This window comes from Schistocerca gregaria, chromosome 5 (genome assembly GCF_023897955.1).
Source record: "Schistocerca gregaria isolate iqSchGreg1 chromosome 5, iqSchGreg1.2, whole genome shotgun sequence".
Lineage (NCBI taxonomy): Eukaryota > Metazoa > Arthropoda > Insecta > Orthoptera > Acrididae > Schistocerca > Schistocerca gregaria.
In genome coordinates, this window is record NC_064924.1 from 145629362 (window position 1) to 145759522 (window position 130161).

Sequence of the window (130161 nt, forward strand, 5' to 3'; positions counted from 1 at the left end):
AAGCTATTATGAACAGCACAGTGACCACATTATTGTAACTAAGATAGACATGAAGCCCATGCCTACCATAGTAGTACAAGTTTATATGCCAACTAGCTCTGCAGGTAACAAAGAGATTGATGAAATGTATGATGACATAAAAGAAATTACTCAGATAGTGAAGGGAGATGAAAATTTGATAGTCAAGGGTGACTGCATTTGATAATAGGAAAAGGAAAAGAAGAAAAAGTAGTTGGTGAATATGTAATGGGGGGTAAGAGATGAAAGAAGAAGCTGCCTGGTGGAATTTTGAATTGAGCATAACTTATACATAGTTAACACTTGGTTCAAGAATCATGAAAGAATGTTGTATACATGGAAGATGCCTGGAGACACTGGAAGGTTTCAGATAGATTATATAATGGTAACACAGGTATTTAGGAACCAGGTTTTAAATTGTAAGACATTTCCAGGTGCAGATGTAGACTCTGACCACAATCTATTGGTTATGAACTGTAGATTAAAACTAAAGAATCTGCAAGAAGTTGGGAATTTAAGGAGGTGAAACCTTGATAAACTGAAAGAACCAACAGAATAAATATTGAATTTAATTGATGAAGGAGAAAATATAAAAATGCAGTAAATGAAGCAGGCAAAAAGGAATACAAATGTCTCAAAAATGAGGTCGACAGGAAGTGCAAAATGGCTAAACAGGGATGACTAGAGGACAATTGTAAGGATATATCATAGGGGTAATATAGATACTGCCCACAGGAAAATTAAAGAGACCTTTGGAGAAAAGAGAACCAGTCTGTATGAATATCAACAGCCCAGATGGAAACCCAGTTCTAAGCAAAGAAGGGAAATCAGAATGGTGGAAGGAGTATAAGAGGGCCTATACAAGACTGATGTACTTGAGGACAATATTATGGAAATGGAAGAGGATGTAGATGAAGATGAAATGGGAGATATGATACTGCGTGAAGAGTATGACAGAGCACTGGAAGACCTAAGTCGAAACAAGGCCCCAGGAGTAGACAACAGTCCAATAGAACTACAAATAGCCTTGGGAGAGCCATCTGTGCAAAATTCTACCATCTGCTGACCAAGATGTATGAAACAGATTATAATAATTCCAAAGCCAGAGAAATCAGGTGTTGGCAGATGTGAAAATTACTGAACTATCAGGTTAATAAGTCACAGCTGCAAAATACTAACACAAATTCTTTGCAGACAAATGGAAAAACTGGTAGAAAGTGACACTGGGGGAGATCAGTTCGGATTCTGTAGAAATGTTGGAACATGAGCAGCAATACTGACCCTACGACTTATCTTAGAAGGTAGGGTAAGGAAAGGCAAACCTAAGTTTCTAGCATTTGTATACTTAGAGAAAGCTTTTGACAATGTTGACTGGAATACTCTCTTTCAAATTCTGAAGGTGGCAGGGGTAAAATACAGGGAGAAAAAGGCTATTTACAATTTGTACAGAAACCAGACGGCAGTTATAAAAGTTGAGGGGCATGAAAGGGAAGCAGTGGTTGGGAAGGGAGTGAGACAGGGTTGTAGCTTGTCCCTGACATTATTCAATCTGTATATTGAGCAAGCAGTAAAAGAAACAAAAGAAAAATTTGGAGTAGGAATTAAAATCCATGGAGAAGAAATAAAATCTTTCATGTTTGCCGGTGAACATCAACAAAAGCAAAACGAGGATAATGGAATGTAGTCAAATTAAATTGGGTGATGCTGAGGGAATTAGATTAGGAAATGAGACACTTTAAGTAGTAGATGAATTTTGCTATTTGGGAAGCAAAATAACTGATGATGGTGGAAGCAGAGAGGACATAAAATGTAAACTGGCAATGGGAAGGAAAGCGTTTCTGAAGAAGAGAAATTTGTTTACATTGAGTATAGATTTAAGTGTCAGGAAGTTGTTTCTGGAAGTATTTTTGTGGAGTGTAATGAAGCATGAACAATAAATAGTTTAGACAAGAAGGGAATACAAGCTTATAATATGTGATACTAAAGAAGAATGCTGAAGATTAGATGGGTAGATCACATAACTAATGAGGAGGTACCGAATAGAATTGGGAAGCAGAGAAATTTGTGGCACAACTTGACTAGAAGAAGGGATTAGTTGGTAGGACAAAGTCTGAGGCATCAAAGTATCACCAATTTAGTATTGGAGGACAGTGTGGAGGATAAAAGTCATAGATGAAAACACTAAGCCGATTCAGAAGGATGTATGCTGCAGTAGGTACTGGGAGATGAAGAAGCTTGCACAGGATAGAGCAGCATTGAGAGCTGCATCAAACCAGTCTCTGAACTGAAGACCACATCATCAACAATAACAACAACAACAATTAACTGTTATGTCCAGGTATTTGTTCGAGTTAACCAATTCCACCTGCGACTCAGAGATTCACAGAAATCTGTGTGTTTTTTTTCACTTTTTGAAGTGCACAAGTTTACATTTCTGAAGATTTAAAGGAAATTGCCAATCTTTGCATCACCTTGAAATCTTATCTATGTCTGATTGCATATTTGAGCAGCTTCATTCTGGTTGTACTTCATAGTAGATAACTGCATCATCTATGAAAGATCTGATGTTACTATTAATATTGTCCATGAGGTCATTAATACACAAAATGAACAACATGGGTCTCAGTAGAATTCTCTGGGATTCATCTGAAGTTACTTCTATATCCGTTGATGATTCTCTGTTCAAGGTAAAATGCTGCATCTCTCCACCAAGAAATCCTCAATACAGTCACAAATTTCACTTGATACCTCATACAATCATATTGGTGCTGAATCAAAGGCCTTTTCGAAATAAAGAAATATTGCATCTAACATACTGCCTTGATACATAACTTTAAAAATATCATGAGAAAGAAGTGTGTGTTTCTTTTCGAAATGCATGCTGGTTGTCATGGAGAAGGCCATTCTGTTTTAGATGCCTCATTATGTTTCAGCAATGAGAGAGTTCTAAGATTCTACAGCAGATGGATATCAAGGATACTGGATGGAAGTTTTCTGGATCACTTTTGCTAGCCTTCTTGTAAATGGGTGTGTACTGTTCTTTCTTCAAACTACTGGACACAGTTTTTTGTTTGAGGGATCTACAACAGATCTAACTCAGCAGCAAACTGGGTAGACAATCTGATAGGAAAGCCATGTGGCATTGTTGAGTTTTAATAATATTGGGCGCTTTTCAAGGTAACTGACGCTAACATCTAGTTAATTCATGTATTCAGTGGTACAAGGGTTAAATAAGGGCAATGCTTATGTGTGCCATTGTAAACGAATGTTTGAAAACAGAGTTAATCGTTTCTGCTTTTGCAGTCTGTCTGTGAACTCTGAACAATGTGACTCATGAACCCTGAAACATCCATGTTATTTTCTGTCATTCCACACAATCTGCAACTCATGAACATTTTATTTTATTATCATGCATTAACTGTTCCTTATGAACACCGTATTTTGTTACCTTTTATTATCGGTTTTTTCAAGGAGAAATCTGTTCAAGTGACTGACAGTCTTGAAGCTAACCACATGTTTCTACAGACAGATTGCTGCCAGCACTGCCTGCCACTGCTGCCACTATCCAGCTATGTAAGGACATACTCACTGCCCACCAGGCCAGAACCACATGTTGACATAATGTGCCATTATGTAATCACCACAGAATGGCTATCCACCATCATGCTTGTGCTGACATCAGTGTGAAGTGCACAAAACTCAAACATCTGCCACATAAGCCAGTCGCAGGCTGGAAGCCTTCACTTTATCACTGCTCTTGAACTCTTCTTTCCAAGGTGGGATCTGTGTTGCAGTCATGCCACAGAAATGCATGAAGAGATCGGAGCTGCCCACAGGCAGCAGAAACTAGTGCTTCCCAGTATTCGCCACCACGTGCACTTCCGAGAGGCAAAATTCTGGCAATGGTGTGGCGCACACTGGCGCAGTTCAACAAAAATCAACGGCCAATGCGGACTGAACTATGTTGTCGACAGATGCATCGTCTGGATTCCATTTCTGCTGGCTGCATTATCACATGGAACAAGCTTAACAAAAGCTTGTCTCCGAAGTACTTTATGCCCAATGGTTCTGGAGGAAAATTGTTCGTTTCATTTCATGCAGAAACACAACCATTGTATTTCTCATGCCACGCATTCTCACATCACTGAGGAGTGAATACCTTCCTGGATATGGATGTAGAAGTAAATCAGTGGTCAAGCAGAATTTGTGCTAATGCTAGTTACCACGCTAGTGCGATCGGTAGTGCATAAACATTCCGAACTGAAATCACTGTCAGTTGGCCGTGTACTCACTTGTTGGAAATGAAACGCGTTTCTAGGCAAATATGCTCTTCATCAATGATTACCCTACATCTTGAACACAGTGTGTGAGTGCAACAGCAAAGCCAGCTCTCTACACGTCTGCCTTGTAAGCGGTGAAACCACGCGTTTTTCATCATACTCTATGGGAAAAAATCCAATTAATCGTAAGACTTTCGCACTTTGCCACAAAGACAAAACTCAAAAATAAAATAAAGTTTAAGAAGGTACGCAAGCACAAAACCCACTAATAAAACGTAAGCGGTTGCGGAGGAAACAAGTTAATGTCCGATATTAGCGGACGATAATACTGTCATAACTTCCTATTCGAGACCTTGACGTGACGTCAAAGTCCGTTGAAGGCCTATGTGAATGGTGCCATTTGAAATGCATTGCGGAATGCTTTGATGTGCGTCACGGCCAGTGACTTTCAGGTTTTGCGAACTCATTAATGTTGTCATGCCATTTTTGCATTATTATTTTAGATCTATGAAATCTTGATGCAGTCCTAATTGATCAATGACTTAGCATTGGCAGTAAATTGTAATAAAGTGATTATTACTAACATTAGAGACGAATGTTTTCCAGTTGCAAAATGGCACTTTCATCCATTCTGTATAGAGAAGATTCTGACTGTGATGGGTAAAGGTGGTAGAATTTTTATTGTTCCACAACCGCTTACAACTCACCTGCTGCACAGTCTAGCATAACAATAGCGACACTCCGCCTCGATTTTGTTGCCTACTGCGTCAGCAGCGTGCCATGCGGCCAGTAAGTTTAAATGTTGAGTTCGGCGCGATCGTGAAACCGAAAGCGAATAGTAGTAGTTGTTTATTTGGATTTGTACAATGGTTTTTACAAATGGGAACGCAGCGTAGTGCAGTAAATTGCAGCAACAACAAGAAGAAGAGACCACATATTACTTTTTTTTTTACGCTCCCCAAGGTACCTGAGAGCCACTGTATGTACCATCATGTTACTGAACTGTATCGCCAGAATTCGCTTGCAAACTACATGTATATTGATGATTAATGTTTCGTGTTAGGAATAGAAAATGTATAGTGAATAGCAGATGAGAACATCTCATGGAAAAAGATCCTGTTCGCCTTGATAATAATGTTGTGTTTGCTACACGTCAAACAAAACAAGTTCATGAATGCAGACAAGAAGAAACTCGTATGGAATGCTGTTAATCACATTGTTTTATATTCCAAATAAGCCACCTTAACTGACGATGAAGAGGAAACTGCCACAGACTTTTGACAATCCGTGTAAATCTGTAAAACACTCGATGGCACAGAAGCAGCCAGTTCAACTCTCCATTTAAAAGAGCCAGATTCGTCTGAATCGTCAACACAGACCTGCTTTGACGATGAAGTGGTAAAATTGTGTTCAGTTATTCGTGTCTATAAAAGGCTTAGGGAGTATCAGAATGTGCAGACTGCAAGACTTCGTGAGAAACTGTTACATGACAAGGAAAGTACAGACAGCAAACTGTATCAGAAAGATCAAGCGATGGCGAACAAACAAATTTTGAAGAGTATAGCATCCTGAAATTTAAAAAAAGATCCCCTTGACTTGTTATTAAGCCATTTTAGCTTGCTATTTGCAAGATGAAAAGACAAAAATTAGCTGTTTGAATTGAATTATATTACAGCATTCAGGCATACAGGTTTTGTCATAATGATTTGTATTTCCATCAGTGCACACATTACAGAATTATGTGGAAGCCATACAAATAAAATCTAGGATAAGTGACAATATGTTCCACCTTTTAAAGCAGGAAGTACAGCATTTCTCTGATACTAATAAACTATTGCATAAGTCATTGGGTGAATATACTGTAATGGCAAATTTAACATATGACAGCACTTCTGATAGTGTTATTGGCTTTGAGGACTTGAGATTTACACTTACAGTATATTTCTCCCACTATTTGGCATTTGCTTGTCCCACTTAGAATAATATAAAGATAAAGCTCATACTTGTGGCAACAGGTGACAATGCTGAAACACCGTAGGTCTACGGAACAACAAATGGGACATCGACCCCTTTTGCATGTAGAGGTACATAACTGTGCTTCTTATGTGTGAATCGATGTGTTTACATTCCTTTGTTATCAATGTGGTAAGCTGCAGTTCTCTCCAACGTCACAAGTGTTTCTTCACGAATCCCTTGTGTAGCTTGCCACTGGTTTCATGATTTTTATCTTTGCCTGCACTTATTTTAGAACCATCTTCTGATATTATATAAAGTCTTCGAGACAGAAAAATAATTCAAATATTTCGTAAATCACGTAGGAAACGGATGGAAAACAAACATTATGCTTACGATACACCTGAAGTTCTCCTTTCTCGCCACTTGAGCACTAGTGTCGCTCCAGTAGTCAGAGGGTAAAAACTCTTAAAGCAGTGATTGTTGCGACTGTCATGTTAGACTGTGCCTGCTGAGTCATCATGGCGTTGAAAACAAATATTTCATTTGCATAAAATTTGTAGTTTATAATGTGGAATCATTCCAGTCACCTGCAGAATTATGTCCAAAGCTTTACTGAATAAGACAGAAGATAAAGCAGAACACCCAACTGGCGAGTACCAAGCAGGGTTCAGAAAAAATACATCGTGCCAAGAGCAAATCTTTAGCTTGAAAACTATCCTCAGGATCAGAACAATGTAGAACCTTAACAAACCTGTTACATTCATTGATTTAAAAAAAACATACACTTCTGTAGACCAACAGTGTTCCTAAGACTGGAAGGAGCAAGTATTGACAAAACCACCAGACAATTACTCTATTGTATTGTATTGTATGTTAACTGGGTGGGTAGAAACGATTGAGAGGCTCCGTCCCCGCAGCAGCCGCAGTGGGACCCCACGACGACTACCGCAGTCCACTTCACCCCTCCACTTCCCCATACCAAACCACTCTTTCAGGGTTATTGAGCGGTTCGGCCCCTAGTGGACCCCTCAGGGAACGTCTCACACCAGACAAGTGTAACACCTATGTTTGCGTGGAGAACTTGTTTGTGCAGCAATTGCCGACACAGTATAGCTGAGGCAGAATAAGGGAAACCAGTGCATATTCGGCGAAGCAGATGGAAAAAAAGCCTAAAAACCATCCACAGACCAATTAGTCATACGAACACTCATAGACACAACTTCAAAAATTAATATCTAGGAGAAGTTTCTGAACCCTTCAGAATTAACACACGTGTTTGGAGGAGTGATGGGCTCTCTTCAATCTGGTCCTAGACATGGACATGAGAAAGTGGTATGAAAAACTACAAGAGGAAAACATGAAGGAATTCATCTAGGACACGGAAGTAGAAAATTTGAAGTGAAATGTCTCGCTTTTACCGACATATGGCAGTAATTTCTAAGGGATAACAGAGGCAACGATAAATATAGAAACACTTCACAAAACTGTAGCTAAAACCGGATTACTAATATCATATGAGAAAACGAACATGAACACAACAGAGAAAAATATATACAAAGGCAACACGGAAACATCAAAAGAGTTGATAAGTTTAAGTCTTTGGGAGGATGGATTCAATCAAATGAGTCAGATGCACTACATGTGAGGAAAGATCAAAGAAAATGGAATAAGCACACAAAATAGCCCAAAACCGGTGTAATGAAACTGTATAACAGTAATTAAACAGGAAACACCTTACGGATCCAAATGCCTAGCACTGACTATAAGAGGTGAACCAGAAGAACTGGAAAAGAAAGAATGGAAAATACTCAGGAAAATTTTAGGTCCACAGAAGAACAAAGATAACAACTGGATGAATAGGAGAAATGAAGATCTATTTAGAAACAATCACAGACACAATAAGAAAGAGCAGATTAAAATTTTATGGTCATATGTACGAAATGAATGACAGTAGGCTTATGAAGAAAATTTTCAACTTCATTTCCAAATTAAAAAACACCACGGTATAGCTGGAAGAGACAAGAAAGGACTTGAGAAAACTTAACATCGTAGAAAACACCATAGAAAACAGAGAAAGTTCCAGGCTACTGATCAATACTGCAAAATTTCCTGTCCAACAACAAAGTTCACAACCTAGGATGGTGGTGTCAAACATAGAAGCAGGCCAAAGCCAACACAGGAAGCTTTGGAAAGATAAAGCGAAATAGACTGTACCTTTGTGTTAGGTTCTAAGCGATCTACAATTGACCAAATTCTGTAATAAAAAATGTAATAATTGTAATTTATTGTTTTATACCTCTTTTTCTCTGTAGGGAATGCCTAAAAGCTTGTAATTATTAACACATTTTGTTCCTATAAAATGCTACAATTTGTATCTACAATCATCTATAAAGTACTGTTCTCATGGATAATTATGACTTGTTCAGTATCCATGCAATTCTCTTGCTTACTGGATCAATGGAACACGAATAAATTAATAAATGTGATTATTCCTGAAACTGAGAAATACTTAAGGAAAGTTCTTAGTCTTTATGTGAAGGTTAATTTACTTTCAATGTGTCATTCGTATTTAATCATAGAATATGGTATGTAGACTAACATCCTAAGACACGACAAATTTGGGAATTTCATAGACGCCAGAATGCACTAGTAGAGTAGTTGTGTTTTTAAGTTTCGTATTTTTTGCGTCATCAGAGTGCCTCTTTTCTATTTTGTAGAGGAGCTACACATACCCCATAACTTCTTTTGTTCAGATGTCAGGATCCTCAGTTGTTGTGCTTTTAGTGGCCATAATATGAATATACGTCCATAGTTTCATATAAAATTTTCATAAATTTTTGGCTTATTATTCTCAGTTTTCCTCCTTCGAAACTTACAGTATTGTTACAGAATATGATCGGAGACTTTTTATCTAATACGTGAGGCTCGGGGCAACATCTCGGATTTTGTTCAAACAGTCTTCAGAAGCGGCATTACACATGAATTTTTTGTTTTTCTATAACCATCTATATATATACTTTCTTCGTGCTTTCGTCAGTCAACATTGCACATAAATCGCTTCACAACATAAACTCATCAATTGGAGCCTCAACACACTACACAATCAAATACATACGGTCCCCAGCTGTCTGTCGTCTGCTAAATACGCAAAAGTTTCCAGCCGAAGGCCTCCGAAATTACGCATGCACAAATCCGCATGCATAGTTGCGCTGTGGAAAACTGATGAACTTGCTCATAGTCGAAGACACACCATAAAGATCTGTTCACACGATGCCTCTTTTGTCGTGTGGAGTCGCAGACACATGGAAACAAAAGGACATGCACAAAAATTTGTAGAAAGAACCCATATAGCATGGGCCTTCTCGTGTCTACACGTTGCCTCACTGTGCAAGCAGTGTGCTATGAATTTAGATCTTTGCTTGGGAACTTCCTTTGCGTTTGTGAAATAGGCGACGAAAAAGAAAATACAAAAGCGACTGTAGGTAATGAAGTACCTAAATAACAAAGATACGAGAAATACGAACTGATGACAACGTTTTGTCTGCAAATTTCAAAGGTCACAGGGAGGTTTTAGATTTTCTACTTGGGAAACTGCAGGGATAAGGCTGGCAATAAAATTTAATTAGCTAGTAAATGGCGACTTATATACCAGTTTGAACTATTTGTTCCTCATTTCAAAACAAAAACTTCAGCGATTTGTTCCTGAAACTGAGAAATACTGAAGGGACGTTCTTCCTCGTTATGTGAAGGGTAATTAACTTTTAATGGATCAACTGCATTTTATTTGTTTTCACAACATTAATCATGAAAGATGGTATGTAGATTAATATACTCACACTGGACAAATGTGGGAATTTCATAGACGCGAGAATTAACTAGAACATGAATATTGGTCCACAGTTCTCATAAATTTTTGGTTTTTTCTTCTCAGTTTTTCTACTTCCAGACTTAAATGGTATCTTATTCTTTACAAAAATATGTTCGGAGACCTTTTACAAAATACTTGACGATCAGGGCAACATATCGCAAATTTTTATTCAAATACGAGAAACTGGTAACCGTAAAATAAAAATTCTGTGATTTTAAGTCTGTCATTAGGTATGGTACAATTTTCTGAGTAGGTTCATGTAGCGTATCTCGAATACTGAAACCTCAGAAGAAACTTATTAGATGCACAGCAAAAAAGATTCTCGTCGCCCATTATTTCGGAAACTGCAAATCTCAGCAGTTCCCTCCATATACATTTACGAAATTGTATTCTTCGCACACAACAGACAAAAAATATTTGAAGCGAATCATTTTAACCACGCATACAACAAGAGAATAAAAAGAATTTTATGCTATCTACACACCAATTGAAATGATACGCACGGATTCCACAGTATCTGGGGATGACAGTCTACAAACAATTACGGGCAAACACATTTAATAAGAAGTCAGTGTTTCTAAAAAGAAGGCTACAGCAGACTCTGTGGGAGGAATTCTACTATTCGGTACTGTAGAATTCATGAAGTATAAAATGACAATTGCAACAAAGGGAGCTGTTATTAATCTCAGCTGTTCTGTGTTTATGGCGAAATTTTTTCACAGTTTTGGCGTTTCTTCGGTACCTGAATCAAACGATTTAGATTAAGTAAGTTATGAGACCAATAAACCACAATTCACATATCCTCATGAAGAGTGAGTGGTTGCGTTCGTTTCTGAAATCCGTCACATTTCCGAGAGTCGTGACGTACACCTGTAATTCAAGGTACTGGGATCAGTTGCGTTGCTGAAATCTGTAGACCAACTTTCGATTCTGTAGTTTCATGAATTCAGAAGCGTCCGCGGTACCTTCAAAGTAGTCTGGAGCAGCTGCTCTGATGGCAGTGTGGACATGGAGGTTTCTGAGAGGGGCGATGATGAAGTTTAGGAAAGCCAGACTCCAAAACAATCCTCGGAAAATCGGACGAATGTATTAAATTTGAGCCCTCGAGAAACCGAAGCAACAAATAAATCTGAGTCGTCAGGAAACCGAAACAGCGGTAAAAGTATGTAGTGACTGGAATGTTTCTTCTGTATCATACACATTTCAAATTTATCGAAGTGTGCAAAAAATAATATTTGTAACAGCAGCGAGGTGAGGGAGCCTCATAGTGGACATTTTAAGAAGTCAATCTTGTATTGTTGAAGAGTTTCAGTGTGTTATCGCTTGCTTTATGTTGGCTAGCCTGCAGGTACAGTAAAGTAAAGTGAATGCAAAGGAACAAGTGACTCGTTTGTTGATAATTGTGGACTATATAAATGTTAAGTGATGAAGTTACACCATAACGCTGACTGAATCCAGTTAAGAACTGGATTGCGCCGACAGAAATGGATAGAGATACGAAATATTTATTACGAAGGATTGTAATTGACATTCTGTGCTTATTTACAGGTGTGTGTGTGAGAGAGAGTGAAAGATAAGTAAAAATAACTGGTGGGCGTTGACAGTGAAAGGTGCCTTTATAATACATCCTTTAGGATGTAATTGAGTTGAGGGCGTGTTTGGGTACTAAAACTGTGGAAAAACGGCCATCTGATATTGCTTATATTGCTCTTCATTCCCCAATTAACTAACAGTTTTTGTAGCATTCACTTGCACTTGCCCTACTTAAAAGTCCGTAAGTAGGTGTGACATTTATTGAGTGACGCGCACCCAGGGTTGCCTCATACGTTATTTTAGCCGAGTGCGTTACATGTGTGTGTGATAGATCCTACTGTGCCATTTCACAAATTTTTGTTAGTACTATTTGTAACCGTGTTGTCCAAATCAACCCTTAATTAATACGAAATGGGAGGCAAAGTGTCGTGTTTGATGACTGGGAAACGGATGTTCATTGGAAGGCAAAAGAATTATTTTTACGTTACTGTGAAATAATGCAAAATTTTTAGAAGATTCATGTCCAGTTATGCTTGTTCTTCTGCCCCCCCCCCCCCGCCTTCCTTACTTTTTCTTATTTTCTTTGCTGTAATTCACCTGACATTTTTTGCTGCTGTTATAGTTTTGCCAACTTTCATGTGTGCTTTTATGCCGTCTTGATATATGTGCCAATTATAGTGGAATTAGGTGATTGCATAGGAATTGTACGATATCAAAATATTTACTGCCCAATGTTATAGTTACTACCAGCAACATATTCCTGTAAAGATTTGAGGGAGAAAGTGATTGGCTGTGATGTTACTGGTTTTAGGTAGCCTGTTTATATGCCGAACAAGATATAATGGGAATTCTTGTGGAAGAACAAAAAATACTTTGAACTAGTTTTCAGTGCTGAACAATATTGTGTTATGGATAAACTCTTAGCCAAACAACTGGATCAAATGTATATAGAGAATTTTTTTAACATTATCAGGAAATGAAAATGCAACTTTGTACTGTGGAATTGTACATAAAAATATTATTTGGAAGTAGACAATACAGTGCCACAGAGTTAAAATAAAAAACTTCCCATACATGGGGTTCCTTCGCTGAAGATCATAAACAAGAAAGAAGAAAAACTGGTAGACTGATTACTAGCAAAAGCAATGAAGAAAATTTCAGTGTCTTAGAACCCTGAGGCAAAGGGAAGAGAGAATATGAGAAGGGGAAGTAAAAGTAGACAAGTTGTAACATTCTGAGAATTTCTACACTTTATCCTGTTTCTTTTATATGTTTCAAGAAAATGCCTTCGGTTTAGTACAACTGGCACTGTGTAATTCTTGTTTTCTTTTCTCAGGCGAAATAAATTATTTCTCACGTTACTACTGTAAAACCAGGGATAAAAGTTTACCCTTAAGTAATTCATTGACAGTGATGCACAATTATTCCAGTGGATAACAGTTAAATGTGTAGCGCTATATTTTCGAGCCTATTGCAAAATCTATGGCTGACTTATCTTATTTATAGAATAGTCTCTGTATTCCATTAAGTCATGAAAAGTAGAACAGATAATAATTTTTTCATGTGTTGCTTATAGTTTATTTGCTATGACCACATTAATGTAACTCAAAATGCTTCAATGAAGGAAGTTGTCAAGATAAATAGTAGATAAAAATATTTCACTTGCAAACCAAAATAAAAATTTTGAAGTGACTGAAGGTAAAACTAAGTACAGCATGTTGTTAGCAAAGTAATAAGGGCAGAGTCATAAATAAATTTCTAAACAGAAGTAACATTCATATATCACTTACAGAAATTTTCCTGTGTTGACTATCAAAATTTAAAAATAAATGTTTACTAGTATAGGCTTGATTGAAAAAGTAGATGATAAAAACAGCCAGTCAAAAGCTTTGACAATATTGGTTCATGTGATAGAAGTTAAATGTAATGTCAGAGAACTTAAATTCTGTAGTGCATAATAAGTGTAGCAGAAAAGTATGAGAACCAGAAGAATAACATTGTTGAATGAAAATAAAATGTAAAGCTGATTACAGGCTAAGTAGGGAAGAAGAGCAATGTAATAATAGAACAGAAAAATAAAATTTGGATTGGGGGTTTCAGGATCTGGGAGAGGGGTGGATATTCAGGGCTAAAATATTCCAAAACAACAGGATGTACTCAAGAAATTTTCTACACATGCACAGTTCATAGGAAGTGAGTATGATAATGTAATGCAGTTGAGAAAGTGTACAGTCCCTGTTTCTTGGGAGAGAGTAAGTCTGATAGGTCATAGTAGGTCTGTGACTGGATTGGAGTAGATTATGGTGGTGTGATGGATTGTGTAATTTCCACATTATGGGAAAAAAGGCAGGGATTACATAGGTTGTATGGGTGCAGGATTATTGCTCTAAAATGCATATGGAGGACCATGTGAGGTCACTTTTCATTTCAGGACTCAAAAAGAGGTATTTGTCTAGGTGGAGGATGTAAGTCTGAACTGTGAAAGATATTCTTGTACTATTTTCCTCCTCAGCTTTGCATTTTTCTCTTTCTATTAATGATTTATTGTTTCTTTCTTTCTTTTTTTTCTTCGTGCTTTTAGCAGCGTTCTTCCCATTCTCTTTTTCTCAAAGAAATTTTCTAAAGGGTTGTTGCTACACACATAGCTGTGCCACTTTTCTTCTTGTAATCTCATTTTTATTACTGTGTTACAAATTCTATGTTGTTAACCAGCCAGGATGTACAGAGTGCTCCAATAATTTAGTAATATTACCACAATACAGTTTTGAAATTTGAACAGTGATAGTGATATATATATACTATAAAGCATATTAAAGTTAAGGGCTACATTACAATATACTTTACAATAATACGAAAACTATAAAATCAATACTAGCACATAGTGTAGTTAAATAGAAGAGTTGGTGTTGTCACGGCATTGAGTTGCGATTCAAGTAGACATTGTCCTGTCACAAGAGAAAAATTCTTCAGTGCTGTGCAAAGGTTGCTCTTTCAGATTTCTCCAATGATAATGACTGAATATCTTTAGGTAGTGCATTAAATACACTGCCTGACAAAAAAAGTTAAGCACCCAGAAGGGAAGGAGGAAACAAAATGAAACTTCATGGGTTGAGAGGATATGTAATGTTATTGCAATGATTACAAAACTGAGTCATATTTATAAAGAACTTGACGGTATGAGTCCACTTACCAGTACTGCATCCCCTGTACCATGGATGTATGCACCGATTCAATTGAGGAGGGTGTACCCTCTCCTGAGGCGAGCTGATCCACAACGGATATAACAGTGATTACACAGTTGAGTCTTATTTACACTTGGCAGTGTGAGCCCACTTATCAGTATTGCACCATCACTGATGTGGACGCGTGCACTGATTTCATTGAGGAGGGTGTATCCTCTCCTGAGGCAAGGTGGCCAACAACTATTGTAACTGTTCTTGATATCCTCAATACTGGCTCTGGGACAGAGGATATGCATGAGCTAGTCCCACATCATGTGCTGGGGACTGATCTGGGACTCTTTCTGGCTATGAGCATACCTCAACATCACACAGACAATTCATACAGACAAGTGCCATGTGTGTATGAACATTATCCTGTTCCTTTCGACACCACAGTACCATTGCATAAGAAGTAACACATGAGGATACAGGACATCTGTGACATATTGTTGTGCCTTCAGAATTTCCTCGATCACTACCAGGCATGACATGAAGTAATACCCGATGGCTCCATGGCACCAGGAGTAATGCCTCTGTACCTCTCCCAGGCCTTGGAAGTATGAAACCTCTCCCTAGGTCACTAGTGTACTTCTTGATGATGGTCATCTGGGTTAGTGCAGAACTGTGATTCATTGCAGAATACAACACAACACCCTTCATTAGCAGTCCGTGCTCCCTTGTCAGCCCACCATTTCAAACACAACTATTTGTGTTGGGGTGTTAACAGCAGAGTGCACATGGGATGGCAATTCTTTAGTTCTGTTGCTGCTAGTCTGTGGACACGACAATGGTGTTGGATGACAAAGAACGTTGCAGGGAGTCCATTACTTGTTCTCGGATGGCAGTAGTAGATGTGAATGGGTTATGACGTGCTTGTTGCACACTGCATTACCTTCTTGTGGTGGTTACGCATGGTTGGATGGAACCTTGGTAACAAATATGCCTGTCCTCATGTTTCTATGCATCCCAACAAGGGGCCACTGTCACTTCAAATGCCCACAGATATGGATATGGCACGATTTCACTAGCTGGCCAAATAGAGACTCACAGTGAGGCCTCTTATAACTCTGTCAGGTGCTTATGTCATCGTCTCACATGAGTATGCAGCATCTCCATGTCCTTCGCAGTGATCAGTCAACATATGACACTGTTTTGGCCCCTTGTATACCCTACCAGGCATGGTAACAGCATTAAACATAAAAAAAACACTAATGCTCTCAGGTAGCTGTTCTGCCTGTCTAATTGTTTACATACACACCAATGGTTTGTATCTGTATGAAGTTACATCGACATGTGCTGTGTCTTGTGGGTGCTTCACTTTTTTCATCTGGTTGTGTCATTTTAGAGCCACCATTGGAGTTTTGATAGTACAGTAACAGTTTATTTCTAAATATTCTTGTCCATTATTGCTGTGCTGGTTATTGCAGAGCCCTATGTTATCCACTGTTTAATCTTATTTTCACATTTTATAATCCCGTGGTGATAGAACAGTGGAAATATTAATGTGTTGTCTTTTTGTAGTTGGTTTTCCAATTCTTCTGTTCTACTATTTTGGAAAACCCTTCGAGAGGGGCTTCTACTGTGATGATGAGTCTCTCAAATATCCGTTTAAGCCATCAACCGTTACTAGTCCGATGCTATACTTGGTGGGAATGTTTTTGCCTATTACTTCGGTAAGTGTGCTTTGTTTTGCTTTACATTGTTTCTAGAATTATTTCCTAATTTTGTACCTTTTAATGAAAGTAGACTAGTTTTTTTTTTCTTTCTCACCTTTTAAGAACAATCTGTTGTCATTGATAATAAGTGTGTTACATAACATTTCAAACTTGAGTTGTGTTGGGAAATAATTGAACTTAAGAAAAATTAGGTTTTGCCATTGTGTCATGAATATGTGTGAAGTAAGTGATTTCTACATAGAAACAGCTTTCCCAACATGCCAAGAAGGCGTAACTGGAAAAAGTTTTGGAAAACTTTCTTTTTAGTTCAACCATGTTCTCCCTCACTTATATTCATTTGTAGTGGGGTACAGTGTTAGCCAAAATCTAGAAAAATCTGATGTTAGAGAAGAACTAAAAGGTAAACTTCGTAATCAGGTCCCAAAGATCATTTGATGTCGACTGGCTACTGTGTGAGTGTATGGCATGAGGCATCATGCACATGCAGTCTGGAGGAACATGGGGTCAGCACACCACTCTCCTGGCTATTGTCAGCTTGCCAGACTTTGGAACCACTACTTCTCACTCAAACAGCTTCTCAGTTGGCAACAAGAGGCTGGGTGTGCCGTGTTCCAGTCCTTACACAAAGGAAAACTCCCTGACAGTAATATACTTACCACTCGGCTAAGGGGGAGTATAGAGTAGAGAAAACAGCCTTACAAGTAGTGGTATGATCTAGTCAATCTTCAGTAAAATATTCATGTAATTCCGGCTTTGATTCCAGTGATTCTGAAGAGAATGCCAAGAGATACCTTCATTTATTTTGATCTAACATCTTTCCATGAGTTCCATAATGAATGTTTTATGAAATTGTGAAACAGAGATTCTGACCAGGACTTAACTTCATGAGAATTGTCAGTACTGACAATATACACATATAAAAATACATACATTAGCCTTGATTTTAGAATTAATTGGTTCTTTCTCAGTGAGGAGAGAGGGACAGGATGCAGAAGGTTTTTTTAATTTATTTATTTCAAAAAGGGCAAATCTCCCAGACCTCAGAATGAGAGGAACCCACTTGTGAGGACTTACCAGCCACTATATTTGATGAACTCTGGCACTGTGTACATGTAGTAAGTAAAATTTCATTATTTTCTATATGTCCTGGTATTGGACTACTAATGCCCAGCAGTGTAATAACCAATGTGGGAGCAAGTGCCAAGTCTTCCTTGTGGAAGAGCAACACAGAAAGAGGCAATTATAATACTGCAGTATTTGATTGCAGAATTGCAAATATTTGTAATACATATTCCAGGGCAGCGTCCAATATTCTGTAATAGGAAAAGTTAAAAAAACCATAGATCTGACTCTTTTCAGCAGTTATGTATTTTGGTGGGAGAGTTATAAACATGACTGTAGGTGATTACAACATGACAGGCTTCTAAATTTTTAATCCTGTGTATTGTTTTTCCACAAGAATGTGGATACCATAGAAGCTATAACAAGGCAAATTGTAATCTTCTTAAGTGGCAACATAATAATCCAGAACCCTCAGGGGCTCAGTATTCATTTGTTGGCTATGAACTTGGCAACCCCAGGGTTCATGGGCTGGGGACTGGTAAGTACCACCAGTCCTCTGTCACCGTAAGCTCTCAGCAACCACTGTATGGTGCGGCAGTGGAACATTGTGTGTTATAGGGAATGGGGAACATGGCTTTACCATCTGGATCATGGGGTTGATAAAACCCTCTATAAAAAAACCATGAATCTCAAGGTGTGCTGAAGACTGGTGAGATGCATGGCTGTTGAGTAGGAAAGTCGTTAATGGGTAACCTCTGGGGAACCTGTTGCACCCCAGTTGTATAAGGTTTACCTAGGCTTTCGGGGCTCTGTCTAGGTGGTCTTTTTATTTCCCTGACTGCTCTTGGGACTGACATAGAACCCTTGAAATTCTCGTTTTTTCCTCCCAGGGGAATACTGGTAGGTAAAACTACCCTGTCACTCAAGAGGGCTCATGTAGGCAGCCCTCAAGACTCAGGAATTACACAGAGTTCTTCATAGGATAGCAACAGAACGCATTCTGCTGCTCAGATGTGCTTTTGATTATGAAACGGGACGAGGACATCTTTGAGAAGGATTCACCCCTTTAGATTCAAAAAGGTTTAGAGGGCATTGCCTGTGCATTAAAATAAGTGAATTGATTGTCAAAGGAAGACTGTTAGTTGAAACTGCTAGTTCTCAAGACTCCGGAAGGCTAAATGCCTTTGGGAGTATGCCATAGAAATGGAGCTCCACATCATCATGAACTAGAGCAAAGGTGTTGATCATGTAGAGATCTGGTCATTATTCCAAGAAGGAACTGAAATGGATCGTTGATGTGCAGAATATGTTGAAAAGGGTGAACGGTGCTCTGCTAAAATCTGACTCCTTCATCCTTATCCTCAATAGTACGGACCTCTCAGGGCATATAAAGGCAGGTTTTCTTTGCCTAAGTGATGGCCCTGTGTCCCAACCTGATGAATATTTTTAAATGCCAGCACTTTGGGCAGACCGCCTTAGTATGTAAGGGTGAAACCACTTGTGATAAATGTGGTAATGCTGCCCACGTTGGAGTTGGTTGCTCCTCCTCTGAAGTGTGTAAATTGTTCTGGGATCACCCTGTCTGAAGGAGGGACTGCAGGGTCTGGCTTGAAGAAAAGACTACATCCCATATGGGGAGATCCAGAAGATCTTTTATATACTTTTGGGAATGTTTGGTCACTGTGTTTGTTAGAGTTTTCTGTGTGTTGAAGTCTTTTAGTAAATTTTGTGTGGTGGTTTTCAGCTAACATTTCTTATTGTTTCTAGTGAAATATTTCAGTGAAGTTATCATTCACTGTTTTAATGTCATTGAGTGTTCCAATGGGCACTTTAATTTTTGGTTTTAGCTAATAAATCGTGTGAAGTTTTGTAGTTATTGGTATTAGTTGTTGTTTAGTAGTGGAGAAGGTAGTTCGAGAATGGAGGAAGGCCATCAATACTAAAGGGATTCAACTAGGGAGAAATCCAAACAAGATCACTGTCGACTGTTTAGCCTTCGCAGATGACATGGCATTGATTACAGATTCACTAGACAATGCCCAAGAACAAATAAGAGAACTACAAAAACAAGCAGCCAAAGTAGGACTACAAATATCCTATGAAAAAACAAAGTTTATGACAAACATCTGTGATGCTCCTCAAAATACAATACACAAAACAGATTCCTTTAAATACCTAGGAGAGTGGATTTCATACAATGCCAAAGAAAAGAGTGCACAAAATGGAAAGAGTGTTTCATATGACCAAAAAGGTTTATAATAAAAAAATCCTTGTCCTGGAACACGAAATTGAGACACTACCAAACAGTGGCCAGACCTGAAGCTCTCTATGCGGCAGAAACACTTAAACTAACAAGAAATGGAGATCTTGAGAAACTAGAGAAGGTCGAAAGAAGAATTTTAAGGAAAATACTGGGAGCTAAAAGAAACGATAATGCTGAATACAGGTTAAGACTAAACAGAGAGCTATATCTGAAAACGGAGAAACTAACTGATGTAATGAGGAAGATGAGACTACAGTTTTTTGGACATACATTCAGTATGGATAACAACAGACTAACCAAGCGGATATTCACATTACTCAATAGCTACAAATCCAAGCCAGCATGGTTCATAGAGACTGAAAAGGACATTGAAAATGCTGGAGTTACAATAGACACAATAGAAAACAGAACACATTTCAGAAAGGCAGAATTTCAGGAGAGAAAGAAAATAACTAGACAAAAGTGGACTCAAGAAGAAAGCGAACAACACTCTAAAAGGATTAAGGAAATTTGGAAACTGAGGAAATCTAATACAAAGAAGATTAGCCAAAGTTGATTCATTGTACCCTCCAAATGGGTTATTCGAAAGAAGATGAGCAGAAGCGTAAGATCTGTGCCATTCAGTTGCAGTTACAATATGCAAAGGAGGAACTAGATAGGTTGAGGAGGGTGAAGGGTGCTAGGGAATGGGAACTGGCAGTTGACGAGAAGGCAGCTAGAAGGAGGAGGTATTCAGACAGTTGTACTTTGCCTATATGCAATAGATTAGACCAACTCTCACAGTTGTAGCTGCAGGTGTAGGTGTAGGAAATATGCAGCTGTCCTCAGCAGCTTGGAGGTCTAAGTCTTACAGAAAGAACAAGGTTCTGCTACTAGATAGTTCACATGGTCAGCCTGCAGTTGCAGAAAGTGTTGGGGAGTGAGTACCAGGTCACCAACATTGTGAAGCCAAGTGCAGGGTTGGCTCAGGGGAGTTAAATAAGAATTTTACGAAAGAGGATCAGATAGTGATTGTGAGATGGGGAATATGATGTAGATGGTGACCTGGTAAAGATAGCTACTCAAACTGGTGGCACTAATATGCGTTTCATGCGACTGTTTCAACATCATGATCGTCGTCATCTTAATGCGACTGTTAGGCATGTTAACATGGGGCTGGAGAAGGCACTGATGGAAAAGGGCATGGGTCACATTGCAGTGGTGTCAGTTTAGTATATCAGTAGATCAGGTTTCTCTTTGGCTTGCACCTCAATAGATATGGGAAGGGGAGACTGGTAAAGCGTATAGGTGACTGTGTGTGTAGTGGGTGGTGGTGGTGGTGGTGGTGGTGGTGGTGGTGGGATCACTCATGGCAGAATTCCTGTAGAAGTTGATTTAGAACACAAACTTTCTTAGACTGGAGTTAGCTGATAGGTATACCTGTTTAAAGGAAGTATCTCTAATTAAGGAATCACCTGCAGAGGAGGTCAGGTATCCAAGTAATGAGGGAATTGGCTTATTTCTTCAAAATATAAGAGGTATTAGAGATAAAGTGAATACGCCCGATCTATCACCATAGTGAGCAATCCCTGTAATAAGATCGATGAAATTAACGTACTGTTAACAGATTAACTTAAAGATATCTCAGTGTTATGTATTTCTGAGCACTGGCTTAACACAGAATTAATCCAGAATAGGAAAATAAACAGATTCATTTTGTCTGCTTGCTACTGCAGGAAAAACAGCAAGCAGTGTGGGTTGGCAATCTACAAAGAGGAAAATGTAGATTTTATTACTCTACTTGACTTAACTTGAACAAATGTCGAAAACGATTATGAAACTGCTGCTATAAAAATTGCTTAGTTCAACCTGGTTATTGCTACAGTTTACCAGTCACCATCTGGAAACTTTGAACTTTTCTTGAATGAAATGTAGTCATTGCTAAATAAAATGGATTGTGAGTTGATAATCTATGGTGACTTCAATATTGATTTCCTCACAAATAGTGGAAATAGGGAGACACTTTTGAAGCCCGCAACACGCTATAATTTAAAAGTTGAAATAAAAGCCGCTACCTGAGTGACAGAAACTTGTCAAACAGCTCCAGATCAGTTTCCACTCAAGAAGAGTTTACACAACTATTCACAAAAAAATTTCAATGCAGGTTTTAGTGACCATATTGCTGAAATGTTAAGCATAAAAGTAAAATGCAGTATTATTAACAACATGTCTTTCAGAACCGCATGTAGAAGTTATAAAGATGATAATGTAAACTACTTCAACAACTTATCACAGAAAGAACAATGGTCAGAAGTGTACAAAATGAATGATATAAATGAAAAATTCAACACTTTCATTGATACATTAACCCATTTCCTTGAAATTGCATTCCGACTGAAAACATTAACCATAGGGGGGAACTCTAGAACAAACAGCTGAATAACAAGGGGAATAAGGGTTTTAATGCCAGAGGAAAAGACTGCTACACTAAATATGTAACTCAAAAATTCCTCACCTGAAGTACATGCATACTATAATAATCTCCAAAATATTAAGAAAAATAATAAAAGCAGCAAAAATAATACATAATGATGAATACATTTATAATTCAGATAATAAATCAAAGGCTATGTGGAGTGTTATAAAAAAAGAATCTGGAGAATAGAAACAATCTTGAAAAAATATAACACTACCACATAAAAATAAAAAAGTAACAAACCCCATATAAAAAGCCAACACATTTAACAACTTTTTCTCAGGTGTTGCTGATATTACGTTACAGTCAAACTTTAAGAGCACCCAGGCAAATGAATATAAAATATTTTCATTGAATAAACTGTGGGTTCTTGGCGAAACATTGTAAATTGAATAAACAAACATTGTTTTAGCCTTATTTCACAATTTATTATTAATGTTATTGCACAATCTAGGTTTCGGGTTATAAGCCCATGTTCAGTTACATTACCGATTCCCAAAGATGATAATACACAGATAAAGATGATGACAAGGCAAAGATAATATCAATTTCTTAGGTATTGATCCATAGCTTAATGTACCCTTACATCTATGACCATTTTTTAATAAATTACATCCATTACACCAATTATACTACAATGACCAGACTAAAGTTATGCATCAACTAAGCTATTTTTAACTACGATGGACTGGGTTCCGAAGTGTTGCTTCTATCCTGGGGTTGTGATCTCATCTAAAATAGGTTAATAATTGAACCGAGTTTGCTCATTTAATAATAGGTGTGGGGATATACACATCTGATTTTTAATTTCTAAAATTTGTAATTGGTCGAGTTTGAGCCCCTTTTCCTCTGGGTGTAGGTCTTGTACATCCATTGTGTATTTGTGATTATTGTGCAGGCAATGTTCTATAAAGGCTGAATCAGGCTTCTTCTTCATCATCTCCAGCTTCTGTGGTGTTCCTTAAGCCTGGTATAGATTGACCTCCCTGTCTGTCCAATGTAGCACAATATCGCAAGAACAACAAATTCATAATCATGAAGGAACTTAAAACTAGAATTGAAAACAGTAACGTGATTGTGACTAGGACAGATAAAGGAGGGACTGTAGTGCTGTTAAATAAAACAGATTATACAAGCAAAGTAGAGGATTTTTTCCAATCAGTGCAGCTAAAAAAACTACAGAGAGACCCGACAGGTAGTTACAATGATCAGGCTAATCAGGTTGGAAACAAGTGCTCCGATATCTTATTCTGAATATGCCTTTAAGAGCATGCTGCAAATGAACCCTAGGGCACCACATCTGTATGGTTTACCGAAGCTCCAAAAATCATAAGTGCCAATCCCTCCAGCGGTATGTGCAATACATGCTCCAGTACACAAGATTGCCAGGAGAATCAACACCATCTTGAAGAAGAAGCTGAACTTCAAAGCTCTAAAACAGCTAATAGCACTTTTAAAATACAAAGAAAGGCCATTAGAATCTTGTTTGGGTGCAAGCCTAGAGACTCTTATAAACCTCTGTTTAAGAAATCTGGTATTCTTCTATTACCTCGTGTATACCTTATGGAAACACTTTTATTCTTTAAAATAAATGTAATAGGTAAGGACTGCAGACTGCAAGAAAACTTTGATATACATGATAACTTTACAAACAAAACAGTGACTTACATGTAACTCAAATCAGCACAGCTCTGTGCCAAAAAAGTACTTTTCACATGGGAGTTAAGCTTTATTATAAACTTCCTGAAAACATAAAAGCAGTTGCTGAGATCAATACCTTTGGAAAATCTCTAAAGTCATATTTACAGCATCAAGGCTTTTACTCTATTGAAGAATATTGAAATTTGTGAAGTGTGTTTTATAAATACTTATGTATAAAGTGTATTATTGTAACGTTAAATACCTGTGCCTAGAAATGACGTTCAGCTTTGTATTTATAACTTGACTTGTCTAGTGTCTTATGCATAAGCTGTTTTGTAGACAACAGGACCAATAAATACAACAACAACTGCTTATAGATGTGGACTCTGGCATCATTGACATTTGAATGTTGTGCAGGAGCAGTTGAATTTAGTGAAACTTAACTTCTAATTGTTGTTGTTTATAGGTCTCCTAACTCTTGACTTCAGAGCATTTCTGCTCAAGCTAGAGAGGGTTCTTAGCTCACTTTATAGGAAGTACCAAAAATTAGTTATATGTGGTGACTTCAATAGTAATTTTGTGTTTGATTGTGCAAGAAAAAGGATGTTGGTAGATCTCCTAAACTCTTATGGTCTGATGCAGACTGTTTTTTTTTTTGTACGAGGGTGCAGGGGAACAATAGCACAGCCATAGACAATAATTTTGTTAATTTTTCATTACTAGATGGGCATTCTGTTAGTAAAAGGGACTTTCAGACCATCATGCACAAATTTTAACACTAAAAGGCTTTTGTACTCAAACAAATGTCAGATATAATTAAAAGCTGTAGGAAAGCTAATCCAATGGCAATAGAGAGTTTTTTAAACCTTGTTAAGGAACAGGAGTGGCAGGATGTTTTTAGTGCTGCTAACATAGATGATACTTTCCTTAACATATTTCACATGCGCTACGAGATTTGCTTTCCCTTAAAAGATTCTAAATGGGGTACTAGCAGTAAAAGGCAGCCTGAGTGGCTGACTAGTGGGATAAGGGTATAATGTAGAACAAAGTGGGAATTATATCAAAATGTTAGAAGCAGTCACAAGGTTCTTAAAAAATGTGATTAGGAAGGCAAAGAGTGTGTGGTATGCAAATAGAATAGCTAATTCATAGGATAAAATTAAAAGCAAGTTGTCAGTTGTGAAGGAAGTGTCTGGCCAGCACAAGGTCGATGATGTAAAGTCAGTTCATATTAAAAAAAAATATTTCTGTTACTGATAAGTCGGATATATGTATCATATGTAATAGTCACTTTCTTAGAATTACTGGTGAATTGAATAAAAACATAGTTTCTACATGGAATTACATAACAGTGTTGGAAAATGCCTTTCGGAGACAGATGTCTGAAATACTCCTCTGTGATACTGAAAAGAGGGAGATTGAGTTAATAATCAAATCACTGAAGATTAAGGACTCTCATGGATATAACGGAGTGCCTAGAAGAATATTAAAGTACTGTGCTGCACATGTTATCCTTGTACTTAGCCATATTTGTAATTTTTCATTTAAGAATGGTCAGTTTCCTGAATGATTAAAGTACTCGGCAGTAAAGCCACTTTATAAAAAGGTAGAAAGGAGTAATGCAGACAATTTTAGACCTATTTCGATGCTATCAGTGTTTGCTAAAGTTGTTGAAAAGGCTATGTATATAAGAATAATTGATCATTTTATATCATATAATTTGCTATCAAATGTACAGTTTGGCTTCAGAAGTGGTTTAACAACTGAAAACGCTGTATTCTCTTTTCTCTGTGAGATACTGCATGGATTAAAAGAGGTTTCAAACGCTAGGCATATTTTTTGATTTAACTAAGGTGTTTGTGTTGATCCCAAAATACGAGGTGCATTCAAGTTCTAAGGCGTCCGATTTTTTTTCTAATGAACTACTCACCCGAAATCAATGAAACTGGCGTTACTTCTCGTCGTAATCGCCCTGCAGACGCACACATTTTTCACAATGCTGACGCCATGATTCCATGGCAGCGGCGAAGGCTTCTTTAGGAGTCTGTTTTGACCACTGAAAAATCGCTGAGGCAATAGCAGCACGGCTGGTGAATGAGACGTGGAGACGGAGAGTGTCTTTCATTGATGGAAAAAGCCAAAGGTCACTAGGAGCCAGGTCAGGTGAGTAGGGAGCATGAGGAATCACTCAAAGTTGTTATCACGAAGAAAGTGTTGCGTAACGTTAGCTCGATATGCGGGTGCGCTGTTTTGGTGAAACAGCACACATGCAGCTCTTCCTGGATGCTTTTGTTGCAGTGCAGGAAGGAATTTGTTCTTAAAAAGATTTTCGTAGGATGCACCTGCTGCCGTAGTGCCCTTTGGAACGCAATGGGTAAGGATTACGCCCTCGGTGTCCCAGAACATGGACACCATCATTTTTTCAGCACTGGCGATTACCTGAAATTTTTTTGGTGGCGGTGAATCTGTTTGCTTCCATTGAGCTGACTGTCGCTTTGTTTCTGGATTGAAAAATGGCATCAACGTCTCATCCATTGTCACAACCGACAAAAAGAAAGTCCCATTCATGCTGTCGTTGCGCGTCAACATTGCTTGGCAACATGCCACACGGGCAGCCATATGGTCATCCATCAGCATTTGTGGCACCCACCTGGATGACACTTCTCGCATTTTCAGGTCGTCATGCAGGGTTGTGTGCACAGAACCCACAGAAAAGCCAACTCTGGAGGCGATCTGTCGCACCCACGAACGCACTTTCGACACATCCATAACTCCATCACCACATGTCTCCTTCAACTGTCAATGAATTTCAGTTGGTTTCACACCACGCAAATTCAGAAAATGAATGATTGCACGCTGTTCAAGTAAGGAAAACATCGCCATTTTAAGTATTTAAAACAGTTCTCATTCTCGCCGCTGGCGGTAAAATTCCATCTGCGGTAGGGTGCTGCCATCTCTGGGATGTATTGACAATGAACGCGGCCTCTTTTAAAACAATGCACATGTATCTATCTCTTTCCAGTCCGGAGAAAAAAAATCGGAGGCCTTAGAACTTGAATGCACCTCGTATTTCTCCAGTAGTTGGACCATTACAGAATACAGGGAGTCGCTCACAATTGGTTCACATGATACTTCAACAATAGACAGCAAAGTTCATTCACAGTGTTGAGATTGGCTGTGAGGTACAGTCAAATGGGGGGGGTGCCCCAGTGATTAGTGTTGTGGCCACTCTTGTTCCTTAGTTATATTAATGATACGCCCTCTAGTATTACAGGTAGTTCTAAAATATTTCTGTTTGCTGATGGAACTAGCTAGGTAGTAAAGGATGTTGTGTGCAACGTTGGCTCTGTTTCAAATAGTGCATTTCATGATATAAGTTCATGGCCTATAGAAAATAAACTAATGATAATCTCAATAAGACTCAGTTTTTACAGTTTCTAACACGCAGTTCAAAAAAACATTAAATTTTAATTTCACAGAATGGTCATATGATTTGTAAAACTGAACAGTCCAAATTCCTAGGTGTTCAGATAGATAGTAAACTGTCATGGAAAGCTCACATTCAGGATCTTATTCCAGAAACTTAATGCTGCATTTTTTACTGTTCAAGCAGTATCTGAAGTTAGTGATTGTTCAACACAAAAATTAAAAAATAAATATATATATATATATATATATAAATAAAATAGAAAGAAACTTCCACATGGGAAAAAGGTATTAAAAACAAAGATTCCAAGACTTACCAAGCGGGAAAGCGCCGGCAGACAGGCACATGAACAAAACATACAAACACACACACAGAATTACTAGCTTTCGCAACCGATGGTTGCTTCTTCAGGAAGGAGAGGGAAAGACGAAAGGATGTGGGTTTTAAGGGAGAGGGTAAGGAGTCATTCCAATCCCGGGAGCGGAAAGACTTCCCTTAGGGGAAAAAAAGGACAGGTGTACACTCGCACACACACACACACACACACACACACACACACACACACACACACACATCCATCCGCACATACACAGACACAGTTTATATGTCTGCTTGTGTCTGTGTGTGTGTGTGTGTGTGTGTGTGTGTGTGTGTGTGTGTGTGTGCGCGCGAGTGTACACCTGTCCTTTTTTCCCCCTAAGGGAAGTCTTTCCCTCTTTCCCTCTCCTTCCTGAAGAAGCAACCATCGGTTGCGAAAGCTAGTAATTCTGTGTGTGTGTTTGTGTGTTTTGTTCATGTGCCTGTCTGCCGGCACTTTCCCGCTTGGTAAGTCTTGGAATCTTTGTTTTTAACATATATATATATATATATATATATATATATATATATATATATATATTAAAAATAAAGATTCCAAGACTTACCAAGCGGGAAAGCGCCGGTAGACAGGCACATGAACAAAACACACAAACACACACACAGAATTACAAGCTTTCGCAACTGGCAGTTGCTTCGTCAGGAAGGAAGGAAGGAGAGGGAAAAATGAAAGGGTGTGGGTTTTAAGGGAGAGGGTAAGGAGCCATTCCAATCCCGGGAGCGGAAAGACTTCCCTTAGGGGAAAAAAAGGACAGGTGTACACTCGCGCACACACACACACACACACACATATCCATCCGCACATACACAGACACAAGCAGACATATTTAAAGGCAAAGAGTTCAAACGAAAAGAGAAAGTAAGACGATAGAGAAGATTTCGAAATGCAACAGAGACAATAACAAACGTAATTGTTGGGTTCAAATTAATGATGACGTAAATAAAACAGAAAGAAACTTCCACATGGGAAAAATATATTAAAAATAAAGATTCCAAGACTTGCCAAGCGGGAAAGCGCCGGCAGACAGGCACATGAACAAAACACACAAACACACACACAGAATTACAAGCTTTCGCAACTGGCAGTTGCTTCGTCAGGAAGGAAGGAAGGAGAGGGAAAAATGAAAGGGTGTGGGTTTTAAGGGAGAGGGTAAGGAGCCATTCCAATCCCGGGAGCGGAAAGACTTCCCTTAGGGGAAAAAAAGGACAGGTGTACACTCGCACACACACACACACACACACACACATATCCATCCGCACATACACAGACACAAGCAGACATATTTAAAGGCAAATATATATTCTTTACTGTTGTTTCTTGTTAACAATATCAGCTTATTCCCAAGAATTAGCAGCTTTCACTTAATTAATACTCTGCGAAATCAGACCTGCATTTGGATCTTACTTCCTGAACTCTTGTACAGAAAGATGTGCAGTATACTGCTGCATCCATTCTCAGTAAGCTACCACACGAATTCAAAAATCTTAGCAGGAATCCACACACTCCTAGTTTCCTCTTGGGTCACTCCTTCTAGTCTGTTGAGGAGTTCCTTGAAAAATTAAGGTGACTCTTATGTTACGTTGTTGATTGTGTTTACTCAAACTTATGGCTTGACGTTTTTTAGGTTCGTAAACATTTTATTTTATCTGCTAATACTTTTATGTTGTAATTCCATGTACTGGCACGTGCCATGACCTTGGTGATTTTCTCCTACATCCACTGTAGCATTTGCTTCTGCCTTTAAAAAGTCTGAAATGTGAAGTTTGCCCAGGGAAACCATCTTGCCCGTAGGCAAGGCAATTTTGGTATCTCTCCTCAAGACAGAAAAGAACTGCACTTGTCTGAGTAGTTAGCGGATTGTTGCCTTAATAAGCTGTGTAGGAAAGATCGTCGTCTGGTCTGGTTTTTAGAGACCAGGCAATTCCTTAGCTGCTCTCAATGTGAATTCTGGCAGATTTTGATCCACAGTCTGCAACCTGACCCTACCAGAGGCAACTATTCTGCAGGCTTTGCTACATTAACAGCACCATCTTGATATATTCTTTGACATCAGGAAACTGAACAATACAACTTGAAGACACAATATTCTTGTGCAGCTCCTTTAATGCCGTTTTTATGGCTATCTCCCCATCTCCATGCAGTCTTTCATGTCTTAGCGATTTTTTAGGTCCTGCATTGATGACACATTGTTGGATAGTTTTGAGCAGGAGAATGGTGCTCTCAGGGAAGTGTTTTAAGTGTTACCCTCTTTGCCATAGCCATAAACAATATCACATATACAGTATGGGGTCCTGTACAGTGATGCTTATTTGTGTATGATTTTGCTGTTTTCTATTCCTCCTCCAGTGTCGTGACAGCGACTTTGCAGTTGCTGTTCAGAGGTTAGAGGAGTGGGGGTGCAAAGATGGATTTTCAGTTTTCTGCAGATAAGTGTTTGTGTGTTTACTTTAATTGTCCTTGTTGTGACTTTAATTTACCTGCATTGTATTTGAGGGTGCCTTTCTATATTTTGAAGAGGCAGTGAGGTTTCTGGGCCTTATTTTTGACTCCAAATCATCGTGGTTATCCCACATGAGCCCCCAGGGGGCTCGCGGTCCTTTCGTGAGTACGTGCGTGGCGAGCACGGGGCCCCGAGCTATTGCAGCCTTCCTTCTTTTTCCGGGCTGCATTTCCTTTCCCTTCCCCTCCTTTCCTGTCCGTCATCCTTCCCTCCGACCTCTCCTCTCCCTCTCTTGGTGTCCCTACTTATGTTGGCCCTGCTATTCTCCTGGTTCTGTTGACCTTGCAATTCGGCCTTGTTCTGTAATTCCTTCATCCTTTTGGTATTCTCTGGTCCCCTCTGGGGTTTGACCTCCATCACTAAATTTTCTTCCGTAGTGTGAGCCATTTGGGGAAGAGCACCTTACCTAGTGTCTCCGGCGTGTGCCATCATCATTGATTCCATCGTTTCCTTTACGTCGTTGTTTGACGCTAGGGTTCATAGCCAGCACGGTAGCCAGCCCGTGTGGTGGGGTCGCTATGTACCCTTTTGGTTGAGCCCCCTGAAAACACAGGGATCACACGTCTGACACCTGAGCTGTGACCTCCTCATGTAAGCCTAGGAGTGGTTGCTTGTCGTCCTGGAGCATCGGAACTCCCAGCAATGGCCGCCGTGCCAGACGGCCCTTGCTGTGGCTGGGTGGCGCCCATGAGGAGAGCCCCTGATCGGAGTGGGTGGTATCAGGGCGGACACTATGCTCATGAAACGCATAAGAGTCCACAACTCTGGCCGTTCTCCGGCCGTCTCTTTGACTGGAAAAGATTCTTCACGTGCTGCTTCCTCTGCCCCTTCCGCCTTCCCTTCCGTGGCTACCCCCTGGGAGGAGGGCCAGGCTCGTCGGCTGGGGGCGAAACCTTTCCCTCGCTATCTGGTTTGCGCCAGAACTGATGGGGATACTTTTACTCATACGAAACCTATGTTTTTTGTTGAACACATCGAAGACAAGTTTGGCGAGGTGGACTCTATCAGCAAGATGCGGTCTGGGTCGCTGTTGATTAAAACTGCTTCAGCTACCCAGTCTGCAGCTCTCCGTGCCTGTACCCATCTTGGTACGATTCCTGTGTCAATTACCCCACACCAGTCCTTGAACATGGTGCAAGGTGTAATTTTCCATAGAGACCTCCTCCTTCAATCTGATGAGGAACTTCGGGACAATCTAAGCCGGCGGGGGGTTCACTTTGTTCGGCGGGTTCAGAGGGGTCCGAAGGACAACCGCGTTGACACTGGTGCCTTTATCTTGGCCTTTGAAGGGGACACCCTCCCTGAGAAGGTCAAGATTATGGTCTATCGGTGTGACGTGAAGCCATACATCCCACCACCTATGCGATGTTTCAAGTGTTTGCGTTTTGGCCACATGTCTTCGCGCTGTTCGCAGGCCCCCCTCTGTGGAGACTGTGGACATCCGTTCCATGAGGGAAGTTCCTGTGTTCCCCCTCCTGTGTGCGTAAATTGTCGTGGGAATCATTCTTCACGGTCACTGGATTGCCCAGTGTATCAGAAAGAGAAAAAGATACAGGAGTATAAGACTCTTGATCGTCTCACCTATACCGAGGCCCGTAAAAAGTATACACGCCTTCATCCAGTGACCCTGACAACTAGTTATGCTTCAGTAGTATCTTCACCCCCTCCTCCTCATTCCTTACCCCAGTCCCGAACCCCTTTCCTCCCCCCTCCCCCTGCGGTTCCCACACCATCCCCTCCGGGCACCGCTTCCTCTCCCCGGCTGGAGAAGTGTCCTGCTTCTTCGGCGTCTGCCGGTCATGGGCGCCCCTCGCGGGATCCCCCTTCCCGGCACCTTCCAGGCCAAAGGTCTGCTGCCACGCGGCCACCACGAGAACCACGGTCTGTGGGCCCCCAGATCACCCGCTCTCTTTCTGTTCCCGATCTTGCTGTGGCTGGCTCCATTTTGTTGCACAGCCCTCCACGATCCCAAACAGAAAGAAAGAAGAAGCACAAGTCCCGGGACAAGGAGTCTCTGGTGTCACCAGAGGTCTCGTCCCCATCTTCATAACCTGACTCTGACCTGTTATTCATGGATGTCGCCCCCTCCTTGTCGGTGACGGGCGGTGACCCACCGGCATGACTGACATTACCCTGTTCACCCCCCAATTGACTCATCATTCTTTGGCTATCCAATGGAACTGTAATGGCTATTACCGTCACCTACCGGAGTTGCAATCCCTTCTTTCGTTTTACTCTGCGGCTTGTGTGGTTCTCCAAGAAACTCATTTTACTGGTGGTCACTCACCAACCCTCCGTGGCTTCCGTGCTTTCTGTCGAAATCGGGTCGGCCCCCTACGGGCGTCTGGCGGAGTTTGCACGTTGGTCCGAACGGACATTGCCAGCACGTGGATTCCTCTCCAAACTACATTGGAAGCAGTTGCTGTTAGGATCCACCTGGACTCTGGGGTCACAATTTGCAATCTGTATCTCCCTCCTGACAGAACTCCTACACCTGCCTCCTTAAGTGCCCTCCTTCAGCAACTTCCTCCTCCCTTCCTTATACTTGGCGATTTTAATGCACATCATCCCTTGTGGGGCAGTGCATTTCCATCTAGTCGGGGTCATCTCATTGACCAGTTTATTACCGACCACGACTTGTGCCTTCTTAACGATGGCTCCCCTACCCATTTCAGTGCCGGTCATGGTAGCTTTTCTGCCATTGATCTTTCTCTCTCTTCTCCCTCCCTCCTCCCTTCCCTAAAATGGTCACCGCACGATGACCTTTGCGATAGTGACCACTTCCCGTTGATTCTCTCGCTCCCTTCCCGCTCCCCCATGGACAGATCACCTCGTTGGTCCTTCCAACGTGCCAATTGGCCTCTGTATACTGCACAGGTCGTTTTTTCTCCCTCATTGTCGGATGGTATTGATGATGTCATACGTGACATGTCTGACGCGATTGTTCACGCTGCTAGCCTTGCTATCCCGCGCTCATCTGGACCATTTCGCCGCCGGCAGGTCCCTTGGTGGAGTTCGGACATTGCCGTTGCCATCCGTGATCGCCGTCGAGCTTTGCAACACCTTAAGAGGCATCCATCCGTTGCCAATCTTATTACCTTTAAACGCCTTCGCGCAAAAGCCCGTTACTTAATCAAACGGAGCAAACGGATGTGTTGGGAACGCTTTGTTTCTTCCCTCGGTTCTGCTGTCCCTCTGTCGCGGGTATGGGCTACACTTCGCTCTCTCCAAGGTTGCCATCGGCAGTCTACCCTCCCGGGTCTTCACCTCCCGGATGGCCTTTGCACGGACCCGTTGATTCTCGCGGAACACCTTGCGACCCATTTTGCAACAGCGTCGGCATCAGCCTCCTATCCGGCTGCTTTCCTTCCCCAGAAACAGCGGGCCGAAGCTTCCGCCTTATGTTTTACCCCCAGCTAGTCAGAATCATACAACGACGCTTTTACTGAATGGGAACTTCTTTCCGCACTCTCCTCTTCTCATGATACGGCCCCTGGCCCAGACTCCATTCATAACCAACTGCTTCAACATCTCAGTGCTCCACAACAGCGACATCTTCTCCGGGTATTAAACCGTATTTGGCTCCAGGGTGACTTCCCTTCTCAATGGAGGGATAGCATCGTGGTTCCCGTCATTAAGCCCGGTAAGAACCCCCTGTTCATCGACAGCTATCGGCCAATTAGTCTGACGAACGTTGTTTGTAAGTTACTTGAACGGATGGTAGCCCGTCGGCTCACTTGGGTCCTCGAATCTCGGCGTCTGTTGTCCCCTTACCAGTGTGGCTTCCGAGAGGGACGGTCTCCGATCGATCATTTACTTCGCTTGGAATCCGCAGTTCGGCAGGCCTTTTCCCAGCGCCGCCATTTGGTTGCTGTATTTTTCGACCTTCGCAAGGCCTATGATGCGGCTTGGCGCCATCATATCTTACTTACACTTCATGAGTGGGGTCTTCGGGGCCCACTCCCGATTTTTATCCGCCAGTTCTTGTTTCATCGTTCGTTTAGGGTTAGGGTTGGTACAGTTTTAAGTTCTCCGCGAACCCAGGAGAATGGCATCCCTCAGGGTTCCGTATTGAGTGTACTTCTGTTCCTCATTGCTATAGATGGACTTGTGGCCTCCGTCGGTCCTTTGGCCACTCCTGCTCTGTATGTGGATGATTTCTGCATTTGGGTTAGTTCCTCTTCGATGGCCGCTGCAGAGCGGCAGCTCCAGGGCGCTATACGGCGTGCCTCTGCATGGACCATCTCACACGGATTTCAGTTTTCTCCTTTAAAATCGCGAGTGGTCCACTTTTGTCGCCGTGTGACAGTCCACCCCGATCCAGAGCTCTATCTCAATGCACAACGATTAGCTGTGGTCCCACAGTTTCGTTTCCTTGGCCTTCTTTTCGACAACAAGCTCACTTGGCTGCCTCATATCAGACGCCTGAAGATTGGATGTTTCCGTAAACTAAACGTCCTTCGCTTCCTTGCCCACACCTCTTGGGGTGCTGACCGTTCCACTCTCCTCCACCTTTATCGGGCCTTAGTGTTGTCTCGCTTGGACTATGGTTGTCAAGTTTACGGTTCAGCTGCCCCTTCTACATTGCGCCTCTTGGATCCGGTCCACCATCGTGGTATCCGTTTGGCCATCGGTGCCTTCCCGACTAGCCCTGTTGATAGTCTCCTGGTTGAGGCTGGGATCCCCCCCCTTTCCGTTCGGCGCTCCCAGCTTCTGGTTTCGTATGCAATCGCTGTCCGTTCCTCTCCCACTCATCCTTCCTATTCTATCCTGTTCCCTGCCCAAGGAAGTCGCCCACCTGACTCCCGTCCTCGGGCGGGTTTACCGGTTGGGCTCCGCCTAGCGTCTCTTCGCTGTGATTTTCAGCTTCCTTCCTTTTCCTGTATCCCACGTTCCCTCCCCAACACACCTCCTTGGTTAGTTCCTCGGCCCCGAGTTCGAATGGATCTCTGCCGAGGTCCGAAAGATTCCGTTCCCCCAATGGTGTTCCGTTGTTTTTTCCGCCGCATTTTATCTGAGTTTCGGGATGCTGTTGTTTTTTACACTGATGGCTCTAAATCTGCTGATCGTGTGGGCTATGCCTTCACCTCCTCTGTAGGCATGGAAAATCATCTCCTGCCAAATGCATGTGGGGTGTTCACTGCGGAATTGATGGCGGTCTCCCGGGCCCTGGCCTTTATTAAACAGTCCAAGCTCAATCGCGTTTTGTTATGTACAGACTCAATGAGTGGCCTTCAGGCACTTGACCAGTGTTTCTCCCGTCATCCCTTGGTCTCCTCCATCCATGACCATCTCGCTGATCTCCACCATGCTGCTTGTTCTGTTAGCTTCCTTTGGGTCCCTGGCCATGTGGGCATCCAAGGAAATGAGCTTGCTGATCATTTGGCTGGGGGAGCAGTCACTTATCCCCCATTCCCTGCCACCCCTCCTGTGGCGGATTTACGGCTTCATCTCAAATCCCACTTTGCGCAATCATGGGCCACATCCTGGGAGGCTACCTCCTTGTCTAATAAACTTCGTGCGATTAAGGTGACACCTGTCCCATGGCGTTCTTCCTTACGCCTCTCGCGAAAGGACTCAACCACCCTCTGTCGTCTTCGCATCGGCCATACCAGGCTGACCCATGGTTTTCTTTTGCGTGGTGAGCCACCCCCACTTTGTGGTTGTGGAGCTTTCCAGTCAGTGGCCCACATTTTGGTGGAATGCCCCCTTCTTTTAGCTCTGCATACTAAGTACAGACTTCCCTGCACTTTACCCTTAATATTAGCAGACGATTCCCGGATGGTTGAACTGGTTCTCAGTTTCCTCCGTGAAAGTGGTTTTTATTCTCAGTTTTAAGGATTTTCATCTCCCTCTGGAGTAGGGGCAGGGCGGTGAGGGTTGGGATGTCTCCCACTGTAGGCTGTGCTTGGAGATTCCTGACTCCCCTCCCTGGCCATGTTCCTTCTTTTTTCCCTTTTACTGTTTTTATCGCCTTTTAGGTTTGTTTAATCCCTTCTACAATCCACCCTTTTACACTCTGGCGGTTGAACGCTTTTAAATAGCATGTGGTCTTGCTTGTACTGCATCACAGGTGGGGTATTTCCTCTCTTGAGGTTGCCCATTTACTGACTTCCCTCCTTGTGTTTTTATCATTGACGACACAACTGCACTTTTTTAGCCTTTTACCTTTTACCTTTTACCTTTTATTGTTTTTGACTCTTCTGAGCTGTCCCTCTGTCGGAACTGACCGCCTTTGTAACAAGGGACTGATGACCTTGCTGTTTGGTCCCTTCAACCCCAATCAACCAACCAACCTATCCCACATGAGGGACCTGAAAGCCAGATCCCAGAAAACACTGAATATCATAAAGTAACTTAGCCACAGGTCTTGCGGAGCATGTGGGACATGTCTGCTGAAGTTTTGTAGAGCTTTTGTGCATTTGTGGCTTGACTGTGGGTGCACAGTGTATGGGTCGACGAGGCCTTCTTACGTGGAGATCATTGACACTACCCTCTCAGAGCTGATTACCCGGGCCACATGTGCTTACAGGACCATCCCCATACCCAGTCCCTGTGCTGATGTTCGGATACTAACACCCACCACCTAGTGGCAACTCCTCATAGTGAATCAGGCATGTAAATTCCTTGGAGCTCAGACATCACCTGCATACCACACAGTTGCTCGTCTGCTTCTGGAATGCCTTTTCTCCAATTGTCCACATGCAACAATGCTGTGTGTGATCCGTGTGCAGTTTGTACTGTAGTCGCTTGGTGTGGAGAAAGTAGAACCACAAGTCCATGGTTTTAACTGCCTGCCGCCATGGTTACTGTAGACGCCCAGAGTAATTTTATATTTAGTACAGTAGATGAGAGATTCCACTCCTAGATATGTTTTCAATGCATTATTTTGTTTCAGTTTAACTGAGCACCACAACCCCACAGCTGTATTTATGGTTGGGTCGAAACAGGGTGACTCTGTTGGTAGCTCTTATGTTTTCCATGACTGTTTTGTCAAGTTGCGTTGCCTTGTGGCTTTCCTGTCTTTGACGTAGATTTATATGTGATCTTGCGGGCACTGGAGCAGATGAGACGTGCTTTGAATACTAAATTTCTTGTCTGTTCCAATTCCCTGAATGCCGCTCACTCTTTACATCGCTCGTACACAGCAAATAAAGTAATCCAGAATATCCAGAATATCCAGGATGCCCTCCTCTAACTACAATGGCTGGCGAATGTGGTGTCTTTCCACTGGGTACCAGGGCACATTGCTATTGTGGGGAATAAAAAGATGGATGTAGCAGCCAGGGAGGTGTGTTGCAGTTCTCAGTTATTTTAGTGTGCCATCCCCCTGTATGCTATCTTGTCATTGTTGAGGTACAGGGTGATGCATCAGTGGGCAGACGAGTAGCTGGAAGTGACAGATAATAATCCGCTTCTAATAAAGCCCAGTAGGCGGTGGTGCGGCAGTGGCGTTCCTCTGCTCAGCCACGAAGACAAGATGAGGTCGTGCTTACTTGTCTTTGCATAGGCCACAGCCCTCTGACACATGGCTTCTTGATCCAATGAGAGGAGCCTCCAGATGTGTGGTGCTTGTAGCGTACAGATCACTCTGCACCACATTTTACTGGTCCTCTGTTTCATATGTCGACCAGAGGTCAGTGGCAGATTTGCCCTCTGTTTTAAATGACATTGAAATGAATGTGGTTAGAGTTTTAAGGTTTTGTGATCTGTCCAGCTTGTTTCCAGAAATTTAGGGAGATGTTGTTAATGTGTTAACAGGGTAACTGGCTCATTTGAATTAATTTTTTTTCTGCTGTGTCAGTTTACTTATGTTTTCATCCCAGTTGTGGCACCTTTCATAATTTTTCCTTCGCTTTATGGTGTGTGGGTCAACATTGAGTGAGGTTGGAGCAGGCAAGTGAGTGACTTGCATTTTTAGGCCTTTTACCCACATTAATTTCTTTCAATGTTTGTAAGGGCACTGGTAACCTTGCCATTGAGCACCTGTAAATCCCAAAAAAACACCAGCCTGGCATTTGCCTGAAACGATTTTGGGGAAATCACGGAAAACCTAAGTCTCCGGCCATCCTGATTTAGGTTTTCCGTGATTTCCCTAAATCGTTTCAGGCAAATGCCGGGATGGTTCCTTTGAAAGGGCACGGCCGATTTCCTTCCCAATCCTTCCCTAACCCGAGCTTGCGCTACCCGCGCGCGCGCGTGCACACACACGCACACACACACACACACACACACGCACACACACACACACGCACACACACACACACACACACACACACACACACACACAGTAATCCATAGATACTGAGGGTGGATGTATTACACAAGGTAATGTCCACCACAGTTTTAAATATTGCTGAGTGTTGCTGTGCCATTCAAGAGAAGGACCACAGTCTCCAATTTAGAGTTACTCAATGGATCCAGTTGCTGATGAAAAATCTCTCAAGATCCCCTGAGTGTGCAGCTGCTAAAGGTCAATAATGCTTACAGCATTCAATGCCCCACATATTTTCTACCATTCAAACACAATAAAAAACTTATCCCATCATTCAGCGAGGAAATTGGGATTTGAAGGGTAAATGCATATGAAAGAAATCCAGGAAATTAGAGGTACCATGAGAGTTGTATCAAGGTAAACTAACATCAACGCCTTAACACATTTGTATAAAATTATACCAACCATTAATTTCGGTGCTAAATTGACTGGAAAGTTATTTATTATGCAGCGAGAAGTTGGGAGTGCTGTGCTACCTGAAATTCTTTCTTGTGTGCATGATCTTGCAAAATCAGTGGGGAATATTTAAGTCACAGCAAACAAGAGTTGGGAAAGTGGCATAAGGGAACTACAACTATGGTATGAGCACTGCTTTTGGCCAATAGCTGGTCAAAATAACTTGCTTTTGCTCGATTCCTTGTCTGTGTGTAAAAGTCATACTCTTTTGTAGCAAACTGTCCCTCCTGAAAAATGTGTGACATTGCAGTTCATACCACTTGGAACCACTGGACAAATTCAGCATCTAGATGTTTGTTTTTTCCATGCCTATAAAACATATTATCGCACTATTTAGAGCTACATCTTAAAGGATAGCCATTTTTACGATACGCTCCATGATGGACTGTTTTGCATTTGACTACATGACGTCACATTCCAGGAATTCTCATCACCTCATTACACCAATATGGTTCTATATGTGTTCTTTAAGAGTGATACATAGCTGAACATCGTGCATGCATTGTAACTCACAAGGACTTCACCTTCAATCCTGATGATGCGAATCTTTGTGATCACTCTGACATGCCATTTTTCATTCAGTGTTCATGGTGCAGGTTAATGCTTTGTTTTGAATGTTGATGTTGTCCATTTTGTGGATTGTAATACATATATCTCGTATGAGGTTGATCTCTGCACCACCCAGACATTCATTTGTATTGCCCTCCTGATGCACATAATGTGTCATTAGCAGCTAATATTTTTCCTATCAGAACTTTTAACACAAGACTTTCAAATGAGCCTTACTAAAGATTGAACTTGTGACATTGCACTCAAGGATTTCTTGTACAAAAATCAGATTGTGAATTTATCATATCAAAATAAGTCTGTGAGCAATGTAATAACAAAGGACTGTCCACTACTGTGTTTTGGGACATCAGTGTGGAAACACTGGTGAGGGCCTTAAAAAAAGTTTCTCCTGGTGCCAACAGTGTATGCCAAAGTCATGCTCTTTTTGGTTAGTAAAAGCAGCAGAAAGGAGACTCATTTAAGTAGCCTTGGAAAAACTGGCAAAAGGGTATGAAAATACGAAACATTAACTTGTCAATTACTTAATACTTAGATATGGCGAGAAGTGTAACCCAGGGATGAGAATACAAGGATTGCCTATTTACGGACAAACTGAAGGTAAATATCAGGGAATATATTTAGATGAGAAATGGAAGTTTGCTCTACATACTGTGCAAGTAAACTTGAGAGCTGTACTAGTATTTAATCAGTAAAGGATAAATTTATTTATTTAACATGAATTCCTTGTGTGCCCAAACACAATTGTTGCCTCTTTGAAGTTGAAGTGTGCAAAGCAATACCCTTTCTTCAGCAGTGTTTAAGGTCAACATTTAAGCATGACAGAATTGTAGCACATAATGTTCCTGTGATTCTAAATTGCATAGCAAATAGCGTTTCTTACATGGCTTGGCTATTAGATTTGTTGATTCACTCATTCTTTCTTTCTTTCTTTTATTGTGTTCCTTGGATTTCGTATAAAAAATAATTTTGAGGAATGTAGAATGAGGCAAGCTACATATTAATAAAGAGAATCCGCTTTTAGAAACTGCATTAACAAGTAACTGTTATTAAATTTGTGTTGGTTATTTGCATCTGCACAAGCCAAGTTTAACACTGTAGAATCAGTAGGACAGCTGCTGCTTACTTGGTTACATTAAACAGCTCTCTCTTGCTTCTAGCTTATCATCTCCTCAATCACATTTGTATTTATAGTAGAATAACTGTTATCTTAATGTGTAACAATACAGGCTCATTTACTACTAGTATTGCTACCCACCATGCTGCTAATAGAAAATTTATGTTCTTTGATGCAGATTATCAAATAATTTGTAAAAGAACTGGCTGATAAAATTGTTTTTAATGTTCATTTTCATTTGTAGGAATTTCCAGTTTCTTACTTTTTTCTGGTGGAGTACATATGTGTAATAACTTCAAGTTGAACAAATATGTTTCAAGGAAGATGCTATACACGAAAGTCAGAGATCAAGTAAACAGAGTGAGACGTGTGTACACTTTAACAGTCAAATCATAACTGAGTCCAAGTCTAGTGGCTGCTGGCTGGCTGGCTGCTTAGGTGGCGCTGCTGCTGCATGGCTGGCAGACAGCGCCGCATGTAGAGGACGCGCGTAACTGTGCGGTGGCACTTTGAATGATTGGCGAGTCACAACACTTTTCCCCCCTTTGACTTTTTTGCACAGGTCTCGATGGAGGTGGCCTGTAGATTGCTAATGTCCATATGTGTTGTTTGACTGGCCGTAAAGTCTCGAGCAGGAGGCTTCCCGTACGGACGGAAGTGTCCCTGATGATAACGGGTCGAGATGACAGGAGACATGGGGGTCGAATCTGCTGGAGCCCCGTGCATCAATCTGCCTGTTGCGGCAAGTCCGGTCGTTATAACAGGAGACATGGGCGATGTGTTTGCGTCCATAGGAGAAGGAGGCAAGTAGAGTTGCTCCGACAGATAATAGCCATCTGGTTCCTGCATGGGCACGTCTCCTGGTGGCGTCAGTCATTATGCTGGGACCAATATGATGGTGAGAGGACTGAGTTGTGAGTAATGAGAGAGCCAGTATCTTGAGCATGAGGGAGAGCCGAAGGTGGTGTAGCGGCATCCGGAACAGGCGTTGCCAGCGCACGAGGCCGAAGCTGGTCCGTATGACGCACTGCAACACCCATGTCCGTCTGGATTTAATACAGGCATTGGCCACGGCGTCGTAAGATGCAGTCAGGACTCCATTTTGGCTGCCTGCCATATCCCTGTACCCATACAAGGTCGTCGGCGGTGAACCGGCCAAGCGAAGGCACCTGCGGCCGTGAGGTGGTAGGCTGCAGAAGATGAAGTAGCGTGTGGGGCTGTTGGCCATGTAAGAGTCAGCCGGGTTGTTGTCGCCCATGGGGGTGAAACGGTAAGAAGCCATAAATTGGAGAAGCGCATCATCAGCAGAAGAAGTCAGGGGTTTCCTCATCTGAGCCTTAAATGTGTGGGGGCCAGTCGTTCAGCCTCACTGTTTGACTGGATGGAACAGAGCGGCCTTGACATGCATGACGCTGTGATGGGCACAAAAATCCGCAATGGAAGAGACAAATTGCGGACCATTATCTGTAACAAGAGTAGAGGGAAAGCCTTCCAAAGAGAAAATGTGAGCTAGAGCATTGGTGGTTGCCGCGGTGGTAGGCGACGTGCAACGGACAATGAAAGGGAAGTTGGAGTAGGCGTCAATAACAAGAAGCCAATAAGTACCTAAAAAAGGTCCCGCGAAGTCAGCATGAATACGCTCCCAGGGCTTCTCAGGCGAAGGCCACGGTGACAAAGATGAGTTCGGGGCGGCAGCCTGTGACGCACAAGGGCTGCAGCCGATTTCAGAGTCGATGCTGGGCCAGTACACATGACGGCACGCCAAAGATTTTGTGCGAGAGACACCCCAGTGCCCTTGGTGAAGGAGGCGCAAGACCGAAGCACGCAAAGATGCAGGTACCACAACACGCAGCTAAGCATTTTCGGTGGAAAGGAGGATAACACCATCCCTAGCCGTGAGGCGGCAACACAAAGTGAGGCGGCAACACAAAGCGTAGTAGTTCCGCAATGGATCAGAAGTCTTAGCAGATGGACGATCTGGCCAACCCATCTGAATACAGCGTAAAACCCAGGAGAGGGTAGGGTCAGAACCTGTAGCAGCCGTCAGCCGGTCCCTCGTGATGGGGAACCCATCCACAACCCGCTGCTCGGCAACATCCAGGTGGAAACACAAAAGTTCGTCCCTATTGAATGCCAGATCAGGACCCATGGGAAGGCGAGACAGTGCATCACCATTCGCATGTTGAGCCGTCGGCCAGAAATGAATCTCATAATTGAAATGAGACAAGTAAAGAGCCCAACGCTGGAGGCGGTGTGCAGCCTTGTCGGGAAGGGATGTTGATGGATGAAACAAGGAAACAAGTGGTTTGTGATCTGTAACAAGATGAAATTTGGATCCATAGAGAAAGACACCAAACTTATGAAGAGCATGAATAATGGCCACAGCTTTTTTTTCAATTTGAGATTACTTTCGTTGGGCATCCATGAGCGTTTTGGAGGCATAAGCAATGGGTTGTTCAGAACTGTCAGAAAAACGGTGCGCAAGGACTGCACCGATTCTGTATTTAGAGCCATCCGTGGCAAGAACAAGATGTTAGCCAGGTCGATAAGTTGCCAGGCGCGAGCCTGTTACAGCATAGTCTTCAATTTCTGGAAAGCCACATCACATGATGCGGACCAGTGAAAAGGCATGTTTTTATGCAACAGGCAATGCAACGGCTGAGCCACCGAAGCAGCAGACAGTAAAAACTTGTGATAGTATGCTATTTTCCCAAAGAAGGACTGCAGTTCCTGAACAGATGTAGGGCGAGGAAGGGCATTGATCACAGCGACAGCGTGAGATTGAAACCCCCAAGTACGTGATAGATGCCTGAAAAAAATCTTGATTTCTGAAGATTGCACTTAAGACCGGCAGTCTGTAAGACATGAAAAAGTGTGCGGATATTTTGAAGATGTTCGTCAGTGGTGGAGTCAGTGACAACAATGTCGTCCTGGTAATTTATACACCCAGGGACAGTGAGCAATAATTGTTCCAAGAATCGCTGAAAGAGAGCAGGGTCACTGGCAACCCCGAATGGCAATCGTTGGTATTGATAGAGACCGAAAGGCTTGTTAAGGACCAGAAACTGCCGGGAAGCAGTGTCGAGAGGAAGTTGATGATAAGCTTCTGACAGGTCAAGTTTAGAAAAATACTGGCCTCCAGCAAGTTTAGTAAACAATTCTTCAGGTTGAGGTATAGGGTAAGTGTCGGTAAGGCATCAAGCATTGACAGTGGCTTTAAAATCGCCACAGAGACGAATATCACCATTTGGCTTAGCAACGATGACAGGAGACGACCACTCACTGGAAATGATAGGAAGCAAGACCCCTGAACCAGTGAGACGATCTGGCTCCCGTTTGACCTGATCACGAAGGGCCGCAGGAATGGGCCGAGCCAAAAAAAACTTAGGCTGAGCAGTGGGTTTGAGCGTGCTATGAGCTTCAAAGTCGTTTGCACGGCCTAACCAGGAGAAAAAAGGGACGAAAATGTTGTCGACAAGGAATCCAATTGAGCATAAGGAATAGCATCACAGACGATATTGACAGAGTCATCTATGGAGAACCCAAAAATGTGAAAGGCATCGAAACCAAAAAGATTCTCCGCGTTACTATGGTTGACCACAAATATGGGAACAGTGTAGATGACAGATTTGTAAGATACCTCAGCATCAAATTGTCACAGGAGAGAAATCTTCTGTTTATTGTAAGTCCGTAATTGCCTACTGACAGGTGACAGGATTGGAGAACCCAAATGAAGATACGTCTGAGAATTGATGATAGTGGCAGCAGAACCAGTATCCACCTGCATGCAAACATCTCAACCAAGTATTTGGACAGTGAGGAATAACTTCCCTGTAAGGGAAGAAGTACAATTGACAGACAACTCAGAATCAGCGTCATGTTCATGAACATCATGTATGCGGTCGGATTTTTTTTTTTTAGGCCGAGGCTGCGCTTGGGAGCATACTGTGGCCACGCCGGCCGGCGGGGACACGCCACACGCTTCGTCAACATCGCACAGAGGTTGTATTTCCCTGACGTCACCCCCTGCCTCTATTTGTGCTCCAGTGGCGCGAGAAATTTCAAAAGACTGAGTGATGGATAGGACTTGATCTAGAGTCGGATTTGCCAACTGAATGGCACATTGCCTAACTTCTTTGTCGGGCACCGATCGGATAATAGCATCCCGTACCATGGAATCGGCATAGGATTCTTTGTGAACTTCAGTAACAAATTGACACTTTCTACTGAGGCCATGAAATTTAGCAGCCCAAGCGCGATAGGATTGATTCGGTTGTTTTTGACAATGATAAAAGGCAACACGAGAGGCTACCACATGCGTTTGCTTTTGAAAATAGACAGACAGAAGTGAGCACATTTCAGCAAAGGACAAAGACGCAGGATCTTTCAAAGGAGCCAATTGCGACAACAACCGATACATTTGAGGTGAAATCCATGAAAGAAACAGAGACTTACATGTTTGTTCGTCTGCGACATGAAATGCCAAGAAGTGCTGTCGAGGGTGTTTTTCGTAATCAGACCAGTCTTCCGCCATCTCGTCGTAAGGAGGAATAGTAGGTAGAGACAACGACGAGAGATGCCCTGCACATGATTCCGCAACGAAATCACGAATCGCATTTGTGAGAAGTGTTTGCTGTTCTATGAGACCTTGCAATAGTTGCTCTAAAGTAGTCATGGAAACATGTGGGTCAACGATGGAAAAAAATGCCATCCTCATCGCCAATTGTAATAACTTCAAGTTGAACAAATACATTTCAAGGAAGACGCAATACATGAAAGTCACAGATCAAGTAAACAGAGTAAGACGTGTGTACACTTTAACAGTCAAATCATAACTGAGTCCGAGTCTAGCGGCCGCTGGCTGGCTGGCCACTTACGTGGCGCTGCTGCCGCTGGCTGGCTGGCCACTTACGTGGCGCTGCTGCTGCATGGCTGGCAGACAGTGCCGCATGTAGAGGACGCGCGTAACTGTGCTGCGGCACTTTGAAAGATCGGCGAGTCACAACAATATGTCTGTTGTATTGTGATTGTGTAAGTCACCATTCAACTGCAAATGATTTTTATCTAAGCAACAAATACTGTTAAGGAGTAAATTTACTGTGAAGTGATTGTAAGAATATCAAGATCTTTGAAGAGATGTCTGCCAAGAATTAGTAATCTAATTTGCACTACTTACATTTTCTGAATTAAAAAAAAATGGCTCTGAGCACTATGGGACTTAACATCTGTGGTTATCAGTCCCCTAGAACTTAGAACTACTTAAACCTACTTAACCTAAGGACATCACACACATCCATGCCCGAGGCAGGACTCCAACCTGTGAGCGTAGCAGTCGCGTGGTTTCGGACTGAGCACCTAAAACCGCTAGACCACTGCGGCTGGCTTTTATGAATAAACAACGTGGAATAAACATATGCAAAATAAGCTATATTGTTTGTCTTCAAGATTATACAGTTCAATTACATATTCAGGATGACCCAAAAGTCCAATAACATTTGAAAATTCAATACTCCACAAAATTATGTAAGTAGAGAGGTAAAACTTCACACATGTGCTTGAAATGACATGAGGTTTTATTGAAACCAAAAAAAGTGCACAAAATGACCAACAAACAGAGCTTGTATGATACAAAAGGAACAATTAGCATAACAGTTGATTTTTAGAGAGGGCGATGTCCTTTAATTGCTCATCATGTTGGCTGTCCTTCATTGGCAATACCTATAGTTGAGGAAAAATGTTGTGAACAGCACTGTACAGCATGTCAGTAGATGTGGTGAGAAAAAGCTGATGTATGGTTTTGTCTTTTAGCATCCCTCATGAGGTCGGAAAAAAATGGTAGACTTGTGACTTGAGGTAAACCCACAACCAAAAATGACATGAATTGAGGTCTGAGGACCTGGAAGGCCAAGCACGATGAAAGTGGCACCTCAACACATAATCCTAACTAAAAAATGGATGCAAGAGATCTTTCACACACGTAGCAGTATGGAGTGGTGCGCTGTCCTTCATAAAAGTTGTACCTTCCAGCAGATGTTTATCAGCTAGGCTAGGGATGATGCAGTAATATATCAGGGCATACCTCACACCCGTCAGTCTGACAGTTTGAAAAGCAGCACACCACATTTTCTTGAAGAAAAAGGGTCTGATCTTGATTGATATGGTAAACCCATACCACACTGCGACTTTCTCATCACACAGTGGGATTTCCATGACAGTTCTAGGATTTTCAGTAGCCCAAATCCTGCAGTTGTGAGTATACACAGACCCTGGGAGTGCAAAATGAGTTTCGTTGATCCACAACACACTGGGCAACCAATCGTCTTTTTTCCCCCATTTTTTGAAATGCCCACACCGCAAATGCTCTCTGCGTCACATAATCAATGGCTAACAGTTCATGAGGACACTCGATTTTATATGGATAGCATTGGTGGGTACACATTAGTGCTATCCAAACAGTACTGCATGGAATGTTGGTGCAACATTTGGCTTTCATGAATACTGACTTCACCAGGAGGACATGAACCCATTAAGGTCTCAATTTCTTCCTGAACTGTCTGAGCAGCAGTAGCACTTCGAATGGTTGTGCATTATGGAGCTGCCTAAATAACTATTGCTGTCGAACTTCATGAAAATTTTCTTCACAGTGGCACTTGTCACAGGACAGTTACCCATTGGAATACACTTCTTATGAATATAGGATTGTAAAGCTGCAGTAGCGAATTCTGCATTCTGATTGTAAAGCTTCACCAATGGTGCCTTTTCTGGTAAAGTCAACATGCTGCAATTTCTGGCACTTCTGACTCCCCCTTTCACTACAGCTCATTTTATACATGATTCTGATGCGGTGTGACTGATGTGTTGCTGTCCAGCACCATGTGTTGGCCAGTTTTTGTGTTCGTTTTTAGTTTCAATAAAACTTCACGTCATTTCAGGCATGTGTGTCAATTTTTACCTCTCAACCTACATTACTCCACAAATTAGTGCATCTTCAAATGTTAATGGACTTTTGGGTTCATTCCAAACTGAAAGTCTCCATTAGTTAACATGTTTTCTCCATTTTAGCTTATTAACCGATTAAAGTAAGTCTTAAAATTTTTACTGTGAACCGATTGTAGACCTTTAGTGTCTGATGTGGTTGAGTTTTGACCCTTGTTGATTGTTGTTCGTATCGTAATTTCCTTGCATGCTGTGCGGTTCCTTTGTGGATACAGCAGCTAGGAACAGGTGCTGTACACAAACAGAGAATTTAGATATTAATTTACTCTATATCTAATATGAAATATTAAAAATAATAGGTAATTTTGTCGCTGTTGTTGCAGCTTGTGTCGCTAACGGCAGTTTGAATGCAGAACTATATACAGATACAAAAGACGTATAAAGCTGTCAGTTTTCTATACAATGTCTATTCAGAAGATGTTGAGTCCTGGCCACTATCAAGGTCTGTAAATGTTATTCAACTGACAAAACACCCAAAATGGGCTCAGTGCTTGAATGTTTGAACTAAAGTACACCCACTGCTGGAGTTCTGTATAGGGGATGGTTTCATGTCATTGGCAGTGGTGTAATCATTCCTGGCAGCACCTTCATGCTGCAGTGGTGGCTGTACAAGGTGTACAACTTTGCTTCCGCTATTTGCCAATAGGTGGCGACAGTGATAAGTAGCAGTTGAAAGAAACAGATCACAGATGTCAGGCAGTTAGCTTGGAGCTCTATCACCATAACCTCATTCAAACATTAGTCAATTTGTGTCTGCATCATAAAGTTGTTCTTGATTGAAAATGTCAGTTTACTAGCCTAATTCTCATCATTTGCGGGAAGTGTTACAGTTTTGTTTCAATATGAAGAAAACAGTGGCTGAGTCTCATTGAATGCTCTTGAGTACATACAGTAAGGATGCTATTAGTGAAAGAACGTGTCGTGAGTGGTTTCAACGCTTCAAGAACAGTGATTTGAAAGTCATAGACCGGCGTAGTGTTGGAAGAGAGAATGTTTTCGAAGATGAGAATTGGATACATTGCCGAGTGAAGACTCGCGTCAAACTTGAGAAGAATAGGCACGATTAGTGGGAGTGACACAGCAAGCCATTTCAAAACATCTCAAGACTATGTGCATGATTCAGAAAGAAGTAACTTGGGTCCTGTGTGAGCTGAAACTGAGATACGTTGAACGGCATTTGTGTATTTGTGAAAAGTTGCTTCAGAGGCAAAAATGGAAGGAATTTCTGCATCGCATAGTGACCAAGGATGAAAAATGGGTGCATTTCGATAACACTAAATGCTAAAAATCATGGGGATATCCTGGCCATGCTTCCATGTCGACAGTCAAATCGAATATTAGCGGCTCCAAGATCATGCTCTACATTTGGTGGGACCAGCTTGGTATCATGTACTATGAGGTGTTGATCTCATGAAGAAGTCACAAATTGGATCAATTCGTGGATTGCTTCAAAGGATGAACAATTTTTTTAACATGGGATTTATACACTGCCCAAAAGAGGGGAGAAAATAGTGGCCAGCGATGGAAAATACTTTGAATGATACATGTGTAACCAATTTGTTTCATTAAAGCCTCAAATGTAGGGGAAAAAATGATGGAAACAAAGTAGTACATCTTGTAGAAATCTCAGCAGCATGACTGGCAGTGTGCATTTTGAAAGTGCAGCCGACTGGGTAGCGGCTAATACTTGATCCCTCCCCCCCAGCTTGGAAGGTACAAGGGGAGGCTTGTCCCTTCATTAGTGATGAAACTGGTTAATTGGATGGGGACAGAGCAGACCAACCAATGTCTCAACATTGCATCTCACTAGTGCCGAAGAAACTGACTAGGAACACCAGGTGCTGGACTCATCCGACAACATAGACAGGAGCATGTAGAGTGCTGCAAAGCATGCTGGCAACTAGCTGACAGTGATGGCATTGGTGTCCATGGGAGAGGCAAGATGTGGGGTTGACAGCAACAATGTCACAGGCAGGCAGGTGGGAACTTCCAAAGTTGCACCGGCTGCGGGTGAAGGAACCCGCTTGATAAGCTACATAGGAGAATGCATTGTGGTGTACAGATGTGGCTGCATCATGGCAGCTGGACATCATGCAGTGAAGAAATCTGAAACACTTAGATCTATAGCAGGATCACTGAATTCACAGAGCCATAGCTGTTTTTGGTGGCACAGATATGTGCCTGCATTGCCACAAATAATATACTGTGCTCTGCCAGCTGATCTGAGAACAACACCAGATTCCCATAAAAGTGGCTTGTTACATACTTGATATTGAACCCTTCATATTCAGGTGAAACTTCTTGGTGAAGTCTAAAGCTGGAGCAGAGTGGTAAGGGCGAAGCAAATGCAGCAAGGTCCGATGGTGTCTCCCATGCAAACATTCTACCAGTGAAATGTCAGGAGTGGGCATAGTACAGTATGAACTTGGAAGAAAAAGGTGGTCCATTGCCAGTAACAATTGTTTGTGGCAAGCCTTCAAGAGAAAATGCAGAAGTGAGCTCCACGATAGTGCTGGTTGCATTCATTGAATGCATTAGAATAAGAAAGGAGTTTTTGTTGTAGCTATTGATGGTAATCAACCCACATGTTTGCCAAAAGGGGCCAGCAAAGTCTATATGGGGATGTTGTCACGGAGTATCAGAATGTGACCACAAGAAAAATTCCTGGCATGGAACAATACCATGATACTGCAAGTACAAGTGGATCGAGCAGATTGTTGATCTTAAGGCAAAGTTGATGAAGCAATGCTTTTTTCAGTCTTTGAACAGCTTGGTCACAGTTCTTGGTCCAATGGAATGGAATATTTTTACATTTGAGATATATCAGAGGCCCAGCAATTTGTGGCACATTAGGAATGAATTTTATGTAGTAAGTCAATTTTCCAAGAACAGCTTGCAGTTCTCATAAACTATTAGAAGATGGCAAATGTTGAATTGTTTGCAAATGTTCCGTCGAAGGATGAGCACCACCGGCATCAATGACATGTCCTTAGTACTCAATCCTTGTCAAAAATCTGCTAGTTACAATTGAGGCCTGCCTTGAAGAAGACAGACCACATTTTTAAGTTGTTGTTCTAGTGTTTGTCTGCAGACGATTATGTTGTCAAAATAATTAAAACAAGAAGGCACCTTGAACGTTAGTTGTTTGAGAAATTTTTGAAACAACACATGTGCGGAAGCACTTCCAAAAGGTAGGTGTTTATATTCAAACAAGACAACATGAGTATTCACAACAAATATTTTCTTCATCTCTTTATCCAATGGTAATTGAAGATAGGTTTCTGTAAGATCAATTTTTGACTTTCCTCCCACTAGGTGATCCAAAATTTCCTCTGTACGTGGAAGTGGGTAGGAATCAATGACTGTATGTGAATTTATTATGCATTTGAAATCTGCACAAGATGAATTTTCCGATTTGGCATACAAATGATGATTAAGGATGACGCCCACTGACTTGCTGAAATAGGTTTTAAGACACCAACAGATTCCAGTCTCTGAATTTCTGTAGCTATGTCATTGTGTAATGTATGAAGCTCAGGGTGTGCTCAGCAAATTTGGGTTGCACTTTAGCTTTCAGTGTAATGTGAGCTTGAAAAACTTCTGCACGTTCTAGAATACTGTTGAACAAACATTGGCACTTGTTGCAGAGTCATTGAATTGCTGCATGTGAAACTTTTGTGTCAATGGTATGTACAATGTACTGCATGTCTAAACCCAATGAATCAAACCCATCCATGCGAAAAAATTTAGGCTCATGCTTAAGGAGCAGACTACAGCGAAATGAACTTCCTTAGTTGTGTTTTTGTATATTGTAGGTAAGTGACATCTTCCAATCATTGATGTGCTATAGCCATTGTAGGCAGTGAGATGCACACTTGATGTTTGCAAAGGTGGTTGGCCAATATTTTTGTAGGTATCTATATTAAGCATAGTGACGGAAGCTCCAGTACCTCGTTGAAAAGTGTTGACTGGATACAAATTTGCAATGTGATCCACAGTTTGTGGTGTATTTGGTGAATAAAATTTGCCATCCATGTTGTGAAAAACTGTTCTCTGTTTCCACTTGTGCACTGGGTCACTTAAATGAATTTTGAGATTGGGAGAGCCTTTTTGAAATATGTGGTATTTACATTAAACGTATGTGTGTGTGTGTGTTTTCTGCATTTTCGCTTGCCTGATTTTTGAGCAGGGGGATGTGCAAAATCTGAACATGAAATGATATTGATTACCATCCGTTCCTGCTCTGCATTAATCCTGCATGAAACAGAGGAGGCCTTTCTAGTCGTTTGCAGGCAGAATGGTGTTGTATGCCTTATGCGATGACAGAAATTGCATTCAGCTTGTCTGAAGAAGCAGTATTTTCGATCATGTGTGACATAGCATTTCACATATGACTTCACTTTGCACAGAGCTGGGGCAGTGTAATTAGTGTTTCGCCAGTGTGGAAAACACAGTATGTAGTGCGTCCAACCCTGTTCACGCAGTGCTGGCTTATGAGTGCTGGGATCAGGGCTGTGGTTGGGGCACGGGTTGTTTGTCCCAAGTGGAGTAATAATTGGTAGACAGAAATCTTGCTCAGCATAATCTTGAACTTCGCATTCATCAGTAACTAAAAGCACTTCACTGAAGCTAAGGTTGTGATGCTTTAGAATTTTGGCCCTCAATCTCTGATCTGATAGATTCTGAAGAATAGCATCATGAATACCGTCTGATGAGTTGCATCACAGACACAATTGAATTTATGGACTCTAGTCATGTCCTGCAATTCTCCAGTCCATTCTTTATACAACTGATCACTCTGCATTGTATGCAGAAAAATTTATACTTTGCAGCAGCAATCTGTATTTGACTCAAAAAATTCATCTAAACTTGCAATTTTGATCTTTCCATGTTTCTTTCTTCTCGTCAGTCTGTCGGAAGGGTGGAAGCGGCAGCTGAATTCCTTGTTCAACTTCTGGTGCCTTTTGCTGCTGAGCTGCTTGTCCTTGTATAAGGCAAGAAACTGCTGACAGCAGTTCTGTTATTTGTTGACTCTGAAACTGAACAAGATATGTTAGACACTGCTTGGCACCTAGATGTTGCTCTCCCTGTTTTGCCATGTTGCTATCCCTGGTTTGCCATGATTCCTTAAATTCTCGACTTAAATGTTTCAGCTTATATACTTCAACTTGCAGGTACACAAAAATAATTCGATGGAAAGAAAAAATTGTTTTACTCTGGTGTCCAAAGCTCCCTGTTCCACTTCCTTTTTCTTGTTGCCAGTCTGTTATAACTTCCTTGCAAAATGTGTGCTTCTTTAGTGAATACTGGAGCAAGGAAAATATGCTGTTCATTAACAGAGAATTCAGATATAAACCACAATTTCAGTTGCTTGAGACTGCAGTCGTGTGTGCGAGCATCGTGTGTGTGTGTGTGTGTGTGTGTGTGTGTGTGTGTGTGTGTGTGTGTGTGGTCTATTGTTGATGAAGGCCTTAATGGCTGAAAGCTTTAATTGTGAGAGTGTTTTTGTTGCACCTATCTGCGACTCAGCACTTCTACTATACGGTGAGTAGCAACTTTCCTTTTCATAACAATGTTACATTCAGTCCTGGATTTTCCATTGTTTAATAGTAGATTTGGATATAGAAATATTCACAGATACAAAAGACATACAAATCTTTCACTGTTCAGTACAGTGCCTACTCAGAAGCTGTTGAGCCCTGGAAACCTTCAAACACAAAAAAGGCTCATTGTATGAATGTTCAAACTGAAGTACATCTACTGCTGGAGCTTTGAAGAGGGGATACTTGCATGTCATGGGCAGCAGCATAATCGTTCATGGCTGTACCCTTGTACCACAGTGGCAACTGCAGGAAATGCGGCATTCTTATTTGAAATTGTGGGCAACCAGATAGTAGTCATACTGCAGTTCGTTGGTAATTTATATAGGTCAAGGACAGGAGTGTACTCAGTTTTGAAGCATGTGGGAGACCACTTATTATGTTCCCTGATTGTGTGATTAGGTTTATTCCTCTGGCACAGTTGGTCAGTGTGACTCCTTGCTTTCCATTATTTAGAAAAGACCTCTAAATATCATTCAAATGTGATCAACCTACATCTATTTCCTGCAGAAATCAGTGCCATTGAATTGCTCCTTTGGATCACAGGAGTGTGGTGAATAATACAGTCGAGTTATAGCTTTCATTACTGCAGCAGCACATCATGCTACAACATTTTCATCTGTGAGTTCACACAGCTTCTCATAAGAAGTGACTTATTTTAGATTCCCTCTGTGCTCTTTAGTTTAAACTCCTGTATTTCGTACGCGTTTGTGTATTTTCAAGCACAGTTCACGTTTCATTAACTGTCCAGAGTGTATTTCTCCCATATTTAGCATGGATAGAAACTATGACTGCTGTGTTCAGATGCAAATTGAGTTGGTGACTCTTTACCTACAGCTACAGGTGCTGCTGGCTTCTGTCACACAGCTTGTGGCTGTTGCTAATGGGCATCACTGTAGGGTGCTAGACATGGGGATCCGAGGGGTGTCAAGCATGTCCTGTGTGATCCTCAAACAGTCCACTACTGTGGCCACCCTGGTACTGCCGGCACTAAGGTTGACCCCTCATCCGTGTTTGAGTGGGAGGGTGTTCCAATATGTGGCAAGCAGCAAAAGATTTTCCGAGGGAACTGATTGGGAGGCCTCTCCAGTTTGTCTGACAAACAGGGTTTGGGTGCTGTCTATGGCTGACAAAGAACCTGGGCTGATGCACTCACTCTCCCTGTTGGACCACCAGGTCTGGGTATTCACAGTCAGTGGGATTACTGGTAGTTGGGAAGTCCAACATTGGGCACGTAATGGGGCCACATAGGGATATGGCTGCCAAGGAGGGGTAGGAATCCAGTGTGTGGATACTGGGAGGAGTCTTTCCAGATGTGGTACGGTTGCTTCCAAATGCCACGAAGAGCACAGGATGCAGCCAACTCCAAGTGGTGGTCCATATCGGTCCCCCATGCATAGCATCGCTGCGTAGCATTGCCACAGAACCAGCTGTGGTCCTTTGGCACAGAGCCGAGTTGAGGATTTGAATCAGAGGCTCAGATGGTTCCTGCAACTTTGTAGGCTGAGGATTCCTTGACTTGCGCTATAGGGTGCTGGGTTTCTGGGTTCCGCTTAATACACACATCAAACAAAGTTTTGTGTCGCCCCAGTTCCCAGAACTCCTTAAGGTAGACGTTGATTGTGAATATTGTATCACAGACACAGTCCATTTGACTGTTCAAAGATGTCACTAACCCTGGCCAAAGATGTAAACAACCATGCATGAGCAGCACCTATTAGACGGAGAGGGTCCATCAGGGGATCAGTTCTAGTCATTCCTTTAGGAAGGAGGTACACAGCTCTTGTTGTCTGCATTTCATCCATGCCTAGGTGGTCAATACCACAGTTTGATCACATCTGCACTGTTACTTTGTGCCAGGAAAGGCTCTCAACAAGAGAAATGTCCTGGCACCTCAGAGTGAACTAAAACAATGTTGTTCAGACATGGAGGAGATACAGAGAGACAGGAAATCTTGATCATGTGCTTCGTTCAGGCTGCCCAACAGCTACTACAGCAGTGGATGACTGCTACCTATGGATTATGGACCAGAGGAACCCTGACAGCAATGCCACCATGTTGAACAATGCTTTTCGTGCAGCCACAGGACGTCATGTTACAACTCAAACTGTGCACAGTAGGCTGCATGATGCGCAACTTTACTCCTGAAGTCCACGATGAGGTCCATCTTTGTGACCACAACACCACGCAGTGCGGTACAGATAGGCCCAACAACATGCCGAATGGTCGGCTCGGGACTGTCATCATATTCTCTTCACTGATGAGTGTCGCATATGCCTTCAATCAGACAATCATCAGAGACGTGTTTTGAGGCAACCTGGTCAGACTGAACGCCTCAGACACACTGTCCAGTGAGTGCAGCAAGGTGTAGGTTCTCTGCTGTTTTGGGGTGGCATTACGTGGGGCTGACATACACTGCTGGCGCCGTAACAGCTGTACGATATGTGAATGCCATCCTCCAATTGATAACGCAACCATATTGGCAGTATATTGGCAAACCATTCGTCCTCATTGACGACTATTCGTACCACCATCATGCACATCTTGTGAATGACTTCCTTCAGGATGATGAAATCGCTCGACTAGAGTGGCCAGCATGTTCTCCAGACTTGAACTCTATCGGACATGCCTGGGATAGATTGAAAAGGGCTGTTTATGGACGATGTGAACCACCAACCACTCTGAAAGATCTACGCCAAATTGCCATTGAGTAGTGGGGCAGTCTGGACCAATAGTGCCTTGATGAACTTGTGGACAGTTTGCCACAACAAATACAAGCATGCCTCAGTGCAAGAGGATGTGGGTACTAGAGGTACCAGTGTGTACAGCAATCTGGACCATCACCTCTGAAGGTATCGCTGTATTGTGGTACAATATGCAATGTGTGGTTTTCATGAGCAATAAAAAGGATGGAAATGATGTTTATGTTGATCTCTATTCCAATTTTGTGTATAGGTACTGGTACTCTCTCAGAAGTAAGGTGATGCAAAACTTTTTTGATGTGTGTAGTTCAGGGGTCCACTACACATGGGTAGTTGGGGATGTGTGGAGGAGAGTGAGCTACTTTTTACGTTAGAGGTTTCAGGAAACAACAGAAAGGACACCAGGCTACAATTGTGCATGGTAAACACAGGACAAAGGTAGATGTAGCAGCAATTGGTAACGTAGTTGCAAATTGTTGTAGCTGTGTTGGGACAGAACCAGAGCCCCAGGTGCTAATAGATAGCACTGAAGTTCAAATTGTTATATGAATGGAAAGCTGGCTAAAGCCAGAAATAAGTTCAGCCGAAATTTTTACGAAGAACCTAACTGTGTTCAGAAATCTCAGGTTAAATACGGTTGGTGCTGGAGTGTTTATTTCTGTCAGGAGTAGTTTACATTGTAGTGTAATTGAAGTAAATATTTTCTGTGAGTATGAGTATGGGTAGAGGTTATACTTAACAACTTGAATAACTTAGTTGTTAGTCCCTTTTATTGACCGTCGACCCAGATGATACAGTTGTTGAACAGTTCATAGAAATATAGATTAACTCTTACAGAGAAGACAACAGCAACTTTTTACAATGCTATTTATTTATTTAAATAGTGCCATTACCAGTTTCAAACCGAAAGGTTCATCTCCAGGTGGCTAGTTCATGTTAAGGTACATTTTACATTAACTTTCACTTCTTGTACTCCCAGGTAATGAAATTTCCATGGGATGATGGTATCGAAAAAACCAGACCATTATGTTCCAGTGCTGACTGCCTGTGATCATGCAGCAGCAAATGATTGTATGATGCACTTTTTTAAAGTATATTTATACACATAATCCGAAGCACTACTCACACACCAAGAATGGTTGCAATATCACCATCTTTGTGTACATACTTCCATGCTTACGAGCATGGCACTATCCTACACAAACCTTTTCATGTACCATCTAGAGGAATCTTTGTGACCTGGATTGAGGGTGAGGTCGTTCTATCCACATTCCTCCCGAGCCTCAACACCTTCTGCTTCATTTGCTTCACCTAGTCCTCCTCAAGCCAACAAGCCACCTTCTTCGATGTTGACCTCCACCTCAGAGATGGCTATATCAGTACCTCCATCCATATCAAACCTACCAACCACCAACAATACCTCCTCTACAGCAGCTGCCCCCAATTCCAGATCAAGAAATCCCTTCCATAAGGCCTAGCTACCCATGGGCATTGCATCTGTAGCGATGTGCAGTCCCTCTCAAAATATGCAAGGATCTCACTGAGGCCTTTGCAGAACGTAATTACCCTCTCAATCTTGTACAGAAACAGATTTCCTGTGCTTTTTCTCTCCAGTTACCCAGCACCTCCCATAGTATCACTGTCCAGCACAGAGGATCTTTCCCTCATGACTGAGTACCACCCAGGACTTGAGCAACTGAACCACATCCTCTGCCAGAGTTTCGACTTCCTCTCGCCGTTCCCTGAAATAAGGAATGTCCATCCCATTGTCCTTCCCACGACCTTCCACAGTGGTATTCCATCATCCACCAAACCTACACAATATCCTTGTCCATCCCTACACAACCTCTGCTCCCAACCCTTTGCATCATTGCTCATATCCCTGTAATAAACTTAGATGCGATACCTGTCCCATACGTCCACCCACTAACACCTACTCCCGTCCGGTCACAATCATCACCTATCCCACCAAGTGCAGGGTTACCAATGAAAACAGTCATGTGATCTACAAGCTAAGCTGCAACCACTTTGTTGAATTCTATGTGGGTATGATAATTGACCAGCTGTCTGTCTGCATACATCGCCATCAACAAACTGTGGCCAAGAAATGGCTGGACTACCCAGTTGCTGAGCACACTGCCCAAACAACATTCTTCATTTCAGTGACTGCATCACTGCCTTTGCCATCTGGGTCCTGCCCTCCAACACCAGCTTTTCAGGATTGTGCAGATGGGAACCCTCCCTACAATATATCCTACATTCTCCTAACCCTCCCGGCCTCATCTTCTCCCTGCGTCCAGCCATCCTGATTTAGGTTTTCCGTGATTTCTCTAAATTACTCCAGGCAAATGCTGGGATGATTCCTTTCAAAGGGCACGGCCAACTTCCTTCCCTAATCCGATGAGACCGATGACCTTGCTGTCTGGTCTCTTCCCCGAAAACAACCCAACCCAACCCTCATCTTCATTAATCAGTGTTTTTAGCCACCTATCCTCTCTCCTGTTCCCATTCCAGCACTGCACAGCTCTCTGTTCCACCAAAGCACCCACAGAAATTTTCCTTCTCTCCTTTTCCACTGCCCCCCCCCTCCCCCCTCCTCCTGACTGCACCTAACCACCCTACTCCATCCCCACCCCGTCCCTGTATGCTTCCAAAAGTACCAATTCACTGTCCCTCACCCCTACTCTGCTATCCTCCCCTTCCCCAACCAGTGTCCTTCTTATCCCCACCACCCAGTTTGCTTCTCCCATCGCATGCTGCTACTCACAGTCTGACTTTTTTCACGTGTGTGTGTGTGAGTTACTCTGCTATCCTTCCCTTCCCCAACCAGTGTCCTTCTTATCCCCACCACCCAGTTTGCTTCTCCCATCACATGCTGCTACTCACAGTCTGACATTGTCAGCCAAAGACTTTTTTCATGTGTGTGTGTGAGTTGCATTTGTGTGAATGTGCAAGTGCATGTTGTCTAGTTCTGATGAAGGGCTGTTTGGCCAAAAACTTGGTTTGATAGTCTTTTTGTTATGCCTATCTGTAACTTGGTGCCTCCGCTACATGGTAACATCTTTCCTTTTCATAATACTGTCATTATTCCATCCTGGATTTTCCATTTTTTAGTAGGTATGTTATTATTTAGTATTTAGTATCCATTTTTAGTATGTATGTTATTATTTCGTATTTAGTTATTATTTAGTAGGTATGTTGTTTATTACTAATTAGTTGTGTGAAGTGTATATTTTGGTGATTTGTTGATAATTACATTAGGATATTCCAATATTTTTGCCAACAATATGTTTCAGGGGAAATTTCTTGAGAGATGAGAACTGTATTTCAAACTGGAACAGCTGAAATTTTTCAAAAAATTTAATAAAAGTAAACTCTGCTCCAAAGTCAAAGAATCATGTTACAGACAAACAGGCAGCTTTCTGAGTTGATACATTAACTTTTTTCCTTATAACTTGTGTATTGCATATTTATTTAGTCTAACATGTATTTTTTTGCTTACATTTTCTGTTCTATAATTTCAGTTTGTTGTTACTGAATTCATACACTATAGACAGTCAAATGGACAAGTGGCAAGAACATTCTATGGAAGAGCAATTCCACCCTGGATTTGGTCATCATATAAAACGATAGGAGTGTTTGGATTTGGAGTTGCATGTTCCCACTTGACAACAGACATCGCAAAATATGTTATAGGACGTCTGCGGCCGCATTTCTTTGCTGTATGTGTGCCAAATATTACCTGTACAGAGCCAAAAAATATGCACAAATACATTGAGGAATTTACTTGCACTGGTGACCACCCAGAGTTATTCAAAGAAGTCAGGTAACTGCTTATTTTTAATCAAATTATTATACTTTCTATCACGGGTTTTCGGCATAAATTGTATAGACTCCATCTAAATGTCAGAATGGATATTTGTTTCAGTGGAAGGAAGTTGATTGCAAAATACTATGAATTGGATGTTAACAGTTGTCAATGCTTCCTTTATATTTGAGAAGGCTAATGGCACAAGAACTTATGGTACTGTATATTTCTTTAGGTGCAACATATCTTTAATCTGGTGGGGTTTTTAAATGCCAAGCAGAAGATAAGCCTGAACTTACCAGAGACCTGCGATGTATTTAAACTGACAAGATATGAGTAGTGAGAATTTTTATTTATTAGTATTGTTTTTAAAGGAGAAATGGGTGCCATATCTCCTCAGTAAAGTTTTTAAGGGGATGTTTGAATGCGCTGTGAACAACTGGCTCTTTCCATTTATTTACTAGTAATCACATAGCCGCTTATATCAGAAGAATTATTTTAGACCAATATTTTATTGTGAGCTATGTTAATATTTTTTTTTGATAAATGTTGATATTTTGAGATGCAGGAGGAAGTCTGAACAGTAAATTCAGCAGTTTGTTTGAGTGTGGCTTATTTAATTCTCCTAAACTGCATTAAATGATTCTTGATTCATTGATCATTGTTAGATAACAGGATATGTATTGTGCCGAGACGAGGGTCTGAATGGGAGGTTCAGATGGTTCTGCGACCGTGTAGGCTGCAGATTCCTCGACTTGCACCAAAGGGTGGTTGGGTTTCGGGTTCCACTGAATAGGTCAGGTGTCCACTATGCGCAGGAGGCAGCTACACGGGTAGCGGGGTCTGTGTGACATTGACTGGGCAGTTTTTAAGGTTAGAGGGTCTCGGGAAAACCCAAGAAGGGCTTAAGTCACAAAGGGAGCAGGCTGACCACAGTAAGAACATAGATACAGGAACCACTGGTATAACAGTTGTAAACCATTGTAGCTGTGTTGGGAAAGTACCAGAGCTCCAAGCGCTAATAGAAAGCACTGATGCTCAAATTGTTATAGGTACTGAAAGCTGGCTAAAGCCAGATATAAACTCAGCCAAAATTTTTGCGAAGAACTTAACAGTGTTCTGAAAGGATAGGCTAAATGCAGTTGGCAGTGGCCTGTTTGTTGCTATCAGAAGTAGTTCATCTTGTCGCGAAATTGAAGTAGATACTTCCTGTGAGTTAGTATGGGCAGTGGTCATTGTTGGCAACCGGAATAAAATAATAATTGTATCCTTTTACCGACCTCCCAATTCAGTTGATACAGTTGCTGAAAGGTTCAAAGAAAACTTGAGTTTGATTTCAAACACGTACCTGACTCATACAATAATAGTTGGTGGTGACATTAATTTACCCTCGATATGTTGGCAGAAATACATGTGTAATTCCAGAGGTATGCATAAAATATCATCCGAAATTGTGCTAAACGCATTATCCGAAAATTATTTCGGGCAGTTAGTTCATGAGCCCATGCGAATAGTAAACAGTTGTGAAAACACACTTCACCTCTTAGCAACAAATAATCCTGAGTTAATAATGAGCATCTAAATGGATACAGGGACTAGTGAACACAGTAAGATTGAATATTGTAATCCCCAAATTCACCAAACATAAACGAAAATATACCTATTCAAAAAAGCAGATAAAAATTAACTTGAAACCTTCCTGAGAGACAATCTCCACTCATTCCAAGTTAACAATATATGTGTAGACCAGATGTGGCTTGAATTTGAAGAAATAGTATCAGCAGCAATTGAGAGATATATACCAAATAAATTAACAAATGGCGGAGCTGATCCTCCTTGGTACACAAAATGGGTTAGAACACTGTTGCAAAAACAATGAAACAAACATGCCAAATTTAAACAGACACAAAATCCCCATATTGGAAACCTTTACCGAAGCTTGAAATTTAGCGTGGACTTCAATGCGAGATGCTTATAATAGATGAAACTTTGTCTTGGAGCCTGGCAGAAAATCCAAAAAAGATTCTGGTCGTATGTGAAATATGTTAGTGGAAAGACACAATCAGTGCCTTCTCTCTGTGATAGCAATGGAGACACTATCAAAGACAGTATTGCCAAAGCAGAGTTACTAAGCACAGCCTTCCAAAATGCCTTCACAAAAGAAGACGAAGTAAATATTCCAGAATTCGAATCAAGAACAGCTGCCAACATGAGTAACGAAGAAGTAAATATCCTCGGAATAATAAAGCAACTTAAATCACTTAATAAAAGCCAGTCTTCTGGTCCAGACTGTATACCACTTAGGTTCCTTTCAGAGTATGCTGATGCAATAGCTCCATACTTAACAATCATATACAACTGTTTGCTCAATGAAAGATTGCTACCCAAGGACTGGAAAGTTGCACAGGTCACACCAATATTGAGGAAAGGTAGTAGGAGTAATCCACTAAATTACAGGCCCATATCATTAACATCGATATGCAGCAGGATTTTGGAACAGATATTGTGTTTGAACATTATGAACTACCTTGAAGAAAACGCTCTATTGACACACAGTCTACAAAGATTCAGAAAACATCATTCTTCTGAAACGCAACTAGCTCTGTATTCACATGAAGTGTTGAGTGCTACAGACAAGGGATTTCAGATTGATTCCATATTTCTGAATTTCCGGAAGGCTTTTGGCACTGTACCACACAGGCAGCTTGTAATGAAATTGCGTGCTTATGGCATATTGTCTCAGTTATGTGACTGGATTCATGATTTCCTGTCAGAGGAGTCACAATTCGTAGTAACCGACAGAAAATCATCAAATAAAACAGAAGTGATTTCTGGCATTCCCCAAGGTAGTGTTATAGGCCCTTTGCTGTTCCTTATCTATATAAATGATTTGGGAGACAATCTGAGCAGTTGTCTTCAGTTGTTTGCTGATGACGCTGTCGTTTATCGACTAATAAAGTTATCAGAAGATCAAAAGCAGCTGCAAAACTATTTAGAAAAAACATCTGAATGGTGCGAAAAATGGCAGTTGACCCTGAATAACGAAAGGTGTGAGGTCATCCACATGAGTGCTAAAAGGAACTTGTTAAACTTTGGTTACACGATAAATCAGTCTAATCTAAAAGCCATAAATTCAACTAAATACCTAGGTATTACAATTACAAACAACTTAAATTGGAAGGAGGAAGGCTAACCAAAGATTGCATTTTATTGGCAGGACACTTAGAAAATGTAACAGACCTACTAAGGAGATTGCCTACACTACGCTTGTCCGTCCTCTTTTAGAATACTGATGTGCAGTGTGGGATCCTTACCAGATAGGACTGACAGAGCACATCGAAAAAGTTCAAAGAAGGGCAGCATGTTTTGTATTATCGCGAAATAGGGGAGAGAGTGTCACAGAAATTATACAGGATTTGGGCTGGAATTCGTTGCGACAGAATCTTCTCACAAAATTCCAATCACCAACTTTCTCTTCCGAATGCGAAAATAGTTTGTTGACACCGTCCTACATAGGGAGGAATGATCACAACGATAAAATAAGGAAAATCAGAGCTCGTATGGAAAGATATAGGTTTTCATTCTTTCCGCGCACTATATGAGATTGGAATAATAGAGAATTGTGAATGTGGTTCGATGAAACCTCTGCCAGGCACTTAAATGTGATTTGCAGAGCGTCCATATAGATGCAGATGTATATATAGAAGCACAAAATTTCCTCCATTGCTAAACTTGTTTATTTGCACCTTTTGCAAAATCGTCTTTACATGAAAATGCTGCATCACTACACATTTATTTGAATTTATATGACTTCCCCGTCACCTATTTTCAGTATTAGTTTTAGAGAACCATTCATTGAAAGTTCCCAAAATGTTCTGCTTTTGTTGTTAACCATAGTCTGATCTCAAGAATGAATTTAGAAATCTTTGTCAGTCCCTGTATGGGTTACGTCCAGATAATTATCTAAGGAAACTGTAGGCAAATTTCAAAGTGTGAAAGTAACTTGGAGATACTCATTTAAGATAAAAGTAAATAGTAAACAAGATACTGTGTATAGGGCTGCTCTCAAGAATACTAGTACTCTACTATGAAAGGGTGTCATACCATAGTGGTGTGTGGGTCTGGCATTGTCTTACATAAATTGTTGATGTGCCAGTGGGAAAACTGACAAATTACAGGGGGAAAAACTGGCTAGATGATACTTTGAGAGATAAATTTCCTTGTAGTGCTGACAGAAATACTAAAAGGAGAAAATATTAACTTTAGAACTTAGATGTTCCTTTCTCTAAGAAAGAGGAATCTGTCTTTCTTGCCTGAGAAAGGAATATACAAAAATGCGTTGTTCTTATAACCTTGATCCAAAATGAGTATAACTGACATATATGTATTTGATAAGTTCTTCCTCTATCTGCTTCCAATGATCTAGCTATCAACCCACCGCTCTTTGCAACAAAAATAGTCTGTTATTCATTAACTTTATTCTTCTCATCAAGTTTCTGGCTGATTTGATGTGACTCACTGTGAATTCCTGTCTTTTGCCAACTACTTCATCTCAGAATAGCACTTGGACCCTGAATTCTTCATTATTTGTTGGATATTTTCTAATCTCCACCTTCTCCAACAATTTTTATCCTCTACAGCTTCCTCCAGTGCCATGAAAATTGTTTGTTAATGTCTTGACACGTGTCCTACCAACCTGTCCTTTCTTCTTGTCTGTGTTTTCTGTAAGTTTCTTCCTTCACCGATTCTGCAGAGACACACCTCGTTATCATATCATTGTACTAAATTTTCAACATCCTTTTATAGCACCTCCTCTCAAACACTTTGATTCTTTCCTTGTACAGTCTTCCCACAGTCCACGATTCACTTCTATACAGTGCTATGCTTGAGATGTACTCCTCAAATTAAGGCCTATGTTTGATACTAGTAGACATCTTTGGCCAGGTATTAACTTAAAATACGTTAAAAAGGATAGTGTTGTGTCTGTTCCCAAACTGTCAGTGGATAACTTTCATTTTTTTCTTTCAGTTTGTATAACTGGTACATACGTTTCCAGTAAAAACCATACAAGCCAATGTCTTTAGCTCGTTTTTATATCTAGGCACCAGAAAATTTTACCAGGCATCCAGTGATAATTGTCATAATATGCATTTCTTTCTTTCTTTCTTTCTTTCTTTCCAAACTCTGATGTTTTGAGGTTCATGGTAACCGTCAGTCTTCTGAGTTCTTGGAATACTATGCTCAAAATCTACAAGGGAACTTCAAAAAGTAAGTTGCTCATTATTTCGTTGTTATGGCAGGCCACATAACTTTTACTTTATGCTGCACTACACTTCAAAACTATAAAGATATACACCACTGTTTCTCAGCACAATTACCAAATCCTGGTAAACATTTTTCAGAACACTGTACCAGTTGTTCAATACCACAGTGATAGAAATCAAATCCTTGGTCACAGAGCCATTTGGGAATTGCTGTGTGGACATCCTAACCATTGCAAAAATCTGTGACTGCGGCGAATCAGTTCCCCAATTGCCTGGACATTATCATCTTTGGTTGATGTCAGTCGCTGTCCTTTCTGACCAGCATCACCCACATTTGTGTACCATTCATCAAATTGTTGGCACCGTTTCACTACAGCTGTATACAATATTGCATTTGGTTCATACTCTCAGAATCTCACAGTGAATGTTTGTGCAGTTTAGATGTTTTGCTCAAAAGAATGGTACTGTTGCGTATACTTCAACTTCGGAGTATGTTTCCATGTGCTGCACAATTTCAGTCCCACACTGTTATACAGCTGTTATTCATACTTTAGCAGAACTGTCTGCTGGAAACCCAGAACATTTGCTCTCTTCTGGCAATGCACCACTCTTGTACAGTGGTCTTAGGTTGAGACGACATTGCAACTTATTTTTGAAGTACCTTTAGTATACACACAACAATAAGAGTTATTGTGCAACTAAATACAAATCAGATGTTTAACAGTCCTGTTTGACTTTGCATTCTGAACTGTATCCTACAATCAGTGCTGTATGCCGTTTGTAGCTTCTCTTGCAACAGTTATTATCAAGCCTAAGTATTACTACTTAGGGAGAACAGCAGTAGCTTCGTCAGGAAAGAGGGAAGGAAAAGGAAAGATGAAAGGATGTGGGTTTTAAGGGAGAGGGTAAGGTGTCATTCCAATCCCGGGAGCGGAAAGACTTACCTTAGGGGGAAAAAAGGATAGGTATACACACACACACACACACACACACACACACACACACACACACACACACACACACATATCCATACATATACAGACACATGTAAATAAAACAGAAAGAAACTTCCACATGGGAAAAATATATTAAAAACAAAGATTCCAAGACTTACCAAGCGGGAAAGCGCCGGCAGACAGGCACATGAACAAAACACACAAACACACACACAGAATTACGAGCTTTCGCAACTGGCAGTTGCTTCGTCAGGAAAGAGGGAAGGAGAGGGAAAAATGAAAGGATGTGGGTTTTAAGGGAGAGGGTAAGGAGTCATTCCAATCCCGGGAGCGGAAAGACTTCCCTTAGGGGAAAAAAAGGACAGGTGTACACTCGCACACACACACACATATCCATCCGCACATACACAGACACAAGCAGACATATTTAAAGGCAAAGAGTTAAGGGCAGAGATGTCAGTCGAGGCGGAAGTACAGAGGCAAAGAAGTTGTTGAAAGACAGGTGAGGTATGAGCGGCGGCAACTTGAAATTAGCGGAGGTTGAGGCCTGGCGGATATCGAGAAGAGAGGATATACTGAAGGGCGAGTTCGGATAGGTTGGTGTTGGTGGGAAGTATCCAGATAACTCGGACGGTGTAACACTGTGCCAAGATGTGCTGCCGTGCATCAAGGCATGTTTAGCCACAGGGTGATCCTCATTACCAACAAACACTGTCTGCCTGTGTCCATTCATGCGAATGGACAGTTTGTTGCTGGTCATTCCCACATAGAAAGCATCACAGTGCAGGCAGGTCAGTTGGTAAATCACGTGGGTGCTTTCACATGTGGCTCTCCCTTTGATCGTGTACACCTTCCGGGTTACAGGACTGGAGTAGGTGGTGGTGGGAGGGTGCATAGGACAGGTTTTACACCGGGGGCGGTTGCAAGGGTAGGAGCCAGAGGGTAGGGGAGGTGGTTTGGGGGTTTCATAGGGATGAACCAAGAGGTTACGAAGGTTAGGTGGACGGCGGAAAGACACTCTTGGTGGAGTGGGGAGGATTTCATGAAGGATGGATCTCATTTCGGGGCAGGATTTTAGGAAGTCGTATCCCTGCTGGAGAGCCACATTCAAGGTCTGATCCAGTCCCGGGAAGTATTCTGTTACAAGTGGGGCACTTTTGGGGTTCTTCTGTGAGAGGTTCTGGGTTTGAGGGGATGAGGAAGTGGCTCTGGTTATCTGCTTCTGTACCAGGTTGGGAGGGTAGTTGCGGGATGCGAAAGCTGTTTTCAAGTTGTTGGTGTAATGGTCGAGGGATTCAGGACTGGAGCAGATTCGTTTGCCACGAAGGCCTAGGCTGTAGGGAAGGGACCGTTTGATATGGAATGGGTGGCAGCTGTCATAATGGAGGTACTGTTGCTTGTTGGTTGGTTTGATGTGGACGGATGTGTGCAGCTGGCCATTGGACAGATGGAGGTCAACATCTAGGAAAGTGGCATGGGATTTGGAGTAGGACCAGGTGAATCTGATGGAACCAAAGGAGTTGAGGTTGGAGAGGAAATTCTGGAGTTGTTCTTCACTGTGAGTCCAGATCATGAAGATGTCATCAATAAATCTGTACCAAACTTTGGGTTGGCAGGCTTGGGTAACCAAGAAGGCTTCCTCTAAGCGACCCATAAATAGGTTGGCATACGAGGGGGCCATCCTGGTACCCATGGCTGTTCCCTTTAATTGTTGGTATGTCTGGCCTTCAAAAGTGAAGAAGTTGTGGGTCAGGATGAAGCTGGCTAAGGTGACGAGGAAAGAGGTTTTAGGTAGGGTGGCAGGTGATCGGCGTGAAAGGAAGTGCTCCATTGCAGCGAGGCCCTGGACGTGCGGGATATTTGTGTATAGGGAAGTGGCATCAATGGTTACCAGGATGGTTTCTGGGGGTAACAGACTGGGTACGGATTCCAGGCGTTCGAGAAAGTGGTTGGTGTCTTTGATGAAGGATGGGAGACTGCATGTAATGGGTTGAAGGTGTTGATCTACGTAGGCAGAGATACGTTCTGTGGGGGCTTGGTAACCAGCTACAATGGGGCGGCCAGGATGTTTGGGTTTGTGAATTTTAGGAAGTAGGTACAGAGGCAAAGAAGTTGTTGAAAGACAGGTGAGGTATGAGCGGTGGCAACTTGAAATTAGCGGAGGTTGAGGCCTGGCGGATATCGAGAAGAGAGGATATACTGAAGGGCGAGTTCCCATCTCCGGAGTTCGGATAGGTTGGTGTTGGTGGGAAGTATCCAGATAACTCGGACGGTGTAACACTGTGCCAAGATGTGCTGGCCGTGCATCAAGGCATGTTTAGCCACAGGGTCATCCTCATTACCAACAAACACTGTCTGCCTGTGTCCATTCATGCGAATGGACTGTTTGTTGCTGGTCATTCCCACATAGAAAGCGTCACAGTGCAGGCAGGGCAGTTGGTAAATCACATGGGTGCTTTCACACGTGTACACCTTCCGGGTTACAGGACTGGAGTAGGTGGTGGTGGGAGGGTGCATGGGACAGGTTTTACACCAGGGGCGGTTACAAGGGTAGGAGTCAGAGGGTAGGGAAGTTGGTTTGGGGATTTCATAGGGATGAACCAAGAAGTTACGAAGGCTAGGTGGACGGTGGAAAGGCACTCTTGGTAGAGTGGGGAGGATTTCATGAAGGATGGATCTCATTTCGGGGCAGGATTTTAGGAAGTCGTGTCCCTGATGGAGAGACACATTCAGAGTCTGATCCAGTCCCGGGAAGTATCCTGTCACAAGTGGGGCACTTTTGGTGTTCTTCTGTGAGAGGTTCTGGGTTTGAGGGGATGAGGAAGCGGCTCTGGTTATTTGCTTCTGTACCAGGTCGGGAGGGTAGTTGCGGGATGCGAAAGATGTTTTCAGGTTGTTGGTGTAATGGTTCGGGGATTCAGGACTGGAGCAGATTCGTTTGCCACGAAGGCCTAGGCTGTAGGGAAGGGACCGTTTGATATGGAATGGGTGGCAGCTGTGATAATGGAGGTAGTGTTGCTTGTTGGTGGGTTTGATGTGGACGGATGTGTGAAGCTGGCTATTGGACAGGTGGAGGTCAACGTCAAGGAAATTGGCATGGGATTTGGAATAGGACCAGGTGAATCTGATGGAACCAAAGGAGTTGAGGTTGGAGAGGAAATTCAGAAGTTGTTCTTCACTGTGAGTCCAGATCATGAAGATGTCGTCAATAAATCTGTACCAAACTTTGGGTTGGAAGGTTGGGTAACCAAGAAGGCTTCCTCTAAGCGACCCATAAATAGGTTGGCATACGAGGGGGCCATCCTGGTACCCATGGCTGTTCCCTTTAATTGTTGGTATGTCTGGCCTTCAAAAGTGAAGAAATTGTGGGTCAGGATGAAGCTGGCTAAGGTGACGAGGAAAGAGGTTTTAGGTAGGGTGGCAGGTGATTGGCGTGAAAGGAAGTGCTCCATTGCAGTGAGGTAGAGTTTTGTCATGACTGGCTCTCCCAAGGCCATCAGTAGTTCTAATGGAATGTTGTCTACTCCGGGGGCCTTGTTTCGACTCAGGTCTTTCAGTGCTCTGTCAAACTCTTCACGCAGTATCGTATCTCCCATTTCGTCTTCATCTACATCCTCTTCCATTTCCATAATATTGTCCTCAAGTACATCGCCCTTGTATAAACCTTCTATGTACTCCTTCCACCTTTCTGCCTTCCCTTCTTTGCTTAGAACTGGGTTGCCATCTGAGCTCTTGATATTCATACACATGCTTCTCTTCTCTCCAAAGGTCTCTTGAATTTTCCTGTAGGCAGTATCTATCTTACCCCTTGTGAGATAAGCCTCTACATCCTTACATTTGTCCTCTAGCCATCCCTGCTTAGCCATTTTGCACTTCCTGTCGATCTCATTTTTGGGACTTTTGTATTCCTTTTTGCCTGCTTCATTTTTATATATTCTCCTTTCATCAATTAAATTCAATATTTCTTCTGTTACCCAAGGATTTCTAGCAGCCCTCGTCTTTTTATCTACTTTATCCTCTGCTGCCTTCACTACTTCATCACTCAGAGCTACCCATTCTTCTTCTACTGAATTTTTTCCCCTATTCCTGTCAATTGTTCCCTTATGTCCTCCCTGAAACTCTGTACAACCTCTGGTTCTTTCAGTTTGTCCAGGTCCCATCTCCTTAATTTCCCACATTTTTGCAGTTTCTTCAGTTTTAATCTACAGGTCATAACCAATAGATTGTGGTCAGAGTCCACATCTGCCCCTGGAAATGTCTTACAACTTAAAACCTGGTTCCTAAATCTCTGTCTTACCATTATATAATCTATCTGACACCTTTTAGTATCTCCAGGGTTCTTCCATGTATACAACCTTCTTTCATGATTCTTAAACCAAGTGTTAGCTATGATTAAGTTGTGCTCTGTGCAAAATTCTACTAGGCGGCTTCCTCTTTCATTTCTTAGCCCCAATCCATATTCACCTACTATGTTTCCTTCTCTCCCTTTTCCTACACTCGAATTCCAGTCACCAATTACAATTAAATTTTTGTCTCCCTTCACTAACTGAATAATTTCTTTTATTTGATCATACATTTCTTCAATTTCTTCGTCATCTGCAGAGCTAGTTGGCGTATAAACTTTTACTACTGTAGTAGGTGTGGGCTTCGTATCTATCTTGGCCACAATAATGCGTTCACTATGATGTTTGTAGTAGCTTACCCGCATTCCTATTTTCCTATTCATTATTAAACATACTCCTGCATTACCCCTATTTGATTTTGTGTTTACGTACAATACGAGACTGGAATAGAAGGGAGAACCGATAGAGGTACTCAGGGTACCCTCCGCCACACACCGTCAGGTGGCTTGCGGAGTATGGATGTAGATGTAGATGTAGATGTATAACCCTGTAGTCACCTGACCAGAAGTCTTGTTCCTCCTGCCACCGAACTTCACTAATTCCCACAATATCTAAATTTAACCTATCCATTTCCCTTTTTAAATTTTCTAACCTACCTGCCCGATTAAGGGATCTGACATTCCATGCTCCGATGCGTAGAACGCCAGTTTTCTTTCTCCTGATAACGACATCCTCTTGAGTAGTCCCCTCCCAGAGATCCAAATGGGGGACTATTTTACCTCCAGAATATTTTACCCAAGAGGACGCCATCATCATTTAATCATACAGTAAAGCTACATGTCCTCGGGAAAAATTACGGCTGTAGTTTCCCCTTGCTTTCAGCCGTTCGCAGTACCAGCACAGCAAGGCAGTTGTGGTTAATGTTGCAAGGCCAGATCAGTCAATCGTCCAGACTGTTGCCCCTGCAACTACTGAAAAGGCTGCTGCCCCTCTTCAGGAACCACACGTTTGTCTGGCCTCTCAACAGATACCCCTCCGTTGTGGTTGCACCTACGGTACGGCCATCTGTATCGCTGAGGCACGCAAGCCTCCCCACCAACGGCAAGGTCCATGGTTCATGGGGGGGGAGCTCCACTTAGCATAAAATTTATCCTACCCACACATTCATGCTGTTTAAGAGTTGGAATGACTAGGTGCATGAAAGGCTCTCATGTTGTTTACTGGTAACATTGTAGGTAACAGGACATGCAAGTCTCATCTCTTTGAAAAAATACGGACCTACGATAAACAATGCTGTCAACCCTCACCATACAGTCACCTTGCAAAATGAAGTGATACCAGTTGATGTTTGCGTGGATTTTCCATTGCTCATATTCTGCAATTCTGGCAAGCCAGCAGGAAGCAACTCTTGAGCATGGACGATTTTGTATGGATAGCAATTGCAGGATGTTTTGTAGGATTTTATGCTCCATGCTCAAAGGCATTTCCAGTATTCAGGTAACTACCCGTGCACTGCATATTTGCACAACACCTTTCTAACCCTCCTGCAATGCCGTGGCCACATCTTCAACAGATGTTGGATCAACTACTTTCCTCCCTCTGCCACATCGCACTTCAAAAGAACCTTTCCTTTTGGATTTTCCAATAATTTTCTCCAGACCCTTACCAGACATTGGACCAGTGGCTTTTTTCATACTCTTGAATATTTGGAGCGTTTGCATGGCTACTGGCACACAGTCACCATTCTTGTAAAAGAGCTTTACCAGCAGCAAATGATCCTTCATAGGAACAGTCATGTTGGTTGTCTCAGAGGCAAAATGAAGAACAGCTGTGTTGTTGGTGTGCATATTCTGATGCTTACAGCACCATTAATGATCAAATTCTTGTCAGGGTTTTTTCCCCATGCATCAGTAATGTGCTGTTCAAATTAGAATCTCATTCTGAGCAGTGCTTCTCTTCCTACAGCATTTTGAAAATTGAACTTTCGTTTGTAGATGAATTAAATAAGACTAAAGGAGAATTCATTCACTGAGACAATAAGTCCCTTGCAGACAGAGTACACCAAGTTTGACAGTACTTGAAATCTCATTCATAGGAAGCAATTGTAATATGTCACTCTGGTGAACTTTACCTTCACTTCTCACAACTACTGCACCAATTGGGAAGTCTGTAATAATTGTACACCATTACCAATAGAAGGCAATTGTTGATAACCTTTTTAGGAGTGTGCAGTATCATTGAGAGATCAGCATTCCTTTCAGTGTGAAGAAATCCTCTTATTATTGTTTAATAGAAACTGTATTTGTCACACTATTCTGTCAACATCTTTGAGGATCATCCTTTTAAAACATTTTTCCACCTGAATGATGATGTTTGGATTTCATTATGATGTTCATTGCACATTCTTTGTGTTCATTTAATTAGTAAGAAACTACTTGCATCAGAATTAATTTTTTTAATGTATGATGAGCAAACTAAGGTCCTAAAGAAATTTTCAGTGTATGCTCAAATCATAAAAATTAAATTAATGTTAGCATATGTATTTGTAAATGTTTTCATAAAAGTCTTGTTCTGGAAAAATGGTATAATTATTAAATTTTCGATTAAATGCTGCTTCATTTTTAAGTAATGCTCATACTTTACGGTATTAATTGTGCCATTTTATTGCCTGAGAGACAAAAAGATCCACTATATTTAAAGCTGTGAATGATGAATTGAAAAATTTATTTTGTCAGTTATTTGGGCTTTTTGCAATTTGGATGAGTCAAACAATGTTACTATTTTCTTAATTGCATTATAATCAGCATGTTGAAAATCTACTGTCCTTGAAATAAGTTACTGGACTTGTGAAATCATTTCATGGACCATGTTTTGGGCAGTTTCAGAGGTAATGTCAAGACTTTCCAATTGTATGTACATGTGTAATGCTTGTAGAAAGAATTTTGACATTTTCAGTATCTGTATATATGTTAATTACAGCAAGTCATTATGTACAAGTTTATGACAAGTCACTCCTGTAACCTTCCTGTGCGAAGAAAGGAACAAAAGATACATCAATGGAGACAGTGTGACTTCAGTATTTGAAAGCTCTGCTTGCACAGTTTCTCATATATCTCCTGTAGTTATTTTTTTCCAGTTTGACTAATTATCATTTTAATTTTTCTTGTTTGCAGCATCGGCTTGTGCATTTATTCCTGAATTGCCATTCCATTTTCTTCACTCTGTCCCCGGTGTGCCTATTCTATTTTCTTGTATGCTTTTCTTTCATAATTGTTTGTTTCTTATGGTGGCCATTTGGCATTACACAGTGAAGGGATCTCATTCCCCCTTCCTCAGGTTTTTATGTATTTTCTTCATATGACAATTGCAGAGAGGAACTCAATTTTCTTAAATTAAACAAAGAATTCTTTGTGAAGTGCCAAAAGTAATATGAAAACTTTCCAATTTTGCATTTATGTGTTGTGTTTGTAGAAAAAGCTTTTACATTTTCAACATATGTGTTTATGTTAGTTATTGCAAAGGATGGTGTAAAAGTTTCTGATAAACGACTCGAGCAATCTTTCCAAGTGAAGAAGAAACATAGTTAAATTCTGAGATTGCCACTTCAGTATCTGAAACATCTACTTCTTTATTCCTATTTTGACTTATCTTTCTGCTCTTCCCTGTGCTGCTTCAGTAGTTCAAATACCGTTTAGTTAATTTATATCTAAGAGAGGAAAACTGGTTGAGTAAAGCATTGCTCAGATATTTCAGATAAATTAAATGGCATAACACCAAACATTTGAGTTACTGTCAAGTGCATTATTTTAACCTGTTATACTGGTTTTACAACAGTTGTCAGATTAATGCATAACTATACCAAATGCAAAAAAATGCTATGATGAAATTTGATGGAAGTTACCTGTGCATAAATTTTATACACTTGGCTGAACAATGTTCTAATTGCTCCATATTTATTTGACATTCATAATCCCCAAGCTTTGTGTATGGATCACTGTTTTTCATCAAACATTTCCAGCTGCACATTTTTTAAGCTCACTACATTTACTTCTTAACTTGAAACATCTCATCTTCAATTGATGAAACATTTACAATGTGTTGTGGTTGGCAGGAGAGCCAACACCGTTTAATAAAGGAGGCCGAAATGCACGCGTTTTAGCTCACGCAGGCTGGTGTGAGGTCTGGAACATGACAAGGGAATTAGAATTGAGAAAAACGGATGTAGCTGGTGGAATACTTCACTTTAATCCATTAATGACGAACGTCGCTCTTGACGGTACATGATTTACAATATCAATAGAAACTGATCATGATGCCTTGCTAAGTCGTAGCAAATAACGTAGCTGAAGGCTATACTAACTACCGTCTCGGCAAATGAGAGCGTATTTAGTCAGTGAACCATCGGTAGCAAAGTCGGCTGTACAACTGGGGCGAGTGCTAGGAAGTCTCTCTAGACCTGCTGTGTGGCGGCGCTCGGTCTGCAATCACTGATAGTGGCGACACGCGGGTCCGACGTATACTACCGGACCGCGGCCGATTTAAAGGCTGCCACCTAGCAAGTGTGGTGTCTGGCGGTGACAGCACACAATGACTCTTGTTTCCTCAAGTATCTCAATATTTGGTATGAAACTCTGAATCATTGATGTATTGCATTCACCTTATTGTTCATATTGATTTCTTTGCAGCTATTTTGCTGTTTTAAATCTTCAAATTTTGTTTTGCAATTTTGACTTAAACATAATGTTGTGGAATTCTTGTTTTTAGATGTGTGAATAACAGACTATTTTTTGCTAACTTTCAGGTTGTCTTTTCCATCAGGACATTCTTCATTTTCAGCATATACAATGATATATTTAGTAGTAAGTACCAGATACATATGTTTTAAATAACAAGGGAATGCAAATATAGAGCATGCGCCTGGTGATGGAGTGTTCCCGTAGTGTTCAAATGGAAGACGGAATTTAAAATTCAGTCCACTGTGAAACAAACTGCTTGTTTTGCTGTTTTCCTTTCTAAATATGCCAGTGATACCCCTTTTGGTGTTGAGGACATTCTGCTCTGTCCATTCCACATGAAATCTCAAAACAGAGAGCATTGTAATGCATCATTGTTGTTTCTTATTCTCTGTATTTTCATCATTGTGCCATCGGGGTTTTCAGTTTTTGTGTGCTTTAATTAGTAGATTATCCACTGTGAAAGTATAATCTCTGTCAAAGTTACACATAACATTAGTATAAGTTAAATGTAAGGTGTGACAACAAGCATAACTTTATAGAGAGGAAAATCTTCAATTCTAGATTAATTTTTGTAAAACCTTTGTTTTTTCCCCCCCTCTTCTGCAAGCTTTTAATATTGATTGGATATCTAGCATTAAAGTATAATTTGCCATAGTACTTGTTTTCTTTCTGGGGATTAGCCTTGCATACATACCTTAAACTAAGAGCAGGGAATAATACTTTCACTCTTAGTGCACCAATTATCGGCTGATCTGTTATTTCATTGCTTATGGCTTATTGTGTGGGAAAAACTTAAATACATCTGAACACACACAGCATACTCATCACTGCAGTATAATATCACTTTCCTGTCATAGTAACTGATTTTTGTTTTACTTTATTCTTGATATTACGTTGGTGGCAGTTCCGAATGCTTTGTGCAGTGGGAAAAGCATGTGCACAGAAATTATATAGTACATTTAAATACTCGAAAAAGAACTGTATATGTTGTCAGCAGGTGAAAGTAAATGAAAGCTGATGTGACTAATTTCCATTGCTTTGACCATTATTACTACATCTACTGCTGCATGGATACTCTACAAATCACATTTAAGTGCCTGGCAGAGGGTTCATCGAACTAAATTCACAATTCTCTATTATTCCAATCTTGTATAGTGTGCAGAAAGAATGAAAACCTATATCTTTCCATACGAACTCTGATTTTCCTTATTTTATTGTTGTGAATGTTCCTCCCTATGTAGGTCGGTGTCAACAAAATATTTTCGCATTCGGAGGAGAAAGTTGGTGATTGGAATTTTGTGAGAAGATTCTGTCGCAACGAAAAACGCCTGTCTTTTAACGAATTCCAGCCCAAATCCTGTATCATTTCTGTGACACTCTCTCCCCTATTTCGCGATAATACAAAACATGCTGCCTTCTTTGAACTTTTTCGATGTGCTCCGTCAGTCCTATCTGGTAAGGATCCCACACTGCACAGCAGTATTCTAAAAGAGGACGGACAAGCGTAGTGTAGGCAATCTCCTTAGTAGGTCTGTTACATTTTCTAAGTGTCCTGCCAATAAAATACAGTCTTTGGTTAGCCTTCCCCACAACATTTTCTATGTGTTCCTCCCAATTTAAGTTGTTTGTAATTGTAATACCTAGGTATTTAGTTGAATTTATGGCTTTTAAATTAGACTGATTTATCGTGTAACCAAAGTTTAACAAGTTCCTTTAAGCACTCATGTGGATGACCTCACACCTTTCGTTATTCAGGGTCAACTGCCACTTTTCGCACCATTCAGATGTTTTTTTCTAAATAGTTTTGCAGCTGCTTTTGATCTTCTGATAACTTTATTAGTCGATAAACGACAGCGTCATCAGCAAACAACTGAAGACAGCTGCTCAGATTGTCTCCCAAATCATTTATATAGATAAGGAACAGCAAAGGGCCTATAACACTACCTTGGGGAATGCCAGAAATCACTTCTGTTTTATTTGATGATTTTCTGTCGGTTACTACGAATTGTGACTCCTCTGACAGGAAATCATGAATCCAGTCACATAACTGAGACAATATGCCATAAGCACGCAATTTCATTACAAGCTGCCTGTGTGGTACAGTGCCAAAAGCCTTCTGGAAATCAAGAAATATGGAATCAATCTGAAATACCTTGTCTGTAGCACTCAACACTACAGGTGAATAAAGAGCTAGTTGCGTTTCAGAAGAATGATGTTTTCTGAATCTTTGTAGACTGTGTGTCAATAGAGCATTTTCTTCAAGGTAGTTCATAATGTTCAAACACAATATCTGTTCCAAAATCCTGCTGCATATCGATGTTAATGATATGGGCCTGTAATTTAGTGGATTACTCCTACTACCTTTCCTGAATATTGGTGCGACCTGTACAACTTTCCAGTCCTTGCGTATGGATCTTTCATTGAGCAAACGGTTGTATATGATTGTTAAGTATGGAGCTATTGCATGAGCATACTCTGAGAGGAACCTAATTGGTACACAGTCTGGACCAGAAGACTGGCTTTTATTAAGTGATTTAAGTTGCTTTAATATTCCAAAGATATTTACTTCTTTATTACTCATGTTGGCAGCTGTTCTTGATTCGAATTCTGGAATATTTACTTTGTCTTCTTTTGTGACGGCATTTTGGAAGGCTGTGCTTAGTAACTCTGCTTTGGCAATACTGTCTTTGATAGTGTGTCCATTGCTATCGCAGAGAGAAGGCATTGATTGTGTCTTTCCGCTAACATATTTTATGTACGACCAGAATCTTTTTTGGATTTTCTGCCAGGTTTCGAAACAAAGTTTCATCTTAGGAACTATTATAAGCATCTTGCATTGAACTCCACGCTAAGGTTTCCAATATGGGGATTTTGCGTCTGTTTAAATTTGGCTTGTTTGTTTCGTTGTTTCTGCAACAGTGTTCTAACCCATTTTGTGTACCAAGGAGGGTCAGCTCCGTCATTGGTTAATTTATGTGGTATACATCTCTCAGTTGCTGCTGATACTACATCTTCAAATTCAAGCCACATCTGGTCTACGCATATATTGTTAACTTGGAATGAGTGGAGATTGTCTCTCAGGAAGGCTTCAAGTTAATTTTTATCTGCTTTTTTGAAAAGGTGTATTTTCGTTTATGTTTGGCGAATTTGGGGATTACCATATTCAATCTTGCTATGACAACCCTGTGTTCACTAGTCCCTATATCTGTTTTGATGATCATTAGGAACTCAGGATTATTTGTTGCTAAGAGATCAAGTGTGTTTTCACAACCGTTTACTACTCACGTGGGCTCATGAACTACCTGTTTGAAATAATTTTCAGAGAATCCATTTAGCACAATTTCAGATGATGTTTTATGTGTACCTCCGAAATTAAACATGTATTTTCGCCAATATATTGAGGGTAAATTAAAGACACCAACAACTATAATCATATGAATCGAGTACGTGTTTGAAATCAAACTCAAATTTTCTTTGTACCTTTCAGCAGTTGTGTTACATGAGTTGGCAGGTTGCTAAAAGAAACCAATTATTATTTTATTCTGGTTGCCAACAATGACCTCTGCCCACAGTAACTCACAGAAATTACCTACTTCAGTTTCGTGACAAGATAAACTACTTCTAACAGCTACAAACACACCACCGCCAACTGTGTTAAGCCTATCCTTTCGAAACACCATTAGGTTCTTCACAAAAATTTCAACTGGCATTATCTCTGGCTTTAGCCAGCATTCAGTGCCTATAACAATTTGAGCATCAGTGCTTTCTATTAGCACTTGGAGCTCTGGTACTTTACCAACACAGTTACAACAATTTACGACTGTTATACCCACGGTTCCCTTATCTACATTCTTCCTGTATACGGCTTACACTGTTTGTGACTGAAGCCCTTTTTGTGTGTCTTGAGACCCTCTAACCTAAAAAAACTCCCAGTTCACACAGACTGCATAGACACCTCCTGCGTATAGTGGACTCCTGACCTATTTGGCAGAACCTGAAGCCCAACCATCCTTTGAGCAAGTTGAGGAATCTGCAGCTTACATAGTCGCTGAACTGTCTGAGCTACTGATTCAGACCCTCCACTTGGCTCTGTACCAGAGGTCCGCAATCGGTCTTGTCAACTATGATGTAAATGGTCAGCTCTGCTTTCATCTCGCAATCAAGTCTGGCAGTCTTTATCACTTCTGTCAGCTGCTCGAAACCAGAGAGAATCTCTTCTGATCCAAGGTGACACACATCATTGGTACCAACGTGAGCCACCACCTGCAGTTGGCTGCACCCTGTGCTCCTTATGTCATCTGGGAGGACCTGTTCCACATCTGGAATGCCTCCACCTGATATGCACATGGAGTGCACATTGGTTTTCTTCCCCTTCTTGGCAGCATGTCCCTAAGGGACCCCATAACACAACTAATGTTGGAGCTCCCATCTATCAATAATCCCACCCTCTGTGATTGTCCAGATCTTGCAGGCCGAGAGGTTTCCTCTGAAACAGGACAGGCGATGGCATATGGCTCAGCAACAACTCAGCAACCTGTTTGTCAGACTAACTGGGGAGGCCTTACATGCAGCCATCTGGGAAGTCTTTCACAACCTGCTACGCCCCGAGGCAACCTCCCTCTCAACCACAGGTGAGGGGTCAGCCTCAGTGCGAGCAGTAACTGGGCTAGCCATCGGTGAGAACCGATCAGAGGATTCAGACGTGCTGGACGTCCATTGGATCCCCACAGCCAGCGTGTAACAGTGGTACCCATCCACTGTAGCCTCAAGCTGTATAACTGAAGCCATGCTAGCCTGGAGCTGAGAACGAAGTGTCATCAACTTGGCTAACATCCTCACACAACAATTGCAGTCCCTGTCATACTAAAGACCGTGGAAAACTAAACTATCCAGCTAAATGGACTATCAGCACATGCTGCGGAACACTACTGTAGATACTGAAAAAAATGTAGAAACTATGTCTAATAAATTATATTAATATCCAGAGATTCAAAAACCTAACTATGAAAGCACTCAGGTGAAACTAAATAATTCTCCCTGATTAGAAACTTGTAACAAAATCGGTTTTCTTTCCAATGCAAACAAAAACATAAGAAATGTGACCATTAGATATTAAATTAGTACACAGAAACTCAAGAAACTAAACTATTAAAGCACACAGGTGATATTATAAAATTCTCTCCTGGCTAGGAACTCATGAAATATCACAAAATTGGTTACTTCCCAGTTGCTGTGTGTGTTTCGGCCGGCTGCTGCTGTCTCACTTCTCCTCCAAAGTCCAGTTATAACAGGCAATGTTAGGCCTGTGATGATTATATGTGAATAATGTTAAGGTATGAAGAAATGGCAATGATAGCTTGGTTTAGCAGCCATTTGTAGCATCCATTTACAACAACTAAAGACACCTGTCTAATTTTGAATGTGCAATTGGAATTGTCTTACAATCGGACCATATTTGCTATATTAATCCACAGTATGAACAAATATTGTGAATGGTCATTGAGATTGTGTACAGAGAAACATTAGACAAGCAAAGCAGAGGTTAATAGAAATTCACATGTGTGTGAAAAGAGGTATTCATGAAGCATACAACTACTACCAGCATCATATCTTAGCGAAAACTGTGGCAGAGAACCTGAGAAAATTTTGTTCCTATGTAAAATCGCTAAGTGGGTCTAAGGCTTCCATCCAGTCACTTGTTGAACAGTCTGATTGGCAGTTGATGATAGCAAAACAAAAGCTGAAGATTTAAATTTCACATTCAAGAAATTGTTCACGCAGGAGAATTGTACAAACTATCATTTGATCACTGAACAAACTTCCGTATGAACGACAGTAATAAGTGTCCCTGGCGTAGAGAAGCAACTGAAAGAGTTGAAAATAAATAGTCACCAGGTCTGGATAGAATCCCAATACAGTTTTTTGAAGAGTATTCTACAGTATTGGCCCCTTACCTAGCTTGCATTTACTGCGTATCTCTTGCCCAATGCAAAGTCCCAAGCGACTGGAAAACAGTGTAGGTGAACCCTGTATATAATAATGGCAAATAAATGACAAAATTACAGACTAATATCCCTAACACTGGTTTGCTGCAGTATCCTCGAACATATTCTCATTTCAAATATAATAAGTTTTCTAGAGACCAAGAAGCTTATGTTGATGAATCAGCTTGGTTTTAGAAAGTGTGCCCATGTGAAACTTGGCTTACCCTTTTCTCACATGATATACTGCAAACTATCGATGAAGGACAAAAGGCAGATTCCATATTTCTAGACTTCAGAAAGCATTTCACATGGTGCCCCATTGCAGGCTGTTAAAGAAGGTACGAGCATATGGAATAGGTTCACGGATATGTGGATATGTGAGTGGCCGAGGGAAGTGTGATAGGACTATTATTATTCTCTGTATACATAAATGATAAGACAGACTTAGTAGGAAGCAATCTGCGGTTGTTTGCTGATGGATGATGTGGTATATGGTAAGGTGTCGAAGTTGAGTGACTGTAGGAAGATACAAGTTGACCTAGACAGAATTTGTAGTTGGTGTGATGGATGACAGCTAACTCTAAATGTAGAAAGATGTAAGTTAATGCAGATGGGTAGGAAAAACAAGCCCTTAATGTTCAGATACAACATTAGTAGTGTCCTGCTTGACACATTCACGTCATTTAAATACGTGGGCTATTCACAAAGTACATTACGTTTTGGAATTAAAAATAAATAAAGTATTGGAAAAGTTTTTTATTATATACAGATGAAAGCCACACTTAAATACTACTTTTCTACATAGTTGCCATTTAAATTAAGGCACTTATCGTAGCGATGGACGAGCTTGGAAATTCCTTCGTCGTAAAATTCGGCTGCCTGCACCTTCAACCACGTGGTTACCTCTTCTTGAAGCTGTGCGTCGTCATCAAAACGGTGCATAGCCAAGCACTTATTCATTGCTGGCAATAAGTGGAAGTCACTCGGTGCCAGGTCGGGACTGTACAGCAGATGAGGAAACAACTCCCACTTAAAAGATTCGAGAACAACACGAGTGGCATTTGCCGTGTGGGCCCGGGCGTTGTCGTGAATCAGCAAGATCTTTGGGCCATCTTTCCCCTACGCTTGTTTTGTATTGCTCTTCTGAGGTTGTGCAGAGTTTGGCAATACCTTTGAGAGTTTATTGTAGTGCCTCTTTCCAGGAAATCCACAAAAATCACACCTTTTCTGTCCCAAAGACATTTGCCATCACCTTCCTTGCCGACATTGTCTGCATGCATTTCTTGGGTTTTGGGGGGAATTTGCGTGCCCCCACTGCATTGACCGCAATTTTGTCTCGCAGTTCACATGCTTAACCCATGTTTCATCACCAGTAACAATGCGATCGAGTAATGAGTCGCCATCTTTCTCATAAGCATCCAAAAACGTTAACGCTGCAGCCATTCACTGATTTTTGTGAATTTCTGTCAAGATTTTTGGTATCCATCTGGCACAAAACTTGTGGTAATCAAGCTTTTTGGTAATGATTTCGTGCAACAAACCTCGTGAAATGTGTGGAAAACTCATAGTGAGTTCCGTTATTGTGAAATTATGGTTTTCACAGACCGCGGCATCGACTTTTTCAACAAGTTCGGCAGTCACTGTGCTGGGTTCCACTTCACTCTTCGTCGTGAACGTTAGTTTGACCATTTTTAAATTTTATGACCCATTGACGCACTCCACCTTCAGTGATTATGTTGTCCCCATACACTTCACAAAGCTGCCGATAGATTTCTATTGGTGTACAGTTTTTTGCAGTCAGAAACCTTAACACAGCATGCACTTCACACTTCGCAGCATTTTCAATTAACCCTGACATTTCAAACTGTCACAGTAACTCAACGGAGTACAGCACAAACCTCTCAGTAGCACGGCAGGATGCTGACTGAGCGGCGGAATGCCATGACACTGAGATGGCCGCACTAGCCCTGCCCCTAATGGACACAAACGAAAACGTAATGTACTTTGTGGCTAGCCCTTGTATCTGGGTGTAACACTACAAAGTGATATGAAATGAATTGAGCATATGACAATTTTAGTAGGGAAGGTGAATGGTTGACTTTGGTCTATTGGGGGAGTCCTACCAAAGTGTGGTTCATCTGTAAAGGAGACCGCATATAGGATGCAAGTGAAACCTGTTCTTGAATACTGCTTGAGTGTCTGGGACCCATGACAGGTGGGGTTAAAGGAAGACATTGAACCAATTCAGAGGTGGGCTGCTAAATTTGTTACTTGGTAGGTTTGAACAACAACCAAGTGTTACAGAGATGCTCTACTTCCTCCAGCATACATTGCATGTAAGGACCACGAAGATAAGCTACAAGAAATTAGGGCTAAGATGGAGGCTTATAGACAGTCGTTTTTCCCTCACTCTATTTTCAAGTGGAACAGGAAAGGAAATGACGAGTAGTGGTACAGGTACTCTCTACCATGCAGTGTATGTTGGGTTGTGGAGTATCTGTGTATATGTAGATGTAGAGAGGCAGGTAATGGTTTGAAAATGAACACAAGTGTTCGAAACTAGTCACCAATGAAAAGAATTATATGCAGCTGCGATAGAAGCCATACTAAATTATCAACAGATGAAGTGCTACTTGTGGACAAAATTGTTGGGAGCAAATGAGAGTGTTGCAAAAATATTTAATTGACCAGTAGTGCTAAAATGTGAATTGTTTTGAAGAAGCATGTAAAATTCAAGGACCTCATTGGTAGAGTCCTAGCAGTAGAAACATAGTTATAGTAGTGAACTACTGCAGTATTTTATTTCCCCAGTAAGAATTTCAAATTTGTGTACAACAAGCATATTGATTATTGTGGTGCAACATTAGATGATTTAAAAAGTTTGGCACAGTGTATTTTTTGCTGGTAACAAATGCATTAAAACTGAAAAGTACCGAAACATTTGATTGCATACTCACCTGTCTTCTAGTGTCATGTTACATGGAATACTAAACTTTTTCACCCCAGGGAGCTTAGCCAGTTTCACTTAGATCCAGGTTTCGTGAACGCGGGATACTTTGAATGGGGGCTGGCCAGTGCCACTAGCCTTCGTCTAGTACCTCTAACCTCTGTTTATAAGCTGGGACAAAATGTGTTACAGAGAGTATGTGGACTGTCTCTTTGCCACCAAGTTCAGGGAGAACATCACCTTAGTTTATTAATGGTGACATACTGAGTGGATGCTAGGCAAAATAACCAGCAACGTGAAATCTCCAGCACACATGCCACATTCTAGTTATGTCAGATGTATGTGAATTCTCCTCTTGAGCAGAAAACCACTTCACTAGCTGTTCATAGGTGTATTCTGATGTGGCAATCAAACCAAATTTACAATTAGTAAAAAGTCACAAACAGCTTGTTAGAAGTTCTTTTATTTTAGAAAACATAATTCCAATCCCAAAGAAAGCAGGTGCTGACAGATATGAAAACTACCGAACTATCAGTTTAATAAGTCACAGCTGCAAAATACTAACGCGAATTCTTTACAGACGAATGGAAAAACTGGTAGATGCGGACCTCGGGGAGGATCAGTTTGGATTCCGTCGAAATGTTGGAACACGTGAGGCAATACTGACCTTACGACTTATCTTAGAAGAAAGATTAAGAAAAGGCAAACCTACGTTTCTAGCATTTGTAGACTTAGAGAAAGCTTTTGACAATGTTGACTGGAATACTCTTTTTCAAATTCTAAAGGTGGCAGGTGTAAAATACAGGGAGCGAAAGGCTATTTATAATTTGTACAGAAACCAGATGGCAGTAATAAGAGTCGAGGGGCATGAAAGGGAAGCAGTGGTTGGGAAAGGAGTGAGACAGGGTTGTAGCCTCTCCCCGATGTTATTCAATCTGTATATTGAGCAAGCAGTAAAGGAAACAAAAGAAAAATTTGGAGCAGTTATTAAAATTCATGGAGACGAAGTAAAAACTTTGAGGTTCGCCGATGACATTGTAATTCTGTCAGAGACGGCAAAGGACTTGGAAGAGCAGTTGAACGGAATGGACAGTGTCTTGAAAGGAGGATATAAGATGAACATTAACAAAAGCAAAACGAGGATAATGGAATGTAGTCAAATTAAATCGGGTGATGCTGAGGGAATTAGATTAGGAAATGATACACTTAAAGTAGTAAAGGAGTTTTGCTATTTAGGAAGTAAAATAACTGATGATGGCCGAAGTAGAGAGGATATAAAATGTAGACTGGCAATGGCAAGGAAAGCGTTTCTGAAGAAGAGAAATTTGTTAACATCGAATATAGATTTACGTATCAGGAAGTCGTTTCTGAAAGTATTTGTTTGGAGTGTAGCCATGTATGGAAGTGAAACATGGACGATAACTAGTTTGGACAAGAAGAGAATAGAAGCTTTCGAAATGTGGTGCTACAGAAGAATACTGAAGATAAGGTGGATAGATCACGTAACTAATGAGGAGGTATTGAATAGGATTGGGGAGAAGAGGAGTTTGTGGCACAACTTGACTAGAAGAAGGGATCAGTTGGTAGGACATGTTTTGAGGCATCAAGGGATCACAAATTTAGCATTGGAGGGCAGCGTGGAGGGTAAAAATCGTAGAGGGAGACCGAGAGATGAGTACACTAAGCAGATTCAGAAGGATGTAGGTTGCAGTAGGTACTGGGAGATGAAGCAGCTTGCACAGGATAGAGTAGCATGGAGAGCTGCATCAAACCAGTCTCAGGACTGATGACAACAACAACAACAAGGTGGATAGATCATGTAACTAATGAGGAGGTATTGAATAGGATTGGGGAGAAGAGAAGTTTGTGGCACAACTTGACTAGAAGAAGGGATCAGTTGGTAGGACATGTTTTGAGGCATCAAGGGATCACAAATTTAGCATTGGAGGGCAGTGTGGAGGGTAAAAATCGTAGAGGGAGACCGAGAGATGAGTACACTAAGCAGATTCAGAAGGATGTAGGTTGCAGTAGGTACTGGGAGATGAAGAAGCTAGCACAGGATAGAGTAGCATGGAGAGCTGCATCAAACCAGTATCAGGACTGAAGACAACAACAACAAGAAAATTTTGAGGAGAATTTGCTCTTTATCATCTAAAGCCACTTCAGTGAATTGCTGCTATGTGATAAACAACTCATTCATTAAGAAATGAGTATCTCATGATAGAGGCCCTGAGTTTACAATTTTAAAACCATGGACTTTCGGGCTTATCCATCTTAAGGTAATTGAAGCATATTATAAAGGTGAATCCAATGCCACATATTAAATGTTGTTAGATGTCTTATGATAGTGGTATGCAAGTGAAAGGTGATAGTCCATAAACGCAGCAAAGTTGCTCATTGTGGAGTTACTCTGTGAGTTCAGAGAAAAATGGTAAAGACATTGAAAGTAATGTGTGGAAATCCCATGCAACATACAAAAAAGCTTGTAAGGCAGTACGATCTTCCTTGTCCAAGCCATCATTAGCTTTTGATCTTAGAAAATTTGCTTAGTGAGTTCAAAAGTAGTAGCTTTTATGGTAGTTTGATAAGTTCCTTTATAGCCTGTTTAAGTGCCAGTAGATTATAGTAAACTATTTTTAATGCTAGTTAATTGTTGGTATATTTTAAAAAGATATTCTCTGATGGTTAGTTTTCTTTTTATTGTATGTCTCGACTTATTCCACATAGCTAAAAGTTCCTCATTATGGTCCAGTCTGTGGAATGTAGTTCAGTTTTGAATAAATGATGCTCCTGAACAGATCCAGGCAAGTAGTGTTAGCAGATTTATGTACACTGTACAACTACTAATTTACACATACAATAAAACTGTCATCATCTAGACATCCAGCACACTTCTTGGATTCAGTACGACATAGCTTTTAATTTTGTTCAAGAGTCAAAAGAATCTCAACTGTTGCCTCTTCAGCAGAAAATGGACCTCTATAACCCTGGGAAAGACGTGTGGAATGAAAAGAAAAAGCTTCAAGAAACATGGCTAATGATGTCAGACTGTGCAGCACTGATGTCAGATTATGATCCTTGAGCAGTATTTACAAAGTTTGTGTCTATCTGTGGAACCAAGAAGACACATGCAAGAATGGAATAAAACAGAAATAAATGTTCTTATGTACTTCCTGCATATTTCAAACTCTCTCTGTAAGCTGACCATCATTCTCGGTGCAGAGTTGGATTTACTGCCCTGTGTGTCTGCTTACCCAGTGCAGCATTTTGGAAGTGAAGCATTTTGGAAATGCTCATTCTCAAGGTTGTCTTTCACTCAGATATAAACATTTAGAGACAGGAAGCGAAGATGCACTGCACTTTTTCGTCTTTCATCGTAACCTTATAGCGAGCTGATAATGTTAGAAAAGCTGCAAGTAACTGTTTGCACGAATCATGCGATTTATTCAAGAAAGAGGCCCCAAAGGGGGCCAATCTTCGGAAACTGGAAAAAAAGGCCTTTTCAACTGGGTCTCTGACAGATGCACCATGTAGTGAAAGACCAAGAACTATGACAACAGTAAAGAAGTCACTGAATGCTTAAATGCATCACTGCTTCACTCACCATCAAAAGCAACAAGGAAGTGGTCAGCAGAAAAGAACATTCTCAGAACCTGCACGCGTTGTTGGATGAAGAAAGAAGATTACCATTCATTTTTATTAGGCTGCATCAATGAACTAAGTGATACGCGAGATGGTGCAATAAGGCAAAAGGCAATCAGGTGCACTTCAGGACTTGTTGAGCAAGTCATTGATTACATTCTGGCACAAACAACTAAGTGCATACATACTAGGCTTCCAGGTGTGCTAGTCTCCCACTGGTCATAGAACTGCTGTGAAGTTTGGGATGTGGGAGAGAGAGAGAGAGAGAGAGAGAGAGAGAGAGAGAGAGAGAGAGAGAGAGAGAGAGGTGGCAGAAGTAAAGCTGTTAGGGTAAATAGTGAGTCATGCTTAGATAACTCAAGGCTTGCCTGTGAAAGGCAAAGCCTTGGTCTGCCAAACAGTTTTAAGATGCCAGAAAGTTTTGTATCAGGTATATTTTTAAATTTTGTGCCATCAACAAATTAAAATAGTAACTGTCAACCAGTTGTAACCAAAGTATTGTGAACAGTTATTTTACGTCTTTGGAAACACAATGTGTATGAATGCAACGTACCAGCAGTAAATTTTTACTGTCGACAGGGGACGTTGCATAACTTTCTCCGCCATGAAATGAAATGGTAAAATATCGAGGGGGATTATGTGTGTTGCCCTGGTTTCTGTGCACACATCAGTCTGTCTGCCATTACATCTCATTGCAGATGTACAATTTAATTCTCAAAAATTTCACTTCATCAGTGGCTTACTGTATGTAAAATTTTATTGTATTTATTTAAGCTTGCAGAGTATATTTTATCTTCTGTATTTATGATTTGTTGAAGTTATGGATTGTGCTTATTTTATCAGTTACAGTGGTCGTTTTTTCCTGTTGTCAATGTGCAATTTATTCTGAACATGATCTGTGTAATGTTAAAATCTAGTTTCTGGCAATATGATTCTCTATTTTTTCACCATAAATGATATCAGTTAACCAAACACTAAATTTGTACTTTGTAAAATACTTAGTACCAAATAATTTCATTTTCTCCAACTCTCAACTCTCTCCTTTCTTCTGCTAAACAAACAAAAAAAAAGTATTAGTATCACCTCTTGTTCCTCTTTGTGCATGTATCCATTGTGACTTTATAAATAAAAAAAGTGTTTCTGTTTATCAATTTGGTTGTAGTGTGTACTGTGGGCTTTTCCCCTTCAAAATGGTTTGTGTATTCCAGACAGACTGACTCATCATATTTCACAACTGTAATTCCATATTATTGGAAATATTAAGAGTAATTTATTGACGTTAAGGAGAGTCGTAAGCAATGAGTATGTATCACTTTGTTGTTGTTGTTGTTGTTGTTGTTGTTGTTGTTGCATAATTTTTGATGTAGAGAAAAATATGCTGGTTTGCATTGAAGTATTCTGCTTTTGGAGCATTCACTCAATGGACATACTAATTGGTTTTCTGTAGTTAAGTTTTTTCTTTTGCTCATTTTCTCTGAATTCATTAGTGATTACAGTGCATATTTCACCTACAATGTATAGTTAATGTTCTGGAATATTAATCTGCTGTCTCTTGGGTATTATATCACTATATTTAACAATATAATGAAAAGGATAGTTGCTACTCACCATATAGTGGAGATGCTGAGTTGCAGAAAAGCACAAGAAAAAGACTTTCAGAACCTTAGCTTTCGGCCAACAAGACCTTTGTCAAAAACAGACAACATACACATACAGACACACACTCGAGTGAATGGAACTCTCACATACATGACCACACATGACCACAGTTTCTGGCAGCTGGAGTCTGGCCTTGTTGGCTGAAATCTAATGTTCCAATAGTCTTTCTGTTGTGGCTTTCTGCGACTCAGCATCTCCATTATATGGTGAGTAGCAACTATCCTTATACTGTTACATTCCATCCTGGGATTTCCATTGTTTGATATCACTATATCTCATGCTTTTTTTGTTCCAGTTGTACCTGCAAGCCCGGATGACATGGAAAGGCTCCAAACTTTTGAAACACTTCTGTCAGTACATTTGTTTATTAATAGCCGTGGGCACAGCCTTGTCTCGCGTTTCTGACTATAAACATCACTGGAGTGATGTACTTGCTGGGTTTCTTCAGGGAGCTGTTTTTGCAGTGTCTGTGGTATGTTTCTCAACACTATGTAATGATACATCTGTGTGGAATTCACAAATATTACTTTTTTTAAAGGAAAAGTCAGTCAAGATAACTAGTAACTCACGAGTCATCCTCTTGGACAGTTTCTAGCCTCTGGCTGGGTCTGTATGGATCATAGGCCTCTCCATCATCTTCTGTCTTGCCACCATCTCTCCACCTTCACCTTATTCCAGTCTTCTCCTTTCTTCTAGCCACATACTTCTACTCCTTTCAGCCATCTGTCTCTTGGTCTTCCTCTTGGTCTCTTTCCTTCCAGTTTCCTCTTGTGTATCCTACTGGGTAATCTCTTCTTCTCCATTCTCTTAACGTGTCCATACCATCTCCTCCTGTAATGGTCCCACCTTCATTAACTCTCTGATCCTCTCATTTCTTAACCTGTCTATCTTTATCACTCCAGTACTATTTTTCAAGAACTTCATCTCACTACCTTGTACTTTGCTTTTCCCTCTTCCTTTCATACCCCAGTTTTCTGAGGCATGTGTCAGGATTGGAACATAGTATGACTGATATATAATCTTTTTACTGATTTGGGGTACATCCTTGCTCCACACGAGACTTCTGATACAAGACTTCTGATACACTTCCGAAATGCTTCTGCTTTTCTCACTTCCCTGCCTCAAGCCATTCTTCTGTTCAATCCAAGCTGATCTCTCTCCTCCCACTTTCACACAGCTCACACTTCCATGGTACATTTCCCTTATTCCCCAAATAATCTGTTTTGCTACTCCTCTGTTCTCCAGGGTTTTCCACACTTTGCTTCTATGTATGCTGTCATACGCTTTTTCAATGTCCAGGAAGGTCATTAGTAGATCTATTCCATATTCATAATGCTGTCTTACAGCAAAAATTAGATCCACCATAGACCTTCCTGTTCTGAAGCTATGTTGCTCTTCTCTCACTCTTCCTTCGAATTTTGCCCAAATTCGTGCTTCCAAAATTTTTTCAAAAATCTTTGCACAATGACTCACCAGTGTTATATCCTGATAGTTCTTGCACTCTTTTCTATTTCCCTTCTTAAAGATCAGGACAATTACTCTCTACTTCCAGTCTTCTGGGATCATCTTCTGTCTTCACACAATTTTCATTACTCGATATAGTCATTGTATCCCCACCTCTCCTGCTTCTCTCACCATCTCTACACTTAGCTCATCCGGAACTGGTGACTTCCCTCCCTTCATCTTGCCCAATGTCTCTTCCACTTCTCCCCATGTAAGGTCTTTTTCTATTTGCTGTTCCTCCACTTTTTTTCTCCTCGGCTTGTTCCTCCTCATCCAGGTCTCCAACAGACTCAGGAGTTCTTTAAAATACTCTTTCCACATTTTCTTGAGTTCCTCCTTATTTTCTACATGTTGTCCACTTGTGTTCAACATTCAAGTGTAATCTGTTGTACCGTTCTTCCTCTTACTTTTAATCACCCCATATAACACCTTTTTTGAATCGTCACTATACTCCTCCATCATTCTGGTCCACTGTTCCATCCACTTTCTTCTTTCCTCGACCACCACTCTTTTTGGTTCTTTCTTTCTTGCCTGATACTTTTCTCTTGTCTCTACTGTTCTCTTCTGGAACCGTACCATAAAGGCTCTATTCTTCTTCTGTACTATACCCTTTGTTTTATCATCCCACCAGGGTGCTTCTTTCCATCTCTTTTTGTTGCTTGTCCTCCCACATATTGTTTCCGCCGCACTTATTAATGTTCCCTTGAATCTACACCATTCCTCTTCTACTGCTTTTGGTTCATCGATTGGGATGCTTTCCTTTACTACTCTTAGATACTGCAGCCTGCTTTCTTTCTCCTTCAACTTCTGTACCCTTATATGCCTTTCTTGGTTTTCTGTCCCTTTGTTATCCTTAGTCCGTCCATCTCAGGTTCATTACCAGCAAACGGTGGTCACTATCCAAGGCCTCTGCTGGTATTACCTAATGTCAATTATGTTCCTATTTATCTCACTATTGCACAGGAAGTAGTCAACTATCAACTTTATCATTAAGTCTTGACTGTACCAGGTAATCCTGTAGCTCTCTCTTTTCCCAAACCAAGAGTTCCCAACCATCAAGCCATTCCTTTGACAGAACTCCAATAGTCTTTCACTTTCCTCATTTTGGTGGCCCCAACCCTATGGTCCAAGCACACTTTTGCAGCCTTATCTTTCTCTTCCAACATGTGTGATTAAATCCCCCATTACTACCATATTCAGTCCGGAAGCGCGCGACTGCTACGGTCGCAGGTTCGAATCCTGCCACGGGCATGGATGTGTGTGATGTCCTTAGGTTAGTTAGGTTTAAGTAGTTCTAAGTTCTAGGGGACTGATGACCATAGAAGTTAAGTCCCATAGTGCTCGGAGCCATTTGAACCATTTGAACTACCATATTCTTCCTTCCCATCTGCTTCTGGATTTCCTCTTCAAACTCTTGCTTCTCCTCAGAAGGGCAACCCACTTGCGGCGCATTCACTTGTATTACCTCTATGGTCATCCCCGTGAGTGATATTTTGGTCTCCATCATCCTAACACTTATTCTCTTCACTTCCTCTTTTAATTCATGTCTTACTACAATTCTGACTCCATTTCTCCTTCCCTCTTCATTTCCTCTCCAGTACAGTCAGTGCCGTTCCTTAGCTCTCTCCTTCCTTCTCCTTTCCATCTCATTTCAGCTAACCCCAATAGGTCCAACTTCCTTCTTTCCATCATGTCTACCATCTCCTCCACCTTTCCAGCCAATGTTTGTATATTTAATGTTCCAAATCTTTGTCCTTGTTTATAGCCAGTTCGTCGACGATTAAATCTGTCCGTTCCGAGGCCCATTCTATTTTTGAAAGCAGAAATCATAATCCACTACTGGCTTGCTGGGCCTATCGTAGCTTCACCAGAGCCCCGTTAGCCATCACTTTTCAGGGTTCCTGTAGGACCTTCACAGCCACCGTAGTGGTCCGGTGCACACACAGTCCCCACTGTACCTCACTCCTACAGGCAATCCCCTACTTCAGGCTGGTGCCCATCTCCAACTTGGACGAGTGGTTGGACTTGTGGGAGTAACTATGAGATGGAATTGCTATCCAGTACTTACCTTCTGTAGGGAATACATTTAGCGTTGTCAATAGTCACACATAAAAGTAAAAATGATGACATTATCTTAGCTTTCAAAACTATTAGTTCCTCTCTCTGGGGGAGGAGAGGAGTAGAGTGGGGAATGTTAAAAAGGAAAGGCCCCAGTGTAAAAGGGTCCCCTTGATGAAATTGCATACCAAAAACTGCATCTCTGAAAAAGGGAAATTGTTATTATAAATTTAAATACTTGGAAGTCTTTGGTGAAGTATTTGTCAGGAGTGTAGCCTTATACAGAAATGAAACATGGATGATACACTCTTCAGACAAGGTAAGAATAGAAGCCTTTGAAATGTGGTGTTACAAAAGAATGTATGGATCAAATATCTGACAGGAAGGTACAAACTGGGGAAAAAAGAAATTTATGGCACAACCTGACTAAGAGAAGGGATCTGTTGATAGTATTCATCCTGAGGCATCAAGGAATCATCGATTTAGGTAATGAACAGAAATGCGGGTAGTTGAGGGGAGATAAAATTATGAAATAAGGCCAAGGCTTGAGTATAGTAAGTAGGTTCAAATGGATGCAGACTGTACTGTATTTAAATTTTTTTGGTCCTAAAGTCTTCCAAAGAAGCTTATACATACGACATTGGCATTGCACACATCAGTTTATAAGCAGAGGTGAAAGAGTTTTTTGTGCATACATATTTAAATATTTTTATAACATAGTTCGTACTGTTAAAATTTCTTTTCTGGAATAAAAGCAGTGATGCTCTAAATATGACTTTTAAGATTTTCCAATTTTTTTGACTTTTATGTTTGTGGGAAGTTTGTTATATAGTTTAATTCCCATGTGAAAAGTACTGATTTGGCATAGGACATGTTGATTTGAGTCATTTGCAAGTTTTTCTTCTGGTTGGTAAACTGATCATAATTATCAAATTTTTTTTTCCACTCAATTGTCCTTAGCTATTACATTAAACGATGGAAAATCCAGGATAGTTGCTATTCACCATATAGCGAAGATGCTGAGTTGCAGATAGGCACAATAAAAAGACTGTCAGAAAGTGAGCTTTCAGCCAACATGGCCTTCATCGGAAAGAAACAACATACACCCACACTAACGCAAATGCAACTCATACACGCATGATCACATCTCCGGCTGCTGAGGTCTGCTGCCTGGCCTCAACAAACAGAGACTGGCATTTTTGTTACTGTATATGTGTATATTGTCTATTTCCAATGAAGGCTTTGTTGGCCAAAAGCTCACTTTCTGACAGTCTTTTTCTTGTGCCTCTCTGCGACTCTGCAGCTCCGTTATATAGTCACTAGCAACTATCACTTTCATATTATTGTTACCTGCCACATTTATTTTCAAGGATATGATGGTTTCCACAATAAATAATGACAATATTTGAAAATGATAAATTGCCCCCCAGAAAGAATCCTTGTAACCATTGATGCCGCTTCCTTATACGCAAATATTCCGCACGTCCAGGGCCTTGCTGCGATGGAGCATTTCCTTTCATGCCGATCACCTGCCACCCTACCTAAAACCTCTTTCCTCATTACCTTAGCCAACTTCATCCTGACTCACAACTTCTTCACTTTTGAAGGCCAGACATACCAACAATTAAAGGGAACAGCCATGGGTACCAGGATGGCCCCCTCGTATGCCAACCTATTTATGGGTCGCTTAGAAGAAGCCTTCTTGGTTACCCAGGCCTGCCAGCCCGAAGTTTGGTACAGATTTACTGATGACATCTTCATGATCTGGACTCACAGTGAAGGAGAACTCCAGAATTTCCTCTCAAACCTCAACTCCTTTGGTTCCATCAGATTCACCTGGTCCTACTCCAAATCCCATGACACTTTCCTTGACGTTGACCTCCATCTGTCCAATGGCCAGCTTCACACGTCCGTCCACATCAAACCCACCAACAAGCAACAGTACCTCCATTATGACAGCTGCCACCCATTCCACATCAAACGGTCCCTTCCCTACAGCCTAGGTCTTCGTGGCAAACGAATCTGCTCCAGTCCGGAATCCCTGAACCATTACACCAACAACCTGAAAACAGCTTTCGCATCGCGCAGCTACCCTTCCGACCTGGTACAGAAGCAAACTACCAGAGCCACTTCCTCATCCCCTCAAACCCAGAACCTCCCACAGAAGAACCCCAAAAGTGCCTCACATGTGACAAGATACTTTCCGGGATTGGATGAGACTCTGAATGCGGCTCTCCATCAGGGATATGACTTCCTCAAATCCTGCCCTGAAATGAGATCCATCCTTCATGAAATCCTCCCCACTCTACCAAGAGTGCCTTTCCACCGTCCACCTAGCCTTCGTAACTTCTTGGTTCATCCCTATGAAATCCCCAAACCAACTTCCCTACCCTCTGACTCCTACCCTTGTAACTGCCCCTGGTGTAAAACCTGTCCCATGCACCCTCCCACCACCACCTACTCCAGTGCTGTAACCCGGAAGGTGTACACGTGTGAAAGCACCCATGTGATATACCAACTGACCTGCCTACACTGTGAAGCTTTCTATGTGGGAATGACCAGCAACAAACAGTCCATTCGCATGAATGGACACAGGCAGACAGTGTTTGTTGGTAATGAGGATCACCCTGTGGCCAAACGTGCCTTGGTGCACGGCCAGCACATCTTGGCACAGTGTTACACCGTCCGGGTTATATGGATACTTCCCACTAACACCAACCTGTCAGAACTCTGGAGATGGGAACTTGCCCTTCAGTATATCCTCTCTTCTCGTTACCCGCCAGACCTCAACCTCCGCTAATTTCAAGTTGCCACCGCTCATACCTCACCTGTCATTCAACAACATCTCTGCCTCTGTACTTCCGCCTCAACTGACATCTCTGCCTAAACTCTTTGCCTTTACTAATGTCTGCTTGTGTCTGTGTATGTGCGGATGGATATGTGTGTGTGCGAGTGTATACCTGTCCTTTTTTCACCCTAAGGTAAGTCTTTCCGCTTCCGGGATTGGAATGACTCCTTACCCTCTCCCTTAAAACCCACATTCTTCCGTCTTTCCCTCTCCTTCCCTCTTTCCTGATGCAGCAACCGTTGGTTGCGAAAGCTTGAATTTTGTGTGTATGTTTGTGTTTGTTTGTGTGTCTATAGACATGCCAGTGCTTTCGTTTGGTAAGTCTTTGTTTTTAGATATATTTTTCCCACATGGAATGTTTCCCTCTATTATATTCATATCATTAATTTACACCTATAATACATGTATTACTAAAATACTTCCAAGTCTTTGTTAATTCATAGTTGGTTTGTGAAATAGCCTCATTTACACAGAACTGGGGTATGAAGTCATGTCTCTTTGGAATGTTAACAAAAAGTACCTTGCACTGATGAAGTGCCATAAATTTCTTCTTAAACATTTAAATAACATCATAAATTTCATTGCAGACTACGTTGCTAACGTCACCTATTATAATCAAATAACGGTCTTTTACATTTTGAGGATTGTAGCCTACTGCAACTTCTTGAATTTTAGCGCCAGGTTTTACGATACTACATACCTCAGCATCTAGTTCATGGATTTTTTTTTTCCAACTTCAGATGCCCACTTTCTCTGTTACTTTCTCTACTTAGACGTTTGACTGTACACTGAAACTTCAAATGCATTTGCTTAACTTTGAGAATTCACTTTTACCCCTCTCGTACACTTGTTGTTGTGGTCTTCAGTCCTGAAGCTGGTTTGATGCAGCTCTCCATGCTACCCTGTGCAAGCTTCTTCATCTCCCAGTACCTACTGCAACCTACATCCTTCTGAATCTGCTTAGTGTAGTCATCTCTTGGTCTCCCTCTACGATTTTTACCCTCCACACTGCCCTCCAATACTAAATTGGTGATCCCTTGATGCCTCAGAACATGTTCTACCAACCGATCCCTTCTTCTTGTCAAGTTGTGCCACAAACTTCTCTTCTCCCCAATCCGATTCAATACTTCCTCATTAGTTATGTGATCTACCCATCTAATCTTCAGCATCATCAGTTATTTTGCTCCCCAAATAGCAAAACTCCTTTACTAATTTAAGTGTCTCATTTCGTAATCTAATTTCCTCAGCATCACCCGACTTCATTCGACTACATTCCATTATCCTCGTTTTGCTTTTGTTGATGTTCATCTTATATACTACTCTCAAGACACTGTCCATTCCATTCAAGTGCTCTTCCAAGTCCTTTGCTGTCTCTGACAGAATTACGATGTCATCGGCGAACCTCAAAGTTTTTATTTCTTCTCCATGGACTTTAATACCTACTCCGAATTTTTCTTTTGTTTCCTTTACTGCTTGCTCAATATACAGATTGAATAACATCGGGGAGAGGCTACAACCCTGCCTCACTCCTTTCCCAACTATTGCTTCCCTTTCATGCCCCTCGACTCTTATAACTGCCATCTGGTTTCTGTACAAATTGTAAATAGCCTTTCGCCCCCTGTATTTTACCCCTGCCACCTTCAGAATTTGAAAGAGAGTATTCCAGTCAACATTGTCAAAAGCTTTCTCTAAGTCTACAAATGCTAGACACGTAGGTTTGCCTTTTCTTAATCTTTCTTCTAAAATAAGTCGTAAGGTCAGTATTGCCTCACGTGTTACAACATTTCTACAGAATCCAAACTGATCCTCCCCGAGGTCCGCATCTACCAGTTTTTCCATTCGTCTGTAAAGATTTCGCATTAATATTATTAAACTGATAGTTCGGTAATTTTCACATATGTCAGCACCTGCTTTCTTTGGGATTGGAATTATTATATTCTTCTTGAAGTCTGAGGGTATTTCGCCTGTCTCATACATCTTGCTCACCAGATGGTAGAGTTTTGTCAGGACTGGCTCTCCCAAGGCCGTCAGTAGTTCTAATGGAATGTTGTCTACTCCGGGGGCCTTGTTTCGACTCAGGTCTTTCAGTGCTCTGTCAAACTCTTCACGCAGTATCTTATCTCCCATTTCGTCTTCATCTACATCCTCTTCCATTTCCATAATATTGTCCTCGAGCACATTGCCCTTGTATAAACCTTCTATATACTCCTTCCACCTTTCTGCTTTCCCTTCTCTGCTTAGAACTGGGTTTCCATCTGAGCTCTTGATGTTCATACAATTGGTTCTCTTATCTCCAAAGGTCTCTTTAATTTTCCTGTAGGCAGTATCTATCTTACCCCTAGTGAGATAAGCCTCTACATACTTACATTTGTCATCTAGCCATCCCTGCTTAGCCATTTTGCACTTTGTATCAATCTCATTTTTGAGACCTTTGTATGCCTTTTTGCCTGCTTCATTTACCGCATTTTTATATTTTCTCCTTACATCAATTAAATTCAATATTTCTTCTGTTGCCCAAGAATTTCTACTAGCCCTCGTCTTTTTACCAACTTGATCCTCTGCTGCCTTCACTACTTCATCCCTCAAAGCTACCCATTCTTCTTCTATTGTATTTCTTTCCCCCATTCCAGTCAATTGCTCCCTTATGCTCTCCTTGAAACTCCGTACAACCTCTGGTTCTTTTAGTTTATCCAGGTCCCATCTGCTTAAATTCCCACTTTTTTGCAGTTTCTTCAGTTTTAATCTACAGGTCATAACCAACAGATTGTGGTCAGAGTCCACATCTGCCCCTGGAAATGTCTTACAATTTAAAACCTGATTCCTAAATCTCTGTCGTACCATTATATAATCTATCTGAAACCTGTCAGTATCTCCAGGCTTCTTCCATGTATACAGCACTCTTTTATGATTCTTGAACCAAGTGTTACCTGTGATTAAGTTGTGCTCTGTGCAAAATTCTACCAGGCGGCTTCCTCTTTCATTTCTTTGCCCCAGTCCATATTCACCTACTACGTTTCCTTCTCTCCCTTTTCCTACTACCGCATTCCAGTCACCCATGACTATTAAATTTTCGTCACCCTTCACTATCTGAATAATTTCTTTTATTTGGTCATACATTTCTTCAATTTCTTCGTCATCTGCAGAGCTAGTTGGCATATAAACTTGTACTACTGTAGTAGGTGTGGGCTTCGTATCTATCTTGGCCACAATAATGCGTTCACTATGTTGTTTGTAGTAGCTTACCCGCATTCCTATTTTGCTATTCATTATTAAACCTACTCCTGCATTACACCTATTTGATTTTGTGTTTATAACCCTGTAGTCACCTAACCAGAAGTCTTGTTCCTCCTGCCACCGAACTTCACTAATTCCCACTATATCTAACTTTAACCTATCCATTTCCCTTTTTAAATTTTCTAACCTAACTGCCCGATTAAGGGATCTGACATTCCACGCTCCGACCCGTAGAACGCCAGTTTTCTTTCTCCTGATAATGACATCCTCTTGAGTAGTCCCCGCCCGGAGATCTGAATGGGGGACTATTTTACCTCCGGAATATTTTACCCAAGAGGATGCCATCATCATTTAATCATACAGTAAAGCTGCATGCCCTCGGGAAAAATTACGGCTGTAGTTTCCCCTTGCTTTCAGCCGTTCGCAGTACCAGCACAGCAAATCTGTTTTGGTTATTGTTACAAGGCCAGATCAGTCAATCATCCAGACTGTTGCCCCTGCAACTACTGAAAAGGCTGCTGCCCCTCTTCAGGAACCACACGTTTGTCTCGCCTCTCAACAGATACCCCTCCGTTGTGGTTGCACCTACGGTACGGCTATCTGTATCGCTGAAGCACGCAAGCCTCCCCACCAACGGCAAGGGCCATGGCTCATGGGGGGGGGGGGGGGGCTCATACACTACCTTTACAATATTTTAACAGTAAATTCTTGCACACCTACACTCACCACCATCTTTTCAACTACAGTAGTTATATGGAGATGAATTAGTCTTTGAACTGAAGACAGCCTTGGGCGTTCTTATGCAGAGTTAATAGTGGTTCATGATAGAGTAAATTGGTTGTATGTTAAAATCAAGCAATGGAAAGTCCAGGATGGAATAATAACAATATTGAGAAAAGGGTATACTCCTAATCCCATATAAAGGAGACACTGAGTCGCAGACAGAGACAACCAAAAGACAGCTATGCATTTAAACTTTTGTCCAAAAGACCTTATTTCACAGTAGAAAACACAAAGACATTCATAAAAGCACAACTCATACCATGCCCACTGTCTCTGTTCACTACAGCCAGGTTTTGGACTGCAATGTGCCTGATGAGAACATCAATGTGGCATAGGTGGTGGTGGTGGTGGTGGTGGTGGTGGTGGTGGTGGTGGGAGGGGGAGGAGGGGGAGGGTAAAAAGGCAGAGAGGGGGAGGTATAGCAGGGTATATGTGTGTGTGTGTGTGTGGGGGGGGGGGGGGGGGGGGGGGTGTATAGTGCTGCATGTAGAAACATTCAGGGACATGTTGGGTGGGGATGGGGTAGGACTGCTAGGTGCATTTAGCAGGCTGAAGGGGGGGGGAGGGGGGGGGGGGGAGGAGGAGAGAGCAGAAAAAGAGAGAAGTAGAGAAGGAGAAAAATGTTAGTGGATGCATTGGCAGAACAGAAAACTTTGTAGTGTTGGAGAGGGAGCAGGTAAGGGGATAGGTAAGTGGAGGACAGGATCTAGCAAAGTATGAGGCCTGGGTGATATGGGAATGTAGGATTTTTTGCAGGGAGGGTCCCCACCTGTGCAATTCAGAAAAGCTGGTGTTTATAGGAAGGGTCCAGGAGGTGCAGGCTATGAAAAAATTATTGAAGTGAAGCACATTGTGTTGTATAGCGTGTTCAGCAACTAGTTGGGCCGGTTTGTCGGTGGCCATTCATGTGGACAGACAACTTGTTGGTTGTCATGCCCACATAGAAAACGGCACAGTGATTGCAGCTTAGTTTATAGATCACATGGCTGCTTTCACAGGTAGCCCTGCCTTTGATGGTGTAGGTGATGCCTGTGACTGGACTGGAGTAGGTGGTGGTGGGAAGATGTATGGTGTAGATCTCACTTCTGGATCTATTGCAGGGAGATGAGCCATGAGGCAGAAGTTTGGGAGCAGGGGTTGGAGTAGGGATGGAAAAGTACATGGTGTTTATAAAGGAAAATGGGGGTTTTAATGCTTTATAATATTTATTATATTAAACTTACAGTTATAAATGATATGTCAAATGAAAGAGCAGCTCAAACAGTTTTACCAAGAACCTTATAAATGTTCAATGTGAGCCCCATTTGTCACACGGCACACATCAAGTCTATAGCTGAGTTCTTCCCAGACGTTGATAAATGTGTCTTCAGTGATTGTAGCAACAGCTACTTCAATCCAGTTTCTTAATTAAGGGAGGTCTGCTGGTAGCGAAGGCACATACATGCAATCCTTGATGAAGCCCGAAAGGAAAAAATCGCATGATGTTAGGTCAGGTGAATGTGAAAGCCATGCAAAGCAAGCCCTGTTATTGGGCCTCTTGCAGCCTATCCAGTGCTCAGCTATAGACTTGATGTGTGCTGTATGACAAATGATGCTCGCATTGAACATTTATAAGGTTCTTTGTAAAACTGTTTTGAGTTGCTCTTTAATTTGACATATAATTTATAACTGTAAGTTTAACGTAATAAATATTATAAAGTGTTAAAACCCCAATATTCAGTTATAAACACCCTGTACATTGCGTAGGTTTGTTGGACAGCAGAATACCACTGTGGGAGGGTGTGACAAGAGGAAGTCAAAACCCTCGAGAAGAATGTGATTCAATTGCTCCGGTCCTGGGCAGTATTGAGTCACAAGGGGAGTGCTCCTTTGTGGCCAAACAGTGGTTATGTGGGCGATGATAGTTGACGGGAAAGAGAGAGAAAGAGGGGGGCATGGGAGATCTGTTTCTGTACAAGGTTGGGAGGGTAATTTCGGTCTCAGAAGGCCTCACTGGGACTTTGGTATAATTCAAGAGGGACTGCTCATCACTACAGTTGTGATGGCCATAGGTGACTAGGCTGCATGGAAGGAACTACTTGGTGTGGAATGGGTAGCAGCTATCGAAGTGGAAGCGTTGCTGGAGGTTGGGAGGTTTAATATGGATGTAGATACTGATATAGTTATCCATGAGATAGAGTTCAACATCAAAGAAGGTGGCTTGTTATGTTGAGGAGGACAAAGTGAAGTGAGTGGGAGAAAAGATGTTGAGGTTCTGGAGGAATGTGAATAGGGCATCCTCACACTCGGTCCATATACAAAGATGTTATCAAAGAATCTAAACCAGATAAATGGCTGGTATTTTAGATGATTAGCAAGGATTCTTCTGGATAGCCCATGAATGGTTTGGCATAGGACGGTATTATGTGAGCATCCATTACTGTACCATGGATTTGTTGATTTTGATGATGCCTTGAAAGGAAAAGTAGAGGTGAGTGAGGACATAGTTGGTCATTGTGACCAGGAAGGAGGTTGTAGGTTTGGAGTCAGTTGGGCATTGGGGAAGGTAGTATTCAGTAGTGGGAAGGCCATGGCATTGGGGATACTATTGCAGAGGGATGGAGCATCAATAGTGATGATCATTTGTTAATGGAACAGGAACTGTGAAGTGTCACTTGAATATAAGGTTTGCACCTTTTTTATAGGAGTAATAAGGTAATAGGCTGAAGGTGTTGATCACAAGAGCAGAGAATCTCTCAGTGGGGACACAGTAGCAGGCCACAATGTAGCAGGGCATAGTGGGGTATCTTGGGTGGTTGGGTTTATTACTTTAGGAAGCATATAGAAGGTAGAAGTGTGGCAAGTGGCAGGGGTGAGGAGAGAGTGAGATGGAGAATGTCGCAGGGGAGAGGTGTATTGTGGTTCTTTCTGTTGATGTAAGGTTGGTTTCCAAGTCAAGGGATTTGGAGAATGATGGTGGGGCTAGGTTTGTGGTTAATAAATACTGGAATGTTACCAGGAGATGATATGGGGGTGGATCATGGTTGGATGGAGGAATGAACTTAATCAGGCTGGGTTCAGTATTGGTTTTGGGCCGAGTCTGATTGGTAGGGTAGGAACGAAAAACTGTTTCAGTTGTATAGACCAGCAGAAGGAGATAAGGTCTTCAGTAAGTCCAGCAAGATCAAATTTGGGAGTGATTAGGAGCAGTATATTATTTGGGACACCAGTACATAAGAAATTTTGGCCCATATATGAACAGTATGGTATAGAAACATGGTCAGAGATGCTTCTCACATTGTGAGATCCTGTAAATGAATAATAAACATGATACTGACATACCTTGACAAATTTCCATAGATGTAGTATCTTCCAGCAAAAGAACAAAGTAGGTATCATATTCTCCACTGATCTGCCTGTGAAATGCAATATTTATTGCTTGGTAAGGGGAAGTATTATCTATTTTTATTTAGTTGTGATTTCTGTATTAAATTCCTTTCTTGTTCCCCTCCCCTCCCCTTTTCCACATATGATCCATGTAGATGTTTTCTGTTCACACTAAATTCTGTCAGCAACATGATTATTTAAAGTACATTTTTGTTTCAGGTGCTGTTCATTTCTGACTTGTTTCCAGTGAAACGCAATCCAGCACTTCCTGTGCCAGATATGGATACAGATCCTCCAAGCCATACAGGTAATGGAAATACTAACCAAATATGTTGAATCACAAGTTTTGCAGCCAGCGTTTCTCTGTAATATTACCAAAACAAAACTGCCAATTACACATGTACATTTGAAGGAAGCTTTAAAATAGTAAATACTGTCGAGAAATGTTGTAAGATATTTGTTACATTTTTTTTTTTTTTTTTTTTTTTTTTTATCAGGATACAGGTATCTCCATATGTAATGGTGGAATTTTTATATGAGGGTATGTGGTTACATTTGGCTGGCACTAATACAAATTGTTGACACCAAGCCTGAATATATTTTGTAATTTTATATATAGAAGCAAATTTAAAATGGTAATATTCAGTGTAAGAATCAGTATGTGCATTTTTATCACACTAAAACAATACCAACTAATGCAACTGAACTCTCAGTACATTAATATATATTTGAGACTAGCTGCTGGCCTTTATCTTAGTGCTGAATGATATTCTGTACTTTTTACTTTAAAAGAGTGTATGTATTCTTAGTATACTTTATTTTATAATTTGTAGAAAGATGACTAAGTCTGAATTCATTAATGTTGTTTTTGTTTGTGCTAGTAAGTAAATTCTCAAATTTATTTGTTAGAAGTGAAACACATTAATTATCACAATGGTTGATGTCATCTTGTAACAGTAGTGCACAGTGATATAATATTTTCTGAAATTCTTTTAACAAATAATCTTTGAGAATTTTTGTGATTTAAAAAAAAAAAAAACTTTGAGAATTTTTGTGAGGTTTTGCAGTGTTCAGGTGTTCAGTAGGAGAGAGTTTTGTGCTTCCTGTTTACTGAGCTCAGTTTTAGTTTTCAAATTCTTCATTTGATAGTTTTACCAATTATCTTACTGCAGAAAAATACATCCCAGTCACAAAGGCTAAAATAAAGGATTAATTGAAGTGCACTAACTTATCGAAAGTGCCTTTTACTATCAGTGGTGTGTAAACTTATCTTTAGGTCCATTATTGTTATTAAAAGAAATTGTCCTTACCTAATTTTAAGTTATGAGAAAGTTCCATTCTCACCATAAACAATGAATGAGAAAAGCCATGGCAAATTGTTTGTCACTGATATCACTAGAATAAAACTTGCAGTGCCTAGTAAAGATGTAATTAATTGTATAAGCAAATGCTAATAGAAAGTATTTCTGTAGGAAAGTCTGTATTAGATCTAGTACAAACGGACCAATTTCTGTTTCAGTTCAAGAATGACAATAAGTATTTCTTTTTCATGTACAAGAATAGTTGTCAGCTCTTGTAACTATTTGATTACTGAACATGTTAATTAATGTTCTCTTTTTTTATCTTTCATTATTTCTTGCTCCTGTTTTTTCAGGAAATGTTTCAGTGAAAGTAATATGAGACGTCTGATTATTGTCTTCAAAATGACTTACTATGAATTAGCAGTGGGCTTCCAAAATCGTATGAAAGGCTACATATATGTACATTGTCAGTTCAATGGGAATAGAGAATTACCAATGCTACAACAGCAATAAAAATATATGGGAAGAGCATATGTATGAACAGGTGAAACAATGATCTGGCTGCAATATCAAAAGTGAGACACACACACACACACACACACACACACACACACACACACACACACACACACACACAAAAGCAATCAGTGAATCTTGAGCTTGATAACTGGAGGTGTCTTCCTGAAAAATCTTCAGACTTTTTCTGAAGGAGGAGCAACGTTGGGAGTGTATGAAATAGATTGTGTCACTCAGACTACTGTGCCGAAGACTTCCAGAAAGTGCTTCCCCATTGCATGTCCTAACTCCTTGGCTTTTATAACAATTATGTTTTCTTACATTTTGCAGAAGATACTTTCTACCCTAAAGCTCAAGATTTTATTATTTTAACAAATGCAGTGGATCTGTATAGTTTTTTTAATTGTTATTAGACTCCATTTGGCTTAACTGTTTCTTATTATGAATACAATATGTTGAACTTCAATGTTAATACAGGATATATATCTTCACCATGTATCTTTGTCATATTGCATATGTTGGTAGCAACTTTTAAGTTTCATCCACAAAAGAAACTACTGTCTAGTTCAGATCATTCTGTTCTGTCTAGTGATTTACTTCCACAACAGCTTTTTATAGAACTACATAATAATTCTAAGAGCATTTGTTGCAAACTGTTATAAAATGTAGTGCATTTTCTTCCAATTTGTGACAGAAGCAGTACAGATTATTATTATTATTATTATTGTCATCTTATTTAGGGATAATTTTGGGCAATTAATATAGAATTACCAAATATAAAAGAGCAATTGTACCAGCAGGCTCAGAGAAAAGTACAAGTGAAATTGGTTACAAGTTCCATCCATCCTCGTGACACTCTTGTTTTTCTCTTGCAGCTCCCATAGTTGCATGAAAACTAGGTCAGTGGTAGAATTCAGTATTAAGCAACCTAGAGAGAAAATGATTGCAAAGATCATTCGATTTTATGTGTAAATTTTATTACAGAGTAGCCATATGTGACTGTGTGATAAGTATTATTAAAATGGTGACGGAAGTGACTACTGTGAACTGATAGATACACCAGAATTGCAATGTTTTGGTGTTGTATGTACGTATAATACAAAAGACATCTTTGTACAGAAGAATATACTAAGTTTTATATAATATTTTAATTTCATCCAGTTAGCTTTTTCAAATTTTTGGTGGTGAAAGTTTAGTTATTGCAAAATGATGTCACTTTTCAGCTCTTATCTCAGTGTAGTTCATTGGATATCAGTATGAATAACTTTTATATTTTCATATTTCTTCTGAAATTTATTTTCTATGCTATACTTGAACCACTGCCATGTCATCTTTTACATCATACTCAAGTCTTTCTGAGGTGAGATAGTAACTGAAATTACACTTTGTATTGCTAGAGTAAAAGTATGTTTTATTGTATTTTATTTGATAGATATTCAACATTTCATTCAGGCTCTTTCTCATAGTGTCATTAACTGTTTCAACATTATGTGGGTTGTTGCACTATGAAACACTTCCAACATCATTGTACTGTACTTAAAAAGCTCACTGGCAGACTTTTGGCATGTGAAACTCTTTTGCTATGTTCAGGTAAAATATATATATAAATTGGTTTATTTTTATACATTGCTATCACTGCTGTATTGAAGTTGGTCAGCCACATCGAAATAAGATTGTGAAGGAACAGTGCTATTTTCTGACTTTTGTTTCAGTCTGTTATATTGTTTTTGCCTAGCAAAAACTTTCCAATTGGTTTTTGTATGTAGCTTGTAACAATTTCAGACTTAACAGCTGTGTTTCCTGTTGTGAGTAAAAAATTCATTCGGTTTGCTGTAAATATTTCTTCACATTTGAGATACTTACGTGGTCATACTGTGCATTGTCATAGTTATGTTCACTCATATTCATTTGAGTTACTTGATGTCTTAACAGCATACACAGAATGAAGAAAGAACACTGTTGATTGTGGTCACATGCGTTGAGCCTGTATGTGATTTATTTATGTAAATATAAATTGTCAGATGCAGTAATTTCCTAATGACAAACTTTTTATTCATGTGTAGCTTAAATACAAAATGTAATTGTGAGATATGTTAGTAACATAAAGTAATTGTAATAACTGTTTAATTTTAGTGTAATTCAGATCAGAATTTATTCTATAAAAAAGCACTTATTGTAAAATAAAATTTGAGGAAAATCTGTTGAAGGACAGTTTTGTGTTACATACACTCTTTAACAGTAATGTAATAGTATTAACCATACTTACGATTAACATATGGCTATTTTTAAAATAATTCAATGACAGGGTAAAATATAATTTCTGTATTGCTTTAAACACATAACAAACATGTTCCTAAATGTTTATTTACTTTTTTTTTACTAGTGACAGAGAGAGAAATTAAGTAAGCAACAGTTCATATTTCAGGAAGTAAAGTTGCTGGCTTTTGTAAGCTCTACGTGTATCTCCATTTTGTGGCATTCTTTTTTAATTTATTGTTAATATGGCAATATCCTCCAGGTGCCCTCCAACATGTAGGTACAGGTTTGGTGGAGTATTTATATGTTACAAGTTTTATTGCTACATAGACTTCTCTGTTATTATTTCGATGATTAGTAGTGTTTATTGTTAAATGTTCACCATCTTGTGACATAAACACAAAGTAACATGGGATTCCATTTGCTGAAGTATTATCTAATTAAGTAAACAACGTTTTTTTGTAAAGAATTTTTTATTAGTATAGATCTCTTCTTAATATGTTAGAACTACTTTAAATGTCTTTTAAGTAACTGTTAGTATTACAAATGACTGATTAGGGTGTTTGGTTGTGAATTGTAGCGTTCTAACATCTTCAGCAGCCTAATTCAGATGCCAGTTATTTAAATAATTCACACTATGTAGAACTGAAAATATTTTATGATGGTCTGATTATCCTGTACAATTGTGCTGGTACAACTATTTCACTATTAATAAGTTTTCTTAACATTTTTTTAATGATCATTATAAGTTATTTTATATTTATAACAGGTGTAGTGTATGGTGTTATATCTTGTCACTTTTATGTGACATACCTTTTTATGTTAATAACTGTGAATGACCGTTATCAGATAATGAACTGCAATAATCCAGGATACTGCGAAAGTATATTAACTGTAACTTAAGTGCCGCTTTTCTGCAAGCAGTGGTGCTCTCTTCAGAATTTTTTAATAATGTAGGCAATTGTCGTATGTTTTTAGTTCTTTTTAATGAAGAAAGACACACATTATGATTGAAAGTATGTTTTATAAGATATTGCCTATCTAGCATTTCAGTAAGTAACAGTAACTAAACAAACAGATAGAAGCACTTTCATTCACTTATAAATTTCTAGTAGGTTAGCTTGTTGATGAACTTATATATGAATTAATTTTACAGAAAACTGAACCATCTGTTCTAGTCTGAAACTGTGTGTGTGTATAAATATATTATTATTGTACACAAAGAGTGGTTGTTGTGAAAAAATAATGACTTAGAAATTACAATTATTGTGCTTTGAAGTGGACAAGGAAAACCATTTGACTTCCATGTAGTGTATTACTAGTTTTTGTAAAAGAAAGTTCTATTCAGACTGTTATATCTTGTTCAATAAATTCTTCATTATTTAGAATATCTTGTTCTTTGTGAGTGCCCTGTTGTGTTGAAAGAAGTAATAAATGATAACAAGCACTCATGTGCATCTCATTAACAACATGCAAACAGGGCTTTAGGAGGATAAAACATTCAAATGGGGTGATTTCTTTGACAAATAAAATAAAAACATTGTTTTTCTTTTCCATCCTTTATGCTGTATTGTCTTATTTTACATCCCAAATTTGAAGTAAATTTTTTGCTTGACTTCCAATTTGTCAATATCCACATTTATTTTCCCTTTACTGTATTGTGTGGTTACAACTGCAAAGAAGAATCAACTTAATTTCCACTATTCTTCATGGTTTAACTTGTTTCCCTCTTTGTAAATAATTTAGGAGTAAAGGAAACAACCCACCATGCCTGTACATGATTCTGAACTGTTTTTATTTGGTAAGTTGTTTCCCTCACTCCTAAATTATTTACAGTGTGCCAGCATTTTCCACACTATATTTATTTTCTTCTTTGTCTTTGTATTTTACAAGAAATGAGACTTCTAGTCAGTAGCTAACTCTTGTAGTACTTCTACATCTACATCTACATGGATACTCGGCAAATCACATTTAAGTGCCTGGCAGAGGGTTCAATGAACCGCCTTTAGAATTCTCTATTATTCCAATTTCGTATAGCACACAGAAAGAATGAATACCTATATCGTTCCGTGTGAGCTCTGATTTCCCTTATAGGAAAATGCTCACATCTATTGTAGTTGACATTTCTGTGAGACACATCATCTAATGAGGTGTTTCTTTCACAATTCTGGAAATTATTACATGATTATCAGCCAAAGAAATTATATTTTTGTGTAATATCCAGTCATATACAAAAATGATGTGACAATTATAATTATTGGTATGATACTTATCTGAGGCACACACCTGATCCAAGCATCCCCACAGAATTGTACAAGGGCAGCACTGTCTTTGAGATTACATTTTATAGAACTATGTATGGACCTTGCCATCAGTGGGGAGGCTTGCGTGCCTCAGCGATACAGATAGCCGTACCGTAGGTGCAACCACAATGGAGGGGTATCTGTTGAGTTGGCAGACAAACGCGTGGTTCCTGAAGAGGGGCAGCAGCCTTTTCAGTAGTTGCAGGGGCAACAATCTGGATGATTGACTGATCTGGCCTTGTAACACTAACCAAAACGGACATGCTGTGCTGGTACTGCGAGCGGTTGAAAGCAAGGGGAAACTACGGCCGTAATTTTTCCCGAGGGCGCGCAGCTGTACTGTATGGTTAATGATGATGGTGTCCTCTTGGGTAAAATATTCCGGAGGTAAAATAGTCCCCCATTCGGCTCTCCGGGCGGGGACTACTCAAGAGGATGTCATTATCAGGAGAAAGAAAACTGGCGTTCTACGGGTCGGAGTGTGGAATGTCAGATCCCTTAATCGGGCAGGTAGGTTAGAAAATTTAAAAAGCGAAATGGATAGGTTAAAGTTAGATATAGTGGGAATTAGTGAAGTTGAGTGGCAGGAGGAGCAAGACTTTTGGTCAGGCGAATACAGGGCTATAAATACAAAGTCAAATAGGGGTAATGCAGGAGTAGGTTTAATAATGAATAAAAAAAATAGGAATGCGGGTAAGCTACTACAAACGGCATAATGAACGCATTATTATGGCCAAGATAGACATGAAGCCCATGCCTACTACAGTAGTACAAGTTTATATGCCAGCTAGCTCTGCAGATGACGGAGAAATTGAAGAAATGTATGATGAAATAAAAGAAATTATTCAGATAGTGAAGGGAGTCGAAAATTTAATAGTCATGGGTGACTGGAATTCGGTAGTAGGAAAAGGGAGAGAAGGAAACGTAGTAGGTTAATATGGATTGGGGGTAAGAAATGAAAGAGGAAGCCACCTGGTAGAATTTTGCACAGAGCACAGCTTAATCATAGCTAACACTTGGTTCAAGAATCATAAAAGAAGGTTGTATACATGGAAGAATCCTGGAGATACTAGAAGGTATCAGATAGATTATATAATGGTAAGACAGAGATTTAGGAACCAGGTTTTAAATTGTAGGACATTTCCAGGGGGAGATGTGGACTCTGACCACAATCTGTTGGTTATGACCTGTAGATTAAAACTGAAGCAACTGCAAAAAGGTGGGAATTTAAGGAGATGGGTCCTGGATAAACTGACTAAACTAGAGGTTGTACAGAGTCTCAGGGAGAGCGTAAGAGGACAAATGGCAGGAATGGGGGAAAGTAATACAGTAGAAGAAGAATGGGTTTAATTGATGAAAGGAGAAAATATAAATATGCAGTAAATGAAGCAGGCAAAAAGGAATACAAACGTCTCAAAAATGAGATCGACAGGAAGTGCAAAATGGCTAAGCAGGGATGGCTAGAGGATAAATGTAAAGATGTAGAGGCTTATCTCACTAGGGGTAAGATAGATACTGCCTACAGTAAAATTAAAGAGACCTTAGGAGAAAAGAGAACCACTTGTGTGAATGTCAAGGGCTCAGATGGAAACCCAGTTCTAAGGAAAGAAGGCAAACCAGAAAGGTGGAAGGAATATATAGAGGGCCTATACAAGGGCGATGTACTTGAGGACAATATTATGGAAATGGAAGAGGCTGTAGATGAAGATGAAATGGGAGATACAATACTGCGTGAAGAGTTTGACAGGGCACTGAAAGACCTAAGTTGAAACAAAGCCCCAAGAGTAGACAACATTCCATTAGAACTACTGATGGCCTTGGGAGAGCCAGTCCTGACAAAACTCTACCATCTGGTGAGCAAGATATATGAGACAGGCGAAATACCCTCAGACTTCAAGAAGAATATAATAATTACAATCCCAAAGAAAGCAGGTGTTGACAGATGTGAAAATTAATGAACTATCAGTTTAATAAGTCACGGCTGCAAATTACTAACACAAATTCTTTACAGACGAATGGAAAAACTAGTAGAAGACGACCTTGGGGAAGATCAGTTTGGATTCCGTAGAAAAACACGTGGGGCAATACTGACCCAACGGCTAATCTTAGAAGCTAGATTAAGGAAAGGCAAACCTACGTTTGTAGCATTTGTAGACTTAGAGAAAGCTTTTGACAATGTTGACTGGAATACTCTCTTTCAAATTCTAAAGGTGGCAGGGGTAAAATACAGGGAGCAAAAGGCTATTTACAATTTGTATAGAAACCAAACGGCAGGTATGAGAGTTGAGGGGCATGAAAGGGAAGCAGTGGTTGGGAAGGGAGTGAGACTGGGTTGTAGCCTCTCCCCAATGTTATTCAATCGGTATATTGAGCAAGCAGTAAAGGAAACAAAAGAAAAATTCGGAGTAGGTATTAAAATCCATGGAGAAGAAATAAAAACTTTGAGGTTCGCTGATGACATTGTAATTCTGTCAGAGACAGCAAAGGACTTGGAAGAGCAGTTGAATGGAATGGATAGTATCTTGAAGGGAGGATATAAGATGAACATCAACAAAAGCAAAACGAGTATAATGGAATGTAGTCGAATTAAGTCGGGTAATGTTAAGGGTATTAGATTAGGAAATGAGACACTTAAAGTAGTAAAGGAGTTTTGCTATTTGAGGAGCAAAATAACTGATGATGGTCGAAGTAGAGAAGATATAAAATGTAGACTGGCAATGGCAAGGAAAGTGTTTCTGAATAAGAGAAATTTGTTAACATCAAGTATAGAGTGAAGTGTCAGGAAGTCGTTTCTGAAAGTATTCATATGGAGTGTAGCCATGTATGAAAGTGAAACATGGGCGATAAATAGTTTATACAAGAAGAGAATAGAAGCTTTCGAAATGTGGTGCTACAGAAGAGTGCTGAAGATTAGATGGGTAGATCACATAACTAATGAGGAGGTGTTGAATAGGATTGGGGAGAAGTTTGTGGCACAACTTGACAAGAAGAAGGGATCGGTTGGTAGGATATGTTCTGAGGCATCAAGGGATCACCAATTTAGTATTGGAGGGCAGTGTGGAGGGGGAAAATCATAGATGGAGACCACGAGATGAATACACCAAGCAGATTCAGAAGGATGTAGGTTGCAGTAGGTACTGGGAGATGAAGAAGCTTGCACAGGATAGAGTAGCATGGAGAGCTGCATCAAACCAGTCTCAGGACTGAAGACCACAACAACAACAACAACAACATCAAGAAAGGTTCTCCATCTACATCTATACTCTGCAAACCACTGTGAGATCTACGGCAGAGTATATGTCCATTGTACCATGTTCCATTCACATATGGAGCAGGGGAAGAATGAGTGTTTGAATCCTTCTGCGCAAGAGTGATACATAGGGGCTTGTAGTATATTGCTAGAGTCAACATTTAAAGTCTGTTCTTGAAACTTTGGTAATAGACTTTCTTGGGGGTCTTCCAGTTCAGTACGTTCAATGTCTCTGTGACATTCTACCGTGGATCAAACAAACTTGGAACCATTTGTGGTGCTCTTCTCTGTATATGTTCAATATCTCCATTTAGTCTTGTTTGGCTTGGGTCCCACCCACTTGAGCTATATTCTAGAAGCAGTGACGATAGTGATATTTAAACAATCTCCTTTGTAGACTGATTGCATTTCCCCAGTATTCTACCAATAAACTGAAGTCTACCATCTGCATTACCCACAACTGAGCCTGTGTGATCGTCAGGCTGAAACTGGGGGAAAATAAAGATGGAAAAGACTTCCTGTTATCAAGTGATAATAGATTGACAACAAACAGATGACAACAGTAAAGTTAGCTGTAAGTTTACAGGTTGCCTTAAGCCAAGGCACCTGGAAAAGGGTAGGGTGAAGCCAAGGCACCTGGAAAGGGCTAGAGTAAGTAGCATTATTATAAGGTTATTCAAGAAAGTTATTGTAAACTCAAGCAAATGAGAACAGAGTAGAAAGAAATGCCAGCAAGAATATGTTGACAACACTGATACTGTAAACATCTGTAAAACTTTTGAGGGCTGCTAATTTTTAATGTTAGTGATTAAAAAGCTGCTGTAGAAGTGACAGTTCATTACAAGTTTAATTTTGTGTATCTGTAGCTGTTGTGTTAACATATGCGAATTTACAGTAATTGAGATTCAGATAGTGAACAGATTCATCTTGAAAGATACGAGCTAATGTCATACATAAGTTAGAACCAATAAGGAGAAAGTCCCACACCTTTCAAGTAATGTATGTTGTGTTGTTGCATGCAGGAAACACACAATATTGTAATGCTGACAGTCTACAGACCACTAGCAGGAAGTATTTAAGATTCATACTGCAGCTAGAAACAGTTTTAATAAGCTCAGAAAAACAACAAAAGGAAAAGGATATATTACTACTGACGATATATAGAAGGCATTGCATCGCAGACAGGCACAGTCAAAAAGACTGTTAAAATATTAAGCTGAAGCTACCGGAGACAGTGGCTATGTGCACATGAGTTGTGCTTGTGTGAATGTGTGTGATTTTTATTTTGGAAAGAGGACTTTGCCAGTCTTTTTTCATCATGCCTGTTTTGTGACCCAACACCTCCTCTATGTGGTGAGTAGCAGTCTATCCTTTCCATATCGTTATTGTTCCAAACAGAACTTACCATTGCTTTTGATAAGGTTATGCAGACTTAACTGGTAAGCCAATGTTTGTGGAGAATTAAAAGCTGATTTTCGGCCAGATAGTATTGACTGAGATGATCTAGAATTGTTGTTGTTGTAGCTCAGCTTGGGGCATTTTCCATTGTAAAATTCTCCATGAGGATTGAAGGACAAAGTGCAAGTGTCAAATCTGCTTTTAGACCCACCAACCTGTAGTTATTTAGCTGTAAAACTAATAGACAGTGGTCAAATTTTAATAAAATATTCTGACCAGTTAGGTACAGATCATAGAAGAAAAGCATTGTATTGCTGAATCATAAACTGTGATTTGATTGTAGTGTTTGAATAAAAATTACAGGAAGACAGCGTTAACAGAAAATTGAACTCTTTCTCAAACATATTCCTACAGCACTTTGAGTCTTGTTTCCTCCTAAAACAAGTAAGTGCAAAATTGAACAAAACAAAGAATAAAGGGTGGATAATTCTCGGGATTAAAGTATCTTGTTCTAGGAAGAGAGAGTTCTTTCTACTTCAGAACACAAGCAATAATTAAGTTTGAAACTCTCATTACCACCAGTATGATATAATTGTCCATTTGGTCATTCAAAAAGCAAAATTTGTGTACTGTGCTAAAAAAAATAAAACACTTGCAATGTTCCATCTTTTAGAAATGTGTATAAGTTTATTTAGACTGAGTACTGTTATCTTCAACTCAGAACACTTATACCAATAAAATATATTTCTACATTGACCATGTTGGTGCTCTTTTATCAACTTTGCCACTATAGGAGTTGAATCTTGTGCTGAAAACGTGTAAACAGTAACATGCTTTCAACTTTGTACTAAGTATTAGAAATCGCCTTCTTGCACACTTATGTTAGATCTTCTGATTCAGTTAATTTAGAACATTGCTTGTACAATTAGTGTTCATACTTGACATTAAATGAGTGAGCTCCGATATGAATGAATAGAACGATTTCACACATAACTCATTGTTATCTGCTCACCGTGTTGTTGCCCACATTGTCATGGCACTCTCATTTCTCAGTGGCATGCCCCACCTCTCCAAGTCAGGATGTTGAAGCAAGAAATAAATTCAGAATCCAACAGGTACAACAAGTTGTGATAATCTTGCAATTTGCCATCCCAACTTGAAGATGTGCAGGGTCCATCCACATCAGTTCACCAGCATAAACAATGATAAAATCTCCAAAAAGTTTTGAATCCAAACTATGTAACTAATTAATAATTTCAAGAATCACAATCATCATTCATCAACTAGGTAGCCATTGAGCAACACACCATAGCACAGAAGTGATGTATTACACCACACACTCCAAGGATGAGTCAAAAACTATTTAGAACTTTTTAAAAATATGAAACAAATGAAACTAGTCCCTCAATTAAAACTGAGCCCCCACCAAATAGTTCTCACAGGAATGGCAACATTTTCAAATAATTGACCACCAGATTCAATGATTACTTCCTCACAATGGCTGCAAACACTGTGCCTAAATAAACAACCAAATACGTACGCATTAGATTTACTTGTGCAGGTACTGCATGCATCACCAACAGACATTGGTTTCAAAAATATAAATGCTTAAAAGGTTACAAAATTCATCAGGCCACTAAAGAGTAGTAATTCTGATGGCTATGTTGGTGTTTCTAGCAGAATATTAAAATCTTGTGCCGATTTAAGAGGATTATCCATAAGCTATCTTTGTAGTCAGTCCATGACTCAGTGAATTTTTCCTGGCAGAAGTAAATATGCTGTAGTAACACACATCTACAAAACTGGAGATTAGCAAACCATTTGTATTTACAGACTAATCTCTCCTCTCAATCTTTTCAAAAGTGTTTGAGAAAGTTGCTGCAGTTGTTGCCCGCTAAACGTCTCCACAGTAGCAAGTTACATCTTTAGCTTTTCCTGTGTTTTCCTAGGACCATATTTCGCAAATTTTGTGTGACTCTTTCTGTTTAAAAGGTTTCATCTCACACTTTTGACTGTAAGTGTAAATTCAGATAGGCTGTAGCACAGTTTTCATGTCTTTTGAACAGCCAGCTACACAGTTCATTATGGCATCAGCATCCGTTGGTGGCCTATCAAGAGAGTAGCAAGTTGCATATTTAGGTTTCTGTCTCCTTTTATAATTTCCTTCTTCAGTTTGTCTTGCTAGGATGTGTGCAGGCTGTGTGCAGATGTAGGAAGAACTGGTTGCAGTTCACAAACAGAATGCCTTCAGGTTGCTGCCTCAGGGTGTAGCCGTAATGGAGAATCTGGTGTATTGCTTTGGACACCACAGATGTTGCTTGTCTCACCCACAGGCTCTGCTACTGAGACACCTCCTAGCACACCTGACATGTTGGATCTGCCCTCAGACCAGCGTGAGTGGTGGGTGGTAATGCATTTGTTGTCGCTCGAGATGGAGGGGCAATTTGGAGGCTGGCTGCCCAGCCTCGCCTGTTCACACTGTGAGTGAACAGGGAATGTCCAAGTAGGCACACAAGGGGAGGGTTTGCTTGTTATTGGGAGCTCCAATGTTTGGCGCTTTATGACAGTCTTCGGAAGACACTGTCCAGGGCTGGCAAGATAGCCAGTGTGCACTCAGTACATCTGCTGACTTGCCTCATCCAAGATATGGAGACCATCTTTCCAGCTGCTATCGAGTAAAGGGGCCAGTCATCTGCAAATTGTAGCTCGCATCGGCACCAACAGTACATGGGTTCTGAGGCCATCCTCAGTATGTACAGGCACCTGGAGGAGGTGGTGAAAGCTGTTATCCTCATGCTTGGAGTGCAAGCATAGCTCACAATTTGCAACACTGTTGGTCGGGGTCCTTTGGTTTGGAGCCAAGTGGAGGGCCTCAGCCAAAAGCTTCGTTGACTCTATGACAGTCTTGGGTGCATATTTTTGGACATGCATTATCGGGTGGAGTATTGTAGGACTGTCCATGATAGGTCAGGGGTGCACTACACAAAGGAATCAGCTTCTTGGGTAGTAGAGTACTTGTGGAGTGCACATGGGTGTTTTTTAGGCAAGGCAGTAGTCTGTGGTACCTGATCAATACTCACTAGTCGATACGCAGATACTGAAATCATACTGCATTTGGAGTAAAGGTGCTTTGACTGTCAAAATTTTATCAGTAAATTGCCAAATTATTCGTAACGAAGTTCCCAAATTTACTGCCATCCAGGAAAGTTCTCATGCTCAAATTATTCTTGGGCCCAAGAGCTGGCTGAAACCTAAAGTGGAAAGCTCTGAGATGTTTAGTGAATAGTGGAACATATATTAGAAAGACAAGTTTGAGGCCATAGGAAGGCGAGTGTTCATTGCGGCTGACAAAAATATTGTCTCTATTGAGGTCAAAGCTGAGTGTGACAGTGAAGTTATCTGGCCACGTATAAAAGGTGTAGCTGAAACAAAGTGAATTGTTGGATTATTACAATCTACCTGATTCCACTGTGATAGTTCTAGAATCATTCAAAGAAAGTCTATGGTAAAAATATATCTAAAAACAAAGATGATGTAACTTACCAAACGAAAGCGCTGCCATGTTGGTAGACACACAAACATACACACAAAATTCAAGCTTTCGCAACCAACGGTTGCTTCATCAGGAAATAAGGAAGGAGAGGGGAAATCGAAAGGATGTGGGTTTTAAGGGAGAGGGTAAGGAGTCATTCCAATCCCGGGAGTGGAAAGACTTACCTTAGGGGGAAAAAAGGACAGGTATACACTCACGCGTGCGTGTGCGCGCACACACACACACACACACACACAAGCAGACATTTGTACAGGCATGTCTCTTTGCATCCGTGAGCCCCCCGGTTCGTGATGTACCCGTGTCCGGTTAATGGCTGACGCTACAGATCAGTTTGAATACAGATGAATTTATTTATGAAAATACATAGTACAGTCACCAACAAATTTTACATATTCACATACTCCTTTACCTTTAACTCAAATGAATACAGACTCATTTACAGATATTTTCCTCTTATTACAAGTATACAAAGACAATGCAGACGTAGACATATAAGGAGATTTACCAAAGTCTTCATTAGCGAGTTCTGCCATATGGTAGGTACGATAGGCAATAATGTCTCTATCAACAAAACTTTCAAGTCCAGGTACGTTAGAAACTCATGTACCTCCATGTACAATGGCTACAGTGAGCCAACCGTTACCGTGATCAAAAGTATCATTAATGTCAATACTAAAATTAAGTCTACAACCACAGAAAACACAAGGTCCGTCGACAAGTGCAGTAGCAGCAACACTCTTCACTGGAATGCTGTTCTTCTTGTCTCCAGCTGTTGTGGCAAACTCGATGTTCTCGATGGTTTTATAAACTGTCTGTTTAGAACAGCGACGAATTCACCTGTAAGGCATCGTGGCGCCTCTGCGCGGCTCTCGCTCGCTTATATAGTATATGCGGTAGCTGCCAGAGGTCAACAAGGTCAAGCGATAAGAGTGTTTACATAACAAAACTTGCCTTTACAAATGTCTGCTTGTGTATGTGTATGTGCGGGTGGACGTGTGTGTGTGTGTGTGTGTGTGTGTGTGCGTGTGTGCGCGCGCGCAAGTGTATACCTGTCCTTTTTTCCCCCTAAGGTAAGTCTTTCCGCTCCTGTGATTGGAATGACTCCTACCCTCTCCCTTAAAACCCACATCCTTTCGTCTTTCCCTCTTCTTCCCTCTTTCCTGATGAAACAACCACTGGTTGCGAAAGCTTGAAATTTGTGTCTATCAACATGCCAGCGTTTTCATTTGGTAAGTTACATATCTTTGTTTTTAGATATATTTTTCCCACGTGGAATGTTTCCTCTATTATATTCAAAGTCTATGGTAAGTAACATGTAAATATGCAGATCATGCACTTCTAGTTGGAGGTGACTGTAACCTATCAAATATAGAGTGAGACATCTATAGACTCACTCCAGGGGTACAGACATAGTCTTATGAAGTACTTTTGAAAACATGTTTTTCCAAAAATGACTTGAGCAGTTCAGTTGCCGTCTAGTTCAGTTGCCCACACCCAATGGAAATATCTTAGACCTTGTAGCTACAAATAGGCCAGACCTTATTGATGGTGTCAGTATAGGGAGACAGATTAGTGATCACGATCTTATCGTAGCGACTATGGTTACAGAAGTTAATAATCAGTCAAGAAGACCAGGAGAGTGTTTGTGCTAGAAAGAGCAGATGAGCAGTTGTTAGCATTAGCATCTCACTGAGCCAGTGAATTGACATCCTTTAGAGGCAGTAGTTTTAACAGACTGTAAATCATGCCCTGGACAAGTATATGCCTGGTAAATGGATTAAGGTTGGAAAAGACCCACTATGGTTTAACAACAACATTCAAAAACGCTGAGAAACCAAAGACTGTTGCACTCTCAGTTCAAAGAGAGTGCACAAATGACGATAGGCAAAGGTTAGAAGACATTTGTATGTATTTGAAAAGATATTTGTGCATACCTTAGAAAAAGATCTGGTCAAGAACCAATGAAAATTCTGATAATATATACCAAGGATTCCATGCAGTCACTCATTGGCCAGTTTGTTGGCAGTAGAAGATGGCAAAATGGAAGCCAAAATTTTAAATTTTGTGTTTAAGAAATTGTTTACACACATGTATCATACAAACATACTGTCATTTGAGTATTGCACAGAGTCATATATGGAGAACATAGTAATAAGCAATCTCAGGTGTAGCGAAACAACTGAAAGAGTTGAAAACAAATAAGTTGCCAGGTCTGGATAGAATCCCAATTCTATTTTACAAAGAGTATTGGCCCCTTACTTGCCAGCCGCGGTGGCCGAGCGGTTCTAGGCATTTCAGGCTGGAACCACGCAACTGTTACGGTCGCAGATTCGAACCCTGCCTCAGGCATGGATGTGTGTGATGTCCTTAGATTAGTTAGGTTTAAGTAGTTCTAAGTTCTAGGGGACTGATGACCTCAGATGTTAAGTCCCGTAATGCTCAGAGCCAGACCCTTACTTAGTTTCCAGTTATCATAATTCTCTCACCCAGTGCAAAGTCATAAGCAACTGAAGAAAAGGACAGGTGACTCCTGTATATAAGAAAAGTGAAAGAACAGACCCACAAAATTACAGATCAGTATCATTAACATTAGTTTCCTGCAAAATTCATGAAGATATTCTGAATTCGAATATCACAAATTTCCTAGAGATCGAAAAGCTTATGTCCACGAATCAGCATGGTTTTAGAAAGCATCGCTCATGCAAAACTCAGCTTGCCCTTTTCTCAAATGAGTTACTGTGAATTACAAATGAAGGGCAACAGGCCTACAGTCCACCACTCACCGTTTGGTGGCTTGTGGAGTATGTATGTAGATGTAAATAGAGATGAAAAGAGTACAATATTTTATTCGTTTTTTAATATTTTTTCATACATTAAGCTTTGTCAAAGTTTGTGGCGGAGTCAATATTTATTCAGTAACCAGTCAAAAACATAGGAAACAACTAGCTTATTTAAGAACTAAAAACTTTTCTGAATCACTTAAAAGACATATTTTTATTAGTTTCTGGGAATTCCTCAATTGAATCCACTGTATTTTAGCCATGTTTGTAATATGCTCTTATATTTATTTAGTGGTGTTGTATGAGCTTGGTATGGTAACTTACTGAAAAATTTTATGCTCATGTGGTTATAATTATTAGGGACTACAGCACATATTGAGGAACACAAATCCAAGTGACTGTTTCTGGTATTGTGTACATGCTACATTACATCTCATGTTGAAATTTTCCAGATTAAAGTGGATTCTGCAGGACTCCCTGTGCCATAATCCTACTGAACATTTGATTATATTTTTATGCCATCTGAAAATACATTTAGTCCCTGGGAAATTGTTCCAGAGCAAAAGCCCATACTGCAGATTGGAAAGAAAGAAAACAAGATGGGACTGGAGTAAGAGTTGTTTACTCACACTGTTCCTTAATCCATACATATTATAGAAGTGTGCATTTGTCTGTGTGTTTTCCACATCTCCTCCTAAACACCAGGTCCAATTTCAACCAAACTCAATACACACATCCCTTACTGTCAGGCAACTGTTACTGTGGGGGGTAAGAATCACCTACCTATCATAGTTAAGAGGATATGACATCATAAACAGTGAGATGCATGATGTTTAAATGTGTTAATCCTTTGCTACTAACTGTATTCACAATAAGTTTCACAAGCAGTATCCATGTGTGTGCTAAATGCTCCTAGAAAAGTATAGCATACTACCACATATAGTTCACGATATATGATGTGAACACCAAGATACATGAAAAACTACCACATTGTATGTGTCATTAAATTATTCTTTGGCACCAGCCCCTCCAACCAAAGCTAATCCATTCCCAACATCGAACCCTGTCTGCCCCAGTTCATACCACCATCCAACCAGGACACTCCCACCTAACTGTCCTCCGTTCACATTCCAAGAATTGCTAACTTCCAACCTGGCCTCACCATCCTTTCCCAGGTCCCTCCCATAAAGAACAACACCCTTTCAGCAGAAGAAATGACTGCCCTAAACAAACTAAAAACAGATCCTGATTTGTTCACCCTCCCTGCAGACAAAGATTCCTTTATTGTTGTGATGAACCAGTGCGACCAACTGGCAGAGGTGCTCTGCCAGTTGTCTGAAACCTTCACCTACAAGCTCTGCCAAAATGACCCCATCCCAGAAGTCCAATATAACCTCCACTCCCTGCTGAAATCCTTAGGCTTAGGCCCTTCTCAGACCTCTCCCCTGAATCCATCTCTACTCACCCCAACAAGAGTCTGCATACTTCCATGCTTCCAAAAATGCACAAACTTAACAATCCTGGATGCAACATTGTGCCTGGTTACAGTTCTCCCAAGGAAAGAATCTTGGCTCTTGTTGATCAGCATCTACAACCAGTTGTCCAGAACCTAGCCTCTCACGTTAAAGATACCAACCACTTCCTGCATTGGCTCTCCATCATCCCCATACCCTTATCTACCATATTCCTAATAGTCACCTCTGCTGTAACCTGCTTACATACCAACATCCCTCATGTCCATGACCTGGCTGCGATTGAACACTACCTCTCCCACCGCCCTGCAGATTTCAGATCTACCATTTCATTCCTTGCACGGCTAACCAACTACATCCTAACCCAATAACTCTTTCATCGTTGGAGGGCATATATACAAACAAATTCATGGTACAGCTACGGCCACCCACATGGCACCATCTTAAGCCAACCTCTTCATGAACCACCTAGAGGAAACATTCTTAGTGTCCCAGTATCACAAACCCCTGGTCTGGTTCAGGTTTATTGATGACATCTTTATAACCTGGACCCAAGGCCAGGGCACCTTATCCTCATTCCTCCACAATCTCAACACCTTCTCTCCCATCCACTTCATTGGTCCACATCAAGTCACCTTCCTAAATGCCGATGTCTTCTCAGATGGCTCCATCCACACTTCAGTCCGTATCAAACCCAGTAATCACCAACAGTTCTTGCATGTTGATAGCTGCCACCCCTTCCACAACAAAAGATCCCTCCCATATACCCTGGACACCCATGGTAAATGCATGTACAGTGATGTGAACTCCCTCATCCAGTATGCTGAAGGACTCACAAAAGCTTTTGCAGACAGGCAATACCCTCCAGACATAATTCACAAACAGATCTCCTGTGCCATATTCTCACACTCACCTGATCCTCACAGCCATCCAAAAAACCAGTCACAAAGAAGCACCCCCCCCCCCCCCTCCCCCTTAGACCATCCCTATGCCACTCCCAACTCCGTCCTCTGCCACAGAAATCGTATGCCTGTGGAAGGCCCAGATGCAAAGCCTGCCCAATCCATCTACCCAACACTACCTACTCCAGTGATGTCACAGGCTTATCGTACCACCATCAGAGGCCGTGCTACATTACAAACAAGATCTGCTGCAATCACTAAACAGCATTTTAGATTGGTATGACAACCTGCCAACTAGAATGAATGGCCACCGCCAAACTGTTGCCAAAAATAAAATGGACCACCCAGTGACACAACATGCAGCAGAGCACAACATGTGAGATTTCAATGGCTGTTTCACAGTGTGTGCCATATGGATCCTCCCCAGCACCACCAGTTTTTCTGACTTGCATATATGGGACTATCCTTATAACACATCTTTCACTCCCATAACCTTTCTGGCCCAAACCTAAGGTAACTCACTGCCCTCAGACCCCCACCCAATACTGTGTGTGTGTGTGTGTGTGTGTGTGTGTGTGTGTGTGTGTGTGTGTGCGCACGCGCCCACTCTTCCACAAGCCGCTAGACGCTTGTTCCGATCCCTCCTACCTGCCTCCCGCCTCTCTCCATTCCTCACTCCACACCCCCACCTCACCCCAGTACACTCACCATGGGCCAGGAAAGAGCTGGAAGTTGACTGAGCACAATGTAGGGAGACAGGCATGTGCTTATGAGTGACAGTGTGTGTGTTTGTGCGTGTGTTTTCCGTACGAGCTTGAAAATGGAACTGCACTCCGAAAGCTAGCTAAGCTCTGTACCTGTTGTTCGGGTACCTGTCAACGAAACAGCACTTCCACCTTTTTGGTGAGTCATCAGCTTTCTTCCTAAATAATACATAATTCTCAACCAGAACTTTCTGTACATTATTAAAGCACAAAATATTACATACATACAAGTAAAAGCAAAAGATACTGTACTAAAACAACATCAATACACAGGCTCTCTTCAAAAAATTCAGTGCACAAGAGTATCATGGACTAATGCTACTTTACTCCAGTACAACAAGCTATGGTGTTAGATGGAACTAGTGTAGACACACTATCGATTGTAGCATCTAAAATTTTTATGGGATTCATACATACATTTTCCATAAAATTATTAAAATGTATAATCATAATTAAATGTACTATGGATTAATGTTACAGTGGAAGCACTTTAACAGAAGATGCAAAATTATAAATGTAAGCATAAGATCAAACAAATAAAGTATTTGAATGCTAAATATTCATAAAATAGTGACGGTGTAACATAATTATGACTTTATTGTTAGACATATAGCAAGGTTGTTAAATAGAATTCAAAAGAAATGTTGGACATTACTATAACTGCCCTCTTTGACTATTGTGTTTACCTGGAGTATTTACACTAGAGTCGTAACCAGATAATCCACAACTTGCACCTGAACATGCACCTGTTGGAGGACAGGAAGGCACCAGCTCCAACATAACCCAGCATTTTTTGAATTGATACACCTGCCGGTCTTCAAATACATCAAAATATCAGTTTAATATGAAGTAGTTTTGTTCATTAAGCAAACGGTATGGATCTCTCTTAACATGAACAAAGATTTCTATTTCATCCAGTATGTGTAAAGTGTAGCTTCCTGGTGGCTTGTATAAAATTTCCAGATTAAGAACTTACAAGTATGCTTACAATTAAAAGCCTAAATAATAAGTCGGAACGGAATAAAGCTAAATTCACAAAGGCAGTTAAGAGCAATTGCATTGTCATCATTCAGAATTATGGCTATGCACAAAAAATGAGGTAGTTTTGTAATTACATCAATATTAAAGAGGTTAAAAAGCATCCAATCACTGAATTTCAGAAGACAGTAAACAGAAACTTGCAAAGAGTAAATTTTTTTATGACTATAAACAAATGAAGAAAATGATCATGATGAATCTGCCCTTTTCAGAGATAAGTGTAAAAATTGAACTGCATAAAGCCAAGCATCTGATTAAACTTATTTTTAATAATGTGTCCCACCCTAATTATGAAAATAATAAAGAATGTGATAAAGGAATTGAAGCACCTTATAGTTTTAGCAGATTGTGTAATGTGAATAATTAATTGTATTCACTAAGGATATTAAGATTCCAAAAGGAGTGGCACTTACTTCATTCAATATTGAAAACTTAAAATGTAAACTTAGCTGTCAGTGAAATTCTAGACATTATAAAGAAGAATCTCTTGTCACATAGAAAGGTGAGTTGTGGTGAGTGTGTTGATCTCATAGAAGTTTTAAAATCAGGTCTATACTTTGATTAATTCAAACTTGATGACAGAATAGTTTATCAACATGACAGGTTATCCATGGGAAACAGTTTGGCCTAAACCATGGCCGAGATTTCTATTAAAAAACTTGAGAACAGTTTTTTCCAGTGTGAATCCACTAATATGGTAATTTATTAAAGATGATGTAGATGATATTACTGTACTACTTTATAAAGGTGATAAGGGTTAGGTGTCTCCAGTAGCAGAAAAAATCAGCACACTGCAACTAACAATTTCAGTTTACTGTTGAATTTTAAAAAGAGGATAGCATTTGTTTTCTTGACATCACAATAACTAACATAACTGGAAAAAATTGATCGTGAGTGTTCAGAAAACTGATGATGACAGATACATTCATAAATTTAGACTGTACCCACCCAACATGATACTAATGGACCTATTATAGATAGTTAGCCCATAGGATCCTAAAACTTTTGCTTGAAAAAGAACTTCCATACGCACGTGCAAGAAGTCTACCAATTTTACATAAAGCACTGAAAAGATACACTTTAGACAAACTAGAAGAAATGGTGTTTCAACATCTTTCTAATCCTGCTGGTGTAGCAATTTGGTGAATGCTATCAGCACAAGTAGACTTTATGGCTACGCCATAAGTAAACATGATGGCCACAAGCTGGCAACAGTACCAATATCCAACATTCGATTTTGATTATAATTAATGCTCTTACTATTTTTGCAGTAATAAAGTCATCGTTATGTTATATCAGCCCTGTTTTATCCAAATTTAGTTGTACATACTTCCTTTATAAGAACTTATTCTTGTTTTCATAATTTCGTGTTGTACAAGGGTCATTCTATCAGTCACAGTAACTAGGGTATATCGTGCAAACATGTGGCATCACCATAATCCCAATAAATACATTCGAAAACCGATGGCAAACAGTACTGAAATCAACCAAGAGATTGTGGCTGCATGAGAGGATGACTCAGTACCAGTGCCTGAACATTCAGTGTGATCCTGGCCATCCTACAAGATGGATATGAGCAGAACATCGAGCATACATGAAAGTTGCCTTTCTTGCTGGCAGAAATGCTACTCCGTGTCGTGCAGAACTACAAGCAGCTGTGGGTGACAGAGCATTGCCCCATCGAGCAGCTGCATGTTGAGTGGAGGCTCACCGACATAGACATGCAGTATCAACAGACTTGCCACAAAGTGGCTGTTATTGGACTGTGTTCAATAGACGACCAATGTTAGTCTGTGCAAGACTTAACAAATGAATGAGAAAGCTGAGGACAACAGTGTTCCACATTTTGTAGCAGGACTTGAAGGTGTTCAAAATGGGTACCACATTGGTTAACAAAGATGTTGAAGTTGTCACAATTTGAGACCGACCGTATCAACCTGGATTGATTTGAGCTGAAAGGAAATGACATGCACAATCGCATTATTGTGATTGACGAAATGTAGGCACGCATGTATAAACCAGAATAGCGTTATGTAGGTTCATCACAATGCCACAAGGTGTAACAGAATCCATCACCCATTAAGGTCGTGCTCAGTCTGGTGTATGTCAGCCACAATATACCGCAACTTTCTGCTGTACCTTCTGTGATGTACACTTTGGTGAAAACATCTGGCACTCGTGGATAATGCAGTGATCTCCATGGTAATGCTATAGCCCCCTCTTCTTATCAAGAATTGTTTGTAGCAGTGGGGGTGGGAAACCCTCCCCGCCCACTCTGTTCACTAGACCTCAATCCATGTGACTTTGACCTCATTCCACAACTGAAGAAACCGTTGTGTGGGAGGTGCTTTGCAAACAGGGTGGATGTTATTGTTGTGGTCTTCAGTCCTGAAAATGGTTTGATGCAGCTCTCCATGCTACTCTATCCTTTGCTGGCTTCTTCATCTCCCAGTACCTACTGCAACCTACATCCTTCTGAATATGTTTAGTGTATTCATCTCTTGGTCTCCATCTACAATTTTTACCCTCCACGCTGCCCTCCAATACTAAATTGGTGATCACTTTATGCCTCAGAATATGCCCTACCAACCAATCCCTCCTTCTAGTCAAGTTGTGCTACAGATTTCTCTTCTCTCCAATTCTATTCAATACCTCCTCATTAGTTCATTGTGGTCAGAGTCCACACCTGCCCCTGGAAATGTCTTACAATTCAAAACCTGGTTCTTGAATCTCTGTCTTACAATTATATAATCTATCTGAGACCTTCCAGTATCTCCAGGCTTCTTCACAGGGTTGATAGCCTAAAGGAATTTTGACAACAGGTGACACACATTGATGACAATGCCAATGGCGTTTAGTGCCCTCCCCACTGATAACAATGCTGTGGGAATGTATTGGGGGACTACTTTGAAGGATGGTAGATGATTCTGATTCATTTTTGTTCCATTTGTACTCGTGCACAATAAACTTACGCAGAGTTCCAGTGAGTGTGTTTCGTTTCACTCTTTGCTGTGACCTTGTCCACTGGAATCCTATTTTATTTAGGTGTTTATATAAATTATGTAGGTCATTTATTTTTTTCAACAAAACCACAAAAAATAGTGTAATCGCAATTTCTTAATAATCAGCTGGTGCTGAGTAATTTTTCTAGTAAATAAAGTAAAATAAAACAAAATAAAATGTCATCACACTGGACATGTGTGGAAACTGCAACAGAATAGCGAGAAATGTTTAACAGCGTGAAGACTGCCAACACTTTTTTCATGTTGGGTACTATGTAGTAACCAGCAAGGATAGAGATGTGGTTAGTTTTTGGGATTGATCTGGTGGTAGCACAGGAAGAACTGAAATAGTTGAGAGCTGTAGCTGGCAGCAATAAAGTTAGGAATAGGAAGGTGACTAAATTGTGGTCACACAGGCCAGATCAGGCAAGAGGTTTAAGAGTTGCTGCTAGTCCACTAGACTTAGTTTAGATGTCTCCGACAGCAACATTGCTCTGGAAATCGTAAACAGAAGTGTGCAGACAATCCAAGGAATCTAAGACTTTTTTTTTTTTTTTTTTTTTTTAAAAAAAAAAAAAAAGGTTCTTCAGCTAAGGATTAGTTCTGGCAGGGGCATGTTTGAACTAGCACAGACATCACTGGTTAGCAAATGCAAGTAACTAGTATTTACAAACCAAGTGCATGGCTTAGTGATATCATCTGTGGTTTACATTCTTAGGTGAAAGATATTGGTAAAGAAGGTCACGTAGCAGTTATTGGAGGGTGCTGTTAACATTTTGAACGTTAACCACAACTAGAAAATTGAGGTTGACATCAAGGACATAGCTGGGATGCTCCTCACACAAATGTGAAGATGGTGTCACTCTTTGAGTGATATGACAAATTCTGGATGAAGCTATCTGCTGAATGTGTTTAATGGCAAGCTTCAAGAGTCTCTCAGCAGATTGAGGCAATCACATGTGGTTGTGATTAATTTGTCACATCTTGCATAGTCACACTAAACTTAGCATGGTCTACATATGAATGTTTCTGGTAAGAAGTTACTTGCATGACTAATTTCCCAAAACATTCAGTGTTCAATCCCTGTGATATGTAACATTTTCACTAGGTGTTTTTAGGATAAAAGTCTCCAAAAGACGGAGCTACTGAATAACTGTAGACACACAACAGTAAATGGAGAAAAAAATGGCAGATTAGACAGTGCAAATGTTAACTATCATAACACTATTTTGACATTTCTATCAAAACATAGGAAGCTCGTTCAGAAAGAAAATGAGCTTCTCATATCATACCAGACATGGAGAAATCTGAACGTATTTCCACAGATATGCTATGCATAAAACAACATCATTTGGAAGTCACAGGGATTGAACACATGCATCTACATGGATGCAAGTTAGTATCACATTACTGTAGGTGTAACAAGAAGGAAGGGGTAATGTCTCCATACACAAAAAGCGATATAAAGTCCCAAGCCATAGACCACTGTGAATATTGAATTGAATAGCTATTTGAGAGCTGTATTTCTAACAAGAAGAAAGGGGTAATGTCTCCATACACAAAAAGCGATATAAAGTCCCAAGCCATAGACCACTGTGAATATTGAATTGAATAGCTATTTGAGAGCTGTATTTCAGTAGTAAGCTTAGAAACATACAAGATAGTAGGTCTATTTCAGTTCTCGATTAAATTTTACTTTGATACACAATAACAGTTCTGACAGTCTATAGACCCCCAATAGGAAATGTTTTAAAAGTCATTAAGCAATTAGAAGTGGGCACTAATAGTGCTAATTAGAAATAATTGAAAACTGATTGTTTATGGAGATTTTAATATAGATTTCATCTAGGATATTCAGATATATGCAATTCAGAGTTACTGATATCCAACATTCATTTGACTTTTGAAGTAACATTCCCAGCAAAGACGAAACAGTGACTGATAATTTCTAAATCTATCTTTAAGGACGAAGTTACTATTCACATTCCTTCAGAACCTCACCACCTTTCCACCCATATACTTCACTGAGTCCCCCTCAGCCCAACAAGTCATTCTTCAATGTCAAATCCCACTTCACAGATGGCCCCATCAGCTACCCCATTCACATCAAACCTACCATCCATCAACAATACTTCCATTCTGACAACTGCTAACCATCCCACACTAAAAATTCCTTTCTATAAACCATTGCCACTTGCAATCGGCACATTAGCTGTGATGAGCAGTCCCTCTCCAAATATGCTGAGGGTCGCGCTGTGGTCTTCACAGCTGGAAATTACTTTTCACATCTTGTCCAGAAACAAATCTCCATCTTGTCTCCTCAGTCACTTACAATTCTTCACACACAAACTGAATGGTTATAAAGGAGCAGCCCCTTGTGACTCTGTAACAGCCAGAATTGGAGCAACTGGACCACATTCTTCGCCAGGGTTTCAACTGCCTCTCATCATGTCATGAAATGCGAAATGTCCTCCACACATTTCCCACAGGGATATTCCACCACCCA

At 40.7% G+C, this 130161-nt stretch overlaps 1 protein-coding gene across 3 annotated transcripts; it reads left to right on the forward strand.

Moving 5' to 3' along the window:
* The first annotated feature begins 11468 nt into the window (after positions 1–11468).
* Positions 11469–108581, forward strand: LOC126273080 (putative phosphatidate phosphatase). 3 transcript variants are annotated; one of them, XM_049976493.1, is made up of 7 exons: positions 11484–11670; positions 16398–16549; positions 59514–59815; positions 75162–75219; positions 89624–89800; positions 103340–103427; positions 103618–108581. In XM_049976493.1, exons 1-7 carry the CDS (start codon positions 11607–11609, stop codon positions 103638–103640), a joined length of 864 nt encoding a protein of 287 aa, XP_049832450.1. In that variant the 5' UTR covers positions 11484–11606; the 3' UTR covers positions 103641–108581. The 3 variants fall into 3 exon arrangements, with proteins under 3 accessions (XP_049832448.1, XP_049832450.1, XP_049832449.1); XM_049976492.1 differs by having other exon boundaries at positions 104775–108581; XM_049976491.1 differs by having other exon boundaries at positions 11469–11670; positions 103340–108581.
* The last annotated feature ends 21580 nt before the right edge of the window (positions 108582–130161 follow it).

What these genes read in the sequence shown, in the direction of transcription:
- LOC126273080 (XM_049976491.1), top strand. Translation starts at nt 11,607, where the DNA reads ATGGATAGAGATACGAAATATTTATTACGAAGGATTGTAATTGACATT. An exon ending in TGTTTTTGCCTATTACTTCG is followed by an intron (nt 16,550 to 59,513) that starts GTAAGTGTGCTT and finishes CTATAATTTCAG; the next exon opens with TTTGTTGTTACTGAATTCAT. An exon ending in CTGTTTTTGCAGTGTCTGTG is followed by an intron (nt 89,801 to 103,339) that starts GTATGTTTCTCA and finishes TTTTTGTTTCAG; the next exon opens with GTGCTGTTCATTTCTGACTT.